General features: G+C 41.3%; 4 protein-coding genes across 4 annotated transcripts; 1 reads left to right on the top strand and 3 right to left on the bottom strand.

Annotated features, from left to right (window-relative positions):
* Positions 1-1,208: 1,208 nt before the first annotated feature.
* On the top strand, positions 1,209-55,788 carry bmp6 (bone morphogenetic protein 6). Its single transcript, XM_069666990.1, has 7 exons — positions 1,209-1,750; positions 32,527-32,719; positions 37,066-37,214; positions 37,363-37,560; positions 49,714-49,790; positions 52,348-52,458; positions 54,058-55,788. Exons 1-7 carry the CDS (start codon positions 1,342-1,344, stop codon positions 54,205-54,207), a joined length of 1,287 nt encoding a protein of 428 aa, XP_069523091.1. The 5' UTR covers positions 1,209-1,341; the 3' UTR covers positions 54,208-55,788.
* A 46-nt stretch (positions 55,789-55,834) lies between these two features.
* Positions 55,835-64,881, bottom strand: txndc5 (thioredoxin domain containing 5). Its single transcript, XM_069666991.1, has 10 exons — positions 64,670-64,881; positions 63,215-63,367; positions 62,595-62,700; positions 62,404-62,500; positions 61,442-61,557; positions 60,916-61,002; positions 60,439-60,591; positions 59,586-59,668; positions 59,016-59,145; positions 55,835-57,708 (listed from the first exon to the last, which is right to left on the bottom strand). The coding sequence occupies exons 1-10, from the start codon at positions 64,852-64,854 to the stop codon at positions 57,586-57,588; spliced, it is 1,233 nt and encodes a 410-aa protein (XP_069523092.1). The 5' UTR covers positions 64,855-64,881; the 3' UTR covers positions 55,835-57,585.
* Positions 64,882-84,500: 19,619 nt separating this feature from the next.
* On the bottom strand, positions 84,501-88,738 carry bloc1s5 (biogenesis of lysosomal organelles complex-1, subunit 5, muted). Its single transcript, XM_069667555.1, has 5 exons — positions 88,492-88,738; positions 88,106-88,188; positions 87,147-87,276; positions 86,707-86,765; positions 84,501-86,345 (listed from the first exon to the last, which is right to left on the bottom strand). The coding sequence occupies exons 1-5, from the start codon at positions 88,508-88,510 to the stop codon at positions 86,172-86,174; spliced, it is 465 nt and encodes a 154-aa protein (XP_069523656.1). The 5' UTR covers positions 88,511-88,738; the 3' UTR covers positions 84,501-86,171.
* Positions 88,739-112,663: 23,925 nt separating this feature from the next.
* On the bottom strand, positions 112,664-120,762 carry eef1e1 (eukaryotic translation elongation factor 1 epsilon 1). The gene is made up of 4 exons (XM_069667467.1): positions 120,674-120,762; positions 119,591-119,788; positions 116,814-116,909; positions 112,664-114,544 (listed from the first exon to the last, which is right to left on the bottom strand). The coding sequence occupies exons 1-4, from the start codon at positions 120,755-120,757 to the stop codon at positions 114,401-114,403; spliced, it is 522 nt and encodes a 173-aa protein (XP_069523568.1). The 5' UTR covers positions 120,758-120,762; the 3' UTR covers positions 112,664-114,400.
* Between the last annotated feature and the right edge of the window lie 1,134 nt (positions 120,763-121,896).

Genomic DNA, 121,896 nt, shown 5'->3' with positions numbered 1-121,896 from the left:
CATAACACAGGTATGGGTGAGAGGAATGATAGGAGGAAGAGGAGGGAGAGGGGGGAAATAAGGAATTCCTTAGAGGTTCAGCTGTGCTCTGCTACATACTGTTATAACTCAGAAGTAAAGGCAGTAAAGGCTTACAATCATAGAGCTGATTTAAAGTGTTAATTGCCAAGTCACACAGTTAACTGAAGTACTCATTATCGTGTTAAACAGGAGTTGGTAACATTCTCTGTCGGTGCTGTGCGTCATTGCTTGCTGTTTCCCACTCCATCGTCAGGGGTCGTGCCTCAACTGGTCAACATTTATTCTCTTTAAGCGGAGGAGACACACACTTGGATACTGGATGAGAAAAAAACAACCCATGCTCCAATATTGCGGTTAAAAAATTGAATCTAGAGCCGACTTTTTAAATTTGTAATTTAATCTAACGCGCAACAAAACTTATGAAGCAGAAGAGCAAACCTTAACTTTACTAACACGTATGTAAGTTTAAACCTGAGAGTATGAATCTTAAATTTCAGCTGGTTATTTTCCCCAATACATGTAACAACTTTAAGATTTAAAGAAATATAAATTGTGTTTTTGATAAAGGCACGTAGTATGAAATATAAAAGGAACATTATGCGCATTACACATTTAAACTAGATAAGTTGGCGTTTTTATTCGAAGAGACAGGTTGTTATTCTTTAGCGAACAAAATATGGAAATATGATGTTGGAGTTGTCCTTGTAGCCTGGAGAGCTCCACCTCTAGCCAAGTGCGCACGGAGTGGGCGGTTTCAGAACACACACACAAACAGACACACGCACACACACAGACACACACGCGCCCGCGCGCATATTATGGACTGCAACCTGCAGATTGCTGTTAGACTCATACGCAGCCAGTAGGAGTAGGTGACCGGCACTGAGGCCACTTTAACTGTTTTTGACAGAGCGTAAATCTTACTATTTGAGGAGCAAATATATCCGCCTCAGGGGAATGGCTTCTTTCAGAGGACTTGTAATTCTTTCACTGGTGAACTGCGAATCAAACTGTGTCTTTTGACCGACCTACCGGATCGCTCAGAATAAAGTTTCTCATGGTGCACTTTATCCTGAAGCAGCACAGCGCGCTACGGGGATCAGAAATGAAAGCAGGGCCGGTACTATTCTGCGCGTTTCTCTTTTTAAAGTATTTCAAATGGCTTGATTCACAAGTCTTTTCTCTGTTTTGATCTTCGACAGATAACAACGCGCACGGACGGACTTTGGTTACCATTACGCACATTTTACATTTGGATAGGCGACTGAAGCTCCGAGCCGGACACATTTGGGACTCCGGAGAGCACAGCGGGACAACACCATGACCCGCTGCTGGCTTGCCTTGGTCGGATTGTGGTGGAGCGCGTATTACTGCATGTTCCAAGTCGCGGGGAGTAATTATTCATTGGATGGAAACAACGAAGTGCACCCGGGTTTCATCCACCGGCGGCTGCGGACGCACGAGAAGAGGGAGATGCAGAAGGAGATTCTGTCCATCCTCGGGCTGCCGCACAGACCGAGACCGCATCTGTCACATGGAAAGTACAACTCTGCTCCACTCTTTATGTTGGACTTGTACAACACCATCTCCACAGAGGAGAAAAGCCAAGTGGAAGGCATGCTGGACCGATACCAGTCCATGCGTACGACCCAGAGTCCTCCTTTAGCCACATTTCAAGAAACTGCCTTTCTAAACGACGCAGATATGGTGATGAGCTTCGTTAATCTAGGTAGGTCATATATTATTTCACTTAAACTGTGTTTTTGTTAGAAATCCTTTGAGATTTTTGTGATTGCCCGGTTGTTTGGAAGATATATTGAATATGGCTGAACAGGTGTTTGGCACATTGCAAAGTTGGAATGAGGGTCGCTGGGAAGAACTTTACGCAACAAATCCATGTCAAATGATTGGTCTATGATAAAAAATAACATGAATAGGCACCTGTTAATGGTGGTGTAATTGTTTGTGATTTTCCACCTGATGATTTATCAGGGTTTTAATGAACCGCTAGGTCACTGAACACAGGACACTAGAACATCGGTCATGCCATTACGCATGTTTCGTAATGGATCATTGAGTGCAGCTCACAGATACTCCCTCATCCTCTGGGTTAGAAAAACTACCGAGGTTTTTTTTGTTCGCTGTAATTTATTGTTACATCTTCTCTAGATTAGTAGAATGGCTCTCCTCGGCTCATTTATAGGACTGAAGTTCTGTGGGCAGCCTTGTCGTGCATTCTCCTCAGTGATTTATGTCTTCGCGGGAAAAACAGACCTAGTATCCCAAGCAAGCCATCAACCACCACCGCTGGTATTTGTATATAAAGGGTTATTCCTGCCATTGACCTCCAGCGCAAGGAGTTGCGGGTTCTGTGCGTAAATTGCGTCGCATTGTTTGTGTTACCCAAGAAGATTTGTCTGTAATTAGCTGCAGGGACGATAAAGAGCGACACTTTAATCATAACGAGTTTGGAACATAAAAGCCCAAAGGCCTCCCTTCCATTAGCAGCCCCAGTGTTTACTGGGAGACTCTAAACAGAGCGCCTGAAGATAAACAGAGGTGCAGCCAGAGTCAAACGCTGGTGGACAAGGAGGCTTAAATCCAGATTGATTGTCATTCTTGTGGGGAAATCAGGGCATTGTCATGATCCAGACATGTGAAGCGGGGCCACATGCCACTGCTGAAGAAACGTTGTTTTTTTTGTATAACAGGAAATCTTTGAAATATTTTATACATCACCTTTATGTAAACAATTTCACTCAGTACCACACATGAAGAGGAGAATCAGGACTGGAGTTAAAAGAAGCAAATGTTTCTCTACTTATTGGTCCTCTGAGTATTGGTGTTGCAACATATGCTGATGAAAACCAGATATTCAGACAGAAGGAGGCCGTCTTTTTGCTCTCAGATATCGAAGCCCCTCAGTTGGCTTCTGTGTGGGAGTGTGATGGTGGCGGCGTGGTGTTTGTGTGTCTGTGGTTTTGGTATTCCTGTGCTGTTCCAGGTTGGGTTTATACCCTTGTTGCTGTTGCACATCTGGCTCTCTACTTTGATTAATCGTGTCCTGTGCATCTTTTGACGATTCCCTCAGATTTCTGCGGTGGCCGGGGGATTAGGTTGCCATCTCCTCCAGCCGTACACAAAGTCCTAACCGCCCTGGAGGAGGGACGGCTTCCTCTCTGAATGTGATTGTAATTAATGTCGGACAGGCCAAGGCTTTCCATCTGCTTTGCAAATAAGACCTTGCACGACTACCGTGTGTCATCGCCATCCGATTAGTTTTTAATGTGTCTCTTGCTCGATTGGAGTGGTTTGTGTGGGGCGACTTAGAGAGCTGTTGTAGAAAGGGCCGAATAACTCTTCTGGGTGGTCCTTCTTGTTTCGAAACCTGCTTAAAAATCTGGATATCATGTGTGGCCAAAGTGAAACTACAAATTGGAATCAAGATAAATGAATGGAAGAAAAACAGAGAAGCCAAACAATCTGTCTGAAACCATTTGAAAAATATGGAGCAGGATTAACAGACAGAGCCTAAAGCAGATGTATTCTTTGAAAGGCACTTCCTGCGTAATCTGTTTGTGAAACCCAACCAAAGCATAGAGAAATACAGTGGCTCTGTTTACACTGATGATCTGATTTCAAACTGGATTCATCGGCCTGAACTGATGTCTTTCACAGCCAGCTGCGGCAGTAGCACAGATAGAGAGCTCATTTTCAGAGCTTATTCTCTCGGGACTGGGGTAGATTTAAGAGCCCCTGCGTTACATCCAGTCTCAAGTGCACTCCCTGCGAACCATATGTCCCCTCCTCTTGATGATTCATGTGGACCTCTTGTTCAGTCATCCATTCTCCTTTGCTTTCATCACTTGTTCAGAATGACCCATTGAAAAAAAAAAAAAAAAAAAAAGCAAGTGGTGGAAAACTCCAAAATGAGGGACCAGAAGCATATTTTCCAAGCCTCTTTTTCATCTTCATTCCTAGAATAGCACGTTCATCACTGTTTGCCTTGCGGACGTCCTGCTTTCCACTGAGGTCTAGTGAAGTGACACTGTGTGCCGAATGACTCATGCTGCGTGACACGCTGCTGCTCTGAACATGTCTTCATGCATGTGGAGTTTAACACCTGTAGCAGCGCTGTGGAGCTGTTTTTCTATGAGTGTGCCTTTGTTTGTCTTGTGGTCATGAATAAGGATTTACATGCAAAGATACAAAGACAGGAAGACATACACTTGTAAACATGAATGAAAACCGTCCAGAATTTGGAATACTTTAAAAAAAAACAGCTTTGCAAATGTTTTATGAGGACGGTAATGCAGCCGACATGTTTGTTGGACCTCAAAGGTTCAGTGTGTCGCTTAAAAAGACACACATGTGCTAAATAGTAAAAGTAGTGGTAAGTTTAGAGGATGTCCAGTGGAGACATATGTATTGGAATGTGGATTACCTGCCCGTGTTCAGTTATGGTCTCTAGTCACAGGCCTTATATAACTCTCTAACAACTTAATGCATTGTGGAGTCACTGGTAAGACTAAAACTGGTAACGTGCATCTTAGTGGAAAACAAATACAAGAACAATTAATGAGGGGTGAATTATTACTGACCAAATACCCACAGCCACCACTGCTATAATAGCCAGCAGGGGAAAATGTACTTTTCCTATGTGGTTTTTGTGGTGGAGCTTTTTCCTCGTGGTTACGGTGAGTCAAGGATGCACAGAAATGGCTTTGGTTTCATGGGTCACAGAACAGGAACTCCAAATGTTGTTTCCATGTCATCTGCGTTTAACTGTGATGAGTTTGCTCTGCTGTTGCTTCCCCCCACCCCGATGCCAGCTAGACAAACAGGTGCAGAGGCCTGTTTAAGCTTGGCTTGGCTCACGGTGCAAGCCAAAGCTCCCATCGCTTGTTTGCTCTCCTCTCCTTTGCTGTTTGCCGGCTGGGTCTTACGAGAGGGAGGGTCCCATAATAATCCAGGAAAATCCGTCCTTGGTTTTAGAGTGAATGTTACTTTCCCTAAAGTTTTAAAAACGCTCTCATGATGAACGGGCGAGCTTGACCCTGCCCGCCTTTTATTGGCTGGACTGTTGTCTGTTGTCTGTGGTCATTTCATCTGTCGTATGATTTGTGTTCACACTTAGCTGCACTGTACTGTATATGTCTTAGTTTCTTAGCATCTGTTTTTTTCCCCTTGCTACATGCTAAAATCAGGCTGTGCTCCAGTCCAAATGATGGTTTTGATACACATGAAGCTGTAATGGCTCAAATGCAGTCAGACAGTTTATATACAACAAACCATGACTTCTACCTTGCTGGACTACAACTAAGACACAAGTTCTTGCCACGTTTGCTTTGGATGTCAAAGTAGTGTTAATCATTTATGCAATTAACTAAAACAACAAAATCCTTGGTGTGTGATATACTGACACTGAAAGGTGAGTCTCTTGCCTGCAGAGTTGTGCTGCAACTTTCTGTACTTGGATGCATTGCACACCACCTGCCTCGGCCCCTATCTGCTGCATTTCTTCTGCTGATACTTAAGCTCAAATAACCGGTTAATTTCAGAGTTACTATAGGTAATAATCAAGTAAGATTTTCATGTAAATAAATGTCTGTTAAGTCACTCTCGCCGAATGAGGCAACACAATGTGGATTTAGCCTATGGCCCACTGATGAAAGCCTTTGCATTTGCAGTGTATAGTAATATTATGGACTGGGTGTCTGTGGTGACATTCACAGAAAAAATCACGAGCAGCACCCAGTTAGTGACGTGTTTTCCATCACCCAGCAGTGGTTGGTCTGCCAGAGAGGGTAGGCGGAGCTAAGCGGCTGCTTTTCTGGTCTCTGCAAATGTTGCGAGTAAACAGTAATCTACTATGGCTGAACAAACAAAAAAAAGAGAATAAGTGAAAATCCAAAGAAAAAGAAACTAATTCGAGGCTTAGATGAAGGCAAACTAAGAAGGAAAGCGACTGTCAGCGAGGAAAATCAAGAGTTACACCTGTAGACGTTTGGATAAATTGGGAAGTGTCCTCCTGCAATTACCCTATATCGCCATTAGGTGGCGCGCATCTTCGAGATTATCAATTTAAATTGTTATCTACAAAGAGAGGTGCTGTGGCCAATACAACAATTTAGGTTGCACATGGCATTATAATAATATAATATAACTATCAAATCCATGCAAGTACAGACAGTGGATACTTGTAAATGTAGTATAAGTATGGATCCAAGTATTACTAGGCTGCTCCAGTGTCTGACAGTTAAATCATGTGTACCTCTTGTAATCTTAAATGATTTTATGCATTCGCACACTAGTCTGTCATCATGACCATCCGTCTTTTCTTCTTTTGCTTTCTCCTCTCCGCCTCTGCACACCTCATTGCATGGCTATACCAGAGCTGTCACTAGACCTCTTACCTAAGTCAACAGCCAAGCTTTCTACCAGCCTACCTCCCACACATTAAAGGCAAACAAGCCCGGAGTATAAGAAGTGGGTTTCAGGAGATTAGCTGGGTCCAGACAGCCCTGGGCTTATTCTGAAATGAAGTGCCCTTATTAAATGGCTGTTTTCCTTGTCTTATGATGCCTGGCTGCATTTCTCAGCGCCTAAGCCCAGGTAAGCCACTTCCTTTGCCACGAAACGTGTCCCAAAGCCCCAGCATGATCAAATAATTAGTTGGCTTCCATCAAAGAGTCAATTGTTTGATGCAGAAGGCCGCTTTGGAAAGTTTTCGCTAAACCGTCTTGAAACACTTCCTGCAAAGCCTCAGAGACCAGAACAAAACAGAGACCACCCGTCACTTCTCCTCAACTTTGCGCATACACTAAACAGCATTAGCAAGAAGTTGAGCGAGGAATTCAGGATATATGAGAAAAAAGGATATTTACTGCGACATGAACTTGGCAGTCGAAGCCTTCTAATGATGGTGAGAAAAATTACTTTAATAAACTGCAAACCTCTGTGTTTGTTTTCATCTGTTTACTGTATCGGATATTTCACTGCTGCTACAAGTTCACTTGAACTTGCACCGATGTTCGAGAACGGCCCAAGATATACAAATAATTGTACTTATTGGGTTTCAGTGTTTTTAGTGCTTCCTTTTTCTCTTGTTTGGATTGTATTGGTTGTCAGACTCTTTGGCAAAACGCACATCTGCCTCAAGAAACAAACACGGTTGATGTGGGAAACATGTCTGCCGAAACCAGATTATGTCTTTTCCAGTCATGCTTTGTCCGTCATAAAAGACGAGGTGTTGCGGGACAGCTCTATTGTCCATCTGAGTTTTTGCTACAGACCTTACAGCACAGGTCCTGACAGTATTGTCCTCTGCAGGTGGAACAGGAATGGGTATAAACATAGATTGAGATGTACACACACAGTTGGTCAACACTGAAGTCTGTAGATAACCATTTATAAGAGAACATTCCATTTACACTCGATGTCATCTCTGTCACACACTCTGCGTCTAACACCCCGCTGCGCCCACCCACTCCGATGATATCTCTCCCTCTCACGCCATAAGTCTCCGACTTGACGAGATGGCAGCTGAGATCTGTAGTAAGTACAGAGATAACACATCTGCCATGTTTTTTTCTCTCTGTCTTCATTTCCTCTCCCCCGTCCAGTCCCACGTCTTCATCGGACATTCCATTACGGAGTGATGTTGCTGTGGGATGGAGGAGTGTGACGAGATAAGGAGGTGAAGTGAGGCACGCTTGCGGCTGGTAACGATCTATAGAACGGAGACGATAACCCTGGCGGAACAACTGATTAGGGCCCGCTGCTCCCATTTATCACCTCTGGGTGCAGGCATAAAGGAATTTGCTGTGTTTTCTTGCTGTGCCTCAAGTCGGATAAGGCCGAGCTTCACCGTCCTCTTACACATCTGCTGTTTTCTACGTGTCTGTCCTCACATGTCTCCTTTTTTCCCTGTTTTTGCTATGCACATTATTTCTGTATTTCATCTTGCTCCGTTTACATGATTTCATCCGCCCGGAAAAACCGCAGAAGGAATCGTGACCACATTATGTGCAAAAAAAAAGAGGTAGCTGATCAGAAACAGGTTGATATGAAGGCCTCCGTCAGGAGCTCGTCCAATCGGACAGCACATGGAAAGTTAGGCTATTCGCCCTGTAATGAACATAGTGATTATAGTATGGGTTAACTTAGGAGTCTGGTGGTCAACATGCAGTTATAAAGTCTGTTCCAGTCCAACACACAAAAAAAAATCTTGCATGGAAACCTCTGACATCTCGCACTGAATGTCAGCTTGTGGTAAAGTTTATACAAAACTTTTATGTTATTATGGAAGAGGATGACTTTTCCCTGTGATCTTAGAAACTTGCTCAGAAAGCTTAGCAGACGTAGTCTTGAATTTTTTGTGATTTAGTGTGTATGCACACTAAAAATGGGACAGAGTGTTTGTGTGTGTATTAGTTCTCCTACATTGCTCTTTCCTGCTAAAAGCACCGTAAAACTGTCAGCCTTTGTCTTGTGTTTAACTAACTACGAGGAGGCCACGCAGAGGAGATCATTAACCTGGAATTAGCGTTTGTTTGCGCTTGTGCAATGCTTTGTTTGTACATTTAAAGTTGGGTATTTAACGCAGAGTAACAGAGAATGAAGCAGAGAGAAAAAGATGCAAACAAATTCATCTTTTTGTTTGATTCCTGCATTTTTCCCTACAAGTAATAACCAAGCTACAAAATCCATGCTGTTGAACGTTCTGCTCTCTGCATTTTCAGACGAATGTGATGAGGTTTGTGCTGACTTTTAGTTACTTACTCTCCTCTCATGATAATAAGACTGTATAGTTCACCAGTTTTCCAGGTTTGAAAGAAGTTAAAGATATAATAAGTAGGATTGGTGAGCGTGTGTGCAGACCCTTGTGAGACCCCTCCCAATCTATTCTGTTCTTTTGCTTTGCACGTGACGTTTTCAGGAGGGGCGCTGTTGTGCTAGCACAAAGCTAACTGGCTGTTAGCATGCTAGCGCAACGGTTACAATTGTGCTGTCGATGCTAGCTCGGCGGGGTGGGCCTGTTCTCGCACGAGAGAGTGAGAGTGAGCTTCTGGTGACGAAGAGCCCAGGAGGAGGGGCACGGTTTGAATGTGTTGTTGACAAAATCCTACTTATTATACCTTTAAAAATAACCCCTGTTAAAGCAAGGAAACATTTCTCAGTGTAAACACAGCTTAAGAAAATGCTGATAAAGGCAGGAGGTGCAACAAAATATATACATGATATAATTTATGTGAGGTGAAATCCAACAAAACATGCACAGCAGTGTATTTCTGGCCATCACAAACTTTCACAATCTAATGAAAAGTCATTAATTTCTCTGCCTTGTTTGTACTTTCTTTTAGTCCACACTCGATTGTGTGATGATACATTTGATATTCCATCACACATCACAGGACACAAGCGTTTCTCAGGTAACAGTAGTTGGAATGTCTTTGGAATCTCTGGTCCTCCCAAGTCTTAAAAAAGGTTGTGAACCTGTGAACCGCTGAACTCCAAATCAACGTGTCCTTGTGTGCCCAGTAAACTCCATCCATTATCATAATGATCCCGTCGTTTGCTCTGCCGGAGAGGCTCGTTCTTGTGATGGAGAGGACTCCAGCCGACAGGAATGGTGTAAATGTCACGGTAAACATTCCTGTTGTCACATTCTTCTGTGAAGCCACCAGGAAACCTGCAGGGATTCATGTCTAGTCAATAAAAAGCAAAGTAGGAGAAAAAAAAAGAAAAGAGAGCGGCACACCCAGAGGATCCTTGAGGCGTGATTTAAAGCCTTTGGTGACCTTGAAGGAGCAGAGGAAGGAGTGTGTGTTTGTTTTGGGAGCTGCACATATACATTTATGTGTACGCAAATGCCTCTGTGTTTATATGAGTGCAACTTAAAGATGTTTTATAGTCAACAAGTAAAAATATGCTGGAAATACTTGAAAAACGATGCTAACAGCATGTTGGTTGATCTGTCCGTGCTTTGATCCAGACGGAAATATCTTAACAATTATCACGTGGATTCACATGAAGTTTTAAACAGACATCTGTAGTTCCCACAGGATGAATCCGGCTGACATTGGTGATAGACTGACTTTTCTCTTGGCCTCGCCATGACGTTGACTTATTCGGTTTTTAATTAAATGTCTTGACTTTTTGATGGATTGCCATGAAATGTTGCTCAGACTTTCATGTTCCCCTCAGGATCAGTTGTAACAACTTTGGTGATCCAATAGCTTTTCATCCAGCGCCAGTATCAGGTTAAAATTTGAATTTGTCCAGTGCTTTGGTTTTTGATCAGAGTACCTGCAAAACTAATTAAATTCCCATCAGCCTTTGCTGCACTTTGTGTTTACTCACAATTAGCAAATATCAGGAATCTTACATGCTTACTGGTGAACATTGTAACTTTTCACCTCAGCGTGTAACCATTGCCATTAAGCGCATGTTAACATTTTGACATTAGCATTTAGCTTATAAATTTCCCACTGTCCTTTAGTGCAGCCTTACAGTGTTGCTAACATGGCATGGTCTGTTAATCCTCTGCTGTTAGCATCAGTATGTTAAGGTTAAGGAGTTAAGGTTAGTGTGTGAGAAATAAGAGATGTGTTCAGCTAGCTGTCATTTATGACCAATGACTGTATATATAGATGGACGACGTGTCTCCATCTGCTCTCATTCTATGAAACTGATACCCAAAAAAGCCCCGGCACTGCTATTTAGCGTCAATGGTGACTGAATTTGGAACCAGAGTTACATAGCCGTCTCCACTAACCAAAACACAAACTTAACTTACCAATAAAAACAGCAAGGATCTCACACGTCGGCATATTTAACAGCAGGACAGCTTCTTGTGTTGGTCTGAAGCAGGCGTTCACAGATATGGAAACTTCAATTACTGTAGTGATTGTTTTAGTTACGTTTCCCCTCGCCGATCCTCCTCTACTCTGCTAATCCGGAACAGATCGGCTGCAATCATCCTTTTTACAGCATCAAATAACTAATTAAAAGTTAACAGTGAAATGAACACTTGAACGCAAATCAGCATGATAAGAACTAACTATAATGACAGAAAACATGTTGAGAAAAATTTGGCGTGTATTTTGATTTTATAGTTTGACTCATGTCCCATCTGTTAACATGGAGGAGGCAGGCTTTATGACCTATACTGCAACCAGTCAGCAGGGGGCGCTTGAAATGTTCTGGCTTCACTTTTAGGGAGCTGTCGTGTCATCTTTTTATACAGTATGACTCCTCATTGAAGATCTTGGTTTTCAAGGGGTTATCTTGTGTTGAACTCCATAACCAACTTGTTTTAACTATGTACTTATTCACTGAAGTGACTTTTGTAGTGATTTTGTAGCTATTATTTCAAATATAATTCATAATATATACTGTATATCTGCACACAGCATCGGCTAAATGCAATACAGGAAACCAAAGCTGGCTGAAAGCATTTAGCATTTAAGTAAAGAATATTAAAATATTTCTGCAGATAAGTGCAGCTAACAATTTGTTAGATGTCGTCTCTCAACTCCGACTCCATTTTCGTGTCTCGAGTTGCTAGTCGCACTGTGAACAGTGACCACAGCGCTGAAAGGAAGACGTGGCCTTGAAGCTCCAACAACAAATTGCCCTCGTCCACAGGGACTACATCGTTGTCAGACAATAGCCTAGAAAACATAGCGAACCTCAGAAACTGAAGGTAGTTAGCAATAGCTGTGTGTTTGACAGGTATAAGTGTGTTAGGGTGAAGTTCTTTAAAGGTCAGGTTCAAGGGTTATGGAATGAATGTAGTCAACCACTCATGCAAAGTCCTTACAAGTATGCAAACACACACATATGGGACGTGGCTTGTATGTGTCTGCACTGATAATTTACTGAGTGTATTTGAACATACTTGTTAGACAACAATAACTCTAACCTCCATTTACAAGAAGTCTTCATCAAATGCTGGTGTCTCATAGAAAGCCTCACCCTCGGCCCCTCGCATGTTCCCAGGCTGGTCGTCTCTATAAAGAGGACGTGCCTGAAACAACAACCGAGGGTCCACAGTGAGAAAAAGGCCCCATGTGAGCGCAGATGCTCCTGACCCTCCCGAGCAAGTAGCCTCCCTTTCAACCACGCTGCTGCTGACAAATTTACGAGCCCTAGGCTGACCCCGCGGGCAGACTTTCCAAACATGAAACTGACAGGAAAACAGACGGAGACGGGAGGGATGGCGAGAGGCAGGGAGGAAGATGGAGATGAGAAAAAGACAGCAGAGGACGGGGAGAGTGTTTTTATCTCTTAATGAATAGTGGGTCATTTAAACATTTTTATTAAGTCATTTGTTTTGCTCTTTAGTCATTTTTTGACTTAGTCATTTCCATCTCACTTTCACTATATCATTCTTTGCAAAAAGTGGACAATGCCAGGCAGAATGATGAGGCCTCCAACTACAAGCAAAGAAAAATAGGGCAGTGGAAAAAGTACAAGCAGGAGTGAGTGTCGAGCGATAATGAAGGCAAATACAGAAAAAAAGAGAGGACAGTCAGGTGAGAAAGAAATAAGATAAATGAGAAGGACGTTTTTATCTCACTAGGTACAACAGTAACACCAGTGTGTTCAGAGGTTAGTGGTTTGACTCCCAACGAGGCCACCCATTAGAAAAATGTATCCACTCCCAGCGCTGTGAGGCTTTCTGGATAAAAGGATCTTATCACTAAGGATGTGCAGGGGAAACTCTGCCCAGTCCTTCCTCCTGCACGGACACTTTCCACACCTCCGAGCAGCCCGTCTCCTGGATACCATATCATACAATGTTAAAAAGTCAAGTACGATTCCTCTTCAAGGGGAAGTCTCACATCCATCTGCAAATATGCTGAGATGGACATAGCTAAAATAGTCAGGATGTTCAGAGTAACACAGACATACTGTATACACTGTCTGATATTAGTTGCTGTCCAAGACCAGGTGGTGTATGCTTTTGGAGGGAAGAAACTCCATCGCATTAGAAAGAAGATTTATGATTCTTTTTAATAACATATATTGTATACAGTGGTCCAGGAGGCCTCTTTGTTGAGAGTGTGATCACATTTTTTGGACGACTTTTAACATTCTTGTTTTTGCCTGTTGCTGTCACTCTTTTTTCATTCATCAATATAACATCTTGACATCTTAAATATACAACAATATTGCAATGAATTTTCTTTCGCATCAAGTCTGACTGATAAAGAGTGCCTCCTGGTGAACTGTATGTCAAAGTCCTGATTCCTCACATTAAAATCCTTAAGATTGTGTGTGTGTGAGCTTTGGGACTAGTCAGAAGTATTACATTGAAAGATAAAACTGGTTCATTACAAATTGGGTCTTATTTAAGTTTGGACAACTTTTCTATGTGGAAAAAGCAGGTTATATAGATACAAACCCCTATAAGCCAAACTTTCTTGGAAGAACGAACAAAGACAAAACTAATTATTCCTAAAACTTTTCAATCATTTAAAAAACAAGTGTCAGGCATAGCTGTCAGAGCTTGTTCAACAGTTTTCCTTCCAGTAAAGGATCATCACTTACATTTTGGGTGCGCTCACTTTCTCTCCAGACTATTTGGATAGTATATCTGACGGAAATTTCTGACGTTGTATGAACCAGAATGATCCTTAAACCTGGTCGGCTGTGGCTCCACTAATCAGAAGATCAGCACTTCGATGCCTTGCTCTTCCAGTCCGCTTGTTGAAGCTTCTTTTGGCAAGATATTGAACCCAAACAGCCATCAGTGTGACAGTGTGTGTGTGTGTGTGAGTGGCTTAGGTTGGATACTAATAAGCAGATTGGCACCTTGCAGGGCAGCGACTGCCATCAGTGTGGTCACTTTGCCATTAATTGGAAGCACTTGCTTTTCTGTGGCTGGAGCAGTCACAGGCAGCTTCATCCCCCTAAGTGCAGCCGATTTGCCATTTAGCAACAGTTACAGGTCCTCATTGATTGATTTTGACAGATGATTGTATTCAAACAACATGTAAATGCCCTGAATTGGAATCTGAGTATTGAGTCCGGTAGGTTAACACACTAGTTTCCACCTTTAATAAATATTGTTTTTCATGTTGCTTGAACTTTCTCTCTCTTTTTTAAAATACTTTTTAGCAGACTGCTTAAAAAAAACGTCCTGGTATGACTTCCTGATTATCCCTCTGCATTTTACATTTAGAGGAGAGTTTTAAGGGAACAGTTCCCACCTGGGCCCCCCGTACTGAAATAACAAGTCATTTTGAAACCTATTCTGAATGTGCATTTCTTGCTTTCAGCAAAAAACTCATGTAACATCTATAAAGCCAGAGTTCTCTACACTTTCATCTCACCAATATTGTGTTGACATTGTAGACAGATGTATTATTAGAAACATTGTTTGTTTTTCTCCTGATTTTCCTCAAGGCCCACCTGCTTTTTGAATATCCAGGTATCTGGTTACCGTCGCTGTTTTTGGAGCTGTGCCTGTATGTAAAACAAGCAGTAGGTCTTACATGTAAGTCAGCCCAGGGGGGAGATTGAAGCTGGCCCAGACTGATTTATCAGTGGATCATATGCGCGGCCTCTAAGCCGCTGAAATGCACTGTGGTCACCACAGACTTTCCAAAGGGAACAGCACTAAAGCTCGACTGTCTTCATGACAGAGAGAGTGAAGGGTAAAGAAAGGCAGAGTGAGAGCGGGGATAGGGAGAGGTAGAGAGGAAAATAAAGGGAGGTGTTCATAGTGAGAGGGGTGAAATAGGTAACGAAACAGTATCACAGAGTGAGCTTGCCTTCTATCTTGTGTCTATGGAATGTAAAGCCACCAATATTTTGACTTCTCCTTTGGAAACAGCTGCGTTTTCCTTTTTCAAAGATATTTTTTCCTTATTTATCGGATCCCTCAGGAGAGATCCATCTCCTGGCCCTGACACCGGCTTCCTCCTCTAAATCTGGGACCAGACCGGCCTAGTTCAGACACACATGTATACACACACACACGCATACACACCTGCTGCCCGAAAGCAGACAAACACAGATCACTATAGCAGGCCTCTTTACTGCCTGTACTACTGCACTTTGATAGAGGCACATGGACATAAAAAACATTCTGCGTGTCCTCAGACATAAAAAGGCGCCCACATTTAGGTAAGGATGTAAAAAACTACCCATAAACATGAAAATAAACGTGAAAATACAGAATAAGCTTTCTCCATAGTGTAACTTCAAAGACCACCACACGAACAACAGCGAACAAACCATCGTCCCAGTGGCGACAAAGCATAAATGAAATGAGACTGATTGATCTGCTTAAAATCCAATCAAAAACCACATTCACTTATCTTGGAATGGTGGGAAATCTCTGAAGCAGCCGATGGAGCCGTTCTGAGAGGGTCTGGGGTCTGGCCCAAGAGGAAAGCAGTAAGTCGTCATCGTCTGTCACATAAATCGTTGAGGAAATGTAGCCGAACATCAAGGACGGAGAACCTCGCAGGAAGAAGGCACAAGATCAGAGGTTCTTTTTTTTTCGGTTAGACCCCTCATGCCATGGTCGTTGATTTCCCCAATAAATACTGACTTTAATGGCATCTTATAAATGGGTCCACCTGTTATCCTTCATTTGGGGATTTCATTTGGTGACCAAGCAACAGCCTTTATTGTCAAAAATTGCTGATAGATTTGCAGCAACTTCAATTTTATTGCAGGGAATCGTAGATCCAGACGAACCCTCCTCCGCTGGCCACCCAGATGTTTTTACCCTGTAGCCTGTAGCAACCAAAAGACAGCAAATCCTGACAATCTGACCAACTCTAAACAATGCATCGTTTAGCGGGCACTGCAATGTGATTAATGACTCTGGTTATGACTGTTGTTGTTAGTCACATACATTACACGGTGAAGTGTTTGGTGTCCCTCGTTTTGTTTATGACTGCAGTGTTTGGTTGCGTTTATTTTCTTGTTCGTGTATACATGAAGCAGCTCGTAGTATTTCTGCCAAATCGGCTTCCAAATACAACAAGATGTTGGAGAAGGAACAAAGTGGACTCGCTGAAAAAACTCTTGTGCTTTTATTCAGAGATTCCCTTGAGAAGCACAAGTCCATTCAGTTGTCTAATTTTTAGAATTTAAGAGCACACATCATGTTCTGATCAAAATGAATGGTTTTGTTATTCTAACCCCCATTGTGTCCTTTTTCTGAAGCATTATTAAGAGTAGAAGTAACTTTTACCTCTCTCACATAAATTTCTTTACTGTAGCTGGATTTGTGTAGCGCTCTTTCCACCACTGAGGATTTGAGAAGCCATCTGGCTCTTCTGTCCACCAGACCAAGCTGTGCGAAGACCGCTAATTCAAGTTAAAGGGAAGTGTAGGCCACCATTAGTCAGACCAGAGGCTGTTGTGACAGCTGCTCTTCTGTAGAATTACATTTTTATTAACTTCCCATAAAGTGGGAATAAAAAATAATTCAATGTTGTGTATTTTCCAGATCATTTCTTTACTGATTTCATGGAATTTCCTCATAAATGTCAAAAAGATGTTGCACCGTCTTTTGTTGACAGCTCATTGGCTCAAATTGGTGTCCAATGAAACGAACATTTGTTTTCACAGGGGCTTTTGGGGAGAACGCAACACGGCCATTAATGTCAATGAGTGTTTTTCTGTGGCCATTTAGACCTGTAAGTGCTCAGACAGACACAAAAGCTGTGTAAAGATTGATTATAGTGGTGGGTGTAAAGGTCAAATGTGGACATGCACTCACATTGCTCCTCCCTGACAAACACATTTGTCTTCTTAAGCCTGTGAAGTCCCTTGTCCTTATCTCCAAACGTCAGGCTCACCAAATTTGCAAAAGGAAAGCTGCAATCGCCACAAAACAAATTCCATTTACGCGACAGGACTTTAACAGGACTTATAATTTATCTGCAGTTTGCAACCATGAAACTTTTGTGAAACATATGCTGCCCTGATGATGAGTAAGCGATGCTTGTAAAATCCCTCTGTGTTATTACAGATGTGATAGTGAATGGTGTTTGTTATAGTCTTTGGAGATTTGCTAAACACATTGCTAGCACTGCCTTTGATCTAAATTAGACCAGACGAGCATTTTTAGTGCATCATCTTCTTTTTTTAACTTGTGTAGACAACAGCAGAAGCAAAAGTCAAACTTTTCAAAATAGCAAAAGTTATACTACACGATATTTTACTCTGTAATATTACGGCTGCATTATGCTAGGTTATACCATATTCCCCTACCGATCCTTTCCTTTGGTTGCATTACCTGACTTAACCTAATGTTATGTTGCCATACAATACAGTTTGATACCTTAAGGCGGTGATACACGTATTCACTTTTACATCAACAGACAACTTCAATTTTCAATGTTGACTATACACTTTTATATTGAAAAAGGTCAACCTCCTCTTATGTGGAAATGTCAGATCGACAGCGACCTCTTGTGGTCAACATACATAAACACATCACAAATGCTCCAATCACAGCCCAGATTTTGGGTCATGTGATATCTCTGGCCTGAAAAAGTTTCTAAACAATGGCGTCCATCCAAGGAGATCCAGTAGACCGAGGAGAAGGAACTTAAACTGATAAAACATTTGAGATGGTTTAGTGGCGTAAAATTTGTCAGTGAGCAGATATGTATTAGATTGTTTGAGCTAGCTTAGAAATTGTGGTCGTACTAAGAGTTGCTATGGTAACGCCATAGTTGTGACTGGAACGGAGGCGTACGGAGAGCCTTGTTGCCCACAGGCCTGTTGTCCTGTGTCTCATCATGTTGCTTGTTGACGTTTACGTTGTCTGTTGATGTTGATGTAAAAGTTGATACGTGTGTCACCAACTTCACCTTACCTGAGAAATTTCATGTGTTAATTGTGCTGCACGATATTGGATACATTGGATGCAACATTGCGCTAAGTTTTTATTCTGAGATATTTATTGCGATTTATAAAAATTCAGGAAATTATACCAGATACATGCAGTGTGTTCATGTTCATATAAACAATTAACAACCATACTGTTTATTGTTTGGGACTTCTAAGTTTTAAGTTTTCTTCAAACAAAACAAGCCTGTGACGGTATCTTTTGGAAACGAAAGCTCGCCGTATTGTACTTCCTGTTGGCACACACAGCCTCACGCCTTGTGTGCGCTGCAGATGAAGCCGATGACAGTAAACACTCCGCACACATCCGCTACGTTAACGCTCAGTTTCATAGACGGATTGACGGATGGGCAAAGTGGGCACATGCCCGGGGCCCTGAGCCAATGGGTGGCCCTTGGCCTTAAGAATTAATATCTTTTTTTCATGTATTTTTGTTTGGAAAATTTGTTATTTTGACAATGATGTTTGAATAAAATTTCATGTTTTCTTTTTAGTTTAGCGATCAAATTCCACAGACGTAGGTTGCGAGGTACATCAACTTTCTATTTCGCGATCATATAACATAATAACATTTTGAAAATGGAGAAATGTGTGCTCAGTGGCTCGGCAAAACTCGAACTAATGAAAGAAAGAGATGCTAAAGATGCCGCTCTGATACATCAAATATCTTTGATTTCAACATTTTTGAACAAAAAGCAAGTGGAAGGTGATTGTGATACTTTTAGCATGGTGGCCAGTGCTACAGCGCTGTGTCCTGGGGACCTGGATGCTAACACAGCCCTGGTTGTGGGTTGCCCTATGCTATTGTGTGACCAAATTTTTGTACTTGGTGAGGGTACACTCAGTGTGTTCTAGGCCTATTTACGTTAGTATGGGGCCTGTGGCGAGTTTGTGCCAAGGGCCGGTGGTCATGATAATCTGTCCATGGTCAGTTTATGTGGCTATAGCGTTAACCCGCCGAGGTAACTACTGATAGCCGGAGTACATGCACTCAAAAGCTGCCCCCCGTAACGGAGCTACTGCCTCGATCATCCCGCTGACAGGATCTGTGACGGCAGCAACCAAATTTTTCTGTAGATAAGTGATGCAAATTGAGAAACGGGCGAGTTTGCGTTTTGCGCCGAGCAACAATAAAGTAAAAGCATGACGTATTTTAGTTAATTTACCTCGCTGTCGCACATCCTGCAATGTCACTATTGCACATGCGCACATCGCAATTGTGATAGTTAAATGATTCATTGTACTCTCCTATGTGTTACTATCCTTATGGTACGGTACATTTCTGTGGCTGAAAAGAGGCATAACACAGAAAAACACAAACATTTAAATCCCTTCATTGTTTTAATGGCCCTGTGCAGCCAAGTTAGTGTGTCCACATCTTAATCCTTAGTAATAGCGCTTGACGAGATGGAATTAAATCTCCTATTGACACACAGGTATGACACATCCATCTACCCGGAGGCCAACTGGAGACTCAACAGAGAGCTGATGACTGCTACCACTCAGCTGTCAGTCCAATGATGGAAAATACTGATACTACGCAGTCCAACAGCCATACCTCGGATATCTATCTGTTAGCAAAGCCCCAGCAGAGGGGCAATTACAGCAAATTATCCACCTACCTCGAGGGTTGGACACACAAACCCACACATATTGCACACTAGCTGAAAATCTCAAAACAGCAAAAGATAGATGTGTGTCCAGACTTCATTCTATCATCTTGTATGGAATGCAGCACAGTGGTGATAGAGCTTTGGGTTGGTGGGAACAAAATTCAGATCAGCCTCTTTATCCATGGATGTGTGTGAGGTTGTGTGTACTGGAACATTACGCCTAACATTATGTGTCATGGTTTTGGATGAGTGCTAAGAAAAAAACAAATGGTTTTTCAAGGATTATATGGAGGATGATGGCTGTAGAAAAATGTGATTATATGGTTGAAATGGGGCCTTTGTTCCTGGGGATGCCTGTCCAGTGAGGTCATGATGGACTGTAACCTGTGGGAGGTAACGGAAGGAGAGCAGGCCGAATATCCAGGTCATTGATGAATCTGTGTGTGTGTGAAAGAGGAGAAATGCAGCCTAACTGTTAAGCCTCAGGAAGTGCTGTATTAGTTTGTGCTACTCGTGTTTATATCTGCTTGTACTGTTGACAGTGCAAATTAAATGTGAATTATGAATTTTAGTGCTAGCCCTGCCTCGCATTGTTATTGAAAACTCTGTGTTCTAGCTATCATATCATAAATTCAAACACTGTTGAAGTGCATCCAAGCTAAAAGCTTGATTCATGTCAGATGGATCTTGACCTTTCACAACATACAATCTTAATTTGAGAGTGCTGTTAATCATGTTTTGGAAAATTACCTAAAAGAAAATACACGTCAGGCAGCGAAATCTAACTAGTGGTTGTTTTGCCATAATGAAAAACTTTTGGCTTTGCAAGTGTTTGTAAAAGATAATGTAGGAAAGTAAATGACAGTGAGCAAAGGTTACTGGGGCGGCTGTGGCTCAGTTGGTCGTCTTTCAATTGCAAGGTTGGTCCCCAGCTCCCTCAGTCTACATGTCGAAGTGTCCTTGGGCAAGACACGGAAATCCAAATTGCTCCCGGTAGCAAAGCCAAAAGTGTGTGAATGTGAAGACTGATTGACAGTTGGGCACTATAGGTAGCAGCCTCTGCCATCAGTGTGTGAATTGATGAAAGTGACATGTAGTGTAAGAGCAGCTTTGAGTCGTCGCAAGACTAGAAAAGCCCTATATTAGTACAGTCCATTTATCATGTACACCAAATAGTTAAAGATCTATTGCCTCCAAAAACAGCACACATCCCACAGCTTTTCACCATCTGTATCCTACGAGGCCTTGTCCTAGTAATGATAACAGGACCTTGAAACCAAAGCAGCTAAATGGAATTCAGCCATCATCTATTTTATTGTAAAAACTACTTACTACTGTCGCATTTCAAAATGTATTTCATGAAAAGGCCCATGCCTGGAAAGATAAGTGTAAACCAAACTACCAGCTTTTGATAAAGAGGTTATAGTTTTATGAACTCCAAAAATGGCCCATAATTGTTATTAAAATGTCACATTTGATGTGATTATCTGTTTTAATTGTAAATAACAGACACATTTGGACAACTTTAGCTTGCATCTTCTGTCTTAGAACTCAGTCATTTATATTCCCAATGGCACATGAAGGCAACATAGACTGTATTTGTTATCAGGTTTCTAATTCCCAGAGATCCTCAGATCTGATGATGATGTTGATGCTGAAGGTTTATTTCTCCTGCTTACGAGTGTGTGAAGCTTTCCAAATAAACCTACTTGAAAAAAAAGACATCACTTCCTGTGAACCGGGGGACTTCTCCAAGGACACAAATCAAACCAATGCTGTCTTAAGCCGTACAAATAAAAGCTTTAACGGAATTGGCAAAAAGGAAATTAATATGTGTAGTATATATTTAGAATTATTGCAAATTATCACAGAAGCTTGAAATACTACCACCTTTACAAGCCTTTTGAGCATTTTACACAATTCTATTCTCAGCTGTCTTTCTAGAAACGTTGATAAGTAAGGTCCTGAAATCACCGTACTGATTTCTGGCAGACACTGTTGTAGAGCTGTCAGCTGCTGTTTTGTGTTTGCAAATGGGGCTTGACAGTCTGAAAAAGGGCTGGTCTCACTGCCTCATATCCTCGATATGGACTGATGCTCTTGCCTGGCCCTAAATTCTCACACCGCTGACCTCTGGCAGAGTGTGTGCATCGCAAAGTGTGTGTGGGAACGTGAGTGTAGGCCTCTTCGTCTTCATTTTCTCACGTCTGTGCGACCTGTGACGCAACTGTGTGTGTTAATTCTTTGCTTTGACTTTTACATCTTCACACTGTGCATGTCAGTGCCCATATGCGTGTAATTACCCGGCATGCATGTGTGTTGGCCCTTTTCGGAAATGTCGGACATCGGACATAAACCCTCACTCTTGCCAATGGCCCTTGGCTGGTCCTGTGGCGCTCAGTGTGTCGGCTTTGAAGCTGGGTCAGGGGAGAAGATCAGAGCACAGGATGATTCTCCAAAGACACACACACACACACACCCTTGCTCAAAGTTAATGATGACTCCCAGCAGACCCCGAGCCCCCTTCGTCCATACTTTGACCACAGGAGCTGCCCTGCCAGCTGCCTAACTACAGAGAGCCAAAACACTCAGCAGAAGGTGGAAACAGCTCCTGATGGCAGCCAAGCATAGTGGCAACACCTTAGGCAGCTCACACCACTGCTGTGTTGGTGCCTGTGTGTGCGCGTCAAAGTCAAAGAGTTTGATGCATAAGATCTGGCTTGAGTCTATCCGGAAAGACGTGTTTACAGCATCCAGATTTCCACTTATTGAGATGAAACAGTTGCAGTATTGATCTGCAGCTTTCCTGTGAAAGTCAATCTTTTAGATGGGACTTTGATAGAATTATCAATGAATGAAAAACATGGACATTTCTGACTTCTCCTCAGAAACCATTAAGTCTGAGAGAAAGAGCAGACAGATTATGGGCTGTAATTACATAAACACAGATGGATTCTTCTCATGCCTTGGACATCTAGAACATTTTTTGTTGGTTCAGCCATCCGCAAAGTCTTTAACAATGTTGACAGATTCTTGGTGTGCAAAAATGTAATTGAAGAGCGAAGAAGTCTTTTTAATTCTTTCCTTTCCCTCATTCACTTTCATATTCTATCTCCTTCTCAGAGGCTCTCTGTCAGTGTGCTGCATTATGGGTCAGAGGAAGCAGTAAATTATGATTTAATTAGAAAGCAGATTTTTACGAGGATCTTCAGGATCCAGTTTTGGCGTGCTGTAAGCATAAAAATTCCCACAATGCTTGCGTATGGAGAAGATAGCGGAATCTTTGCTGTACTGCAGAGGAAAGCTCTGCTTGTTTAGAGTTACACTGGCTTCTTGTTCCCATGTTAGTTCAGCAATGTGGCAGGCTCCGACTGCAATCATCCTATTTCTTCCAGGAGACACTCAGTGGAAAACCTAAATCCAATCATTGCCTGCTCCATGGAGTGTAAGCCAAAGCTAGAAGATGTCTTTAAAATATAACTTACACCGAATCTGTCTCACAAAAACATCCACTCTTTTCTGGCATTAAGAAGTTGCAGGGTTATTTCAATGGTTGTGGTGCATTATGGGATAGAGGAAATAGAGCTGGGAGGAAACATTTTTCGTTACATTATAACAGAAAGTATTGGATCATTCAGCACATTATGAGATACATCCAATGCCAGTACTACCTATGAAGCAGTGCATTTTTCTGGAAAATAGCAGTATGGAGCAGGCGTGGCATTGCGTTTGGGCCTAACAGGCCTGGAGCCACCCACTTGTACAACTGGCCCATCCTAAAGGGCAGGGAGAAAATAACTTTTGAAAGGCAATCTACCTTGTCCAGCCTGGATCTCTCTCGGTCCCTGCTATCAAAATAGACAATCATCAAAAAACAGAAGGTATCCTTAAATAAAATTAAAATGACAGTGTTCTGAATTAATGGATGTATTGGTCTACACAATCCACAGGAAACAACATACACAGCATATCTTGTTTGTGAAGGTTCTCAGTCATCCAGGTCATGCTAAGCTTAATCCAAAAGGCGACTGGACTTGGTTGAAGTTTCCTGAAGATGTTTCACCTCTCATCCGAAAGGCTTCTTCAGATCTAAACTGACTGGAGATGCTTTGATTAGTCCTTATGTTTTGAGAATAACCCAACAGACCAGGTTAACTACTTTCCCTTGATTACCCATCTGTTAGCATACTAATGACCTATAGAGGCTTATATTTCTAGCTCCGACCACCAGTCATTTTAGAACTGAAGGAGCCTTTCAGATAAGAGGTGAAACATCTTTAAGTCCAGCTGCCTTTTGGATTAAGCTTTGAATAAACAGGATAGAATTTCGAGCAGTAGGTTAAACCAGCATGTGTCGCTTGTAAAAAGTATAAATTGTCAGCAAGTGAACAATAAGCTATCTCGATATTGTATACGCTTTAAAGATAAAGAAAGTTGGATACAACTGGAGGGCAAACAGTATCCAGACCCAAAGAACTTGGCCCCATCATTAAGTTAAATCCTGGTTTGAGTTGAGGTCACAAACTTGCAATGAATGTTCAAGTTCTTGTCTATTTTCTAATTGCCATTGGCAACCATTGCAGAAAGCTAGAATTTATTTATTTGGTATTGAACGTAAGGTTTTGCAGAATAACTCAAAATCTATGTTCTTTATGTGGTGATTGATAGAGGACTGTGTGAGCTGACCAGTGCAGTGTAATACCATAGAATTAATCAAGCAACATAACCTGGTAGATAACAGATCTGTCGCCGCCAGCTTCAGCCTTAGTTTATTTGTTATGACCAGAATATCTGTGCAGAACATCAGCACCAACCATGGTCCAAACCCCGATTTCTCCTCAGATTGTTGGAAAGGATGAATCTGGTAAAACTCCTCTAGTCTGTGTCCTTATGAGGATTCCTTTAAAGCAACTAGGAATGTTGGGAAATGAAGGAAAATTTAAAGTAGCTGTATCTTGTAAAAGTCACTCGAGGCTACAGTGGCTGCTGTTCGGAAATAGTTTAATAGTCTTGCCTGAAAGTCTTGTGGCATAAGACACCGTAGGACTGGCTCGGCGTGCTGCTGTCTGCGGTGGAAGAAGGATTTGCATTTGTGTGCTTAACATAACTTCGACGGTAGGAGGATGGAAACAAATGTCTTTTTGAACCAAATCTCTGTCATCAAACTGGTACTTAGTAAACTCTCACTGACAGTTCTAATAAGAGCTCCCTTTAGACTATAATCTGGGTCACAGGTGCTCTTTTCTCTGTAATCTACATTGCAGCACTGAATACTACAGAAAACTCTATAACAGACACGCTGCTGCAGAGGATGCAGTTTTGATTAGGAATCTGATTCTTAGATATTGTGAACAAAAATGTGTCACACGCCTCCTTTAGCAGTTCCAGCCTCAACTCCATGAGGGAAGAGTTAATTACTCATTTATCTTTGAGGCTAAAAGCTTTCAATAATCGCCTCTTTAGATGGATGAATATCTGACAACATAATTGCCTCTCAGAAAACCAACCATAACTTTCCCTTTAGTTAATTTTACCAACTGAGTGTTGTTGAAGGGCGAAAAAGTATTTTGGCGAGAGAAGGTGGTTGTTGGTTGTTTTGCTCTGTGGTTGTGGGACGTGTGAGAGAAAGCAGGAGGGATATGATGCAGGCGGCTGTTCGCCAGCTGTCTCTCCCAGGGATTTGCTGGACGGGGCGAGGAGTGCGCTGACCGCTGACCACAGACAAGTCGGCCTGTCAACCACCCCGGGCCCTCTCCTGCACAGTCCAGCATTGCATTGAAGAACACTTCTATTCTCCTCCTCTAAACTGTTTTTTTTTAGTTTATTCCCTATTTGTCTTCCTTCCTTCTTCTACTTATAGAATTCATCGTACTCTGCTCTCTTCTTTTTCTGGTACTTTTCCATCATGGCTACCATAAATGGCAATTGCATCATCATTCCCTTTCCCCCTTTTTTTGTCTTTTCTTCTATTCTGTTCGCCTGTTTGTCCGCTCATCCGCCAACCTCCCCCCTGCATGGACAGCCTTCGGGCTCAAACTTTCACTCACTTGTCTTTCTTTCAACACCTTATCCCTGTTTTGCTTCCTGTGCTTCTTAAAGGGGCATGCAGTTTATAAAAAGCCAAGCTGAGCTGTCTCACACTCAAGTTTGAAGTCCAGTGTGTGATTTCAGTTCATCCAAAGCTGGTCTGTTTAGGAATGACACTTTTTTCTCCCAAAAAAATGTAGTTGGTCCAACTAAAATGCAGAATTATGGACTGTTATTATTATTCTTTATCTTTACAGTACAATTCAACATCGCCTTGAAAAGATATTCTCTCATTATATGTTTCAGTTTGTGATGGTCTACATGTAGGGCTGCACAATGGTGCAGTGTTTAGCGCTGTTGCCCCACAGATAGAAGGTTGGTTTGAATCTTGGTTCGGACCAAGTGGGCCTTTCTGTTCTGTTCCCCCCCTGGTACTCCAGCTTTCTCCTGCAGTCCAAAGACATGCTCATTAGGTTCAATGGTGACTCTAAATTGCCTGTAAGTTTGAATTTGAGCGTGAAAGGTTGTCTGTCTTTATAGCCGTTTGCCGACTGGTCAAAAAACCCACTAACACCCGCTAATACCCAGCTTGTTTTCTTAATGGGAAAGGTTACAGACCTGGGTCAAATGACTCTGCAGTAGACCCGGGTAATTATCGCCTTGGCTGCGATCGGCATTGATGGGAACAAAAACCTGTGTCAACACGCTAATCTCCTTCTCCTTTCTGGCGCGATGCTATGCTATGCTCGAACATCGTTCCAAATCTGTCGGCTCCGAGTTTTTATAAATAGACTGAATGAGTAACAGATACAATAAAGACCTAACCACTGTAACATCGTCACTGTTTACTAACCCTGTTTCCGGCACGTTTGTGACATCAGATGGTAACGCAGCTGAAAAGAGACCGAAAGGAGTATACTCCACTGGCAATGGGAATGGAGACAATCTGCATTTCTAAGTGGGTCTTCCCGGATCTGAAAAACCTGCGTCAACACACTAAATTTAGGTGGGAAAGGGGTATGTGTGTCAGCCCTGGGATTGACTGGTAATCAGTCCAGGGTGTACCCTGCCTCTCGCCCAATGACAGCTGTGATTGGTTCCAGCCCCCCCAGTGATAGAGCGGTATAGATAATGGATAGATGTTAAACTTACAAATATTTACTGCTGCATGCATTTAATGCTTAAGAATATAGATCCGTTTTTAGACCATTATTTTGGACATGACTGATAATCACTCAGCGTTTGAAGTCTGTAAATATAAGAACCTCATGAATGCATGTGTTGGCAAAAGATTGTTGGGGTCAGGGTCTGTGTGTGCGTGTGTGTGGGTTGCCATAATACAGCAGCAGAGACAGGACGGCAGCACCAGATGTTGCGCAGGTGGAAACGAGAGAACAGCTCCTATCAAAGCGGCCAAGTGAATCTGCAACTCGTCCACCTCGCTCTCTTCTGTCACCGACTCCTTCTCATTGCATCCCTGACTCGGGTTTTCTTTCCCTTCATCCCTCCCTCGTTTTGTCCCTTTGGTCTCTCTATCTGTCTCTCAGTGACAACCGACTTTATCTTTCTTCATCTGGACTTTTCATCTTCTCCACTCCTCCCACACTCATTTTATTCTCCTGTGTTATTTTAATGGACATAATATTTTTATTGGCAAACAAATTATGATTGCATAAAGCTTTCTCTATGCTTTGTCATTCCTTTCTCTCTCTTTTTTTCCCCTCTTTATCTCCTTTTCACACAGCTTTTCTCTCAATCTCATACAACTTTGTCTTCTTCCAATCGTTTCTTTTTTGTCTCTCTCTCCATATTTTCCTAACAAAAACTTAATACATTGTCCGTCTTTCTCTTCCTTTATCACCATGTAAGCTCTTATATTTCATGGATTTATTCTCCAAGTCTCTTCCATTGATTTCTCTCTATGCCTCTCTTGTTTTTCTGTGTCTCGTAGAATGAAATCCCCCACAGTGGTTGGGTGAATCATCAGAGAAATTCCCCCTGGGGTCCAGTAAAAAGTTCTAGACTTTCTTTGTATTTTCTCATGAACTGGTGAGCAATGATATTAGTGTTGTGACAAAAATACAACAAAAGAAAAGTATTCACACGCATGACGTCTAAACATTAATTCCCTGCTGTTTCTGTCGAGCACTATTTGTACCAAAACACTACTATAACCATGTTTCCCATCTTTAGAATCACTCTGAGCGAATTCCTCTCTGAATCATCCAAATCTAAATCCCTTTTCCCTTCTGTGTGTTCCTGTCTCAAAGCTCACGTCATGGTAGATTAGCACAGAGGTTATGCTCCCTGTGCACGTCGTGTGAACGCTTTTCTTTGATTTTAGTGCGAAAGCTCAGAGGATTTCAATTGAATTTCAAACCAAGAAGGTGGAGAAGCAGCTGGAATGCTACTTAGCTGCTAACCCTGTTGCTCTCAGGCCACTAACACCGAACACTGCAGTGTCAAAGCGTTTAATTATGTGAGATACGAAGCTTACCATTGTTTTTAATTGTTTGTCTTTGTCTGGAAGCTGCTCAAAACCATTCTCATCTCTAAGATAAATAAAAAGGTTTTGAACTTAAACAGGCTGGTGAGTTGTTTAGTGAGCTCAGGCATGTTGAGATTTCTATTTCGATATGAAGAAAATAAATGTTAAAGAAATATCCTGAGAATGTCGTTCAAGACAAGACAAGGAAGTGGATACATTTTTCACCTCAATAACAACTGTTTTTTTTCTTGATCAGAAACTGTTTGGCTTCTCCTTTATGATGTAGTAGATCCTGTAGCATTTTTCATGGAATACAAGGTATTAGAAGTTTACAGGACCAAGCTGTTTTCACCCTTACTTCTTCACTGGAGCTGCTTACTGGAAGACCCAGGCTGTGACTCCCAGTGTTTGTTTGTGTAACAGGCCCTGTGCTGGCTACACTAACTTTAAGAATGGTTGTGAAGAAAGAGTGTATTAACGCTGTGTTCACATCATCATGTAAAAACAGCCATTATGAGTCTATTGTTATCAAAGTCAGAGAAATTATGAATTTCTCACAGCTACTACACCTCCCACCAGAGCCGGCCCTGCCTCCCACTTTGCAACAACTAAAACACATTTGTCCTCAAACAGGAGGCTTCAAGGCGACTTATGCTGGGTGTAACTTTGGATGAAAATCCAATGTTAAAGGGGTAATCCAGTGATATGGTATCCTTACAGAAAATGGGGGACTTGTGAGCGATGCCAGATGGACCTGTCCACCTAGTGGGCTACAAGGCCACTACCAGCGATGTGGGGGTAGTGACCAGCCAACAGTAGCTATCTAGATGTTGAAACCAACCGTCTGATTTGAGGTTACATGGTCCCAAATCAGTCAGTATGGCTAGCTATACTGAGAGACGAGTGGTAAAGACTCTACAATACAATGTTTCACAGGATGATTCAGTACTCAAAGCAGGTAAACTGACTGTTATGTGTGATTTGGTGCAGTGCCCCTTTAAGACTTTTAATTGACCTCCTTGGATAAATGTTTGTTTCTAGTTTCAGTTGTTAAAGAACCACTATAAATGTATATTTAAATAAAAGCTAAACGCTTATAAAAGTATTTGTGTAACTATGAGATTAGCAGTGAATACTCCATAATCAGAGGAACAGGCGGTTTTCCCGTTCCTCCCATTCTGCTCACTTTGTGTAAATGCTCACTACAGTTTAAAAACACCTTTCCAATAAACCCACACAGAGAAATTTGAAAAAGATGTACCTCGGTTCAGTATGATTCTTCGATTGCCAGTACAATCTGCCAAACACGTTCGGCCTGTCTCTACAGTCAGGTGCCTGATATCTGTACATGCATTACAGAGTGCATTGCAGCAGATGTTATAAATATCTGGTACATATGAAACTGTTGCTGACCTTAACACCACCTACAGGCAGTTTATCAAAGAGCCTTCGTGCCAGAAAATCTGTCGATTCTTAAATAGGGAATATAAAATTTCAAGCTGTTGGTCTTTAAGCCTGGAGGGGAGCGTTGTAAAGTCATTTGGAGTACCATGACCTCTGCTTTAGTCCTCCACACACAGACACACAAGCCTCACTGATCTACCCTTGAACCAAAGACCAGACCGGTTATCACACACAGTTACTGCGACATCTGTGTGTGTGGGCAGCATGTGGAGTACGATGAAGAAATGGTTACTGTCACATCTGATAGAAGTCAAAGCGACCCTTATGTGAATAACATCTCGTTCTCTATAGGTGGTTTCCTTTGCTTCCTTTGCAGAAATGCAGTGAAGCCGGAAAGACGCGCCTTCCCTCCCTGCTCTGCTCGTTTTGTCACTTAAGTTCAGCATTTATACAACATTGAAATGTCAGGGGATGGTGGGAGCTTTGACTTTCTTGGGTGGGTTCGAGGTGGGGATGGCACTTTGGGAGAGTTTGATTGGTTCTAGTGTTTCACGTCAACATCATTTTCTCTTCAGCTGTGATTTGGGGAAATAAATGTGTCATTGGTACGTTTTGGGTGGGTCCTAACATCAAGCCTGGCTCCGGTACAACACTAAACTTTTCTTAAGCTTTGGGCCATTAAAGTGTTACAACTATATATTCAAATTAAAAAGAATATCTGATAAATTCAAGTCAGATTTCTGACTTGAATGTAACTTTTTTTGACTAGCTCAGATTGATTCGGCCTTAAATATGTCTAAAACTGTTGGACATAATGGAGGCATGGGTTTGGGGATATGTAGAGCGTAAGAAGACTCCATGATGTTTCTAGTGGACAGCCTGATTAATTAGAAGGTCAGAAAGTATCTTCTTACTCGGGAAATGTCAGACGATTGCTTCTACTAAACTAGCCACACTAGCTAGCTTTGTCTGGCTTATTCAATCCACTACATAGCCCCATAAGTTTCTGATGCTGTTTTAACCCTTTTGCCAGTCTTGATGCTAAGCTATGCTAACATAACAGAATGCTGGCATTGGCTCACTATTTAGATAACAGACCTCTGAGTGGTATCAAGCTTTTCATTTAAATGTCATACAAAAAGTAAACTCTCTATTTCATGTACAGAAGTCTTTTAGAGTTAAGCAGCAGCTGTGGTAGTTTAAGACAGACGTGGGTAAATGCATGATGTCACTGCAACACCTTTATCCTAACATAAAACATTTGTATCCTGATGGGAGTGCTCTCTCCAGGATAACATTATCTCCATCCATAGGAATAAGGGGTCACTGCATGTATGAAATGTATGTGAATCATATGCTATGGCCTTTGCGTCACCAGGTCTGAACCCAGTTGAATATATATGGAATATTTTGTGACAATGTTTCGACAGAGATGATCAACAAAATACCATGAGGGGATATCTTCTGGAACAGTAGCGATCCATCCCGTCAGTAGAGTTTCTAGAGACTTGCAAACAAATGCCAAGCTGCGTTGAAGCTGCTCTGCCAGCACCCGGTGGCCTAACAACTTAATACCAACCTGTATTTGAATCTTTAATTTGTCAACTGCTTGTATATTTGTTCCAACTGCAAGTCGAATACTGATACTGATCTGGTTCCCATTGGTGTCTCCACTTCCAGTCTTTGGTGGCAACTTGACTGAACTGAGTGTAAACTGGAGAGGAGATGATAGTAGATTGTGTACATGTGTGTAGTGTCAAGCAAACAACAGAATATTTAACTCATTACGAGTGTGATCTTGAAGATTTTTATTTAAATAAATGTCTATTAGGTCACTATCTATCGCCGAATGAGGTATCACAATGGTGACTGAGCCTATGGCCCACTGATGAAAGCATTTGCATTTGCAGTATATAGTAGTATTATGGACTGGGTGTCTGTGGCGGCATTCGAGGAAAAAAATCACAAGCGGTGCCCAGTTAGTGACGCATTTTCCATCACCCAGCAGTGGTTGGTCTGCCAGAGAGGGTAGGTGAAGCTAAGCGGCTGCATTTCCGGTTTCTGTTAATGTTGCAAGTAAACAGTAATCTACTGTGGCTGAACAAACAAAGAAAAGATCGATGATTACAGATAAGACAGAGAAACAAATTCAATGCTCAGATGAAAGAAAGCGACCGTCAGCGAGGAACATCAAATGTTACAACTGTTACATTTTACCAGGGAGCCAACCAAAGACATCTGGTTAAATTGGGAAGTGTGCTCCCACAATTACTGTACATTACCACTAGTTGGCGCCCAAGAGAACAAAACTGAAATCTTCGAGATTGTCAGTTTAAGCATAGTAAGAGCTTGTTAAAGTTTATTTTGATACCCAAGCAATTACGCTTCTATTTGTAGTGTGTTTTGCAGAATATAGCACATATTTGTTTATGTCTGGATGGGTATTTCTGTAGACAACCTTCTAATTGTGCCAGACATGCCCATCTTTATTCATTCCCCTCTTCTCACTCTGTGAGACTGAGACTGCAGCCTCTTTGCTGTGGGAGAAAATCCTCCAGCTGAGACAGGAACCGAATCCCCGGAGAGCACATTATCATTATGGCCCATATTGCACTTAAAAGCATAGGAGGGAGCACATTTGTTGGTTTTTGTCATTTCACGCCGTCAGAAGTGGTCACAGAATGTCTCTAAGTTTGCTACCGCTGAAAAAATCATGGGCTTTTGCTTCAGACTGATGATAACAGGGGTTTATTTAGGGAAACTGGAAGCCACGGAACCTATTAGACCGTAAGTACAAATCACATGTGAGCGTTTTAAAGGCTTCAATGGTAGACCTCTGTGTAGTGTCTGTGACAAGGATCTGCTCATCACTCACTACTGTAATTTAAACCCAAACCCTGTTTGTAAATATGCAATTTAACATATTTGTAAAAAAGGAATGCCACTTAAAGGTATTGTAAAGGTCAAAAAAGGCGATGCTGTCTGCAGCAATGCAGGTAAAAAAAATCGAATTGAATCATGAGTGAAACCCTTTTTCTCTTTGTGTTTAACGTGATTCTTTGTGTGTGTGTTTTCATCCCACAGTGGAGTACGACAGGGAGCTCTCTCCGCATCGACGTCACCACAAGGAGTTTAAGTTCAACCTCTCTCAGATCCCAGAGGGCGAGGCTGTCACCGCAGCAGAGTTTCGCCTCTACAAAGAGTGTGTGAGCCGCGCCTTCCGCAATGACACCTTCCTACTTAAAGTCTACCAGGTGGTCAAGGAGCACCCTGACAGGTAACACACACACATACACACTGATGAGCTTTTAATAGAAAGTTAACTGGTTTAAATCCTTGCAAAAATATAGAAACGCAGGGTGGGTTTCTCACTTTAACATTTGCTAAACACTAGGGATTTCCCCTCGATTTTTGTTAAGCTGCGTCTGTAATCTGTTACTTCTGTGTCCTCCTGTAACACATGTACAAAACCAGCAATGACATCATTATATGTTCCATATAATTACTACGGTATTGTGCAAAATATATAAAAAATACCCCCAAATAAGAGAAAACAAGACCGACAACACCGGCCACAAGCTTGAATTCAATCTTGATAAATGCCCTTTCCCTCTTTCTCCCAGCTGTTTCACAGTAACTGGCTTATTTTTATAATTCATATGTGGATAGCCATAAACCATGCATGTGCGTGGCCAAGCAATGAACTGGTACGTCTGCAAAGGAGTTGCAATGTGTTTGTACTCAGAATAACTACAGATTAGGTGTAACTGAAACAGAAAGCATGTTAAGTTGACTTTTTCCGGATGCAAAAAGTAAAAGATTGTGATTATGAAAAGGTGTGTGTTTTTATCTCTCCATCATTCTTCCCGTATGTTACACAGACTCTGGGCCCTTGCCTTGTTTGGATTGTAAAATCAAGCATAACCACGTCCTACAGAAATAGCACAGCTTCAAAATCCTCCCGTCCCTCAAATGAGCACAGCTAATACATGCCAAACATTTACATTACGTCTGTAGGGGCAGATAAACATCCAGTAAGGTTTTATCAAGCCCGCCCAGTGAGAACAAACTTATACATGAAGAGAAATACATCTTATTTTGCGCGGTATATTTTGTTTGTCAATGGACACACATCAAAGTAACTTTCTTAAGTACATTATTTAGGGTTGACTATCATCAAGAAACAAACACCTTAAGGTGGGGTCTCTAACACCAGGTATTCTCAGACTAAAGTCCGAGCCTAAAGCTGATCCACTTTGAAGTCTGCGGATTTAGAAAGTGTAAGTCCTTTAGCTGTATATGTTGGCAGAGTATATTTTTCTGTCTGTAACAGGTTTCTAAAGGTATCAAGAGCTACTTATTTGCTGCATTCCTTTATCCCTACAATGGGTGGTTTGTGCTCTCCAGCCTGCTGGTAAAGCCTTTTATTTTTGGTAGATATTTGGAGATTAAAGGGCCCATATATCTCCAATTTCTGTGTTATTGCAGGACAGGATTTTTACCTTGAAGAAAATTACAGTGTGCTCCCAGGTGGGGATCATTTGCTCACGCTGTGTTTGTGCTTTGTAGGAGTAATTTCAAGGTGCAACGTGCATCCATTGACAAAATCAGTTACCTCCATACGTCATTAAAAAGGGTTAACATTCCAATCGCGTCAGTGTTGACCGTAACACCTGAGGTTTGACGCTTTATATGAGTCGAAGCTGTTAAGTCTGTATTTGTTGTTTTGCCCCCATTTTCCGCCTTTTGCAAAACTGTCTCTTTGTAATCGCCCAATCAGCGGGGAGCCTATTAACTTTCTCGCGCCCCTCCTTCCCATAAAAACCTGACTCCTGTTCTGACTCTAAGCTGTAATGATAGAGCGCTTAATTAGCCTGACACCCTTTGTACTTTTCATTTGATTGGGGTGGTTTTGCTAACAGCAGGCAAGGAATGTGTGAGATTACAATGCCAAAAATGTGGCAAGCCTGACATCGTATTGAGAAAAGGCCGGGTTGATGCGAAGGCTGTTCTTACTGACCAAAGTCCATACAGCAGCATTTTGTCAGCTATTATATCGTACATAGCCAGGTTTTTTAAATCCCTCTTTCCCTCATACATGTACTTCCAGCTAAGTAATATCGTCTTTATTCTTAAAACGTTCTTAAGATATACTGGCATTTACATCCAGAGTTCTAATCTTCTTCCTCTGCATCCCTCTCCTCCTGTCTCACATATTGCTTTTACAATTTTACAAATATGCCTCTTCAGCACTCTCAAAGATGAAAGCACATGAAATAACCAGGCCAGCTGTTAGCGACACTCTCCCACCTTGCGTTACAATTTTAACAACGCTCACTGACAAGACTTATAAAGGAGATTTATTGCAGCAAAAAAACACGTCTTTCCCCTTTGACCTTATTATTCTAGTTCATTTAAGCAGTCAGTCAATAAGAAGTTTTACAGTAGGCTCTCAGTAGCCTTCGCCCTGCAGGCGGCTCTGACGAGGACCCCCTGCTGCCATTCGTCAGCCGAACAACTGCTGTGACTCTTAGGCAGAAATATGGCTACACTGACCCACGCTGTGACAAACGTGTGAACTCAGCAGTGGGGAGGAGTGTGTGTGTGAAGGCAACAAGGCGTAGAGGCTCATACAGCCGCTGTCAGAAACACTCTCATTAATGACCAATAAAGAGGGGCTGCTGATGCATGACTGCAGGGGCATTCTCCGAACACCTGGATGATTGTGAGGCTTTGAAGTCGGCTGTGGAGGAGGGTCCGACAGACCCGACGCTGTGTTATTACTAGTGTAATGGGACGGTGGGAGGACAGGCCCTCTTATCGCTCACACTCTGTCTTCTCTTTACACTCCTCTGCTCTCTTTTCATTAATTGGTCCACAGTCGTACTGCGTGGGTCTGACTTTTCCCGTTTGACACATAGGTCCATTTTGAAGCCTGCGTCCATTCACACAGAATATTGTAAATGATATTAACATCCCTGTAGCCTGATACCAAAGATTTAATTCCTTCCTTTTTCTCTGTCCCTCAGAGAGGTAGACTTTATGGTCAAACCTACAGTGGAGTAACATACAGTATATCTAAGGAGTTACTCTTTAAGTGCAGCTATCCATCTTTCTGTCACACTGTTATGATAATATTACCCTGATACAAACCTACGGCTCCTGTGGTTCCCTTGGTTACTAAAGAGGCAGTTCTTTGGTGTTTGAAACTATTTTAAAACACTGTCTGAAACTGTATTTAATGCCGTATATTGATGGACTAAAACAATAAAGAGGAACCAATAACTATCATAGAGAGTCAAGCTCAGTAGTCAAGACCCCTTTAATTGTTAACCTGTCCTGCATTTTTTTTTTTAGGCCAGTGTTTACAATTTTTTTTATGTGCGTCATCTCTCTTTGTCTTTTACTGCCATGAAACTTACCATTCATTTTTTGTCTTTTATTCTTACCCCAAATGATTCTGTTTCTTGGACTCTTCTTATATCTTTTGGGAAAGTTTAATCTTATAAACTAGCTTAACATGGTACATTTAGATTGCTTAAAGTGAAACTGACACAACATGATCATTGTTGCCATCTTGGTTTAGTTTAAAAGATTTTAATTTAAATAAATGTCTGTTAAGTCACTATCGCCGAATGAGGTAACACAATGGTGATTGAGCCTATGAGGGTGGCTGTGGCTCAGTGGTAGAGTCGGTCGGCTTTCAATCGGAAGGTCGGAGGTTCGATCCCCAGCTCCCTCAGGCTACATGTCGAAGTGTCCTTGGGCAAGACACTGAACCCCAAATTGCTCCCGGTGGGATAGCCAATGGGTATGAATGTAATATCTGATTGACAGTTGGGCTTTACGTAGCAGCCTCTGCCATCAGTGTATAAATGTGTGTGTGAATGGGTGAATGTGATATGTAGTGTAAAAGCACCTTTGAGTGGTCGCAAAGACTAGTAAGCGCTATATTAGTACAGTCCATTTACCATATGACCCACTGATGAAAGCCTTTGCATTTGTACAATTACAGACTGGGTGTCTAGTGCAACTTTTGTGGAAAAAATCAGTTAGTGATGCATTTTCCATCACTCAGCAGTGGTTGGTCTGCCAGAGCAGGTAGGCGGAGCTAAGTGGCTGCTTTTCTGGTTCAAGGACACTTCGGCATGTAGTCTGAGGGAGTTGGGGATCGAACCTTCGACCTTCTGATTTAAAGACAACCAACTCTACCAAAGAGCCACAGACGCCCATCAAGAAATAAAGAGTTACAACCAGAGCCAAGCGTAAACGTGGTCTGGATATCTGGGAAGTGTGCTCCTGCAATTACCGTTTATCGCCATAGGTGCCGCCAAAGAGAACGGAACTGAGATTTTCGTGATTACAACTCCAATGAAGCCTTTTTGTTAGTTTGATAGCTGCCCAAAAATGGACTTTATCTCTTCTAGTGCTTAGTAATTGCGCTTGATTATATTTGTTTATTCATACCCATAATCTTTGTCATTAGATGAAAGTCTTAAGTAACCAAAACAACGTTCTTTTGCTAATTAACATCCCCCACCCCTGACGCAGCCAAGTCACAAAACACATTAATATTATTATCTGTGATCTAAGCTATGTTCCTCTTCTCCCACGTTCTCTCAGAGAGGCGGACCTGTTCCTGTTGGAGTCTCGGAGGCTGTGGGCAGCTGAGGAGGGCTGGCTGGAGTTCGACATCACTGCCACAAGCAACCTGTGGGTGATGAGCCCAGTGCACAACCTGGGCCTGCAGGTCAGCGTGGAGACCAGCAGCGGTGAGGGATTCAATCAGGCTTTTTTAGCACATAATACACACAAATTCACAACATTGATCCCTAGTAGAAAGAAAGTTTTAGATTTTAGCTGTTTGGGCTCTGACATGGTGCCGTGTGAAGTTTTTAAGTGCTGTATCTTCTGAAACAGGGCAGAGCATCAGCTCCAAGGAGGCGGGGCTTGTGGGACGTGACGGCGCGCTGGAGAAGCAGCCCTTCATGGTAGCTTTCTTCAAAGTCAGTGAAGTGCACATCCGCACCGCCCGCTCCACTGGCGGGAAACGTCGGCAGCAGAACCGCAACCGATCAACACAACCACAGGAGGGATCCAGAACCCCAGGCCCAGCAGGTCAGTGTGATGTCCGCTACACAAACACTGAACCACAACTGACTTTAAACAATACAACCACGAACAAAATCTGACACACAACTCACCTCAGCCTTACTTCACTACATCTGTAAGTGAGGTTTTACCTAATGAAATAAGTGGAACGTGTTTGTAGTCCAAATGAAGTATTCCTCTTTGATTTATCAGGACTGACTTGAACTGGCTCTGTAATCAGCCCGAGTCAGGAATACGTCCAAGACTGCTTTTGCTGTAGTTGCTCTGTATTGATTTGGGGCAGTGAAGTGTAGTCGTAAGAAGCTGCATCCTAAACAGGGATTATAGAGTTTTTCAGAGCAATATATAAGATGTTTTGTTGATGAAAAGAGTTTCTTGTTTTCTGTGGCTCCTCTCCTAACAGGTGACAGTGTTTGGCTGAGCTAAAAAGACTTGAAAGTTGATTAAAAAGGCTTGAGTATGAGATATATAGGTGGTGTTAGGGAGAAAGTGTTAAGGAGAAAGGAGTTTATGGGTTAAACTGAAAGAAGAAAGTAGTAGAGACACAGAATATTGGCCTATTGCATATATTCACTGATTTAGGACGCAGACGGCGATCCATCTTGACAGGTGACCTCATCCTCTGAAACTCCTCATCAAGTCCTCCTCACTTCTCTTCCCACTCAGCAGATGTTGTAATGAGCAGGTATAAGCCTGATGTTATGAGCTCCGCAAGCTTTTCAAATTAAATCAAACCCTAATCCGCCCACCTTTCACCTGCTGTGTAATTCTGGCCAGATTTTACAGCGCTTAATGCTAAGCTTCTCCTGAGAGGCTTCATTGTATGACGAGTGCGGTACATAAAGCTGGCGCTCAGCGAGCCTGCTGTTAATATCGGTCTGATCCTTGGCTAATTTGACAGTTAAAGGATCATGTTAATATTAAGCCTTCATGGCTCAAAGCTTATGCTTTGCTGTGTATCAGAAGAGAGCCCTGTATGCAGCAGTAAATAAAATGTCTCCACTAGGCTACCATCTGTATAACTTTGGAGTGTTTGATATTAGAAAGAGTTATGTTACAATTACAATGTTACAATTTCATTTAGCAGACGCTTTTGTCCAAAGCGATGTACATCAGATGCCAACAGGCAGTGCACAGGACTTTTTTTTTTATCATCATCATCATCATCATCAACAACATCAACAAGGTGAATGAAGTCAATGTGCACGCAGGGAGGCCTGCTAGTAGGGAGTTGCAGTAGTCAATGCGTGATATTATGAGAGCTGTTGTGTTGCATGCTCTGAAAGTTAGGGTCTGATCTTCCTGCTGTTGTACAGGGCAAATCGACATGACCGAGAATCGAGGCCACATTAACCTTAAAGGTTAACTGGTCGTCAATTAGTGGGCAGTTTGTCCAAGCTGGATATTGATCTGTGATTGCATAGAGGGGCTGGCTGGGATGACAAGGAGCTCACTTTTGGATCGGCTGAGCTGAAGGTGGCATTCTTTCATCCATTTAGAGATTTCAGCAAGTCAAGTCGAGACCCGTGCCCAGACTGTTGTGTCCTCTGGTGGGAATGACAGAGCTGGGTATCATCTGCATAGCAATGGTATGAGAAACCATGGGAGCATGGTTATGCATTTTACTTTGTTGGAATACGCTGGCGGCTCTGTTTGAGTCAACAGAATTTTTGTGGTAAATTAACCAAGATAAGAGTCAACTAAAACACTTGTTTATGCTGATTGAGAGATCTTTGTTGAACATTGCTACATAGGGCACGATTCTTCCTGCGCTGACACCTAACATCAGCATTCGACAAACACTGTGAGTTGTGAAATCGTTCAATATGAATATATTAACTTAAATCACTTTAACAGAAAATACTCTGCTCTACTAGATATTTAAGTTACTATAGTAATGTTTACACGCTGCAGCATAGCCTAAATAGCACATGCTGTATTTAAATATCCTAAACAGAAGTGAGCCGCTGAGCTTTGTGCAGCCAAACTATTTGGCTCATCAGCAGCCTAAGCAAAGCACACCTGCTTGCTGGACTCATGTCAGACCTGTGATGAATGACCTGCAAGAATCAGTCTTAGTATACGCTTGCTGATTCCAGGGGGCAAAGACTGGCCCTCATCTAGCCTGAATGCCGCTAACAGGAACTGATTCTTCTCCAAGTCTGCACCCCAAAAAACCTGGTGAAACCGGGTCCAGAGTTGGTTCTCTGATGCCAGAACAAAGCTTAGAGCACTGACACACAGCTGCACACTGCCTGACTTGGCTTGCTACCTTAGAAGCGATTCACCTCTGCTTTGCTCCTCCTGCGACCCCTTTAATGTCTCTACCATCTGCATGGTATACAGAAGTATTTGTGGGACGAGTTTGGTTTGATCTCACTTCTACTCTAAAAACCCCTCGCTATGATTTGTTTGCTCTATTTCCTGTTTGTCCAGTACATCTCCCTCACTTTCTCAGTAGGGTACAGTGTGCTGCTGTTAACACCAGAGGTTGTAAGTTGAATTCCTGCAGGGCTTTTTCTCAGTAATTGCATTAGATGAAAGCTTTGGCTGACATAACAGAGAACAAAGACTCATCATTTGTTATGCTACAGGAGAGTTAGAGTGTACCACATGTTCACTTGGCTCCAGACGTGTACTCTCTTCTACCCAGCTGTCTTTGGCTTGAGATGTCTTAAGATGTCTTAAGACTTAAGTCAAGATATCTTGACGAAGCGGTAATACTTTGGGGTGCGCTGGTGAATCAGAGGGCTGAGGTGCACACCATGTGCTCACAATATGGGTTTGCTTTTCTCTGAAGGGTGTCATCTCCGCTCTTTTTCAATATACAGATGAATATGTTGTCCAATGCAAAGAATTCATATTTGAAATGCTTACAGATAGTCTCTTACTTTTATAAGCAAGTTGTGAACAAGGTGGGGTGGCTGTAGTCTGCTTTTGTGTCCCAGGCGTTATCAGGAGGATGAGAAAACTTTCTCTGAGGTAAATCTGCTCACAAATCTGCTCTAACAAGGACAATCTGTTAAATATGCGTCCTGGAGGATTGGACTTTACATAACCCAAAACATCAAGACCTCTCCGCCTCGCCACTCGGGACGACGGGGAGTGTAAATATTTAGATCCTACACAGGAAGCGGGGAGGCCCCCCTCGCGACAGCAGAGTGTCCGCGGCCAGCAGAGGACTGCTGGGATTGGACTGGATGGGAGGATCCGTGAGGAATTCAGGAGGGCATATGGTTTCAATACCGCATCACTCACTCCAGAGACGGGGAGGAGGACAGGATGGATGGGGAGCGCATCCGTCTTGTGGAGCGCTCATGGGGAGAAACAAAATGTGGATGTTGTCCCCCAGTTTGTGTCTGGCACAGAGATAGTTCAGGCCACCGCAGCTCCAGCTAAAAGGAACATTTCACCCAAAAAAACATGAGATCTAAGGCCGGAAGGCAGCGATGTGTTTGTTTTTAATTGCTCAAGTGTGCAGCAGCTTCCACATAGAGGCTTTTTATTAAAACCTTGAGCATGATTTACTTTGCTCTGTGTGTTTTCTATTAATAGTATCTGCCCACATTGCACACTGCTGACCTGTGTGGTTAACCACTGTCCTGATTTTACTTCAACTTCTGTATCAGCTTGGTATCATTTTATACTCATTTTAAGTTTAACGGAAACTTAATTATGAGCTGTTTTTGTCAGCTTACATTTTGATTTGACTAATTTAGCTGTACTGCTTTGCTTTGTCATGAATTACTGACATGCCTGCTGAGGACATAAAACAACCCTTTAACAGTGAAACTTTATTTCCCCTGCTTTATTCCCTGTGAGGCCTTGGGGCTTGTTATTTTCTCATTTTCACATTTTTAGCGAGCTGGATTTAAAACGACATGTGATATTAAATGTCTTCCAGATGACAGAAGAGGAGATATTCAGCCAAAAACATTTCTGCAGCATTAGTTTGGAGATGACGGTGTGATTATGTGTGTAATTAATCATCTTTGTTTTTTACATTTTGCTCACAAAATCTGTCTCATGTAATGTTTTATATTTTTGGCTAATTGCTCATTTTGGTTCACATCTTCTCCTTAAATTTGTAGTTATGAGTTTGATGCATTAAACACTTTTGTCAGCATTATGATTCCACCCCCTCTGGGTGTGCCTGATGTGAGCACAGTGGAAAATGCTGTGTACCTTGCCAAAAGAACAATACAACACCTTTAAAGGTAATTTGGGGTTTTGTGGGCGTAGAAGGCCAGGAGGTAATGGGAGTTGGGTTGGGCTTTGGCTGTGGGGGAAGTTAACAACCATCCGGGGAAGGAATATCACGTCCCGGCACAGCACATGCGGCCTGTAATTAGGCCTAGCCAGTCATTAGCTGCAGAGCTAAAAGACTGACCACGCTAACAGTATCGCTTAAAGAATTATAATAACACGGCGCTCGGCCTGCAGTGTTTTTTCATCTGTCTCTCTTATCCTCCCTCCTCCTCCTCATTCTCCTCGCTCCCTCCCCACCCGACCTCCTTTTGTTTACCATTGGAGTAATTAGACATGGCGGAGCTCCCTCGCAGGGTTTAATAACCTCTGTGATGAAAGACAGGAAGAAAGATAAACTTCAGTAGTAGTGGCTGGTGGGAGGGAGAGGAGAGGAGAAACGTCAGGGACAGCAGTGACATTCTGCTTTCATGTCTTCATGCCAGTTGGGACTCTCTCCTTCCCTCTTCCGGTTACAGACCCAGATTTTATTTTAAACTTTGGGCCTGTATAACTCAAGTTTTCTGTCACCACCACCTCTATGGGAGTTTGTATAATTGCTACTGTAAAAGCTGCAATCTTTTCCCGCTCTTGATTTGGAGCAAACTATAGAATTAAGCGGTTTGAGAAATGTGGCCTACTCGGGTAGGAATTACTTTTTAATGTCAAATGTCACACACACAGTCACACACACTTCCTACACTAAGCAGCCGAGCTATAACATCTGAATTGCCACCATTTAATTCCTGTATTTTTGGAACTGCGTGCGATAAATATGATTTATTGGCTTTTCCTCTTAACATAGGTACTGAAAGTGTTTCAGGGGCTAATGAATAGCAGGTTGTGTAGCGAAGAGTCTATATCAGCTACAGTGCTGCGCTCACTAAGACGCAGTGTTTCTTCTGCTATTGAATGGACAGGGTGGGAAGCTGGCGGCCACGGCCACACCTCATTGAAGTCTATGTGAATTTGTTTTAGCGGAAAATTTAGTGTCACATGGTCAAATAGATGCTTGTTAGTTACAGAGGAACATTTCCAGGTTAAACACTGTTGGTACACTGCTGTAATATGGAAGTGGCGCTCAGTGCCACTGGCTACATTACAGTACCATGTCAATAAAGGAAATCCTGCCTCAATTTGGTGTTCAAATATTTGGTCCTGACAGCAGTTTTAGAAGTAGGTGAAACTTGGATTAATGGTTTGGTTCTCTATGTGTTTCCCATTCATCAAATCATCGATTGATATGTGTGACCTGCCAAAGGGACAGCGGATACAATTTTGCTTTAAAGGGCCAGTTTGCCTATTTTCAACCTCAGTCCTATCATGCTGTTATAGGGAGCTAATGCCATTATGGTAGGACTCGATCCGCTTCTCCAGCGGGCCCTGGAAAACCTCCGCCAGACTCAAAAAAAAGCGTCATCTGGCAGAGGCCAGGGAGCTTGCTAAACTACACTTCCTAAATTTGGGACGCGTCCGATGTCATGTCCCGAAATGTTTGAAATGAAGACTGCAGACCCAGAAGATTTTTTAAGACGATTCACCGGTATATTCTGGTCGTATTTCTGTTTCTGTACCGCTCTGAGCCATTGCCTGCAGCGATCACTGTCTTTGACCGGAAAACGATAGTATTTCACTCCAGCGTCTCTCGCTGGGCCGTTCCTGTCAGAGGGAGGGGCGCAATGCACGCTGGGTGTTGTAGGAATGTAGAATGGGTGAAACCACGAGCTGTTTGTACAACTTTCTCCACAGCTATGGCTCCAATTTCAAATATTATTGCTTCTATCAATTACAGAGAACACCAGCTTTGACTGACAGTGGCTTTTTCAAGGGGGGAATTGCTCCTTTAAGGTAACTCTGGTACAATGGAAACATGTATGTTTAAAATTGTACATGGTCCCTAGGGCTAGTGCAATGACAATATATATCGTTAAAACAATATGAAAATGTCTATTGTATGTGTTTTTCTATATCGTCTCTATCGTGATGTCACAAAACCAGCAGCTGAACTGCTTTACAGCAATTTTTACATCATTTTGACAACGCTTTACGTTCTAATTCTTGAACGTGGGAGTGAACCTTGAGCGAACCATAAAGGGAGGCGCTGTTTATTTACATGGACATTAACGCGCAGAAAAGGCTTTTCAGCCCAAGTGAAAACGGAAACTTATTTGTCAAGTATTAAATTCACACAGGATTAATTTCATATAGACTAATTATTTGTTAAATTACCAGAAAACATGATATATTGTGATATATATCGTTATCAACATATGAAAAATCCTATATCGTGATTTTGGCCATATCGTCCAGCATGGTCCCCTTACAAATAACATAAAAAACAATAAATACATGAATAAATACATTTTATAAAATATGAGCTTGCTTTCTTATTGAGAGTTAAATGGTATTGAAACCATGCCTGGTAGCAAGCAGCCAGTAGCAAGTTAGCTTAGCTTCTCACCACAACATGTTTTAAATCTTTGTTTTTTGGTAAATATTTAATATAGCGATACTAGTGACCGTATAGCTGTAGCATCAGGAAAATTATTTTGTTTTTGCTTTAATTTGTATGTAACCACATTTCTCCAATATAAAACTAAAATATACTGGTTTACTCACTAATATCTTTAAATACAGTAGGCCTAAGCATACAGATTTTATAAGTATAATAATAAGTAGTAGTATACACATTAGTGTGAAAGATATAATACTCAGAGTACTTTCTTTCTACTTCCCGTTCCCACCTCGACTCTCTGTCAAGGAAAGGAAAAAGAAATGAATAGAAGCCTCATGGGAGCCGGAGCTCAGCGGTAGCTGTGTGGCATTAAATTTTTACAGGCAGGAAGGAGAGATGTGGTTTATGGGCACCACAAATCTTGGCCTTTACACTCAATGAAAGCCCACAGTAAATATCAGCTTTATTCCTCTTAAAGAGCCCCACAGACTGTAAATGCTGATGGCTTTAAAGGGCAAGAGGTGCAAGAAAATGAGTAATGTGTAGATGCATGTGTGTGTATGAGAAGTAGAGGAAAAGAGAGTATGTTGCTAAATATTAAACCTTGCTGTACAGCTTACGGCAAAGGTACTATTTAATGTGTTCTGGTGCCCACATTTCTTTCAATATAATGAGTTTACAAAGATTTTGTCAGTTACAGGAATTACATTAGCTAATAAAATGACACTATCACTACGTTATCAAATGAGATTATCATATTTTGCCACTAAACCTGCAACCATACTTGCCTAACAAGTAACTCTAATATTGGCTGCTGGTGTAGAAGTGTGACTTCTTCTTGTGACTTGTGCAGGCAGCACTGCAAGCTTCATTCACCCTCCACCCTGGGCTGTGATTTGACCCATAGCTGAATGTCACGCATCATAAACTAGACCTGGAGGGGGTCTCTGTGTGTGAGTGTGTGTGTGCCCTTTGAGACAGTTTGTATGACAGTGTTTGGAAGCATTGAGTACAGTTATTTCAGAAAAATGTTAATGCAAAAAACAAGCTCAGTTATAAGAATCCCAGTGTTCCATGCTCCAATACACACTCATAAATCTCTATACATTAACTGTTCTAAAGCCCCTTCATCCTTTAATACTGCTACGCTTGAGATCCTTTTTTCTATAAACATAACCTGAAGTTCATATCAGGTTGGCCAAGTATCTAAGCCAATCAGCTTAGATCTTTCAATAGCACTTTTCCTCTGGGCTTTTCCTGTGTATAAAGGTTACACACACTGCAAATATGCCTTTCCAGTGCAAGGGGAAAAACTTTTCTTTTCTTGATTATAAAAAATAAAGAAGTTGAATCTTGCAGCGGCTGGTCAAGAATCAGCCTGTTTTCTCATTTGTAAAGTCCTGCATACAGTAAATCTGCTCACTGCACATACTCTCTGCTGTTCAGTCCGTCTACAGAGAGGCAGGACGAGAACATGTGACCTGGTATGTATCATCCACAGACACACAGTCATACATGGAGCCAAACGTGAGCCTAAATACACAGAGAGCACTCATAAAAACATACACACCAGCACCACACACACATATTACTTGTGTATTTCCACATTAGCCAACTGCCCTTCCTATTGGAAAGGAAGCAACCCTAAACTGGGGAAACACCTTACTGTATTTGATGGTTACGGATGACCATTTGACCTCACCCTGCAATGCCTCCAGTGACCAGTCTAACCTTTCTTTTCCTTTCTGTGGCAAAATTAACTGGTCTAATCAGATGACATATTCCTGTTCTGCTGAAAAAGAAACTCTATTGTCAGACATGTCTGGTGAGCATTTAGATCATACTCATCTGTGTGATGACATCTGATCATCATTTGGAAGATGTACATTTTTTTGGAAATTTACACAGATGATGTTTTTTTTTATCTTATGTTAATCAAAAGCCTCTGGAAACCCAAAGCCATAATAGCCTACTTGGTAATCCAGGGTTTTATGTGCATAATTGTAGGCCTCTTAGTTGTATTACAAATTTGTTCCAATCAATAATTGCAGTCAAATATTTAAAGTGGCAGTAAGCAACATGAACATTCCAATGGAAAAAACATTCCGCCTCTCTGTATTACTCCGCTACACCAAACATGCGCGCACATTTTGCAACTGGCGTGTGCCGCCGTGCGTCTCTCTGCAGCACTGAAGCAAGGAGAGAGAGAAAAGGGAGATACTGTTTATTCCAGAAAGGACACTTTATTGCTGACAAAATGTTTAAATAATACTAAAGTTATCATTATAGTTCTGATTCTTGGTGTGGACCACCTTTTTACCTCTAGCTTAGTGCTAGTTAGGAGCTCAGTGCTACCGTTACCTGTTACCGTAAGAGCTACCGTCAAGAAGAAACAGGGCAACCTTTGCATCGCTTCACTCTTCAGCCCCCTCTTTTTATTTAGGACTTTCTTTGTAGCTGTGTTCTCCTCCAAGCTCTTCCTTCTTTTTGCTTCTATAGGAGTATATGCCGTTGACGGTAAAGGAGGTACAGGAAATTTAGCGCAAGTTGCCATAGCTCCTGACTGACACAACCTCTACATGCGTGCTGCTGACACAAGTCAAGTGGAAGCCAGATGACGTTAGTTTACACAGAGTTGCATGACTGGCTCGTTACGCGGAAAGCTAATCCTGATTGGTTGATTTATTCAGACTGGACACTTTTTTTTTTTTTTCAAACAAACTAATATAAAGGGGTGGGCGCTTACAGTCACACATCAGCAATCAGCATCATTTCAATTTAATATTGTTAGGGAAACGCAATGATCAAAATTTATCAAATGATGTTGCCTACTGTGGCTTTAACAAATTGTCATTAGCCTGGTTATGTTTATAAATGTATTGCGAAATGTTTTAACTTAATTCCACACATAAAACAAAACAATAGTCACACAGCTGCTACTCAGCTATTTACACCCAATCTGAGCTGTTGTCGAGGGTCTACTTTTTGTGGCTGGGGCTGATCGCACCATCTGAGACTTCTGTCACAATATGGCACTAGCTCATGCGACGCTTTCATAGCTTTGGGAACAAATAGGGACATCTCAGCTAACGTTGTTGTGTGTGTATGCTAAATGGTAACTTTGATATGGATAGCAAACCATTTTCAGGAAGCAGTGAAACGAATCATTTTCACATGGCCCGGCTGCCCCATTTCTGTGAGTGTAACCAGGTAGATGTCAATCAAAACATGATCTCCCACTGCCACACAGTCTTGAGAAATGGGCTTAAGAGAAAATTAACTTTGCTAATATATAAGCATTTTAATTATTTCAAACCAAATTCCCAGAGGAGTATAGTATAGATGCTGTTTGGTCCATGCTCTTAGACAGTGTGCCTTATTATATAAGAACACCTGCACATTTTTAGTACAGGTGGTAGAAACTGAAGCTCAGATGAGGCAGTGTGAGCCCTGTGCTCTACTTAGCCCCCTCTTTTTTCTTGGTCTGAGTCCTCTCTCTCTCTCCCCCTCTCTCGCTCTCTTTCTCTGTTTCTTATATTTGACAAAAGTCCAGCTAAAGCAGACAGGTCCTGGCAGAGCGATCATCGTGTCTGTTCAAAATGAAATGTGATTTGATGATGAAATCTTAATGCAACTCGTGGTGGCTGAATTCAAATTACAACTCTCCTTTTTTAATGAGCGTTTAAGTGGATTTGGCTGTTAAACAGATAAACATCAGCTCATGAGTGTGTGTATGTATAAGTGCCACTGGGTAATGAATGATAGATGTGGAGATGTAAGGAGCCAACATCAATGAGCCTTGCATAATTGAAACGTGTTTGTATATACCGTATGTTAGTGCGAGTGTGTGTTTGTACGTTTGTGTGTGTTTGTGTTTGGGTGTGCGTGAGTGTATGTCTCCAACTCGAGCCGACCAATCAAGGCTGCTGTTGGCGAGTAAAGCGAGGTGACTGGCTGGGTGGTGGCTGTGACTGAGTGACTCACTGTCTCTCTTTTCCTCTAACACATACACACACACAAACACACACACTGGTAAAAAATCTGACGATTTGTTTTTCTTGCATGGAAATAAATCTATAGATGTATTGGCTTGTCTGTGCACCATATGTCGATTGTTTCTATACATTTTACATCTGCGGTAACGTGTTCATGGCTTGACAGGATAAGCGGCTCCTCCGAACAGGCCGGCGATGCAATGAGTATTTCTGAAAAAGAAGCAAATTACAGTTTTGGATGTGAGGCCCAGCTGCATATGGAGTCAAAGCTGTAAAGTGTTTTTTCTTGCAGTGTTAGAAGTTGTTGTAGCCTTTAAAAAAGTGCTAACTCAACCAGGCTAAACATGGAACCAGAAACCAGTATCCTAACCCTAATGACAAGTGCGACAAAAAATACAACAAAAATAGGCAACCACTAGAAGGTCTTCTTCCCAAACAGTTGGTTAACAGTTTTATAATTAACTTTGCAATGTGAAAATGTGCAGACCAGCAAACACATACAATTATAAGCACTTGCGGGCTCAAGTTTGAAGTATTGCTTAAGGCCGTGTGAGGCTACAGAAAACCAAGCTTCGCTGGAGTGTGTATAACAGAGGCTGTTAATGCTAAAATATAAGCTTACAGGACTCTAAATGAAGACATGTTTTGCCTAGTCCCTTCTTATTGTCTTTCTTATGGAGGCTTTTGAAGTAAGAACATATTAAACAAAAATAAAATCAATGAGAAAAGACTGAGAGCGTGAGCCAAAGACAGAGAGAGTCCTTGAAATGTCAGTGGAAAGTCGGTGTCACCGTCTTGACTTCAGTGTGGTGACTGATGCCAGCAATGACCTCCTCGCCTGTGAAAACCAAATCTCTACCTGGGACTGTCTGCAGCCGTCCGCCCCTCTGCTGCACAGTGGAACAGAGATAATTAGCCTCACACTGCAGGGCAGGAGAGTCCATAAACACAGTCGTCACTGTGTCACCACTTGCACTCATGCCAAGCAATATTTTGATGCTGATGAATTCAATTAGGCGTCTGTTCAAGTGCATTAGACAGCAGATGAATATGCAGTACGTACAGTAGAGTGACCGCTGTAATGGACATTTGTGCCTGTGCTCTGGTCTACGCCCTCGCATGTGTCTCCACCCAGTGCATTACACGAGGCGGACTGTGTTTTTCTTCTGCTCTCGGATTCTGAATGTCATGCGTCACTTTCAAAAGCTTTAATTAGGATATTGAAAAAAAATAATAATTTACACAGGGAAGGGCTTTTGCTGAGTGTGTTTAACCATGGCCGTCCGATCAATCATGAAGTGAGGCACATTTCACACTTTGAAGGCATGCTGACTTACTACAATGTTAACATAATAACGATGTTATAACATGAATTCATGTCTGTACATAACTGACTCAACCATCCAGTCTTTTTTGACAAAACTAAAAGACGGATGTGTGCATCTTTCTGTTATTGTGTTGCAGATTACAACAGCAGCGATCAGAAGACGGCATGCAGAAGACACGAGCTCTACGTCAGCTTCAGAGAGCTGGGATGGCAGGTATTGCACAGTTCCTTATTTGATATACAAATATATATAAAAGACTTTCATACGAGTCTGACAAGCTCAAAAAGAGAGAGGTAAATGCACGTTTCCTCGGTCTCGGTCAATCTGCAATGGTTACCAAGTTATTTTTAACTGTCACCAACATTTTTTTAATTTAAAGTGATAATCTCGCAAATCAAGTTAAGTCTCGGACACAAGGACACAATGGTGACTGAGCCTATGGCCCACTGATGAAAGCCTTTGCATTTGCAGTATTACAGACTGGTTGTCTGTGCGACTTTCGTAGTAAAAATCGCAAGCGGCGGCAAGTTAGTGACACGTTTTCCATCAGCCAGCAGGGGTTGGTCTGCCAGAGAGGGTAGGCGGAGCTAAGCGGCTGCTTTTCTGGTCTCTGCAAGTGTTGCGAGTAAACAGTAATCTACTATGGCTGAACAAACAAAGAAAAGATCGCTGACTACAGATACAACATCAAAAATAAGTGAAAATCCAAAGAAAGAACAGTCTAAAAAGGAAAGCGACCGTCAATGAGGAAAATCAACAGGAGCCAACCGTGGACCGTCACACATGCAACACTGTCTGGATATCTGGGAAGTGTGCAACTACTGTTTACCGCCATAGGTGCCGCCAAAGAGAACGAAACTGAGCTCTTCGAGATTACAACTTTACAAGGAATAATCCCATTGAGATACAAGATCTCTTCTACAAGGGAGTCCTGGCCAAGACAGCAGCATACGAAGTTTAACATATAGAACAGACAACCGACTAAACAAGCAGAAAATGTATCTAACAATAAATTAACAGCATTCAGCAAAAAGACAGGTGCATTCACTCAAATGATCCTTAATTCTGTTTTTTTTTTTATCTTAACCAGCTAATAAATTGCTCCAGTCTAAGGTGACCCTGTAGCTCAGACCACGATGAAGGAGCAAAAACAATAAAAGCACTTTTACCAAAGGCAGATCGAGTTCGAGGAATGACAAACTTGATAAGTCCATGTGACCGAAGGCTGCAGCCACTGAAGGTTCAATAGACAACATAAATAAGAAGGCAGTTCATGTTGCACTGCCTTGTAAAGAAAGATGAACCAATGTTCCATCTTACGGTTTTATAATGAAGACAAACCAACTCTCTAATACAAGATTTTTTTTCTTGCCAAAAAGAAAAACAGCCTTACCGTAATTTCAGTTTTTATTTGTGATGCACTCGATATGATAATTGAAAGACGGGTTTTCCTCGAGGAAAAAGCCCAAATATTTATACCAACAATAAATGTTGTCAACGTTGCTAACTCAACATCTCTGTATGCTTATATTAAAGCAGCCCTGTGGAGTCTTCTTTAAAACAATGACAAGTTGTGTTTTCATTCAGTGTCTAATTTCTATGTCAATACATTTCCTTTTAATTAAAACTGTTCAAACCCAGATTACATTTCTGTTTATTGGCTTGCAGTCTTCTTCCCTGTCTGTGCTGTGAGATTGCACAAGATCCTGGAAAGTCACTGCCACCTGTTGTTCAGTGGAACATGGTGAAACCATTGATAGCACTGTGTTTGTGTCCGTGCATGTGAGTCTTCTTGCACGTACAAAAGACAAACACAATAGGACAATTACATAGCGCTAGTCGAGGCTTAAGCCATCACATGGAACCTTGATATACAGACCCCTTTCACAGCATACTGATCCTGTAATCTCTGTTACTAACTGACTAATACTTTGTTGAGTACTAAGTTGATGACAAATTCAAGGACTCTGAAAACTGAAAACATGAGTCAATCCTAATACATTTTTTATTAGTGAGTCCTGCACTTGCTATACAAAAGGTGTTGTTGTTCCCAGTGCCTTGCTTATCTGAAGTAATGCCAGCAAGCAAGTGAGATTGAAAGAGAAAGAAATCTGTTAAAGTAGTAGACTGCTTGCGTGTGTGTGTGTGTGTGTGTGTGTGTGTGTGTGCGTGTTTACAAAGAGACAGACTGAGAAGGAAATAGAAGGGCAGAGTTACGTACATCCGACCAAACAAGCTGTGGGAGCTGTTAACACAGTACTGACATCTAGAGGGAGACTGCCAGCTTTCTCCGTCTTACTCACAAACACACACACACACACACACACACACACACAGGAAAAGAGCTGGACAGAAAAAGAGAGAGAGAGAGACACACAAAGAAGTGAGAAGAGAAAGACAGAGGCAGAGATTATTGACACAGACAGGAAGGTACACTAGATAAAAACACAAAAACAAGTTAGAAAGGGGTAAAACATGCGCTGAATTTGTCAGAGAGAAACAGTAACGCACGGAGCGGAAGGAAGGAAGGAGGAGAGGAGTATTGCTTCCCTGAGCGATTCCACAGACACGAGTATTTGAGCAGGGATTTGTCCTCAGAGACGAGGTTAACACTGACTTTACCAACAGTAGTCAGGTGGTCTGGAACCAGATAGGACCTTTCTACTGTTCCACAAAACAGACTGATAAAGTAGTTATAAATGTATTTAGATGTTTTATTTTGCTGTTATTTGCTGCTTCTTATGTTTTTTTTGTCGTGTGTTTCTCTAAGGACTGGATCATTGCTCCTGAAGGCTACGCAGCCAACTACTGTGATGGAGAGTGCTCCTTCCCCCTTAATGCCCACATGAACGCCACCAACCACGCCATCGTTCAGACACTGGTAAGACCAACCCACAGGAATTTACCATGCTCATTATCCTCTTACACAGCTCAGGAGAAGTGGTTTAAGTGAAGCTGTTTGAACATTGCAGCAATGGTGCAACAAGATAGATTTAAAAGATTTAAAAGTGTCTTTAAGTCTATTTAAAGGATTTGTAATCCTTTTTAAGTGACTGCGAGAAACAACTACTAATTTATAAAGAAAAGTTTAAAAAATTGTTTTTTATATTTTCATTGTTTAGCTCTGTATTTAACACTCATGTGTTTAAGTCTAATGTAGGCTTTTCATGGCTTTAAAGATAATAAGTATACATTATTTTGTGGTTACTCTGAAGCACAATTAACTTTGTGAGGCACTCTGATTTTACACATTATGTTCAGTTCACTTATGTTCACTTGTGATGAAGAGTACTATACTAGTACTACTAGTAAAATTACACATTTGATAAGTTATATTTTATTCTGTGTATGGTTGGCTTTAGAAATATAAGATACTGACTCAGCAAAACCTGACTACAGTATTGGTAGGCTCAAAACCTAACTGGCACCCTAGCCCTTTGTTAAACTGCAGAACATCTTTGTATGGGAAAATTAACGTCTGAGTAAATAACCTTGATGATGTCATAGAAATGTCATTTGGGTTATCTCAGGGAATAACATTTAGTTTTTACCTTTTATACTTACAGATTTGAGGGCATTGAGTTTGACAGACGTAGGACTTTAGCAGACTGGATGAGTCTAAAAATAAAACTATTGAGTTGCGTAATAGGAATAGTGGTTCTGGAGCTTGAACTGTACTTGGACCGAAAAGACAGGATAACAGGGCCTTTGCTGTTTCAATATAAACCACTCATTTGAACAGTTTGACTTATGAGTCCCCTAATTTGATGAACGTGTTGAATTGCTAAAGGCCCCCTTAAGACAACCTCTTAGCTCTTATGTTTGTAAATAACTCCTTTAACTTGTATTGGTAACACTGTATATTGAGGCCTTTGTAATAATAAGACCCTTATAAGTCCTTATAAGATGCTTATTAACATTAAATATATGTTAATAACACTATAAAAGTGCATAATAAAGGGTTTATTAATCTAACTTAGGCACTGTTCTTGCTTTAGATCCAGTAGCTGCAAAAAAGCGTAATTAACTGTTAATAAGCGCATGGTTATCTGCTAATTACTGCATAGTAAAGTATGTATTAACCTTAATAAAGCAACTGTCAAGCTTAGTAAAGGCTTAACAATGGCATAATAGGTAAGTGAGTAAGACTCTGAATGAGCTTGTAATGTCATTATAAACAATGATAAGAAGTTGTCTGTAAATTGTGTACAAGTTTCTTATAAGTGCTTATAATCTAACAATAACAATCTAACAATACACATGTTTCTAATACTATTATTAACACATATAGTCTTATTAACATATATTTAATGTTAATAAGCATCTTATAAGGACTTATAAGGGTCTTATTTTACTATTAACTAACGCTTATTACAAGGACCTTAATTTTGGTAAGTGTTACTGTCCATTATGTATACTAGGTTTTGGTGGAAATGGTGCTGTATTCCAGTGCTTAAAGAATTTCCTTTGATTTTTTCAGGTGCACCTGATGAACCCAGAGAACGTACCGAAGCCGTGCTGCGCCCCCACCAAACTCCACGCCATCTCAGTACTCTACTTTGACGACAACTCCAACGTCATACTGAAGAAATACAAGAACATGGTGGTACGCGCCTGCGGCTGCCACTGACGAATATCGAGGGCTGATAATGCTCGACTGAAAGTTGGGTTGGCAAAGGGCTGCAACTGCACCAGTGACTCATGGGAGATGTGGACCTCAACTAGACACGCTTCCTGCTCAAATTCTCAGTCTGCAAGGAATGTCCACTCAGAGAGATCATTACCATGTTCTGCTCCAAATATGTTGGAAAGGTCAAAACATCCATCTAACAACATGAAAGCATGAAACCAAGAGGGGACCATTGCAAAAATGACACCACATGTCTGTCATCTTCTCTTTTAGCTGTGGTGGAATCCTGGTTCTGATTGAGTGAGTGTGTGTGGGGAGGATGAAGAGTTTAAGTTTGTATATTATGTGTTTATGGAAGTGTGTGTATGAACTGCACCCTCTTTGTCACTGAGAGACGAGTGCAAAACTGAACTGTTGTGGGACCAGTCCGAGCGCTGCTTTCCTTCCCTTCTCCTCTCCTCTCCGACAAAGAAACACAGTGGATCAGTCCTCTGAAGAGGCTCGAATAATTACTGATGAACATCTTCTCTTCTGCTGAGTTGACTTAGTGTTACCACAGCACTGAACGCCAACAGTAGTCAGTGACAGACTTGATGAAATGAGAGAAAATGTGCAAAGATGGTTTGAGTGAGACAGGGAAAATACAAACCAGCGTCCTTTTCAGTGCGAATGTTAACTCAAACAATCTAATAGTAAATGACTGATACATTGGAGTCAGTAGATTCATATTTCCTTACTCTTTCCTCATGTATTTTCTTCTCAAGCCATATTTGCCCTCCTAAAATATAATATGGACTGAACCAAAGTGACCGCTAGCTATTTTAGTAGCGCTCCAAATATCCCCTCCGTGTCAATATTTGCTGGGCCAACGCTGAGCTCCGATTCACCAGGATGGTTCAACATGATGCATGTTGTGGCTGAACTGATGTTTTTCTCCAAAGAAGCGAAGAATACAGCCTTATCCCTCTGACATACCGCTAATGGCCATTTCCATGTCGCTGCACTTGCAAAGTTAACAAACGCTTCCACCCCTGACAGCCCATCAAGAGATTGTGGAAAAACATTTAGCAAGTCAAAAACAGCCGGCAGAGCGGTTTTCTGTGCCAGCTTTCTGAAATTAGCCCTTTGCTTTTTCAACCCTGAGGGTAAAATGATGTCGAGATTTGTGTCCAGTGGCAACGTCTTTCCGATTGAACATGTTACTGTGAGCTTTGAATGACATGGAGTTTATATTTTAATGAAAAACTAATACCAACAAAATCAAAATACCTTATGTGCCTAACCAATCATAAATTACAAAATATACCTCTGGTAAGCTGCTGTTTACATTTGTGATCATGTTAAGACTGTTTTTTTGTAAATACTTGTACATTCTCAGCTTATTTATTGCACCTTTTATTAAAAAGAAAAATCACATACCTTATTAACAGAGACGGAACAAAATGAAACTTATTTTTGAACATTTTTTTATTATGAAATCTCATGTTACAACTCGCAATTATTCACTCTTTTTGTACAAAATCCATGGGTAGTGCACGACCCATGACTCACGAGGAAAAAACAGGAAAATTATACTTCTGTCACTGGAGTTCCTTAGACCATGTGCTATCCATAAAAACTTTTACTGACAAAAAAAGTGCTGTGTCTCTGACTAATTTTGTACCTGGGTTAGACAATAAATGGTGCCCTGCATAAGTCAGCACATACTCTTCACATAACCTGGATCAAAGGGCATTTACAATGTCATGGGGATGGCCTGCAGGTGGCTGAAGTCAAGGTTGGTTATAAAAACATGCGCTGGAAAGAAGAAAGATGATGATACTATTAGTTATCTTGGCCTTTGACTGTTGGATTTGTGGATTGATGGTTATGAGATTACAGCAGACTAAAGATTTCAGTTTGAAAAATGAATCTCACTGGTGGATATACAGTATTCAGTAGGAAATAAAAACAAGCCAAATTATGGTTTATTTTGTTGCTGATAATGCTACTTTTCCCAGATCAATAAACTGGTTAGTGAGACGACGAAACCTGAAAACACTATCCATGTAGCAGAGTTGAACTACACTCATCTATTAATTTAAAGGCTTGCGTGTTCTATATGGCATCAGAAATATGTTTTGGTCCCAGGAAAAGCAAATGATATAAAGATAGAGCTGGTGCAGTCACTAATGTAAGAATAGATCATAGTCAGAAAGTTAATGTTGCTTAGTTAGCCCATCTAACCCCAAATTCCAAATGTCCAACCACATTGGAAAAGCTGGAAAAGTTCAAATGAAACCTATTCTTCCCTCTAAAGATAGACAGCATCACGAGCTGTGAAGAAGCTCAATTTCTCATGCACTAGATCCTAAACTTACTGTGCATTATTTACTGGTTCCAAACTCCTCTGAATATGGGTAGCACAATTACTTTACATTCACACTTTTTGTTCTACATTTGAGGATATCTTTTAGAGACAGATTTTAAAGAAATATCTTTCATACTTCTGTGTTGAATGAGCTGAGCCTACTTCTCAATATACAGTAAACAATAAAAAAAAAAAGAAGCAGTAGTAACTGTGTTCAGTAATGGAGATATGGGGCACATGGTCCAGGCCTGATACCCTGATTGCTAGGAGGAGTGAAGAGGGATAGTTGATGGAGAGCACAGGAGTCAGAAAATGGGCGAGACGCACAATTTAGATTTTTAGTTTTTTTAATTCCAAAAGCTGAAAATCTTCATCATAAAAGAGAAAAGTCATGTCCATGTGCCATTATCAGACTCCTGTGATAACAACTATCTATCACAGTCTTCTTAATGTGTGCGAGGGCGTTTCCCTGAGAGTTAAGTCAGACAGACCGTCACTGGTATGGATAAAAGTACCCTCAACTTAACACTCACATTTGGGTGACAATCTTTACAAACCTCTGATTGACAGTACCAAAACATCGATGGCTTTTGATTTAACAACAGATCCCATGTATAAAATTTAGCATTTTGAAAAAAGTCGAATAGCTACAGAAGTTCATCAGAAACAAATCATTTCGTAGAGGCAGAAATGGGGACTGCTGTTCTCTGGTGCCACCCTTTCATAAACAGTGTGAGGAATTCTGGTTCTGATTGATTGAGCAGTGCTTACAAAGTGGTTGTCAGACATATCGCTTCACTTGCAGATCCAACCAGTTACTTAGTTTGGCATCTGCAATAAGAAATACATTCACATCCAAAACACTCCGCATCAGTCAGTCATTGGCTCCTTTGTGAAAAGAACCAGAGTGGAGAGAGAAATAGAGGGAGGTTTGGCTACTGTAGGAGAGAGAGTGGTGTCCTACTGGCCGGTTACACAGTGTGGGCCAGCAGAGTGGTAAAGAGAGTTGAGCGCTGATTTGACCCTTCCTACAGCTCGTCTCTCGCCTGCCTCATCACAAAGCCGTGCAGACTCTCGAGGTCCCGCCCGCCGTGATGCTCGTCACCCTGCTCCCCCGCCCTGAACATTAACAAGGTTGGGTAACCTCGAACCTGAAGGGGAAAGGTCAAAAGGAGCTTATTCCAATATAGAATTTTTCAAAAACCCTTATTCTACATGTCACATGCAGTGTGCAAATACATAACAGTAGACATAAGAAGATCGCCTCAGTTTACTCTGGAAAACTTAACCCTTTTTGTCTCAGAGTCCTTCATGAAAATCAGTCCGGACTTTGACATATGCTGCTGACTCGCACACAGAAACGTTTTCCTCTCTTATACCCCTTTCCCACTGAAATTAGCGTGTTGGCACGGCTTTTTTAGACCCGATCTCAGATGCCGATTGTCTCTTATCCTATTGGCAGTGGGTAAAGCAGTAAACAGTGAAGATGTTACGGTGGTTAGGTCTTTATTGCATCTATTACTCATTCAGTCCATATATCAAACTCGGCGCTGACAAATTTGGAACGATGTTCGAGCGCTGCTCCAACGGAGACAGATTAAATTTGTAGCCGAGATAAGTCGCAGAAGTTACCGACAGAACATAGCATCGCGCCGGAAAGAGGGGCGGAGATTAGCATGTCAACACGGGTTTTGTATTCCCATCAATCGGAGCTGGGCGGTAATTACCACAGTCTGAATGCAGATAGTAAGCACAAAAGCCAGGTGTTTTTCAACCAGTGGGAAAAGGGCTTTAAAGAGGTAACCTTCTCTAAAGAGTTAAATACACAGTAACAGTGGGGTGTAAAGTTTCATATAGTCATATGTTAGATATAAAAATAAACAGAAAGGGCACATTTTATCAGAGTGAATCATCACTAGAGTGGACAAAAAGAGAACTGAATTGTGGATCTTGAACTCTGATGCAGCACTTCTAACAGCAGATCACTGTATACAGTGACAATTTGGCTTAATCATTGTCCACTGATTTCTAATGTGCAAGCCAGACTTAGTGGTGATTGGATGTTCAAGATGATGAAGAGGACTGAGTGGAACACACATTTTAAAAACCTTTGAACATTACATAATGAACTGGGCTTTCCTCTCAATAGAATTGTTCTGACTCAACATCCAATCAAAGCTGTGCGTGATGGTGCCAACATTCCTTTGTCCCATGTGTAAAAATCTGCTTTAGGATTACAGTCAGTAACGTCCAATTTAAATATGTGGCAGTCGTATTGTTTTTATGGCTCAGTGGTAAAACCTCCATCTTTACTTTATTACATCTGGATCAACAGACTAAATCCTGAGAAAATAAAAAAGCTGACAGAAGTATGTGTAAGACAAAGAGCTACAAAGTGCTACGTGTACGGTTTAGATAATGTCTAGGAGTATAATTGTGTTTGGCATCTGGTACTTACAGAATACTTGTTGCAGAGTGTGCGCTCAACAGTGCAGTCCACTTTGGCTATCTTGACGTCAGTGAGGCCAGGAAACTCCTTCTTTGAGAGGTCCTCCCATGTTGGAGCGAGGTTCTTACAGTGGCCACACCTACAGTTGACAGCAGAAAAACACAGAAATGACATCACTTAAACGGGGAAACTGCTGGAAGACTAACATCAGTGTTTGACAAACACAATTAAACATTATACAGTATACTTTCATATTCTGTATTTGAAAGTATACCAAGTTTAACTTTAAACTCTTTTGCAGGTGCTAAAAGAACTGTACAAAAGCCATTTGACTCGTGCATTTCTAGTATTATATGCTGCTTATTCTATTAGAAATGATACAACTAAGTCAGCGAAGTCGTGCAATGATAGCCATATAGAATGAGTGCTGCATGCTGGATCTGTACTAAGAAAAGGATGTCAAAGGTGTGAATAATAAAACACCTGTGACTTTAGTTATTGAATTCAACTCACATCTCCAGGCAAATTGCTATATCTTTTAAATATGTGAGAGAACTAAAGTCACTTATTTGATCTTACCATGGAGCGTAGAATTTAATGAAGGTGAAGCCTTTGGCCACGGCCTCATCAAAGCTGTTCTCTGTCAGGGTCAAAACGCTGGACTGTAGTGAGGAGAGAAACTCGGAATTAATCTGTGCTGAATTGGGATGATCATTATGACGACCTGACAGAGTCATTTAACTTGAAACCTTACAATGTATTTAATGTACAGGTAGCTAAGAGTTGGGTTGCAATGGCATCTCTTTGCCTCCCTTTCATGCCCACATCATCTCATTAAAAACAATTTGGTTTAGTCAAAGCAGAACACCTTAATGTTCACACTAAGGTGCGGTTTGGATTGCAGTTGATCTTGTTCAATTATATGACTGCATCCATAGTTGTCATTGTAATGTCGTTTTTATTATGCCTCACAAAAATGTTGGCATCCATCAGCAGGAAGAAGCTATCTAACTATAACTGCAAAGAGAGGCAAATAGGTTAGTAGTCGATTAGTTAAGGTATCTTTATTTATATCCCGGTAAAGATGGCCACCATATCCTGTCCACCCTCATGGACATCAGTGTTTGCGCTCTTAGATGATGTTATTGTCTTCCTAATCTTCCAAAGAAAATATTGGCTGTCATGCTTTTGTATCTTTGTTGAATAACAGCAATTAATATGTTGTATTGTTAAACTGTGTTCCCTTCAGACCAGTTTTGCAGGTATGGCTTCTTCTTAAGCCCCTCTAGAACCTGGCAGCACATTTTCAACGCATTAGTGCAACTGTAGAACTGATATTCAAATATGTTTCAACCTCATTGTAGCAAACTGGAGGCTCATGTTCATAATCATCCTATAGATACAAATAGAAGATTTCTACTGTGAGGTTTACCTCCTCTTTGACTGGCTCATCAGTGGGGATCTCGTTGGCTTTTTGTTCCTCAGTGGGTTTCTCCTCCTGCTCCTCGGCGAGAGCAGCCTTTAGCTGGTTGTCCACAAAGTCTTTGAAAGAGTCCAGATCTCTTTTTCCCTTGTACTGTTCTGTCTACAAAAAGACCCACCCACACACGAATTAATACCTTATTGTCATGTCACTGAATGCATTTTTTCTTGAATCTACATATAAGACAAAAAAAGTTGTTTTAGCTGAAGCAAAAAGTTGATCAAGTCAATCCATTGTAAAACTCTGTTCTTTAAATTCAAATGTAAACATATTCAAATTTTATGTTGGTTGTTACAGTAATCTTAGATGGAGTTAAGTAGAAGCAACATAACAGCATCAGTGGCAGCAGGAGTGAGTGTAATGGCTGTGCAGGCAGAGATGATTTGGGATAGAGAGTCCTTATCAGTTCAAGAACGACTTCCATACCTTCTGTCCATTGTAGAAGAAGAGCAGTGTGGGATATCCCCGTACGCCGTTATCAGAGCACGCCTCATAGTGCTGTGTGCAGTCCACCTACATCATTGATAAATGAACGTGTATTAATACATGAATGAAAGTCAACGCAAACACTGACCATGCAAATTTGCTTAAGAGGCTTATTCCATAACCCAGTATGCAAACAGTTAGCCTGTCATAACCAGCATCCTGTTCTGTTGAACACGCAACAGGATGACCATCCAGGCAGTGTAAAGTAACTTGCAACAATAAGACACATTGGGGCACTGCTTCAACACTGCAGTAACAGTGTGTGCCATCAAAAGTGTGTTGTCACAGCATTGAAGTATGGGCAAAAATAACCACAAAGGCGAGCCTCCAGTACGGTGGAAACAAACACCTTTCGAGTTGTCTTTGTATTACCCTTGTCAGAGTATGTGGTGCTTTTATTCTTTTAATATCTGACTATTCATGAGTAATTGTATCCTAAACCTGTACACAGTCTGAAGGAACCCACCTTTCCTATCTTAACGCCATCGGAGTGCTCAAAGGTGGTGGCCAGCTGCTCCCAGGTTGGGGCCATGGCTTTGCAGTGACCACACCACGGGGCGAAAAACTTTACAAAATGAGCCCCTGAAGGAGAGAAGCAATTTTAGAGAAAGAAAATGCAGGGAACTAGCAAGACAATTAAAGCACCATTATATATATATATATAAAAAAAAACAATCACACAATTAGTAAGCAGAAAGCCAAGTTGAAAGTATTGCAATGTAAGTTTCTTCGTGGACATAATTACACACAAGAGCATAATTCTATATTAAAGTGATACAGCTGTGATTTTTGATGTCATGTAAATAGTTGATTCCGCTTCAAACTCAGCATGTTGTGCCATAAAAAAAACGCACACCTAGTGACGCAACTGCAGTGATGTTGCCAGGATTTAAAGGTTGGACGAATAAACACTTTTTTCAAAAAACCTTCGTCACATCCTCACGATTTTAACTCTACACAAGAAATCTTTTCTTTTTCTTTCAAACAAAAACATTCAACGTTAGCGCAGCCTAACAGCCACTACTTCAACAGAAACAATTATCCCAAGCGCTGTTTATTTTTGCAGTCGTTGTCTGAAAATCCAGAAACGTGTGGTGACAGGAGAAGACTGTTTTTACTGTTGGAACAAGCTGACAGACATTGTGGATTGTGGCTCAGGTACTCGTGTTGAAATGTCAGTTAAGTCAATCAAAGCAATGAGGTGTTTCCATTCTCTAATGAGGGATCCAGAAACACAACTCAGTGTGCCTGAAAACTGAAAGTACGCTTTAAAACTGAAAAACAAAACAGGACCTGTTTATCTGTTGAAGGCAGGATGCAGCTGCATTAATAAGGGAGACAAAGTAAACCATTTATTTGCCTATGGTAAGAGGAACTAGCATTTTCATTAAGCGATATGAACAGCACATGTTCTACTTGATCCTTTACCTTTGGCTATGTGGGCCTTAAAGTTGACAGCGGTGAGGTCATACATGCCCTGTTTGGGCTCTGGGGCTTTAGGAGGCTCCTGTTCACTCTCAGGTTCCTGAAGGACACACAAGAACACACATCTTTGAACACCACTGTTTTTGAGCTGGAAGTTCATAATCTTGAGGTATAACTGCACAAACACGACTTACCGAAGGCTCCTCCTGGAGGGTTTTTAGCATCCACGTCTCCAGAGACTGGAGATCTCTTGGCCCCTGGTACTTAATTGCCTCCTGGTCTGGCCTAAACAACTTCAGCCTGCATGTAAAACAAAAGAAAATTAAGACTTGGATGAAGTGTGACTCATGATTGAATGTCACTACAAAGTGTATTAAACGTGAAAGGCCCATGAATAAACACAGCATTTTCAAACTATTTACTAACTAATCTATTCAATCATCATTACAAGCTCTGGGACACCATTAACTATAACTATGGATGTTCTGTAAATCATTGACTAATGACTGCTGTGTTGGCAGGTACAATAAGCAGTTAGCAACATCTTAAAGTTAAGAGGATGTGATTTACTGGTAGAGTATTTAACTTAATGCAGGTCAATGTGTCCCTTCTCTGTCAATCAGTAATGAAAAGGACTAGTTACTCCTTTATTGTAAGATTTTCCCCCCACTTGCTGCAGCTCATGCATTATTTTAAGAAGGGATTCGTTTCAGTTAGTGGACCTAGATATTTTTTAATTATTAGGCTGGTCTGATGCATGCCAACCCATTAATATGAACTGATGTACTCAATAATTGGTGTGACAAATACTTACGTAGGGTAGCCCCTAACCCCGTGGGCACTGGAGCAGAACTTGGTGTCCTGGACGCAGTCAACTTTAACCACATACGCTGGGGGGTTGTCCATACTGTTGTATTTGTCTGCTAGTTCATTCCATGCTGGCTGTAACCTCTGGCAATGACCGCACCTGAATGAAAGAGTGACACAAATTACAGTCAGTGCACGACACGAGTTATTTTTAAAGCTTTATTTTATTTCATATGTTTTGGGCTGAACTGGTTTGAATGCATATGTTCCCAAATCATAACAATCCTTGGTAAAAGCTCACATTTTCAAAGGTGGAACTTCATACATTACAGCTCATAGATGACAGACTATATATAATAAGAAGGTTCATACGTTTTTAGTGGTCCATCTGAGGCATTGTATCCTTACAAATACCATAATACAAATGCTGGCCAAGAGCTTTTAACATTTGATGTCTCCACTGTCCACTGACTTAACAAAAAGAACAACAACAAAACATGCCTTATACTTTTAGGTTCAGTTTTGCAGTAATTTGTGAAAGCCACAGCTTTGATTTAAGTGATATTTTAACAATAAATAAGAATAGCTCTCACTGCTGTGCATGCAGCTTTTAAAGAATTCATGCAAATAATGTGAATAATGACAATGAAAAGGGAAAAAATCGTATATAATGACAGACAGGATGTAGAGTGCAGAAAGGCAGTGCATGCAACTCTAAAGTAACATAGTCCATAACAACACTAAAAATCTGGGTATATGGCAATGGTTTGGTACTAGAAAAGGCCAGGTAGATAATTGATGTGCAGTTGCAGGCCTAACATCACAAAGAAGAATTGAACTTTTAATCTTTCCTCCTTATACACAATCACTGTTTATATCTCTCTCGCTCTCGTCATTCTAGCAACATTAACAGAGTTACGATTATATTGAAAAGCTACTTTCCTACATTGCTGATTTCCCTGAAGGAACACTGGGGGTTCATGAACCCCATTTTTTGAACCGCTGACGTAACATCAGTTAATCAGTGCGTGCCACGTAAGCACGGCCCCCAAAACTACAACTTTGATAAACTATTTCTGCACTAACAGCGAACACGCATGTCGAGACAAGGTGTGTTTTATAGTTTAAGATGAATTAAGCATTCACTTAAAAAGTTGTCAACTACATTTCAAGTGCAAGTGAACTGCTGAAGTTATAAGCGCAGAGGCCCTTTCAAAAAGTGTCCGCTAAAGTGCAGCTGGCTAACTGTTTAGCTATGTTAGTTAGCAGCTAAGCTAATCACACCGGCTGACCAAAAGGAAGCGGCTGGTAGCCACTTAGCATGCTAGCTAGCTGGTTTGCTAATTTGCCGGTTACTTCTTAACCAATTATAACACCTATTTGTCTGCTACTTTCAATGTACATTGGAGACGACAAAGGTTATTTCATAGCCATTTACACAACAGTGTCTGGAAAAACTTACCATGGGGCATAAAACATGACAAAGTGGGGCGCAGTCGGCACCGCCTCATTGAACATCTCCACTGTATACGAGTGCTTGGCATGCTCATCTTCTTCTGCATCAGCATCGCAAAACACGTTGGTAAAAAGTAACGAAAAATAAATAAAACACAACAGAAATGGTGTGCAATTCAGTGCTGGGGCCATGGTGAATCTCTCTCTGTGGGTGAACAGTGTCCCTGCTGGTGTGAAAAGACCGACTCTCAACATGCACGCCCCCCTAGCCGCCTCAGCTTAGAGGGATAAAGGCTGTTGATGGGATACAGGCATATGGTGGTTGCTGGTTCTACAGCGGCCCATGAAAGCAGGATGTTTTGTAGATCTGCGGTAAATCACAAGCTCGTTACAACTCTATCCAACCTGACAGGTTTAAACAAGTGCCACTCTTTGTAAATGTATGGAAGCCTATTAGGTAAAAAGCGTTTTTACTGGAGGATTGAAGACTCACGTACCCGGTATACTACATCTTAAGAAAGAAGATACAGAGCATTTTGTCTCCAATGGTACATCCATGCGTACAGATAGGACATGGTTTAATTGCTACGTGATAGCTGTAAAAGATAGACGGACAGACAGACAGATAGACAGATAGATAGATACTTTATGGATCCAGAGGGAAATTTAAGACATTTTGAATGCTGTGATCTATATAATCACAAAGATTCTATGAATCCTGTGATCCTATGAATAATTATATTATTTTTTATGTTGTCTTGATAACTTGCAGCATCTTATTCAGTTCCACACCCTAGAGTAGCAATAGAGTTCAAGAGGTCAAAGATATTTCAGTAGAAAAGATAATGATACTTGAAAGTTGATCACCAAAACTCTAAACCATATTAGCCTCAGCATCCATAATGGAGCATGCTGGAGATGGAGATTATGTACATGGGTTTGACCTGTAATGAAGGAGAAACAAAATCGCTTGTGAAATTTTACAGGAGTTGCAATTTGTTGCCAAGTATAAGAGGAACCAATATAGTGCAGTTTATTTAATGATGTCAAAGGTTGTCAGACATTTAGAATGCTGTGAACTATATAATAACAAAGACTGTACCAACATCCAAAATTGAACAATAAGAAGAATATACTTTTTTCAGAGTTTTTATTCTCAGGTTCTAACAATAGAAGGAGTCTGTAAATTGGTGATTTGTGGTTTTTGCTATATAAAGAATATGGACTTGACTGGATTTAATATTATCGTAATGATGGCCCATCATGCTTTGTGCTTGCCTGATTTTCTAGTTTGCACCATGACCAAGGGCAACATTGTGGGCAGTTTATCAGCCCAAGTTCTTTACTTATAATACTAAATTTGTGCCCCATCAGTAAATACTGATATAGTGATTATATATAGGATATATTTTGCAATAAGACTCTCTTTCACAAAATATAATAATTCAGAGGTAAATTCAGTGACGTTTACATGGGGTTTATTCACCTTTGCTAGAATAAGGAAAAGCCATATTGGCTGATTATGATTGGTCCAATGAGTTCCACTTCACTGCACAACTTTGGCTGGGAGTCCAAGTTTCCTTCTTACCTAAGGCTGTCTTTTTAGAATAAACTGGCAGCTCTTAAAATACCTAATATAAATATGTATTAAGAAAAACTAAGAAAAGATAAAATATAAACGTAAAGACATATAGACTCAGGATTACGAAAACACAAAGTTAGCATTTTGCTATAACTATAAAAATATATGAGCTCAGGTGTCACATCACTGCTGTTCAGATCGCAGATGGACTGTTGGTTTTTCTACGGCGATGGTCAGATATGAGTCAGAGTTGCCCCCTTAATGATGGAAATTTAGCTTGTGAGTGAGAACATTTTGGACAAATATAATTAATCCAGTTTATTACATTGGGTAAATAGTGTCTCTCATGGGGGCTGTGGCTTTGCGTAATAGCCGACAGTGTGTGTAAATCATAAGTCTATTCCCAAGATGAAGTGTGCTGTGTGTGTGTGTGTGTGTCTGTTCTCAGAGTTGCAAGTACCTGCTGGCAGTATTAATTGACAGCTCTTTGGCAAGTCCTTCCTTCTTCTCTTCTCATCTCTTTTAATAAAGTCATGATTTCATGAAACCAAAAAGAGACAGCCTTCATATGTACAGAATTTCTTTTAAATCATCCCTCTTTTTCCTTTCAAGTCGACAACAGGAAGAGTGGGAAGAGGAAAGGAAGAGGTTACAGCATGGAAACTGACGGACGGGGCGACTGGAGGAGCACTATAAAATAATATATTTTAAAGTTCCAGACTGCCGCAGCTCTTTAATAGGACCAAGTCTTCTTGAATATCTATATGCTAAAAGTAGGTGAAAATGATCCTACCATGCACAGTCGGTGTCTGGAGTCATAACACGGACTGAAGCATTTATATAGTCTTGTGTGTGCACATGTGTGAGTGTCAGTACTTTTGAGGCAAGTCCATCTGTTGCCTTGATAGTCACTAAAACATGCAGATTCACACGCACATATACACACACATACTCTTCATGGAACTTGAAGGTCTTACATTAATGCTGTGAACTCACTTGAAAAGGGCAAACTACAGAAAATTTAACAGACACACTCAAAGGGTCAGCTGTCTGCAGAGGCCTGTATGCCTCTGAACTGTGAGATGGGACCAAAGTTTTCTTCTTTTTTGGTCCCGGTCCAGTACAGACAAAGTCAGTCAAAAGACAGGAATTCATTCAGGATTTCAGATGAGGAAAATTTGTGCAAGGTGACATGAATGAAGCAAATGACACGAATCTCATAAAAAAATTTCAAATGCATATTAGATTTTTATTTTTTTTAATTTTAAGAAATTAACATGAACAAGAAGTTTTCACTATACTGTGTTATAAATGTCCATCCATCAGCATTGAGATTTTCCTGACAACCTGACATTACATCAAAAATGCTCAGTCCTCCAATTCAAAATACAGGTTTGAAAGGTTTGTTTGACAGTTTGCAGAAAGACCTGATATTTTTTTCATTTCACAAATAAGTTTCCTCTGGAAGTGACACTAAAGTAGGTCCTTTCAATCGGAAGGTCCGAGGTTCGATCCCCATCTCCCTCACAATCTACATGTCGAAGAGTCCCAAGACACTGAACCCCAAATTGCCCCCGGTGGCATAGCCAATGTGATAACTGATTGACAGTTGGGCACTTTACGTAGCAGCCTCTGCCATCAGTGTGTGAATGTGTGTGTGAATGGGTGAGTGTGACATGTAGTGTAAAAGCAACAGGTGCCGCCAAAGAGAACGAGACTGAGATCTTTGAGATTAGCACTTTAAGCGAAGCCAAATTGCCAGATATTAGAGTGGTATATATCCTCTCATACACCTTAGCTGCAGAGCAGATCAGTGTAATTCCCAAACTGTCACACAATTGCTTTAAATTTTCACCTGACAGATAATCTCACAGGAGTATCAGTGAAAATAGCCATATTTCTAAAACATCCTTTCCCCTTAAAAAAGTTTACTACTGCTAATAATATGGCACTGAAGGAAAACCTCACTGAGTGCTGCCTTCTATTTCTGTTTCACATCAAAGGTATTTTTGTCTCAACTGTTTTGACTGCTACGATCATATTCCTGCTCTGATATAGTACACTGTGCTGACATGAAGATCTCAGCAGTACGAGAACTACCACCCACTAAAGTTTATTTGAACCATTATATCAAAATATGGCCTTGACATCCACTCGTGACCCACAGCTCTCGCTACACTCTCACATTCTCGCCACAGCTCCCTCCTTGCAAAACAAACGCCTTTAAAGTTAATTTGAGGTGAAAAATGATATACGAGATTATTTTCCTTGACTTTTACACACTTTAAATAACATCTACTCACAGACCCAACAAAGTCCCAAAGGGACTCTATTGTTACCATGGCAGACCAATAACCACACATCACTATTTAATCTCAACATGTCATATAGCTGTGGTAATATGACCAAATTACTGCTGACACATTTTACATTTGCCCAGTGAAGTGGGGGCTGCATAGTTGTGGGTGTCTACTGGTTACCCATTGTTGATTTCCAGGCACCTCGCCAAGCCAGCTACAGGCTGCGTGGTGTAATAGGAAAAAAAAAGATTAATGGACCCTGGGGACCTGAGGACATTTTGTTTATTTTCTTAATTGTGTGAAGTGAGTGGCTGAGAGTGCAAGAGTCGGCAGGTGGCAAATGGGCTGAAAATGAAAACTTAGAGACAGTGAATAATAGAGAGGAGCAGTGTGTGTGGTTTAAAAAAGATCCATGCTATTGTTAGATATTGTTCTGGCACAGTAAGTTCAATGAGTGAGCAATAACTCAAAGCAGGGTGCTAAGATTGTTTTCTTGATGTACATGTACAGTATGTATGTATGAGTTATCACTCCAATAACAACAAAATACCTTGTCTTTCAGCCCAGTGAGGTCCAGGAGAAGACACCAAAACACCTTTGATGGCCTATAATCTGCTGATGGAAATAATCTTTTTGAACAAATTTACCACATCAATAATATCAAGACAATGTTAAGCTAACACTTCTAATTAGCTAAGCTAATCTTCTTTGTACCTCTAAGCTTGCTAGTTCACGTATTAAATCTTGTTCCTTGAGTCCACAGAAAACAAAGTTTAAATTCGACATGATGCAGTGTTACAGGAGGACATGTTCTTGGCTGGGAGCAACGACTTCGAAAATATAATAGTACAAAACCACCTGTATACCTGATGTATATTATTGTTTTGTTTTTCACTGATTAAAGTAAAGGTTAATTATGTTGACCTTTAGATGTGCAGTAACCAGATTTTAAACACTTTGGCTGAGATAGGCTAATTCCCTGTTTTAGTGTTTGTACTAAACTAAGCTAATTTGCTGCTAGCTTTAGTGGCTGCGCAGGGGGGTGGCTTTTTGGGCTCTAACTCCAAATGTTTTCTAAAAAAGACCTCAATCTTTAGACTTTTAAATTATCCTTAAAGACCCCCTCCAGTGAAAATCAAGTGTTTAACCACGTAAACATCTCCATGTGGTGTTTTTCATGTACTACGAGAGATGTCAGGGACATAAGCAGTCATCACCATGGCTTGGACCTGTCTGCTTTTAAACAGCTGTGTACCAAGGACAGGCTGAACAACACGTTTTCAGATTTGCAGGGTTTGAGACGTCACAAACTTAAGGACCCAATCCCGACGCTTTGCATATCATTATGTGTAACCAATGGTAACCACTTAGGCGATGCATGAGCCAGCTGTAACCGTGATCGTAATTTTTTGCAAACTCACTACTGGATACTAACGTTAACGTTACTAATACTAATTACTACATTTCAAGCTAGGTAAGTTTCAGAAAGTTGCCACTAAATGATGGCAGAGACATGTTTTGTTTTTGTGACGGAGGGGGTGGTTGGAAATGCGCATAGTGGGCGGGGACTCGCAGATTCAGGAATTTTTAATGAGGGAGAAGGAGCAACTGCCTTGGGAGGATTTTTACAAGGTAATCAAACTTATTTTGCAGAGAAAAGTTATCACACACAGTTTATTACTTCAAGCAGTGCATTTTATATGTCTTAAAACATGACTGGAGCTGGTATTTAGTATCATGTATGATGTAACATCTATCTATTTAGTATCATGTTTTTCTAGAGTGGTGTACAGATTTTTAAGCATCTATTGATCATATGGCTAAAAAAATGTACAGGTAGCTGCCATAAACAAACAAACCAAAAAAATCTCCCCTCAAGCAAGCCTTCCCCCAAACCACCAGGTTTTGGGTCTAAGCCCCCGAATGTTGACGTAGTGGCTGACCGTGGTTTTTTATTGTAAGGATATTGAAGTGGAATCTTCTTACTCTGAACACAAGGAAAGATATAACAAGTTCCCCAACTTCCCAAATGTTGCCCTGACAGATTTATATACTCACAGTCATAGGTGAACATAAAAATATTTAAACTTGATGTTCATAAAATAAAATATCGATATAGACCCTTCCCTGTAACAGCAGTAGACTTCACAAACAGTATCTATTTCAAATGAATGTCTGCTTCTCGACACTGCCAAGGAACACAGTGACGCTATTTCTGATCAGATCTAATTCTGTCACGTAAACTTGTGGGAATTACCTGTAGGACACTCAGTCCTTCTGTAGGAATGCTCCCAACACTGTCTTCCCACAACTGGATCTAATGCAATCCAAAGCCAGACGTGTTTCCATTAGGAACACAGAGACTCATGGCAGTATCATATCCGGGACACAGGATGTGACCAACGGAGGGGAACCAATGTCATTTGCAGACAGCTTACTGAGCCACTGCGGCAAGCACCTGTGCTGGGAAAAGACAGATGGGAAAGGGCTCTCCCACATGATTGAAACAACTCCAGATACAAATGTCAAGGGATGGAAACCTGAAAGCACCTTGTCTTTTCATCTGAGTGGCTAAAAGAGGAAGTAAGGATGTGTAAGAGTGGGGGGAAAGAGCGAGAATGAGGAAAACCAAATGTGAAATAAAAACGAAAGCAGGATGGAAACGGCTTAATATGGTGGGAAAAATACTTTAAAAAGGTTATGGTGGTTGTGGATTACCATGACAACTCTCGCTGTATCCCAAGTGTTTTGAAGTTCTACTACTCTCTACTGGATCCTGGCGGTGACTAATGCTGTGCCAAGTCTCCTGAGGTATCTACAGTATTGGGATTAGCATCATTTTCCACATGCTGTGTACTTACAGGGTCAGCTGCTTTCCTGCTGCTGGAAACTCAGCACACAAGCTGTAAACAGGTTGGAAAATGACAGGTGCAACTGGAATCTGTTGTTGGAGAAAAAAATTGACCTTTGTTCTTTATGTGCTTGAACCATCATGAAATTGAAGGAAAGCATAAATGGCCAAGAACTGTTTTAATTGATTTAAGTGTTTCAAAATTTCACACAGGAGGTATTTTCCTGACAATGGCAAGATTACAGGACCTGGCATCCAATGGTTTCCATGTAGGATTATTAACACACATACCATGCAACTTGTTGCCTTTTGAAAGACAGATATTTTATTAAGTTGGTGGCATGTCTTTAGGGGTGATGATATCAGTCTGTCAGCAGCTTGCTGCTTTGGTCCAGACTCCATTACATCAACAACTATTGGATGGATTGAGATGTAAATTGGTAACACATGTTTATGTTGTCCCAAATATGACTTGTTATTACTTAAGGAGCCTAAAATGTTCATCTAATGCCTGCATCAGGTAGACATTTTGACATGTTTGAATACAAGCAAAACTCAGGAAATTCCTATCAGCTCTATCTTATTTAGTGCTAGCAAATGTTAGCATGCTAAAAGGCACAACCAAGATAATGAACGTCTAGAATATACTTGCTTACATCTTAAAGCTACATATACTTTCATTTTGTGTTGATTTTGTGGACAAAGCAGGACCTCTTACCTCTTGCTGATCTTGGGATCTTATAGATCAAGTAATGTTTCCTGATGAAAAATCTTCTTTTACCAGTTATAGGTATCACACTTTGTGAATATGTGTCATGGAAAATGTTGACAAAGGCTGAATCTTCTCATATGACACTGACACGGTGGCATTAAAAATGACTATATGACCTCTTTTTACGCAGAGATTCCACCACACACTGCGTTTATACTTTTACAGTAAAACACACTATGTAATATTGGTTTCCCAGTGTGTGATCTCACACGGCGTAAGCTGTCGTCCTGCCGGCTCTGCTGTTTACACAGATGCCGTTTCTCCTCTGTTACTATCTCCGAAGGTGGCTCGGCGGTGGAACGACTTCGCCCCACCCTTGTCCCACCTCTGTGATGTTTACACGAGATGGCGAGTCAGACAGTCTTTGCTTCAAATGGCTGTCTTAAGGGGCTATAGAAATATACAATCGTCTAGCTGATGGTCTTGTTTGCTTTAGTAGGTAGTATAGAGGCACTAGTATTAATTTCAGTCTGTTTCATAACCAGCTAAAAACTCCTCACAGAAGCTTTAATATGATTATGTTAGAATGCTGACAGCAATGGCAGAGAACCTTCTACGTAATACAACTTTTATTTCCTAAATCATCATCTGTGATGGTCTGAGGTGAGACATAGGTGGTGACAGGACCCACCTCGACTTGCACTCTGCCTTTCACAGATGCTTCTTGGTCCAGGACCTTCTCTTTACAGGCCCAAGTTCCTGCTGGTAAAGCCATCAGGATACACTGGGCAGATTGTGAGGGGGTTGTGGTGGGGCAGAGAGCGGGAGAGGGAGTGAACAAGGACTATGAGAGTAGAGGAGGAAAGAGGACCTGGACTAATGGACATCCTGGTTTCCAGATTGCAGGGCGGCCACTTTATCTCCTTGACTATTGACCATTTTCACACAGCAGCCATTTTCCTCATGCTCAGGAAGCTCAAATGGTGTTGTATAACTGCTGTGTTCCAGGTTGTTTTTCACTTGAGTTCAAGGGTATCTGACAAATCATTATCATTTAAGTGCTTCCTAATTGATCAGAATCTGACAAGACAATGACCAATGAAAAACTGGAGAGAAACAAGGCCGTATTTGAAAACCCTTTAGCTACAATATTACTGTTAGATTGGAAGCGGCAAAAAGTTAAAGGCCTATTACTATTTTTTAGTTTTACAATTTTAATAGGAAAGGCGTAAAGTCCTAGCTAATGTAACTGCAATCTAATTAATAGGAATTAGTATGGTCCGATTTATCTTTGTATTTTCAATATCCATAGTTAATCAGGAAGGGATAAAATTATCCCGTTAAATCCCTATTATAGGTCATACCGTTTTTGGGTATAGAGGGATATAGCTACTTATTGATACTTATTTATATAGTGTATACAAATTATGTCAACACTATTTCAATTTATTTTCATTTAAAACACATTTACACACACAAATCTGTTTCAACCATGTTGAGTTTGCCATCCTGCTAGCCTACGTTAACGTTGATTGTTATGAGGGCGGTGGCTGCATCGGCAATCATGACGGTGCAGGCACCACATGTTCATGACGAAGCAATAATCAAGTTAGTTTTCATCGCTTAAAACGGCAAAGAAAACAACGCTACGGTACAATGCAAATAGGAGATGTTGTAGCTGCTTGGACCTGGAAACAGTTTAATGCGAAGATGTGATGTTGCCATGTAACAACCGGATAGCGCCATCATCTGGGTAAACTACCATAACACAATAACATACCTCTCTGCATTTTATACCTGTATATTGGTTGCACCAGTAATTAGGATGCAGCCCACTTTTTAGATGAAAAACAAGACCTGGTACGTGGCTGACCGCATCAGGTCAATGTGTGCTTTTGTAGGCAATGTGTTACAAGGACTGTCCTTATGAGGCCGATGATAATATGTTAGAAAGCAGGTGCGCACTGACGAGCAGCCCCGCCTACTCCCGAACAAAGTATCCAGAGCTGTGTAGACAGAGAGTCGAGTCAGTTGAGGTCCAATCTGCTCCATGATCTGCCATGATGTTGCCACTCTCTCTCTGCAGTTGTGAAAGTACCATCACTCAGTCAGTCAGTCAGTCATTCAGTCAGTTACTCAGTCAGTAACAGTCAGTCAGATACAGACCCATGTGTAGGGCTGACCCTGGCTGTCAGCCAACAAAGATGTACTAAAGGTTCATTTTATACACCAAATTTTACGTTAAGTATTTTTTCATTTCTCTACATTTATGAGGTTTACATCCTGGATCACAGCAGCATGACATAACAGCATTTGAGCTCCCACCTTTAGCTTAAGGTCAGAGGAAAATGGTTGCTATGTGAATATGGTCTATTGGTGCCTCCATGGAAAACTGTTAACATGAAACAGAGTTGGCAAATTTCTCATTCTAAATGAGTTTATATGCGTTATATTTTAAATATCTTTAATGTTTTAATCAACCATCATAAATAGTATTATGTATGGATGAGGCTTGAGATGTTAAGCTTGTTAAAATCCAGTTTTAAAAATGGTTTAGTTGAGTATTACTCTATCCCCTTAGCATTATCAAACAATATGCTACACAAATTATTAATGCAGTATTAACAGGAAGAGAGATCTCCTTGAAGCCCACACACTGGAAAGCATCCACTCTGCTTAAGTGTCCTTGAGCAAGACACTGAAATGCTACCACCAGCTACACGGGCGGCGCTTTGTAGACGGGCCCAACCTCAGAAATAGAAAACAGATATTCCATAAAATACAAATCATGCGGCTGCCATGAAGGCTCGAAGCTACAAAGATTGTAGGGCTTTAAAGCGATGTTTCAGCAGACAGTATTTCACTTGAGGCGAGCCGTAAATGTCAATAATAACCAATGAGGCTTCACTTTGCCTCAGAAAAAGCCGTATATAAAGACCGTCCATGGTTTTATTCCTTTTGGACGTACTGCGAGACATGTTGAGTGCCCTCGTACCTGCCTTAATTGCGTCAAGGTTTGTTTTTATTTTTCCTCGCTTTTTTGAAAAAAGAAATTACAGATGCTGTCACCCACTTACTGGTACTCCCGCTTGCTCTCATGGAAAATGTAAAAGGGGCCCAGCCTCGCTGATGTCAGGCTGACATTGCCAGTGAGAGGTGGCCAAGTCACAAAACAGATGTTTACTGTTTTTCTAAGGATGATTTGTTCTCTGCTTAATATTGACCTGGGTACTACAACCCAGGTCCCTGTAACAGGCCAAATGATTCTTAAAAGAGGTGTTTATGTTTAATTGTAAATGTCTTTTATTGTATGCATACTTCATCAGTCCGTGGATACTTTAAGAAAGGTTATTAGTCTGACAGGTGTCTGGATTTGTCCATTCTCAAGCAGATGTGCAATAAAACAACGTGTAGGATCACACATGGAAACTTGTTCCTGTGTGTGTGTGCTCTCCTGGATGTGTCACCTCGTGTAAGCAGTGAGTTAGAACGAGGTATGGGAAGCCTTTATGTGTTTCTGTGTGTGTCAGTGCAACGTGCACCCCTGAGCGTCTGCAGAGGCAGTCATGTCCGGCGAAGGTCTCTCCACAGAAGCCATTAAGCAGTGTGTCTGTTGGAGTAATGTGTTTGACTTGGCTGTGGGGCAGCAGCAGGTGCTGGAAGGACCTGCCTGGAGCTGCTGCTCACCGTCTGCTTTGATGTGGAGGCCAGGGACCAGTTGTCCATCTCTGGTTCTTACCCTTCCATCCCATCTTTGTCTTCCGCCTTGTCTTTGTTCTTCTCTTTCCCCTACAGTCCTTACTGTTGCCATTGTTTCCATTGGCTTTGTCTGTCTCAAATTTTAGTGGCAATGCTAATTTATCTACTTCCTTTTTACCTTGACTTTTTACTTCTTGATTTTCTTTTTTTCTGGTTTTTTCCCTCTACAGATGTCTTTTTTCTTGTACTCCAGCCATACATCTGCTAGACCTCAACGACACTACTGGGTGTAAAGCAATGAGTGCAAGTTTAAATTTATGCATTCAATGGATCGTTAAATGAGAGGTAGCAACAGCTTGGAAGTTGCTAGCAGGGACATTTTGCTGTTACATTCTCCTTGAGATGGAACAAGTTGATAAAGGCATTCAACTGTTGCCTTTCCTTACCTTTAAAATGAGTAGTTTAACATCTTGGAAAATGTGGTTATTTGTTTTCTCGCTGAAAGGTAGATACAATATCATAACCACTCATGGCTGTGTTCAAGTTCAAACACTAACAGCTAGCCCTCTAGCCTAGCTTAGCACAACAAAATTACAATTTTCATTTAACGTTAACGGGTCTTACCTTTTTCGAAATTTCAACATCATGCTGCAGATTAGTAAAAAGTAAAAATGAAACTTTGTCAGGTCTGTCCTCAAGAGGAGAAGAAAACTACTTTTAAAATGCTCGTTTGTTGAACAGAGGTCGGATCGATCATTAGATGATGCATTCATGGAGGTTGGGGAATCTGATCCACTTCCCTTTCTACAGATACTACATTGCTAGAATCTGTAAATAGAAATTACCGATCTAGTAATAAATGAATTAATGTTTTGTGTTTACTGATATATAATTACATTTTTCACATAGGCCTAAAGTTTCGGTTGATCTTGGGAGACATGATTTTTCATTTGCTGAGGCACTTTCCATGGTGCACCGATGAAATATCCAATTGTACCATGAGCTCATACATCAAAGTGTCCCTATTTGGAGGTTTGAAAATATAGTCACCCTATCTTAAGATCATCAATTTACCGCTAAGCTAACCTGCTGCTAGTTGCTAGCTAGCTTCATATTTAGCTTACTTATATTAGAGGCTATTTTCTCTTCTAACCCTAAAGAAGAAGAAACAAAATAAGCTTATTTCTTTAATTTCCCTTTAAGATGACTGCTTAAAAGGAGTACACTTGTTTGGATGGACTTTCCTTCACACACGTTTCTCCTGGTTTTCTCCACATGCAGTTTCTACCATTCAGACTCTTTCAAAATCTTTGGTTTGAAGTATGCTTGGGCATTATTTGTTGAATGGCAGAACAAAACTACATTGAGCTCCAACAAGATGTCATGACACCCATAGTTTAACATGTGCAAGCAGTAGGTGAGTCATAATTTTAGGTCTGGTCTCCTCCCTTCCTCTGTGTCTTTCTCTCTCAGCCTCAAGGTAAAGCCATTACACTTGAAATGTAGCAGCAGCAGTAGCAAGAGCAGCAACCCACTTGGGTTCAGAGAGACAGGGGAGGGAAACGATGAAAAGTAAAGCCCAGGGCCGTCCTGGGACCCTGAGGAGGGCTGCCTTTATTGAAGGAGCCCACTCCCATGCATTCCTTTGCCAAGAGCCCGGGCCTCCCTGGAGAAAGCCTGGATGAGAGGCTGACTCACATTCAGAGGGGGGTTCACTGGCTGCAGCTGCTACAAACACACACAGGCACAAAAATCACACCAACAAAGTGCAATCACACACATTCATGCACGCACCTTGTTCCCCCCGTCTCCCGTTTCCCTCATTGTTCTGTCAGTCAGGATGGTTCTTAGCTGTTATCCACAGCAGGGAGTAGCTACTTCCTGAATGGGTTACACACACAGGCTTGTAAAGCACAACTGATTGATTTATTGGCTTTCAGGGGCTAAGGTAGGTGGGATATTAGATGCTCCTTGGAGATCTCATCATGAGATCCATCAGTAAGAGCAAAGGGCTTGCTCTGAGAACAACAGGGGAGAAATTCCATCGCTTTTGGCCAAACAGACAATGGGACAAAAGTATTTTTTTTAAAGGAATGCCCAGTATGCTTTTGTGAAGTGTTCACTACCTTGTGAGCTTGTCTTTCTCTGCTTTTACACTTTGCCTCCCAGAAATGTTCAGGGATAATCCTGTTAGAGGATCATTTATTATGAGCTGAAATAGGAGAGTTCTACTGTGATTGTTACATATGTTCTTGGTCTACTTTATATGATCATAAATAATTTTACAGTCTATGATATGTGTGATTAGACGTCATTGTTGACTACTGGGATTTTCACACCAACTTGATAAAGGAAGACCGAATTTTTTTAAAACATCTCGCCATAGTTTGGCATCAGCGGCACGATGGTACAGTGGTTGGCATTGTTGCCTCACAACAAGAAGGTTCGAGGTTTAAGGGCCTTTCTGTTTGGAGTCTGCATGTTCTTGGGGTGGATAGCTCCGTGGTATGGCTGTTGTCTCTCAATCAGAAGGTTGGGGGTTCGATCCCTGACTGTTAGTCACATGTCAAAGTGTTCTTGGGCAAGACACTGAACCCCAAATTGCTTGAATGCCTATAGATCTTGATGTGAATGGGTGAATGTGACATGTAGTGTAAAAGCACTTTGAGTGGTCAGAAGACTAGAAAAGGTCTATATAAGTACAGTCCATTTACCAACTCCCTGTGCATCAGCACCGTAACGCAAACACATGAGGCCCCCCCGCAGCTAATCCTGACTGAGCCCATTTACTGCAGCACACAGCAGGTGAATTTTAACATCTTTCATAGTGAGGATACTTGTTATTTCAAATCGGATTGTTAGCTGAACTTACATGCAGATGAAGAAGCTAAATCCTCGTCATCCTCGCAGATGATGGGCGTGGGATGTCATTACGACGCATTACGTTCCACCTGTTTTTGCTCTCCACATGGACGGTTTTTCCTGCATACGCCGCAGCCTGCTGATACGTGATTGGTCAATACTACTTGGACTACAAGCGTCCTACGAACGAAAACCAGAACACTTGCCGACCCTGAAATCCACCTCCCACATCTGTAAATAGTAGCCACGATAGATCTTTTTTTTTTTTTCAATAGCCTAGTTGTTGACAGGCGGGGGCGGGGACAGGGATAGGACAGCTGAAGAGAGACAGGAAGAGCAGGGAGTAGAGAGTGGGGGACGACATGTACCAAATGATCCACAGACTGGGAGTCCAACCTGCGATCAGTGTGATGAGGGCTGCAGCCTCTGTACATGGGACGCCTGCTCCACGAACCGAGCTAAACCAGCGTCCCTTCATACCTTTCTTTTCTTTATTTTCAGTTGTTTAAGTTTTTCTATTAGCAGTCACTTCACAGTCTTTAATACCCAAAGCACTGAGCCATGCGTTTTATTGCTTTCCTCATCCTCTCTGTTCCATGACTTATTTCCAAATCAGTACCCAGACAATGAGCAATAAATAACAGATCAAAAAGGCTCGCAGCAAATGGTTTTCTCGTGATGGATTAGGTTTAAATCATACTCTTTACTCCACAATGGCAAAGCAGGAACATTTAAAGGGAAGAAGACATAACTCCAGAGTGTAATGAGCTGGCAGCAAGTTTAGTAATGGAGTCCTGTAAACTGACTGAAGTGAAATCTCTCGAGCTTGTTCTGCATGGACATCCAGTGAGCTGATTATTTCATGCATCTATAACTCATATTTCTATTTACAATGGATTAATTCTATGTTTAAATGATCACTTTTATTCATATATCCTGCACTGCACCAAAGTTATAGACTAGCTTTTAAACAGAGCAGAGCATATAGCTGCTAAAAAGCAAGATGTTTCCTATCGGAGTTGGTGGAGACCAACCACAGAGAGAAAAGAGATTTATTTTGGACGAACATTTGTGGACATGACAGGACTCTAAAAGAATGCTAATGTTGTTATACATAGGAAAATATGTTAGCTAACAACGTAGCTCAGTTGAAAAGGTAATACAATTCTTTCAGGTCAGGTTGAACGTCCTTTAGTTCCTTCATTTCTAGCTGCTATTAAGATGCAATTAGAATCATGTTTGATTTATTAGTAGAGAGATAACATCAGGAAAATACCTGTTTGGTACAAAAACAGGGAAAATGAAAGCCATTGAGAAGGTATGTGTTTGGCAGTGAGGCCAGACATTCCTCTACAGCTCAGGAATCCAGACGACAACAAGCTCTGCTGCTGCTGGTGGCCGGTGGCCGATGACAGGCCGTTCTCCGTGTCCTCTCTGGCCATTGTTTGCCCTGTGATTGACTGAGGAAGGTGTTTGTTGTTGCTGGACTCTTATCAGTATTTCTTGGACCTGACAGGAACACTGTGCTGTTGTATTAGCGGGGCTGTCTGATGAAACTGAACAGACGCAAAACATCATGTACAGTTCAGCTAATTAGACCGTAAGCTATATATTGAACAAAAGATGATAATGGAGTGCGTGTCTTTCAACCAGAGATAATCTGATCAAGACATGTAGTTAAAAAACCCGATTAAGTTCAATGTACTGAATAATAACTGACATGTTACAGTGCTAAGCTTCACAGGGAGCATATCAGTGCTTGCTAATAAGAGTTCTGGCATTTATGGCACAAGGTGGGACATTTCATTTCCTTCTTTTTTCTATTCAATAATTGCTTTTTATGCGTCACCCAGTGCTCATTATCCAAGCAGCCAGGTCCTGAGACTATCCAGCCTGCCTTCGAACTTTCCCTCCGAGAAATATCAATTTCTTAATTTGTTTTATTGCAGCTTTGAGAGTGTTCCTTCTCTTATTTAGCGATCCACTGGGTGAATTTTTGCTATTGCCAAAGAATTCATATTACCACCTGCATTTGAGTCCACCCAGGACCCATCACCGACTCCCTGGGGTGGTTTTATGCCGGATTATTAACTTGGAAGCACTGCGCTTTTGTTCATTGGCGTTTTCATTTCGGAGCCCTTAGTAATTGAGTAACGGGGGCCCATCATGTAGCACAAAAGAAGGAGAGTGAGCATGCAGGGGCTGAAAATTCTCATAAGCTGTCAGGGAAGCGGGTGTGAATGAATTCCTCCCAGCTTTCTATTGTTCCAACACAAAACAGAGAAATTGTGTTTCTTTAAGGCCTGCTTTTTCTCATCGCTCAACTGAAAGGTGATCTGGCCAAACACACAAAAAAAGGTTTTTTAATGCCAATTGTGTTGTCAGCTTCGTAAAAACCTAAGCGGACTCTGGGGTCATGTGTGTTTTATTTGTTTCCTCTAGGAAGTTCAAGCTCTGCTGCTATTTTATGAGTTTTCAAACAGCGAAGCAGAATACACATTTAAATACAAAAACATAACATGAGCTGCATTTGACCTGTTGTACACTGTGAAAAGGGTTTATTGCACCTTTTCTTCTAAAAAAGATAAGCCTCTCATGGGTTTGCAGAAACCTTAATGGCCTTAGTCAGGATGTGTAAAAGAACGCACAGTGGATAAAGCCGGAAAACGGAAACATGGAGAGAATTTGATACATTCAGAGAAAGAATAACATGAATACTAATGCAATCCAGTGCAGTATCCTGCAATGACAATCACCCCTACTTTTATGAAACTTTAAGCTTATAATGTCCAGTTATTGCTCAGATATAAGTCATAAGTCTGTGGATGCAGCTTCAGCAGCTGGTTGGTGCCCACCTCACGCCACCTTAGACGCCATTCCTTCTCTGTCCCCGGAGTCAGAGGCCTAGTCGGAGCAGCTGTTGCAAGCTTGCCCTGCTTCTGTTACGGTGTCTACTCTTCATTAGCACCAAACCTGGGGCGACAGAAACTTCTCCATAGCTGCCCCCTCCCCCTGGAACTCTCTACCCCAACACATCCGAGACTGTAACGACCTGAACTACATTCAAATCATTGATCAAGACCCACCTTTTTAGAACTGCTTTTAATCTCTGATGCTGATATTATTTCATTGTTTTAAATTGTTTGGTTTCCTTTTATTGTGTTTCTTTTGTTGTGAAAATGTATGTAAATGCATTATATTATTATTTTTTATTATTATTAGCATTCTCCACTAGGTTCCCCCTGCCTGGGGCCTGTAAACCTCCTCATTGTGACGCTCCAAAGCTATACTGTACTTAAGGCTTAAACACCAACACTTTAGGTGCAGCAGGAGAGAGGGTAACAAGGATCTTCATGATGGCAACTTAAAGTAAGTTAACAACTTTCTTTTTTAGTGTATATCACATTTTTAAAAATCTTTTTGCACCCAATGACTGGCAGACCAGGAGTCGTGTCTGTGATCAGTGCGTCTAGGACATAGGCTGTGTTCGAAATGCCGTACTATATATTACATACTATATACTATGTACTATACACTGCATACTGCGTTCGACGGTAGTATGTAGTATGGCAGATCTTTTGAAATTCATTTTGCAGAATGCTACGCCATGCGCGGAAGTAAACAATAACCGCTGTCACTGCCACTGTGACGTTCCAGCGCTTTGTGTGCGGTTTGTTTTGGTTAGCGGAAGTGGCTACGGCCGCTCCACCCGTCGATCTCTACTGCACAACTCTGGCTCCAAATGACGTCACCATCGCAAGATCACAGGGCTATTTTGGCATCACTTTTGTTTGAGAGCAGATGGAGACACGTCGTCCATCTATATATACATTCATTGGTCGAGGCCTAGCCTCTGTACATGGGGCGTCTACTCCACCAACTGAGCTAAACCAGTGCCCCGTATATCACGTTTTTGGAGGTCTAAGCTATTTAGTGCTTCTAAATTTAGTGCTGAGAAGTGTTGTGGGTTGATTAAACTGATTTAATTGAACAGCTTGATGAACACTTAATTTGTCCTGCCATTCAAGCTAAGCTAACAGTTCTCTTTAGGCTCGGCATTATTCAAGAAGATGTGTCTGCACATTTCATCTCAGTGTTATTTTTCATTTGTTTCCAGTCGATGTGGAAAGCCCATTTTCAGACCGAGCATCAGATTGCATAAAACCAACAAACCCCTTATCTCCGTCCTTTTCCCCATTGGGCTCCAGCGGGGTGCTGCTGTTTCAGTTACCATTTATGTTGGCACAGGGAACGGCAGCTCGATGGCCCAAGAGCGCTGCTTGCTCTTCAAAACAGGAAGAACACATTTTTCTCCGATTCACACTGGAGACAAAAAACAAACCAGTGAGGGTCCAGAGGTATGAGGCAGCAGGCTGAGGACGATGATAACAAGAAATTTCAGATGATGCCCTACCCTTTTGTGCACATGGAGTCGCCCTACTGGATTGTATGTCCTGTTCTATATAGAGGGAAAGTTTCTGAGTGTCCTCTGAATGTTATGTTTGAACAGAAATGTGTCCAGATAAACCAGATTAGTTTTAAAAAATGGCAGACACTGATAGGACTGTTGACCAAGTTCTTGACCAGATGTTCAGATTTCTGTATTTTCTTACTTTTCAGCCTGGACTTTAATTTGAGCCACAATTCCCATCGATGGTGAAATCTGTTGTTGTTGCAAGCGCTCTGTCAGAAACAGACGTTAATCTGAATCCCGGACTGCTTATTGTCAGTGTAGTCTGGCTAAGCTCATTATATTTATGAGCAATGGTCCTTCAATGCAGTTGCAGGCGTTGGAAGGTTACTCTGACCTGGGGGCTTCCTCACACTGCCTCAGCCCGGTCATCATGCAGGTATTTTCTGGATTAGAACAGACAAAGAGCAGGAGACAACCAGAAACATGGTCAAACTCACGTCTGTGTTATAGTGTTTAATCCTGGAAGAGACGCGCATTGTTTTCCTTCACTTTGTGGGAAATTTTAATTACTTACAAATAACTAAACTAAATGATCCAAAATGTGCCTGACTTTAACGTTGACCTTTCGTGTACTGTAACTGATTTTCTTTCTTTCCAATGAAACCACAAAAATAAACAAGGGCAGATGAAAAGGTACCTCGCTGGCAGAGGTCGGCCACGTTTCCGTATTGTCGCTCCTTGTTAGCTGATGATGGGCCGTCTCCACCTTGGACAGCTGCAGTCACTGAGGCGGAGGGAAGGCATGCACACAACACACACGCAGACGCACATCTGCTGGCATGTCTGTGCCCTCTCTGATCTCTAATGACATGCCAACCACCGAGTCTTGCTCTGACGCCAGCCATCACCCAGGCTCTCTCTCTCTCTCTCTCTCTCTCTCTCTCTCACACACACACCCGGTTTGTGTGTGAGCAGGGAGGTCAATGGAATAAGGCTGCATTTTCTGTGAAAGGGGATACAGAGCTGTGTCTCCTTCAGCTGCTGTCAGTTGAGGGACTCCACTGTTGGCTGGCTGTTAAGTCTTACTAATTTTTATTTGCTCACACACACTCTATTTTACTTCAGCTGATGGATCAGGTGGCTAAAATTACATTTTTAAGTTAAAATCAGGATGATTTTGCAGTCCCAGTGTGTGGGAAATGCATCTGAAATATTTGCTCTATAAGGTTATCTGAGATGAACTTGGTTGTTGGCCATGCCAGGAATGTGCCCAGTGCGCCCACCCATCCATTAACCTGTCCGACATTCTCTAGAGCGAAAACAAAACACTGCAATAAAAGTGCAGCAAGTCTAATCTAAGAAGTTCCCCACTTAGGGTCAAGAAGCACACACACGATTTCCCGTCTTTTGTTGTTCATATTTCACCTTTAACATTTTATTTTTCTTGCTGCATAACAAAAAAAAAATAGAATATTTAACTGGTAACATTTGCTTCTGAAATTAACACTTAGGGGAGAATTCACTGAAGGATTGCGCAGCTTTTGCGCCTGTAAAACCTGTGCCACAAAAAGTCTGCCTCTTTCTCCACACGCCAGAGGTTTGACTGCACCCCAAAGTGTGCTGCAGAGCAAACAGTGTTTCTGTGCTCCGGTGCACTTTGCGCGTATTTAAATGCAATGAGTCATTATACAAACATTTGGGGGAAATTTGGCTCCTTTCTATGCAAATAAGCCTCGTGGCAAAAATCACCTAATTCACAAACGCCAGCGCTAACAGCAACACGCAGTTAGAGTGAAAATATTACTGTCTGCAGAGAGCTGGTGGTAACTGTGGCACAGCTATTTTGTTATAGAAGTTTTATTTGTCTGTAAAAACAATGAGAATTTATTGTCATTATTATTATAATCAATAAGTCCGGGGCTGTGCAAGGCTCACCCCCGGCACACTGGCAAACGTGCTCGTTCAGAAAAATGAAGCTGCGTTACAGACAGTGAAACTAGTAAACACTTGTCGAGACCGGACTTCACAATTAACTGTTGAGCTGCCCCCTCCTCTCCCTGCTCATCGTCGATCTGTGGATAGAGTTGAGCTCCAACTAATGCCTAAAAGCGCAGCACCACGCAGCAGAGAGTGGAGGTGCAGACAGCTTCTCTTCACAATTATACACAAAACAAAAGCAAACAGCGCAGATCTGTGAAACTTTAAGGCCGTGTTGGTGCTTGAATATCATTAATGCAATTTGCTTTGTGAATCAGTCCTTGAGACGGAGCAGACAGCGGGTGCAAACGATGCGCAATTTATGTTGCTATCAGCTGCCGCAATTCGTTCTTGGTGAATTCCCCCCTTAATGTTGTTGTCACCGTGCATTTCAAGCATGACTTCTACTGAAAACTTGTACATGCAAACATGACAACTCATATTTGATTTGTGACTAACATGAGATTTAAGAAACAGCCGCGGATGATCATTCAAATTTGGCCACAGCGAAGGTATTTTATAACCAAAGTTACATCATAGGCAGTTGGTTTACTTGAAAGTATTCTCAGGAGGTCAAACGCTCCAAACATGTGAGAGCTGGTGAGGGATGATTTGCTCTGGAAACAGTTCTGTTTCAGCTCGTTTCTACAACACTTGACCTGTGCTTTAAACACACCTGCTCAGACAGCTTTCCTAACATTTAATGATCCAGGTTCCTTTCAAGCTGGGGCAAATTTATCATCTGCACCCTTCAGGCAGGCATCCACTAAAAATCTTGAAATGTTGAAAACTTCACAGCCATGGAACAATCAAATACAAGCTTGTTTAGATAAAATGACATGTTCCAGACCTTTTAGGTGCTGTGAAAATCCCATGTGCTGAAAGATTGCAGAAATAGTGAGTTTGATGGCCTGTGAAAATGTCACATTGTTAATCACACTTCAGATTTATGATTTGGAAAATGTTGAGTTTTTGTGCACCTCTTTATGCCAACTAACAAGTACATCAATCAAAGCCAGCAGCTTTGTTTCGCATGTGCTGAACAGACGTCCATGTCCATAATTAACACACAAGAGGGGGAGTGTTTGTTTACTCACACCCCCACAAACTGATTAGATCGATGGAAACTTGGTTAATTCCCTCTTCATTTCACTGTATTGCGTGCTGAGATGTCCCACAGCCTTGGCGTGCTCCTCATCCACGTCCTCTTTTAATCTCTGCTGCTCCTTCAGGAACTCTGCCCACTCCTCTTTCAAACGCTCCATGTTCCCCTGCAGCTGGGTGCTCTGTCAGGACACAAGGAGGTGAAAACACAACAAAAGGTCACAGGAAGTTTCTGCAAATGTCTCACACCAGTTCTAAATTGTAGCTGTAAACAAGATGTGTGTGATGTCTTAAAGTTTGTCTTAATTTGATGCAACAGTTTGAATTCATTCGGTACAATTAAGCTGCAGAAAAGTATGGGGTATGGAGGGAGTATGGGGGCTTGTTGTGGTGTCTAAGAACAGTCATGCAGCCTACAGTTACTGTACATACACAGATAGGACACATTTGCGTAAATGCCTCTGTACTTTGCAAACCAATCTGATTTTTAAAGGCTGTGTTATTATGTCCATCTGCACTGCAAGCCCGCTGCCCGGTGTTTACCTGCTGTGCCTCTAGCTCCCTCTGCTGGACTCTCTCTACCATGTGATTAGCAGCTTCCACTGTGAGAGAAAAGCAAAGTAATATCCTTAATATCCATATTCAAATTAGACTGAAACATAACATAGATATATGATTTGGCGCTATACAAATAAAATTTGATTGATTGATTGATTGATGTAAAAAAAAAAAAAAAAAAAAAAAAAAAAACTATAAAAAAAATTTGTGCTACAGTTTGTCAAAGTAGGTTTTTGTCTGCTGTCTTACCATAATGTGGATTCATAATGTAGTACAATTATTTAAAACATAAAAATGAATAGAAAATACAACATTGCTGTATTTTTCAGCACACAAAAGTGTCTGATATGATGGTACGTCAGACATGACATTAGCAAAATTTAAATCAAATTCTCAAGTGTGACTCTGAGGAGAAGTAGACTTACAACGTTTTGCAACGTCCGACAGCTGCTGGGTGATGCTCTCTAAATTTGTGGGCAGCATCTGCTCGTTAGACTCCATCACCATTTTATTAAGGTTCTCCAGAAGTCTGCTCTCCCTGTGTCCACGTTTCTCCTAAACAGCAGCAGGTAAAGTTCAGTGTGGTCGCACAAATAGTACACTTATACACAGGCTTATTTAGTCATTAAGTCCAGCAGTGAGTCTCAACATGTTGCTTCTAATTAATTGAGTGAAAAAAAAGAACCACACATGAACTGTAATCAATTCCTGGGATTGTCCACTCAAGAACAAAAGACGATACTTTATCTTTAAGAAAATCATTTAAACAGTTTAAACAAATTAACTGTTCAATTTTGGGCTCCATGATTAAAGCCCACTTGACCCAAAGTTAGTGTGGAATGGATTGTACTTTTGTTTTTGGCACCTCTATAGTGTCACCTGCCCTATCTCCACGTGTATGCATGGCAGGTGTTCCTTGTTCTAACTGTAGCACTACAAGTACTTAAAATGGTGCAAATGTTCCATGTAGGCTCTTGGGGTCTGATGTAACACTTAGAGAGAGAGACAGCAGCGTTGAAGGATAAAAACTTAAAATAACGTCAAAAAGTCAACATACTGGTCGCTAGTTGTCACCATCAAGTCATAGTGTTATGTTATTATCACAACTACACTAACAGTCAAAAGTTTGGACACACTTTCCCATTCACTTGTATGAGAAAATGTGTCCAAACTTTTGACTGGTAGTGTATAAGTAATTATAGAGTTGTAAAATCGTCTGCTGCCCTATAAATTAACATACTTGTCCTGCATATAGCAAAATATAATGTTTTTTTTGTTTTTGCATCCGAGTATGTAAAAAGAGTGTGTTAAACTGTTTGTGGGGCCATGTTCATTTTCCCAGTGTTTTGGTCACAGTGGCACAACATCATCTCATGTGACCTACCTCAAACTCTCTCACAAAGTAGCGGATCTCTGCATTGATGACTGGTCTGTGGTCCAACAGTCGGGACTGGACATCACCCACATCTACAAGCAGAACAACAACATACATACAGTCTTTTTGTGACAACTAAGCATTTTAAAGGGTTTAAAACAATTCTTTGAGCACACTATGCCTACCTTTAACAACGTTTTAGTTAGCCTGCATACCATCAAAAGTGTACTTTTATAATTATTAGCCTTTTTTGAACTTGAAGTTTTCTTCTCATTCTTCCTTTATACCAATTTACTACATAACACTGAATCTGACATTAGATATTTAAAAGGTAAACAGCGGGGCAAACATGCAAACAAACAGAGAATGATTTTTAGACTTTGGATTTCACTCACCTTGTGCAATCTTATCCATGTTTACAAACCCTGCTGAAATGATCTGTGTAGTAGTTAAATCACAGTTTGTCTGTTGAGTAGCAGCTAGCTCGAGAAGCTACAAACTACTAAACACTTCCTTAATGTCCCAAAATGCTAAGCTAACCAGCAGCTACTTGTGAAAGCGAGAGAGCTGCTTAGCAGAACTAAGTCATTAATCTGTACTTCAACGATGTAGAAATATAAGGTGAAATAGAGTATTGGTCTTTTGCTAATCACTATCAGGTGAACAGAAGTCAGCTGACTATGTAAATATTTACTACTACTTCCGGGTGCGAGGCCATGGACTGATCCAAACGGTTGAAAGAGGGGGGACGCGTTCATCTCAGTAAAACCACCCGCGCTTTGATGTTTTTAGCTAGTTCACATGAACCGCATTGTCCCGCAGGCTTGCTTTCAGGCAGGCTACAATGACGTGCTGTTTTGCAAAGAAACTTTTAATGTCGTATGTTTTTTAGAAGTAGGATGGGAGACGGTATTGCAGAATGCGTAGGCCCACTGATGTTGTGCTTGAACGCAGACAGCAGATGTCAGTCTTGCTCTGTGGTGGAACCAAGTGACATTAAAATCTGCATTTTGAACACATTTCCACACATTACTTGTAAGTTCAAAATATATTTAAATTACCAATGATAACAATGACGTTCTTCAATATGGACCATACATTTTCATTAATGTGTGGCTTAAAAACAATTCAACAGTTTAGTTGCACTCTTTCCTCAATATGTGTCCTTTCATTAGGTTTTATAACTTGTAATAATTTCTTAATTTATAGTTGAGAACTACTATACTGATGCTACAGTTTATACATTAATTATAGGCCTAATGGATAATAATAATAAATGTTTCTTTTGTACATTAAGTAGTCCCTCCATTTCCATTAATCAAATTCCATCACATCAACTTACTAGATGTATAGCTCAACACCATACATAATGGCTTATTTGAAATTGTGCAACGGACAAATATTTTTAAATTATTATAAATGTAAACTTTAACTTCATATGACAAAATAGAAAGATGAAACCCTAGCAAGGGGGCTTATTCACAAACCCGAAAGTGGCTATGACAAGACTGAGGTTTAATCATTTTTGTAGAACTACGAGGGATCACTCACTTATTTCTTCTGATAGTTACTTCATAGTGTCCAACAGTGATTATTCAATATTGATTTTAAAGTATTTGATTTTGGTTTATTGACCTTTTAATAAAGTAGTGCACAAAGTAACGTTCTCTGTCAAAGTGCATGGCGTTTAAGCTCTGCTATCATTTTTAAAAGATATCCTACTGCCAAAGATTCTCGAGGAAAAAACAATAGTCTTATGATAATCTTTAGAAAATACAATAAATTTGTCAACTATTAGTCCAATTGAGAATGATAAAGGAATTATTCCATGTGGTGCAAAACAAAACTAAACGACTAAATTCAAATTTTGTTTCCTCTGATGCAATTAAGATGTCATGTAAAAACAAAACAAAAAAAAGCTAGAAAAAAAATATTTAGTTCCAAAGAATGAATAGTATATTTGTTTGGTTGAAAAATCCCCTCCACAACAATGAACACAAGATGGCACCAAATCCCTCACATTACTTTTTAGATTAAAGTCCAGGGTTGACAAAGTCCCCTGTGACTGAATAATCTTGGATTAGCAAATGTTTTTAATAAACTTTATGAAATGCAAATATATTGGCATAAATGTATTAATAAACACAGCACTTGTGGCAAGAGCAAAGTACATGCAGATATTCAGTCAGCGTGAGAAAAGGCTATGTTTGGGGCAAACGTTGCATATGAGTTGTCAAAAGTTTGTTTGTGAGCCCTAAATTCATTCGAACTGTCATGTTCAGTTATGAGAAAATCATTAAGGCACCACTTAAGTCCCCCACTGTCCACTGCGTTTAGTTAAACACTTATTACATGCACCATTAGTTTTGATTTGGGCCTATTAAAGAGATTAAATGATTGATCAACTCCCGAGGGAGAAAAACAAGCTCGTGTTTGTGTTAAGATGCGAGAGAGGATGTGTGACAACAAAACATGTCAGATCCAGCAAAGGCGTCCATGACAGGAACGTGCATCCTGTTGTTTTGTTTATTCATGCCTCTGCAGGGTGAAATTAAAAACATTAGGATCAAATGTGAGGATGGTAGAGAGGCTAGATAAATGCAGCATTTATTACCATCTATAAAGCACTGCAGAGTTACATGCAAATCTAATTAGAGGTTAGAAAATAAAAGATATTATAATCAGCTTATTAAATGTATTTTACATTATACTGTTTATTATATGATATATTTTATAGATTAACAAAAAAGTTTTATAAATCAAGCTTTTGACATGTTTCAAAACAACATGATCATTTTAGAAATGAATACATCTTATGTAGCCAATTAATACCAACTTAAACTGGATGTATGAATCAGAAGGCTTTGATAAATTAAGCTTATATTATTGGCATTATGACTTCGATTTGAAGTAAAAGGGATTATGGACTCATTTTGAAATTTTCTGAACAATTTAAGAAGACTATCATATGTATGATTTTGAAATTTAAAATGTGTTTTAAATGACACTTTAAATGACCACACCTTACTTATGGAAGTAATACATTTTACACACTTTACATAGTTTGATTTCATCTGTGGAAAGAAGCTCAACTACATTCAAACTTATCCAAAGTTTAGATTTCCGGAGCATTAAAGAATTTTTAGGGCCGAGCCAACATCAACATAACGAGGAAATATATGTCCTCCTGCATCACGCTCTGCAGGCGTCCTGATGTTGGTGCTGCGGTTTGCACGCGAGAGCTCGTTGCATGAGAGCGCGTCATGTGTTTTTCTGTAATTCTGTCTCACAGGTCTATTAAGTGAATTCTGCTTTTTATTTGACACCCCTGCACCGAACGCAAAAGCCTTTCTGGGACACTCTCCAAAACTGTGACTAAAACAGAAAGACAGTGTACAAAGTTATAAAGGAGAAATGAAACTTATGCATTGTAAATATGCCTAATTTAATAGTGTCTTTTTCAGTAGCTGTTTACGTTGGATGAGATAAGATTGTTCTAATTCTGCTCGGACTATAAAGCCTTTTAATTTATTAGAGATTGGCTTTACTTACATGATCCTTTGCTGTGTAACTGACCTATTTAATGTATTGTCAAGTGTTTCAGCTGTATCAAACTCCACTTTTAAAACATTTTTATAGCGAGTTATCACCCTGACCATTTGTATTTTCTTGTCTTATAAGATACAATACTTCATCATCTTTTTATTACCATTCCACATGTGATCTGTACACAGAAAGCAGGACCGCAGCAGCGTTTCGTCCCCTGTGCCTTCCTGCTCGCCAGTATCCAGAAGATCTCCTGCAGCGCTTCCACACACGGAGCTTCAGCGCTGCAGTGGGAGGTCTGTGAGTGTGCTTTACCAAACATGCCCACTGGCCCTGCGAGCTCGCCCCGGTGACGCTCCTGCCTCTCTGTCTTTTTCCTCCCCGGCCCGACCACACCGCCCCTGTAACGACGGTGCTCGCATTACCCACTGGGTATAATTATTCTGCATTTTGCTGCTATCCATTCTCTCTCTACCTCACTCTGTCTCCCTCTCTCTCTCTCTCTCTCTCTCTTAGGTCCTGACACTGAGGTCCAGGCGGAGGGCCGCGGGGCCGCTGCTTTGTGTTCACAGCGCGCTGATCGCCACTCACTGCACTGTGGCTCTGAACAGGTGGGGGGTGGTGATGCGAAAGGGGGGAAAGGGAAGGGAAAGAGGGGGGTGTTACTCACTGGATGCCAAGGCCTGTGGGCCGGAGGGGAGGTGGAGGTGGAGGAGGGGGGGACCTGCTGCCCAGCAACCCACCTACCCGCGTCTGCCCTTCTCTCTCTCCATTTCCAGTTTCTTATTACATTTTCTGTCTCTCTCTCTCTCAGTCCCTGGGCTGCCAGCAGGTCGTTGGTCCCGGTGCCACTACTTTTTTTGTCCCTCTGCAGCTGCAGGCGGATGCTTCACACTGTCCACCATGCAGCAGAGGTGGAGGGGTGAAACAAAAAATAGAATAAACTGTAGGAAAAAAAAGGAAGAGTGTAACAGGAAGGTAAGGACCCAAATAAACACACTTAAGGCCCTTATGCAGTGGCACTTTAGAAGTCACTGTGTAGCGTGACACTATCCCGCTGTCACTCTGTCCCAAGGCCTGATGGGACGGCACAGTGGCGGTACATGGCTCACAGCCTGAAAATCAACATATGTACTCATCATCCTGCGCTTTTCAGGGAAGGGAGGAAGCAGTTTTTTCTCTTTCACAGCAAAACAGAACGAAACCTTGTCAGGCTCATGTTGCTGTGCTGCTTTTACTTGGAGCTTCAGATCCGCACTGAGGGAGGACTGGAAGTGTGTGTGTGTGTGTAAGGGGAGACCAGTGTGTCGGCTGGGATTAGCGTTTGCAGCGGACCCCTGCCGCCATTTCAGGGCTCGTCCCAGAGATTACTGGGACCAGGACTGTCATTTCTCCCATGGGTGGCTGTCCCCCTGTCCTCTCCCGTCCTAGCATGGGGAGGGATCGTCTTTTTCTCCAAGAGGCAGCGTCCAAGTCGACTGAGGGCAACAGGCTGGGGGAGGCTCCAGACCTGTTGAGGCAGAGTGTCCCACAAAGTGCCTACAATCAAAGTGACAGACGTTGGGGTGGAGGGAGCGCTGGATGAGGATATCTCTCTGTTTATGCAGGGCAAAATCGCCTCTCCTGGCTGCCGCGCTTCAAACACACACATATTCGCTTAAATAACACGTACCCATGCACGCACACACACTACAACTGGAGCAGAGGAGGAGTTGAGACTGGGAGGTGGAGGGGAAGCGTCGGCTGAGCTTAACTTGATGGTTTTTGAAGTTTTTCTTCAGTTTGTGTGTGTGAGTGTGTGCACTCGGCGATATTCGACGTGGGACAGAGCAGAGGAGAAAGGCAAGGAGTAGGAGAAAAAAAAAGGGGGTCTGCCCTGGGGTCACACAAACTCAAACACACACTCAAACTAAAACACACACACACACAGAGTTCTCGGGCTGCTGTGGCATGTTTGGAGCAGTGCCTCGTCAGATTAGGGCCATGCTGGCTGTGTTTGATGGCCAACCTGGACAGACAAGGCCTGCCAGGCACAAACTGCTCAGGCACATGATGTCAGGGCGGACACACACACACACATGCACACATACACAAAAATTATCCCGCGCCAGACCAAAGAGACAGATGACACCCAGCATGAAGCTAAAGCCAAATCTGTAAGCATCCGCTGCGATCCAGCTGGCTAGCCCTAGGGTACCTGTCTCTGCGAAGTGGAATCAGCGTCACCCCCGTGAGCTGTCAAATTAGCTCACAGGGCTGGAAATGCTGAAGAGATTTGGCCCCTCGTCGTGGAGGAGCAAAAAGAGGGGGGGAGGGGAGGGTGGTATTAAAAAAAATGTTATCAATTCATCCTCCTGTTGGGAAAAATGTTAAACTCCCAACAACATAAATCATGAAAGGTGGACTTATTAATGTGAACCTGTGGACAGGGACGCTTAGTAATAAAGACACACACAGGACACATGTATAGAAACACACACACTCTGTTCTGCACATGCACACACACACTCACGCCGATACTAGATGCACACGCTCAGACGCAGAAAAACTGTTATTGCATGCACACATGCTTCACGACTTGCACGCACATATACACCTTTGCATCCCGCTTGCTGATTTACACACTCATACCCGCACACGCACACACACACACACTTGTACTCACACAAACAGTGCCAGGGGCAAGTTTTCAATTACTGCCAGTGCTAAGCAGTCACCTGGGAGAGATGTACCATGTTTGAGTGGAAAGGCATTTCCACCAAGATTATGTTTTTTTTTTTACCTCTTCTTGTCCCAGTTGTGAGACAGCTGTGAACGTCAGGCACTTGATCAAAAATGACATTAAATAAAACATGAAATGTTTCCTCAGCGAACGTTGACATCACAGGAAGTTTCTGTCAGAACAAAGTGAGATTTGAAACAACTGTTGAATGAGTAAAAAGGTGCAGGATTGAATGCCACTTTAGTCTAAATGAGATGATGTTAATGTGAATATTGTTCATTTAGTAATTAATGGTGCAGCACCATGACGGGAACAATCATGAACAGTTGAATTATTTATCTTAACACAATTCATTTTAATATTATTTAGTGCTTATTCATTAGGTTTTATTTATTATGTTTCAAGCTTCACGTATCACTGTTGATTGCTCTATAGATGTTGTATGTGTGAATGTGTGTGTGGGATGTTGTTGTGTATGTGAACAAACAGACGCTAATGCTTTTACACATATGAAGTCCCTAACGGATGATAAAGTTATTTGAAAAACCAGACATGAATGACTTACATAGAAATAAAAACTTTTCAAAATAAGAGCGGCTGCTGTGGACACCATATATATATAAAGATGTTTAATTTGCTGTATATTTCTGTTACTGTGACACATTCTAACTAAACACAGCCCTGCCCAGCAATGGGAATATTTTTTGTGCTATATATGACTGAAAGTGCAATATGAATTTAGGATTATGTAACTAAACCAGAACATATTAATACAGCAATTATTTTCAACATATGCTTCAATTACCAAAATTATGACAAACAAAATAAAACTTTCATGGCCTCCCTCACTCCAAGATTCTCTTGCACAAAAAAAAGGCCAGATAAATACAATATAATTTGCAAACCTGCTGTTCAACATATTTGAAAATTATTTTTACCATTTTTTAATAGTAAATGAAGGAATGAAACACAATTTGGTTTTAAAATGAAACTTTCTTGCACAGAAAATCCCTTTTTAATGATATAATCTCGAAGCTTTTCATTTAAATAAATGTCACTATCTATCGTCCAATGAGGTAACACAATGGTGATTGAGCCTATGGCCTACTGATGAAAGCCTTTGCATTTGCAGTAAATAGAATTATTTTGGACTGGGTGTCGGTGGCAACTTTCAAGAAAAAAATCAGCTTTTCCGGTCTCTGCAAGTGTTACGAGTAAACAGTAATCTACTATGGCTGAACAAACAAAAGATAGATGACTACAGATACAACTTCAATTTAAGTAAAAAAAATCCAAAGAAAAACAAACAAATTCGACGCTCAGATGAAGGCAAACAGTGTAAAAAGGAAAGCGACCGTCAGCGAGGAAAATCTGTACAACTGTAGCCAACCGTGGAGGTCTAGTTATCTGCTTTAATTACAGTTTATCGCCATATGGTGCCACTAAACACAGCGGAACTGAGAACTTCGAGATTATAACTTTAACTATCATTCAACAAATGACAATTATAAAAGATTGACTGACCCTGAAAGTGAAGCTCTCCTATGCCTATTTTTTTTCCAATTATGATAAGCGATGCAATGGTACAAAAAGCTTTTGTTCATTTTGTCTCTGACCCTTCTTTTTTTCACTACGCTGCCTGCAACAGAAATAACAGTAAGCGAGAGAAATAACAGTTTGCTTCTTTAAATAAATAAATAAAAGATGGCTGCCAACTTTTAGCCCTGCTGAACTCCTTCTGGGCCGAATGTGTCCCTGGCACGCTGGCACGCTAATCGCCACAGCAGGTCTTCAGTGTGTTAGGTGACACGGACAATAGTGAAGAGGTAGAGACTGCCAACAAGCACACTGCTCCCTGGTGTGTGTGACAACATGTTGACCCCTTTCGGAGGGCCTGTCCTACCCTGAGACAGACCACTGTGGGAGTGTACGTGTGTGTTTGTGCGTTAGGGTGTAAGATGGAACCTGACAGGAGTTTAGCGCTGATGACCACCACAGAGAGAGATGGCAGCGTTCCTCCTTCAGGGAGATACTGTCACTCTTGTATGTTTGTATGAGTGTGGGTGTGTGATTGTTCTTACTCGCTGCGCTCCTTCAGGCTGTAGAAAGTGTGTTGAAAATAACACACTGAAGTTTTCAACAAGGAAATTGTTGGTTTTGAAATAGATATTTACACCCTACATGCTTGTGGAAATGTTTCCTAAAATATATTTTCAGAGACTTCGAATATGACAGACATTATAGATTACACAAAGTGGATACAACATGATATGATATATGTGCATGGGTGACAGCTGAAGTATTCCCTTGTAAACTTAACAAACTCCACCCACTTAACCACACACTATGACATGCAGCTGAAAGCCCTGGGAAAATGTTACTGAGTTGAGTGACACACACATCCGAGTTAGTTAGCCCACCACTTCTAAGAATCGGAATATCGACTGAAATATCTCAACTATTGGAAAGATTTACATGACATTTGTCCACAGTGCCCAGAGGATCCATCCTAATGACTGTTTGTAAGAGCAGCCTCACAGAGCTGCTATTGTTGGAATCCATAAATTATATTACATATTTTATTATTTAAGCTTTTTTGGTCGAGGAAAGTCCCACTGAGGTTGAAACCTCTTCTGCAAGGCAAACGTGGTCACGACGGCATCATAAAGTTGCAGACAACATAATAAAAAGCACTCAAATATTAATACAGTATTGCTATTTAAAAGACACCCACAAATTTTAGCCCTTTATCCGTGAAATTGGTGACCTCATAAATTCTGCCTCATAAATGCAGGACCGTGTCTAAACCAGTGGGAGAATGTAACAAAGTACTTATAGGGCCAGTTTGTCAATTTTCAACCTCAGTCCTATCATGCTATTATGGGGACCGAATGCCATTATGATGCATTTTCGCTCTGTGCCTTTGGAGGATGCTGTCCACTTCTCCAATGAGCCCTGGAAGACCAGGGAGCTTGCTAAACTACGCTTCCTCAATCTCGGACGCCCACCTCCGATGTCATGGCTCGTTCAAAATCGTCAGATTTGAAATGTAGACTGCAGACCCGAAGATTTTTTAGACGATCCACCAGTATATTCTCATCGTATTTGGTAGTATTTCACTCCAGCATCTCTCGCTAGGCCGTTCCTTTCAGAGGGAGGGGCGCAATGCACGTTGGGTGTTGTAGAATGTAATGGGCGAACCCACGAACTGTTTGTACAACTTTCTCCACAGCTATGGCGCCAATTTCTATGGATTACAGAGAACACCAGCTTTGACTGACAGTGGCTTTTTCCAGGTTCCTTTAAGTACTATAGTGAAATAAAGTTCTGACAGACTTAGACTTTTTATTAGCACTGCTAGTTTCTGTGGGCCATAGGCTCAATCACCATTGTGCTACCTCATTCAGCGATAGACAGACTGAACAGACATTTATTTAAATGAAAATCTTCGAGATTATGACTTTAATTAAATAAAATATCTGCATTATTTAAGCTTGTCTTATTTTCATTACATATAAAAACATGTTTAAGCTCCTTCACACACGCCTCACCAGACACTCTTGTTTTTCAACATACCAAAAGTTATGGATTGCAGCTTAAAGGCAGCTCTGCATCGCCTTCATCGTTCTCCTTCTCTTCTTCTCCTCTCTCTGCTGATGTTTGTCCCTGGAGGTGCTCTCTTAATGTCTTTGACTAAACTTCAGCCAGTCTTGGCAGTGACGGAGCCACATAGGAACACAGTTGAGAGGGGACCAATATGATTGTAATGGAGGGTTTGCGGGCAGGGTCTTTCACACTGTGTCACCTATAAAAAGCACAAAAGCAAAGTGACGGGGTGCAGATCACTTCTGGCTACTCAGATAAAAAAAAAATCACATAATCTATTCAAGTGTTCTACAGAGACGCTGTAGAGAGAGGGGACATTTTCATCTCCCCGTTGTGTCACACTCACCACTGAAGCAGCGAGGGCTGTGGTGTCACACAAGCTGCAGAGGGGAGTTTTGTTAAATAAAAGCCTCATGAAAAGGTGACATTATCTTGAATGTACTAGTTTTATAAGCATGCACAGATAATTACATTTAATGAAATCCTGTCCTCTGATGAAAGCAGTGCCTTCATTTGTAGTGACTAAAACATTGAAGTCATGCATGATTGATTATTCTCAGATTAAAGTGCATCAATTGATGGAATTGACATTATTGATACTGGAACAGACGGACCGCGAAGAGAGGAAGCTTGGATTGTTTCATGGAAAAATCTACTAATGTACTTTTAAAAATAGACTTCATCCTCTAATAACACAGGTTAATAAAGTTCCTGATATATTGAGCCTGAACACATAACACCTACTCACTAACAGTCCATATCATTAGCGGAGCAATGGCAGAACACAGTGTGAAACGACATTAGGACAAATAACACACCGCATTAACACCATGTCAGCACTTGGCGAGTGTCTTAACTTTTTACTTGTATCTATTCATCAGTGTATATTATATATGTGTGTGTGTTAGTGTGTGTGTGTGTGTGTGTGTGTGTGTGTGTGTGTGAGGCATCATCACATGCCTCTGCCCCTGAGGTTAGTGGATGAATGAAGGTTGTAAAGAGTAGCATGACAGCCGTGAAAGTCACAAGGGGAGTCCGCCAGCACCGTAGAGAAGCCAAAGTTTCCCTCCCTCTGGGTATGACCTGTGAGTGAGTGTGTGTGTGTGTGTGTGTGTGTGTGTGACATTAATGTGTCTGGTAAGAAATATAATAGTCAGAGTGTATGTAGTGCAAGCAGATTGATTATATACGTATGTACGTGTTTTGTTGGTGACCGTTTGCAGACAATGGATCCTGAAGCTAAAGGCCACACACTGCCGTGTATTGTAAAGACTATCAGCACTCTATCAGCGCCCCACATCCCCTGTCCCCTCAGCCATCCCTCCGCTTCATCAACAGCATCTTTCATTGCCGACTCACCCTCCCACCCGCACCCCGAGGCAGGCACCGTGTGTGTATATGTGTGACCGTGTGTTTGTATGCCCCAGGATTTCACTTCAAAGACTGGCGGTTTTGGTTCGGTCAAAGTTTTTGAAATGCTGAGGCATATTTTAGATGAGAACATAGTCCACTGTGTGTGTGTGTGTTAGTGTGTGTGTGGATCAGGAGATACAGAGATGACTTTGTGTTTTCCTGACTAAATGTCGATTTCACACCCCCTCTCATTTGCGGCTGCTTTTCAAAGAGCCCAGTGATCAGCTGTGTGTCATGTGCTGATAAATTTAGTCTGAGTGCAGGCTGTTTTTGGTCATCCCTTAAGATCAAATGCTATTAACACTCAACTGAAACATGTTGTGCTCAAAAACACAAACCCGGAGAATGTCCCCCTGGGTCACTCATTTTATACAGGAGCTGCAGTGTTTATTAGTGCATACTTCTCTTTATGACATTTGAACTTAATCAGTTTCCTTATCTATTCAACTATCTTGTAAGTGTCTTCTTTTCAGATGGAACTTGCGCTTACATTTGAGGGTTTAAATTGAAGCCCCTGGCCCTCATATTCGACAACAAAGCCCCCTAGCTATTGTACTGTACAGACAGGATGTAATTAATGTCATGGGATGCTTACAGTGCAAATTAAAGCGGCCTTTAACGACACACACACCCTGAAAAATCAGAGGATTAGCTTGCCTTTAACCTTTCAGTGATCTGTTTGTCTTCTGCTTTTGCACGCCTGTCACAGTTAAACACACACTTCCCTGCATGCCCAAACATTTAGTCTACAATGAAGGTCTTTGGAAAGCAATAAAACTTTAACCTAAATATCTTCTGAGGCAAAAATCATACAAGCTTTTTATTAGTGTATGTGTTTGTGCATACTGAAGTTTTAAGGAGGAAATGTCTGCCTCTCTGCATGAAAAAGGGAATTATTTTCTTATCCAGAAAAAACATTTATCACTAATTCTTATTTTTATAACCATAACTTAAATTTTTAAACGTAACTTTCATAGACAGGGACCCCCCCGTGGAAATATAATATAAATCATCACTTATGGGCCTCTATACATGTGTGTTGGTGAGTGTGTATGCAGACCCTTGTGAGACCCTTCCCTCTGCATCTATTCTGTTCTGTTTTGCTTTGTCTGGATGTTTTCAGAAGGGGCGCTGCTGTGGTTCCCTGAACCAATCACAGCGTATAGGTGAGTGTAGGAGTGGTTCAAATTAGCAACTGGGCCCCATTCAGACATGGTGAAAGAATGATGCAGAGTTGACCTTCTTTCTGTTGGACAGGTAGATGCCTCAAACCGGGTAGGAGAAGCTAACCGCATGCTAGCTCAAAGCTAACTGGCGGTTAGCATGATAGCGCAGCGGTAACCAGCGGTTAGCATGCTAGTGCAAATGTAACCGTGATGCTGTCGGTGTTAGCTCGGCGGGGTAACGTGTTCTCGCACGAGAGAGTGAGAGTGAACTTCTGGTGACGAGGAGCCCAGGAGGAGGGGCCCAGTTTGGATGTGTTGTTGACAAAATGCAAGGAAAAATCCTACTTATTATACCCTTAAGATCAATTAATGAAGTCTGTAAGGACTTGGCTTGGGAACCAGAGGGTGGCCAGTCCAATTCCTGGTACAGACCAAACATGGAAGTTCGGGCTGGTATCTGGAGAGGTGCCCTGTCATTTCCTGGGCACTGTTGAGGTGCTCATGAGCAAGGCACCGACTCCCCCACTGCTCTGGGCGCATGTCCACGTGCACGTCCCCCTCACTATGACATGGCTCTGTTAATGCATGTTTATAGAGTCCTGTTTGTTTGAGTAAAATGGGAATTTCCCCTCAGTGATTAATAAAGTATCTCTTCTTCTTCTTGACATGGTTATCAAGCAGTTCCTGAATCATGAACCATATAGCAAATCAAGATCCACTACAAGTCAACAGTCTGGGAGATACGACTGAATATTACTCTGTGAATTGAATGGTGGCCACCTTCTTCGTGATAAGATCTTTATTAGCTCCAAATCAGCTAATGAGCTCATAAATTATTTGTTACTTTTTGTGCACCCTCTGTCAAGCTTCAATTATGATTTATAGAACCTTAACCTTTTTGTCCACTTTCAAGGCATTCAACATACAATAGTATCACACGGCCCTGAGCCCATACCTAAGCACATGGAGGTGCAAGTGCAAAAATATGAATCCTCTTTATCAACAGAAAAATGTCCTCCTCACTTATTCCTTAGTAAATACCCACAGCTTTGTGTACTATATTGAAGAGTGTTATGACTTATTCATTAAAATACCAGTGAAATGAATGGCATTATTTATTTAAATTAAATAAAATATCTGCATTATTTAACCTGGTCTTATTTCCATTACATATAAAAAAATGTTTAATTTCCTTCACAATTGCCTCACAAGACTCGTTGCTCCTCAAACTCCTGATGAAAATATCTGACTGACCCATGTGATGTCCATCAGTCCTCACAAGTCACTTTGGTTGCTATTATAATGTCAAATAGTGTGAGATCATCTTCATCATCAAATGTCCGTGCTACATTAAAATTTTACATGCACCCTCAACAGTTTGAAGATGTTTCTTATTTCTTAAACTGACTACGTAATGTAAATGAATCCACGAATATACAACCCCTGGCAAAAATTATGGAATCACCAGTCTCGGAGGATGTTCATTCAGTTGTTTAATTTTGTAGAAAAAAAGCAGATCACAGACATGACACAAAACTAAAGTCATTTCAAATGGCAACTCTCTGGCTTGAAGAAACACTAAAAGAAATCAAGAAAAAAAAATGCGGTAGTCAGTAACAGTTACTTCTTTAGACCAAGCAGAGGGAAAAAATTATGGAATCACTCAATTCTGAGGAAAAAATTATGGAATCACCCTGTAAATTTCCATTCCCAAAACTAACACCTGCATCAGATTAGATCTGCTCATTAGTCTGCAGTTAAACAGGAGTGATCACACCTTGGAGAGCTGTTGCACCAAGTGGACTGACATGAATCATGGCTCCAACACAAGAGATGTCAATTGAAACAAAGGAGAGGATTATCAAACTTCTTAAAGAAGGTAAATCATCACGCAATGTTGCAAAAGATGTTGGTTGTTCACAGTCAGCTGTGTCTAAAATCTGGACCAAGTACAAACAACATGGGAAGGTTGTTAAAGGCAAGCATACTGGTAGACCAAGGAAGACATCAAAGCGTCAAGACAGAAAACTTAAAGCAATATGTCTTGAAAACAGAAAATGCACAGAAAAACAAATGAGGAACAAATGGGAGGAAACTGGAGTCAACGTCTGTGACCGAACTGTAAGAAACCGCCTAAAGGAAATGGGATTTACATACAGGAAAGCTAAACGAAAGCCATCATTAACACCTAAACAGAAAAAAACAAGGTTACAATGGGCTAAGGAAAGGCAATCGTGGACTGTGGATGACTGGATGAAAGTCATATTCGGTGATGAATTGCGAATCTGCATTGGGCAAGGTGATGATGCCATAGAGCAAAAACTGTGAAAACATTCATTGAAGAAAGACACATAAGGTCAATGTCATGGCCTGCAAATAGTCCGGATCTCAATCCAATTGAAAATCTGTGGTGGAAGTTGAAGAAAATGGTCCATGACAAGGCACCAACCTGCAAAGCTGATCTGGCAAAAGCAATCAGAGAAAGTTGGAGCCAGATTGATGAAGAGTACTGTTTGTCACTCATTAAGTCCATGCCTCTGAGACTGCGAGCTGTTATAAAAGCCAGAGGTGGTGCAACAAAGTACTAGTGGTGTGTTGAAGTGTTCTTTTGTTGTTGTTTTTTTTTCATGATTCCATAATTTTTTCCTCAAAATTGAGTGATTCCATAATTTTTTCCCTCTGCTTGGTCTAAAAAACTGTTACTGACTACTGCATTTTTTTTTCTTGATTTCTTTTAGTGTTTCTTCAAGCCAGAGAGTTGCCATTTGAAATGACTTTAGTTTTGTGTCATGTCTGTGATCTGCTTTTTTTCTACAAAATTAAACAACTGAATGAACATCCTCCGAGACTGGTGATTCCATAATTTTTGCCAGGGGTTGTATGATGACATGGAAATGTAGAAAGATGTTTTTAAACCAAATTATTGGCTGTTAAAAATAAATCGTTTTGTAGCAGTTCAAATTCAGCGAGACAAAAGTCACCACAGAGATTTCCTCTCACTGTGTATTAAAGATTTGTTAAAGGTTTATACCTCCACAAAGTCAAAGACCTTATCCAACAACATGACTCATTCATTATGAATGACCAAGCGCAGTTATGTGAAAGTCACTGTGTACTGTTTGTGAGACTCAGGGAGGCAAAGAAGCAGTTTGAGAGAACTCAGCATTACTGTGTGTCTATATGTGTGTGCGTGTGGGTGGGTCTATTGGTGCGGGACAGTCTGTGCCAGATTGTAGCTCAATGCCCTTAGTCCGCTAGATAACCAGTCAGCAGTGAAGCCACCCTCTGAATACACACACACACAGACACACGCACACACACAAATGTTTGAATCTTGGTCAAGGATACACATATAGACCAACTATTAAATTAATATCAGAAACTTTTAAAACGATGATTGTAGCTTTAGTAGTATTTTGTGTCTTAAAACCACTTAAATCTTCATGACATTGAGACAGAAGAAAGTAAATGGACTGCACTCATATAGTCTTCTTCAGACCACTTTTACACTACATGTCACATTCACCTTTTCACACACACAGTCACACATTGCTGGCAGAGGCTACTATATGCAAAGTGCCAATCCAATCAGGAAACCATTCACGCTCGTCCATAGGTCAACGCCAAATTGCTTCGGGGGCAAGAGTTCAGTGTCTTACTCAAGGACACTTTGACATGTAGACTGCAGGGAATCGAACCGCCAACCTTCCACTGTGACGTTGGAGTAAATGGTAAAATAACTGTACTTATACAGAGCTTTTCTAGTCTTGCGACCACTCAAAGCACTACATGTCACATTCACCCATTCACACACACTTTCACACACTGATGGCAAAGGCATATGTGCCAACGTCTAGTCGGATCTATGCTCATTCGTACCCGATGGCTATGCCGCTGGGAGCAATTTTGGGTTCAGTGTCTTGCCCAAGGACACTTCGACGTGACTACAGCAGTCAGGGATTGAACCACCAACCTTTCGATTGAGAGACAACAGACTCTACCACTGAGCCACAGCTGCTGGAGTTGAGATAAGTTAACAATCTGACATTCAGACCAACTTCATGTTGCAATCGGCCTGGTGCGCAGAAGTGACGACCTTCCTGTTCTTTTTAAAATAATTTTCAATGAGTCTGTATTTCTTCATTTCTACAAACAAGTGCAACAATATGAATTCTGACATGTGCTTCAGCATCCATATATTAAAACAGCATTTTAGCAATTTAAAAAACTTGTAATAAATGACGCACCAAAGACGCAGCGAGACACAGGCTGAGGATGGTCTGTGTTGTTATTTAGATTATATAAGAGGTTTCTGGAGAAGGTGAACGCTAAAGTTTAAAAAGGAATAAGACTCAGTGGTTAGATTAATCTTTTAACTGAAAACAGAGCGGCTCACAACATTGTGAAGAGGAACACTTTTTATCTGAGCTGTTGGATTAATCCCTGCCCAGGGGAAACCGGTGATACTTACAGGAGAGTTTACATTTAAATCACTGGAACTTAAGCACTTTGTTAAATCGTCTGCAGATGGACCCTTCTGTCTCTCTCTCTGTCTTTGCAATAAAATCTTTGTTTTTATGCTGTTAATATTGTGCCCTGTCATTTCTTCCTGCATTCCTGTGTGTCAGCCGTAACCACCAGGCCCCACATCCACGTCCTCGTGAAAAATAACTAGCAGGTTTTTCAAAGTTAATGATATGAAATTGTGTTTATGTTCTATAACATTGTCATCAGCCAGCCCCCTGTTTTGAATCATTAGGGAAATGAGACGTGTTAGGAAGAGGAAGTACTCTGCATTTAACTCCAGGTTTAAATAAATTAGTCATTTCAAATTAAAAGCACACTGTTCTAATAAAAAGAGAAGGGGAATAAAACATTCACCGTCCCGGTGACGTATGCAGATGAGTCGGAGGAATATGCAAATTAGGAGACTGTTGCTGTTTTTCCCATGGAGGTCAAATTACAGTAAAGCGCTGAGGGCAGTGCTCTCTGCTCTCTGCCCACCCAGGAGTCTGTCTATTAGCTCCTCACCCCCCTCACCCCCCCAAATATCCTCTATGCTTACTTCAAATGCCACCCTCCCCGTGCTGCGCTCCCCCTTTTTTTTTTTCAAAGTACACCCCCCTGTCACAGGGTTTCAGCTGCAATTACTTTTAGTATCACTTCTCAGTGAGAAGTCAACTTCCCTGCAGGCTTCCTATCAGAACCTATTACAGCGGGGGGGCAGGCTGAAGTTAAGTGGCATGACCTGTGGGTTGGATGGAGCAGGAGGGGGGGGTTTAAATGTATGGCTAATTTGTGGAACATTTGAATAAAGGGATGAGGATTGTGACGGGGGCCACACAATGTGACAACACGGCGAATGAGAAGTCCTTGAATCAACCGAGGCCGAGCGTGCTGCAGCATGGAATCCTTTTAACAGGAGTTAAAAATGGTTCAAATGTAGTGAATTTCTCAGAAAGAGAATTTTTCACTTCTTATGAGTACAGCTACAGGCCTCTTTTCTGAACTCATTCAGCTGAGCAGGTCGACCCTCTACTTCTCTTTTTGCCTCCTTCACCCTTAATTCACCTCTTACCCCCAGGCCAAAACCATAACCCCATGAATGGCTGCGTGACCACACACACACACGCAGACAGAAAAATGCGAAGAAGCTGCAGCTGAGGTAGATCCACAGAAGGGGTGAGGAGCGATCGAGGCGGCTAATTCAACAGCAGTTATCTCTCTCTCTCTGTGTGGTTGTGTGTGTGTGTGTGTGTGCGCAGACTTAAGGTGCAATCTTGTGCAATCTCCTTGCCCGGGGTTACACATATGTACTTTAGCACCAACGTGCCGAATCAGCCACCCATCTCTCTGATTGATGATCTGAGCGGTTGCATCTCGTAAAACTCTGGTCTCGCTGCACACCTGGGATCCTTACGCAATCCAAGGTGAGGCTGTGTCTCGCAAGAGGTGGGGAGGATAAAAACAACATATGAAGTTCTGTTGGCATTAACACATGCATATGGTAAACTGGCTTATCCAGATTCACAACAGTGATATAAACCCTTTGAGCCAAAGTCTGAGGTAAGCCATCAAACAGATGTCTGATTCAGTTGTAAAGATAATGATGCTATTTCTCAGATGGTGAGGACGGAGCAGTTTACAATATACATCCATCCATTGGACAAAACATAGGCATTCATTAGCCTCCTAATCCAGATGTTGAAGCATAATTCTATTTTAAAACAACTTGACTCTTATTTTCTTAGATTTGGCCATTATTTCTGAGAGTGTAGCACACAGCAACATTGTTAATAGAAGGGTAGAGATTAAAAACAGCTATCCTGCTTTGAATGCACAATCTGTTGACAAGGGACAAAATGTCTGGTGTTGGAAGTGTTCTGGTTTATGTTTGTATTCTGAGTAGTATTGACCAATCACGTTTGAGCAGGCTTTGGTTGTATGCAGGAAAACACTGCGTGGAGAGCTATGGGTTACACATATGTCAAAATGCCCTCTGGGATCCCATCGGCTAGGATCGGACCATGTTTTAGCTTTTTAATAATCTAGAAACAGATATTTGCAGAAGTACAGACAGTGGTGTTTTTTCTCATCTTAAACTCAATTCTACCGTCTGGAGTTGCTAGTTGGAATGCAGGCAATGACCAGCAGATCGAAACTAGAGTCTTAGATCCTAGATCTAGGCCTAGATCTCTGATATCTGGATATTGGCTGGATATTGGATATATCATATATATAGCTACACTAGAAGCCACGGAACATTGGGCGCTGCTATCAGCGGCTAAATCATTGTTAGCATATAGCTAATGGTTCCAAGATTGTCACACAGGTCAAACAAATAATCTTCAATAATCACTTTATTTCTCTGTAAAATATGACAGTGAAAACATAGAATGTGTGTAGCACTTCCTCCTTGGTCAAGAATATGGTGCATTTATAATAACAGTCAGTATGGTGTGTCCAACTGGAACCAACCAAAGGCTGTCCCATTTCAAAGGCCTTGAACAAAATTATCTATAAGTTACACAACGTTATTTATGATAGCTAGTTAGCCCGCTAGCTGCATGTTGCTAGGCAAAAGGAGCGGCATTTGAGGATGCAAGGATAAGGGCGGGAACAACTGGTGACGCAAACAGGAAAGACAATACCGTCTCATTTCAGTTTGGCCTTAGCAATCTACACAGGCTACGAATGACACAGCCTCTGTCGACTGACTCCTTCAAAGGATGGAGCCCCCAAATAGGGCACGATCAGCCTTGTGTCAATGTGTCATACGGGACTATTCCCTGCCATTTATTCACTGTGGTTGCAGTGAAAAAATAGTCCAATAAGTGGAACGATATTTGCTCATAAGACACACTGTCATAGATTCATGTTCAGAAGTAATGAAGCATTTTCTTTCCCGACTACAGGAATAACTTGACCGCAAGAACATGTGAACAACACATACATTCCTCCTTCTTTCCGTCATAGCCGCATCCTTGCTTATACACTCGTGTAATTGCAATAGACAATCAGATGCCATCTTTATGGGTGCATGGTACAACTGTCACAATGGATAAGGCCATGATAAAGCGCGGCCGATAAGTCCTGTCAAAAGAGCTTACGACATGCAAACGCTCGGCTCACCACCACACCGTGTTGATTCTTCCACTGAATCAGTCAGCGAGAGACGGGAGTCCTGCTCTTAGCAGATGTCGCAGCACATGCGTCGCCCTCATCCTGACATTGTTCATAAGAATTAATGAAGGGTGGTGGTGGCGGCTGCGTGGCTGTTTGTGTGGGTGGAGTGGGGGTCGTGTGTCTTATATGGTTGGTAAACTCAAGGTGACAAAGGTGTTGGGAGATGATGAGAAGGTGACAAGGGTAAAAGTTGAACACTTAATTCTTAATGGTGACTTTAAGGTCCCATACACTAAGGGATGACAGTGATATTGCAGGTTGATTGCATATCAGAGTGTTTTAGATTGATTTGGTAAATCTTCTGTCTTGCAGACAAGTCTTGCATCCGTGTCGGACTGTATGATCTCAATTTCAGGCATGTCAGATAATATTATAAACAGACCAACAATATAACCAGCAAACATCAAACAAGCATTGGCCATAGCCCTGCCATTGTTCATTTTCAAACTAACTGTATTGACTGGGGATGCACAATATACACGTTATCGGTATCTGCAGATTATGGTTTGAAAATGACATATATCTGATATTTTCTGCCGATATTTTCCGCCCATAAAACAATGCTTTAATTTTGCCTAAATGCTCGATGATTCCCTAATAAAAGAAAAGAAAATGTTACAAACAAATAAATATGGCATTTTGTACATAACCTTTAAACATAAAGTAGTGAAGTAGTTTTCTTATATTGCCCAGTGAATGTGTACAATTTAACAAGCCCTGTATTATGTTATTTCTGCATCTGCCAGTGGGCCATTACAATAACGGTAGGCATGATATCAATTCCACTACAGGGGAGACTTAATGTTCTCTGTAATTAGGTGGAAAAAAACATGTGCCTAATATATGGGTATCGAAATTGGCAATTGGCAAAAAGGGTTGGAAAATATTGGCATATCAGATATCGGCAAAAAATATTGTGCATCCCTAGTATTGACAACTGTATTTGTAATTGCCGATCATACCAGCAAACACATCGTATAACATACAGTCCTGAATTTCTCACACTGTCAGATTCTTTATGAAGGCGACTTTTTGTCTACAAAACTCTGAATTATCCGTCAGCATGTGCGTCCAGAACCCCTTCTTTGACAACCAAACTGACTCAAAGATGTTGATGCATCTTTCTCATGTTTCATAACAGTCACCATCCTCAGAGTTTCCTGGCAATTTGAAAAATTTGGCCTTAAATATACTGTATGTTCACTAACAGGACCACGGCATTGTTAAAGTAATAAAGTACTTTATTTGGAAAGTGCTAGGTAGGTGGGATGACAAGGGGTGGAAGTAGCGCAGGATGAAAAAGGGGGTCGAATGGGGTCGAGTCAGCTGGAGCTGTCCGGAATCTGGTGGCCGAGACTCAGGGTGGAGACTGATTCAGCATGCCCCGGTGGTTCCTATGTTAAGATAGCAGAGAGGAGAGGAATGGGGTTTGGGGAGGAGGGTTTTGAAAACTGAGACAAACAGGGGAGAAGGAGTTAGGCAGGCTTATATGTGTGCACACAGGGGATTCCATTAGGGAGGCACAGGTGTGAGAGCTAATGAGATGCAGTTGATGGAGTAAGTGAGGGAGTCATTGTGCTTTCCTGAACTTCCTGAACTGAACATTCTGGCCCCACTCACAATCAATTTTAGCCCTTAAAGTTGAGCTGAAACAGCATTTCGAGAGTATCTAGCTTCCGTATCGTGACGTATTTCCGAGTGAAACAGGACATGCAGGCGGGACATATCGTTAGAGGGATTTGATCGTTGACAAGTGGGCGTAGACAGACGTTCTCCACAGCGCAGTAGCTAGCTAACTGACCGAGCGTTCTTGGTGCTCTGCGGCTAAATGTTGCAGATTGATTGGTTGATATTGTTGGTGCTAACTTACGTAAGCACGCGTGAAATTTAGTTTTACCAGGAAAAAAAAGATTGGATTTTGATATAAGAATATGGAGAAATTGATTTTCTGTATTTTTGTTGGCCTATGTTGTCAGATAGATGCATAATATTACCGGGGATGTGATCTAAAAGGATTAAAATGACATTTTTCATTTCACCTTGACTTTAAGTGAGTAACCCGGATGCCATATAAGCTTTTAGTTGTCCTACCTGACTGTTGGATTTGGTTTCCCTTAAAGTTTGATTATTTCTTTTTCTATTGTGTTTATTTTTTTGATTGTTTGGAGAGTAAAATATCTGGTTTACACTATGATAGCAAGAATCGATCAATTAAGTGGGTCATTTTCAAGACTGTATTGTAGGAGACACTGCATAGTAAACACTGCATGGTCACTTTTTTCAGTTTAGCTGTACTTATAACACTATTTGCTACTAAAATAGCCAAAAATAAATGATCTTAAAGAAGTTTTAACAGCTCTGTGTGTGTGTGTGTGTGTGTGTGTGTGTGTGTGTGTGTGTGTGTGTGTGTGTGAGAGAGACAGAGAGAGAGAGAGAGAGAGAGAGCTCCATGGTGAGAGATGATCATCAATAAATACTGATGATAACCTTAATGACCTTTGACCTCTCCCTCACCAGGCGGTGAGATGATGTCAAAAGTCCATCAGGCTGCCGGGGGGCAGGGGCACAGTGGGTAACGCGGGTGGGTCTTGAGTGTGGCTATCTGAGGTCGAACCCTGCAGAGTGTCGCACCCCTCGCCGTCAGAAGTTGGTGGGAAGGTCGCCTCTAATTGGTGCCTCCGTCCTGGTTACCTGCTGTGACTTCATCACTGCGTCTGGCTTTGACTGCACACAGGTTAAAGCGGGGAGGGACCTGACTGTGACTGTACTTCTTTGAGATTCAGTCAGCACATAGCTACATAAGAAGTAGATTCAAATGGTAGCACTTATTATACATATATGTATGAGTACTATTAAGAATAAAAGAAAATTAAAGCAATTCAATTCAATTCAATTCAATTCACATTAAATAAATAAAATGATGACAATGTCAATACAAAATAAAACACTTTAAAAATGAGATTTTGAGTACAGTAACGTTTTAATCAGTTTAATTGATATTTTCTTATGTTTGACTTTTAATGTAAACTTTTTCATCTTTTTTTAATATTGTGTATATATCGTTTTATCAGCTAGAAGGTCACTGGTTCAAACCCCCGGTTTGGGCAAGGTGGGCCTTTCTGTGCGTGAGTTTGCATGTTCTCCTTGTGGGTTCCCTCTGGGGTCTCCGGCTTCCTCCCACAGTCCAAAGACATGCTTGTAAGGTTGTGGAGTAAGGTTGTGGTTGTTGCCCATAGCTGTGGGTGTGAGTGCCAAAGGTTGTCTGTCTCTAAGTGTCAGCCCTGTGATTGACTGCCGACCAGTCCAGGGTGTACCCCGCCCTTCGCCAAATGACAGCTGGGATAGGCTCCAGCCCCCCCCGCGACCCTGAACAGGATAAGCAGTATAGATAATGGATGGATGGATGGATGCATATCATGCATCCCTGCAGCAGAAACATTTGATTTTAAGGTATACTTCCTTATTTCATTATTAATAAGCAGTAATTAGGAGGTTGTTGAGGAAAAACGTTAGTTAATGGCCTAGCAGTTGTAGAATATGGTCATGCTTAATACAATATTAATAAGTGCTTCATAATGACTAATTAGGAGTCAATATGCTACTAATATGCATGCTTATAAGCAACTAATTAATGGTGAATATGTGTACCATAATATAAAGTGTTGCCGTATTTAAGCATATGTGCTATATTGTGAGAAGTTGTACTTAACTATTCAATGTAATTTGTTGTATAGTCTGATATCATATTATGTTGATTGTGCAGTCACTTTCTACTTTAACTACTTTGCTGTTGCTACCTTAAAGCTGCCTGATAAAATGTATTTATTTACACTAGTTATTTTTGTTTGTTGAGTTAAATCTTTTTGTCTCTTATACTTTTAAGTTGCTTGACCAACATTTTGCACTGCTAATCTAAAATGCAAGGAAAAGGAACGCAATTTCCTAATGTGCAAACAACAAAGGATGTATTCTTCCGAAATAAAGTATTTTGTAGGAAAAAGTGCTCACTGGTATCCACCACTGAACTTATTTTAAGTCTAATATGATCCGATACCATGGTATCAACACAAACAGGACATTTCTAACAATTTTTACAGCTCAATTATTAACACCTCAGAAATAAGTCCAACTGCCTGATTCTGCACGCTGCATTCCACCCAAATATTAACATAACCCAGAGAACAAGGGCTTCTTTAACGGCAGACCACAACATAAACTGCCCCGACTAGTCACAAGGCCTGTTCAAATGACTGCGAGCTGTTTTTATCCTTCACATCTTCTTCATGACACTCGCCACAAACGCACAGCGAGCAGTCTTTTGCAACTATATCGAACAACAGCTCTGTCTTCTGGCTGGATATTACGTAAAACAAATTCTCAAGAAGAGCACACAGCGGAAGATCTGCAGAGAAATCAGGGGTCATGAGCTGTGTTTCCCTTTGATTTATTGACACAGTGTGAACATGCTTACATCTGATAACGAAAGCACTGGAGCCACAGACAGATATGTGGAGGAGGAGGGGAAATAACATGGCTGAAATAGGAGAAGAACAAAAGAGAAGCATTGACATAAACACAAAAAAACACATTACCCGTTGACTTAAACTGTCACACAGCCGTGTTTAAAAGTGTTCCTTGCAATGGTAATTGATAAATAAGATGTACTAGTTGAGTCTCATTTTCCTCCTGTTCCTTGTTTATGTATCATTACCTCCATAATATTCATTAACAGGTTCTGCTGCCACAACTTGACTTGTTAATGTTGCTAATAGCAAACATCCAGCCAGCAGCAGTAAGGCTTTCAGACGCACGGATCATTGTTCACATGTCACAAAAAGATCCCTCGGCCTCTGGGTGCTCTTTTTCTCTCTCCACGGCCTCCCTCCCTCCCGTCATCCCTCTCTCTCTCCAGTAGCCCCCGTGGGAGCGTGAGGGTTGAAATGACACACAGTGGCTGACTGTCGCCCAGGGGCCTGGGTTCTGGCCTTGGCTGGCTGGATCTGTGTGGCAGCTGGTGAGCCCGCTGCCCTCTCTGTGGCCTGCAGCATCAACAGTGGTGGTAGTGGGACTGATTGGAGCCTCACTCTGATCTCTGACTCTGGGGCTGACGCTCAACTGCTCACTGCTGCCCACACTGACTGGTGGAGAGGAAGTGGGACAGAGAGCGGGGATGTAATCAGGAACGCACACACAGAAACTAAACTGTCTGGTGAAGTGGCTGAGAGTTGCATGTGAAACATAAAATCCTAAGAAAAGAAACATAAACAGCACAGTCCTCATGTGAGCTGAGAGACCAGACGATATTCGTCAGGGCGGAGACAGCAGAACAATGCGGACTCAGCAGTGACTGTGGTCATTATGGGGTTATGACGTTGAACCAGGAACCACATTTATTTGGACAAACCGTTGAAAATGCATTGATATGGCATGAAGGAAGCTGCTTTTCCTAAGGACACTGCTTGTCAAGTAACATCTTCTTAAGACTTATTTAAACCTGCGACACTTGTTATTGCATGTTCAAGGCTCAGATTAATTATCACCCATCATAAATAGAAACTTCAACACAACCGGGAGAGCTTTCCCTTTGAAAACAAGCACACAAATGAAGAACTCAAAAGGCCGACAAAAAAGACAAAAGACCAACGTAACCATCTCCCATCTTTGCTCCTTAATTACAAAAGCAAACTTCTTAATAATAGTGTTAGCAGGATTTAAGGCTTTAGATATCCTTTGTCCCACCCCCATCCCTTGTTAAAGTCAGCAGCCATACTGAGTACTGGTTATTATCATTATTATCATCATCATTTTTGAAGCATATAAACTGAACTAGACTTTTATTAGCAAGCATTCCCTTAATGGAGTCTCAGTACCTCATACACTAAAACAGAGTTTTTCTGATCTGATTTTCCAGGTTAAACATATATTTTTTAAAAACCAGAAGAGCAAACAGGAGGAGTTCAGGTGTGTGTCCAGGACAAAAACATCAAGGCAGGAATCGTGATCCATAATGGTGGTGCAACATCATCCTCAAATGTGATGATGATGAGGATGATGAGGTGACAGGCTCTTGGATTTGAGGGAGTAATCTGCGCAGGTCTGCTCCAACAGACAGACGAGCTCGTGACAAGTCAGGCTGGGCTGGGTTCGGATAGGGTGGGGTCGGTCTCAGTGGTGTCTGCCGGTGTAAATTCTGTTCCTGAGCACAACTACGGGAGGGAGGTGGTGACGGAGGCCGGGGTGGTGCTGAATGTGGTCGAACCAGCGCGAAACGTTCACGTACTGCTCCTTCTCCTGGATGGCCAAGTCCACCTGGGTGAGAGAGGAGAGGTTGAAGAGAAGAACATCAGCAACCAAATGTGAAAGCTGTGAGGCACTCAGTAGTACAGTAAATGGTATACAGTATATGTTGGAGGAAAGGTGGAGGGCAATATGTCCTAATAATCTATGTAATGTCAAATTTGGTGTATAAAACGCACTTTTAATACATTTGTTTCATCTAAAAAGTCGGCTGCGTCCTATATACCGGTGCGACCAGTATTTTATTGTGTTACGGTGTTTTACCCAGACGATGGCGCTATCCGGTTGTTTAGTGGTGACTCCTGAGTGACTCCACATCTCCGCATTTAACTGTTCCCGGGTCTGAGTCGCTACATCGTCTCCTATTTACTTGATTTACGCTAATGGTTCGTCGTGGACATGCGCCGTCATGATCGCCATTGTAGCTGCCACCCTCACAACAATCAACATTACCGTAGGCTGCCGGCTACTGGTAGCTAGCAGGATTGCAAACTCGACATGGCGAAAACAGAAAGTAGGCTGTAATTTGTGTGCATTTTGAATGTGTTTTTAAATGAAAATAAATTGAAATAGTGTTGAAATCACTTGTGTAGATGTTTTTATTAATAAATAGCTGTGGAGAACCATTTTCCTTCTGGGATACCCCCCAAAACAGACTGCGTCTTATATTCCAGTGCGACTTATATTCCGGATTTTACGGTAATTAAACAAAGTTTTTTGAGATCTGTTATTGTTGCACTTTTTTTCTTAATATTGCTTTCACAAAATATATATATATTTTTAAATTTCAACTGTCTTATCAAATACTGATACAGGCCTTTAAAAACTGATCTGCTGAACCCGGTGAAGCTTCGTTTATGTGAGATTGCACTCCCCAGGAATGAAGATGCTTAAGCTGCACTGATTGTAATAGCAACTATTCATCAATCACAACATTATTACTCAGGCCTCCACAGATCTTTAATTCATGCAAAGAAAACAAAAAAGACCCTCTGTGGGGCACTAGTCACATTCACTTGCAGTACCCCAAACTCAGTACATGATGGCTAAAGAATAAATGGACAGTAGGGCAAAGCTTATACTAGCATTCTAGGAACTGCCTGAGCTTGACAAGTTGGTGTCAAAAAGACAGATTGTCCCAGTATTTCACAAAGCAGGTGGCAAAGTACAATGAAAAAGCAAAACACCAGAATGAACTGGGACGTCCTTGGAAAAAAATCTTATTAGGCGTTTGCTTTTTCATCACCTCATTAACTAGAATGTGGAAATTCCCCACGCAGACAACACTCCAGCCTAAAACCATTCTAGCATCAGTCAGCTTTAATGTTTGTGTAATGTTGTTTTCCATGAATTGAACATCAGGACAGGCGCTGGTTAAGGGTTGGGCTCGCTGACCCCTGGTCCCCGAGGTTAAAAAGCACACTGATTGCAAACCAAAGTGACGCTCCTCTGCCTGGTGGCGGGAGGCAACCTTCCATCTCCGCCACAACCACTGACATCTCTCAACATGTGATCCCTCCCTCCCTCCGTCTCATTCCGTCTTTCCCATTTCTGGAATCACTGTTTTTTAATCCTTGAAGGCATAACAAACTTGCTTGCTCCTGGTCCGAGGCTAAAGATATCACTTTGTGCCACATCACTTTATAACGAGAAGTGAGAATGTGTTTATAACCCGTGTGTTTATTGCCAACTTGTTCTTACCGCCCTTCAGCCATATGACTGGTCTGATTGTGTGTTATGCACAGTGACAAATTGCTTATTAAAGTTGTGGTTTGACTGAAGTGAGCACTGATAGGGAGGGAAAAGGATGGATGAAGGGATGGGTGGATGAGTGAGAGAGTCCTTGGTAAATGTACGGAGGCAAAACAAATAAATCACATTTACCAACTAAGAGGCAATCCCACAGAACTTTGGAAAATGGAGGAAATTCTTAAGTTTTACATCAAAACTTTTTAGTGTTCGTCTTTTAGTTTAACTTACTGTTTGTTAAATAGTTATATTTCACCTAGCAGTGCACCTAAATGAAACAGCTTATATAAATAATACAAAAAAACTAGTTATAAAACAGCAACTCTGACACTTTGAATCTAAAGATGATCCGTTTTTCTTTTGATTTTAAACCATTACATATGTACAAAAATGTCATTTCACAACAGCATATTACGTTACAGTTTCAAGCAATGCATTACAGTTTAAGTCATGTTTTTTTTTCTCGTTAATGACACTAGGGAAGCTAAATGAAGTGACAGCTTAAGGTGCAGAAGTGATCGAATGTACTTACTATGAGCGGATGTATTCCATAGTACATGAAAACATCAGCTAAGGTGAACTGGTTGCCTGCCAGGAAGACCTTGTCTTGCAGGTAGAGGTTGAAGTCCTGCAAGAATAATAACCACAACATAAGCAGCTATGCAAATGAGGTCATTAATTTATGCAGTATGGTATGTATTTCTACGTAAACAAGGTTGTGTTCACATAAGAGATGAATAAATTATAGATGAAGCCTCCTTTAAAAGGCGGTTGTGCTCTTATTGGTCCTATCATGACCTATTCTGCATTAAAACAAAGAAAGTAAAACTATCATGTAGATTTATCTTTATGTAAGATGTAACTGTCTTGATGGACACTACGTCCTAAAAGAGGGTACGACAGCAGGTTCATTAACCTATATATCTGTGGGTGCGTGAGTCTGGAGCTTGCGTGTGTCTATGTGCTGTGCTATGTGGGTAGGAATAATATGTAACCTGAGGGGGTATAGCATCTCTCCCCATGACTGGCGACTAAGCACAGATGCTGTACAAAACAGCACAACCAAATGACTACAACTCTAGCTTGCAAATCTAATGAAGCTGTCCTAAACTTGGGCATCATGATGTGTGTTTCTCAGTCCATGTCTGTGTGTGCAAAGTCGTGCATGGAACTGCTGGTCCCAGGGGAAGGGACCATCTTTAGCACTTGTACATTGTGCGAAGGGAACACTCCACGCACACGGAGCATCTTGGGGGCAAATGGAGTTATTGTGCGGCAAGAGTGGGTGATGCCAAACTAGGCATGAAGACTGCAGACTTCCTCCCCTTCCACAATCAGATCCTTCATTTTCTTAGCCTACAGCCATGGAGCTGATGCCCAGTCGAGCATCAGAAGAGGGACAGCTCTCCAGACACCCCAACCCAGCACATGGAGCTCCAAACCTGGGTTCTTCTGTACCTGACTTTGTCTTCACTGTACACTCTATGATTGGCACATTCAGATAAAACAATGCTGGCAGTTTGTAGAAACTTGAACAGGCAGAGTTAAGGGCCGACTCTTTCAGATATTAAAAAACATTTGAGGAACTATGAAAGAATTATTTTGTATGTCTTACTTTTTGCCCTTCGGGTAGGTCATGTTGAGACTAGAAAATCAGTTATTCATTCTCACAATACACAGAAATTGGAAGAAAAAATACTCCACAAGATATATCTGTATTACTATTGCGATTCACTGCAAATACCTTTGCTCATTACTTTCTAATGTGCTTTTCCACAGCTATTGTTGACAGTTGTATGGTGTCATAATGGGATTGATGCAGAGACGATTTTCTATTGTTATTTGATCCAGATACTGTGACAGTACAGCACAGTTTACTGTCCCTGTATACTGGCCCTGAGTATGTAGGAAACCAGCATTGTAGATGCCAGGGCTAAACACCTAAAAATAGTTAAGTCTGAATAAAAGAAACGTTTGTTCTGACCCATTTGTAGTTGGCTGTATGCTGCAAGTCACTGTGTACCAGTCTTATTGGTTTAAAAGTGGAGTGACAGACTTTCACCAACACTTCTCTTATACCCCTTTCCCACCTAAATTTAGCATGTTGACACGGGTTTTTCAGACCCGGGAAGAGCTGCTTTTACATGCCTATTGTCTTTTTTCCCATTGCCAGTGAACTATACTCCTTTCGGTCTCTTTTCTGCTGAGTCACCGTCTGACGTCAGAAATGCGCCCGCAACAGGGTTAGTAAACAGTGAAGATGTTCCGGTGGTACGGTCTTTATAGTCCATTTATGAAGTTCGGCATAACTAATTTGGAAGGATGTTCGAGCGCTGCTCGGATGGAGACGGGCGGAATTTGGAGCTGAGATGACAAGGAGTCGCCGAAGTTACTGACGGAGCAAAGCATCGCGCCGGAAAGGGGGAGGAATTTAGCGTGTGGACACAGGTTTTGTGTTCCCATCAATGCCGATCGGAGCCGAGGCGATAATTCATTTGACCCGGGTCTGAATGCCGATTGTAACCTTTCCCATTAAGCAAAAAAGCCAGGTGTTAGCGGGTGTTAGTGGGTTTTTTGACCAGTGGGAAAACAGCTTTAGGGCCAGATTGGCCTTGTTTGTTTATCTTCACATTACATGAATGATATTCACTTCCAAAACAAGTCTCAGCTTGAAAAACTACAATATTCATATCTGCTCCCTGGAGTGAGAAAGTTTAAGAACTCCTGCAGTTGACAGTTTTTATCTCTGGATAATTTAATGGAAGATGACTAGTGTGCTTGAAAGAAGAGTGTTAAGGACGGAGCTAAAGCAGCAGGACAGGACAGGGGGCCACCGGGCACCACAACTGAGCTGCTTAGGGCGACTTCCTTGTGTAAGTGGCACCATTAAAATATTTAAGAGGCCTGTCCAGAAAACATGCTGCCGCACAGCATGACTCCTCAGCCATGCCACAACAGCGTGTCATGCTGAGAAGTGTGCGCGCACACACACAAACACTTCACGCTGACACAACAGTGCCAAGAGGCGCCTTGCATCCAGCAGACCAGTGGCTGGTGATCCATTTCACGCTGACTGGCGTTAGGCACATTAAAGCATTTTTCTCTGTCGCATGGGGCCATGTCACTGAAGGGCCATACATCAGTCTGTATTCCTGTCGCTTTTGCCTTAAAAAGATACACACACACACACAAACACAGTGGCCTAGCTGATGAAGTCGTGATGCTGTGGCGCCACTCAAAGGCAGGGTATGATTTTTAAAACTTATATCCTTTTGAAAATGTCTTGAAACCTAAAATAAGTCTCACTACCTTCAGGATGGTTTTGATGTCTTCTTTTGAGCAGCCATCCAGCTTTGTGACTCTGTGCTCCAGCCACTGCTGCACCACAGCCCTGCTCTCTGCAGAGTCACCCAGCAGCTCTGGGCGCTTGGCTTCTTTAACTAGGTGACAAGCGATGGTCACCAGCCCGACCATTGGAGGTCCATTATTGTTTTGTAACACAGGTACCTACAAGAAGAGGTGTGGCAGAAAGAGGCAGCAAGTGAGATGGAGAGTGAGAGAGAAAAGGACAACAAATTTGATCTTGTCCAAGTTTTAACTTGGTAAGACTTGTTAATTAGGCAATCATTTTAACAACTAAGACATGACATTTTACTGGACTTAATTTGCACTTCCTTCAAACATGATACTTCATTGTACAAATGTATCATTTTGTTTTTCTATTTCTATTTTATTTATTCTTATTACATGTCTTTAACAGTAGCCGTACTGCTTTAGGTTTCTATTCCCATGTTCATTGTTTTGCACCAAAACACTAAGACTAATTCTTGGCAATACGTGGCACTGGGAGAGTGTCCTTAATGCATTATCATCTTCACTTGATTGAAAAAAAAGATTAATTACACTAGTCTTTAAAAAGGGGACACACACATAACTCTTTCTTTAATAATATAATTTTAATTATTTTAAAGATTTACCCACTTAAACTCTTATCCTACCCCTTCAGTCACCAATAGTTAAGGTTGAGGTCATTTTGCAGTATTTCAGCACAGCCACTCCTCCCCTCATGTTATTCCTCTGTATGAGCATGCGCGAAGCATGGAGCTATTCCCATTGTGCTGAGTTGTGGAAATAAGACAGCTGGCATGACATATTGCTATGATTTGCAGTGAGTGTCTGCCTAATTGTTAAAAAACATCCCTGCCCATCATCTGATAACACAAGGTAGATATGCTACAAAAACTGGCAATATGTTCAACACACATGACTAGCTTGTTAGCATCATGTGGCTAGCTACGCTGTATCAATTACAATAGCTTACAGGCTTCCAATAAAATAAAATGACGGTTTAAAACGAACAATGTGCGCTACAAAGATAGCGGTTCATGTCACCTTTTTATCCCCCTGTGTGCTGTACTTGTTCGGCTTTTTCAATCCTAAATATTTCTCCAGCGATGATAGCTCCCGTAACGCCATGTTTCTGAGTGTCGGAGGGGGATTGCAGTGTGCGTGTCACCTGATTGGATAAAACTCTCTTCTCCCGCCCACTTCAATCTGACTAACTGTAGAGAAAACCAATCAAAACACAATATGTCAGTATTTCATTATATTGCATCAGTGAATAAGCACTATCTCTTTAATAAAAACCCACCATCGTATTTTATTATATTTTTTAAGTGATATTATAATTTCCTTTTTATACATTTATGTTGTGCACATGTCTGCATGTGCATATATATTTTATTATTGACATACTGTTCTCTTTTACGAAATGAAATAACACATAATGAAATATAATGAAATGGAATAGAATAAAAAAATCGACCATGGGAAAACGTGACTTCTTACTAAGTATAGCCTACAAATAAATGATGCTTGGGACCAGAGACCACAAACATTTACATCAGTTTTGAGAATAGTTTTTTTCCCACATTTTGAAAAAGGCTTTGAGGAAGCAGATTTTTAATTGCAAATTGCTCATTTTGATCTGCCTTGTAAGAAAATAAGCAAAGATATATCTTATTCCTGTGTATACATATTCAAAGAGTATATATTGTTGAAGATTTTGTTTTTTGCTGGACAAAAATCGTGTAAACTGCAAATAGATTACGTATTTTTTAATCTATTTCACAATGGAAGTCCTTCTCACAATCACACATGGTAGCTTCAAAGCTATAAGATTTTATTTGAAAGGTTATAATGGATTCTTAAATGTATGCACAGATTACATTAAGGGCCAACCAGTATGACAAAACTACCATGATTTGATGTGGTAGACTGTGTGAAAAATAATAATAATAATATGACACTTGCTGCAGGAAACTCAATTTTTTTATTTAGAAACACATAATGCACATGCCAACAAACCCTATTGGGACATGTCTTTATTGGACATGAGCATATCCCAGCATTCCTGAGGTTCAACTCTGTAATCCCAAGCCCCCCAGCAATCCTGCCAATTCATAGTAACATACCTTTTTTCTTCTAACTTCTACATGAGGGTTTATGGTTACATGGAATCAAATAGAGTGAAAGCTTTGGAGTTTCAGTCTTAAATCCTGCAGCAAAGTTTCCTAGTCCGGTCTGTCTGTCTGTCTGTTTCTGCAGTGTGTCCT

This window comes from Semicossyphus pulcher, unplaced genomic scaffold, assembly GCF_022749685.1.
Source record: "Semicossyphus pulcher isolate SPU_LCO1_2020_fin unplaced genomic scaffold, fSemPul1.0.p SCAF_18, whole genome shotgun sequence".
In the NCBI taxonomy this organism is placed as follows: Eukaryota; Metazoa; Chordata; class Actinopteri; order Labriformes; family Labridae; genus Semicossyphus; species Semicossyphus pulcher.
This window is presented reverse-complemented; position numbering and strand designations above follow the sequence as displayed.

Coding starts and splice junctions, on each gene's coding strand:
- bmp6 (XM_069666990.1), top strand. CDS start 1,342: ATGACCCGCTGCTGGCTTGCCTTGGTCGGATTGTGGTGGAGCGCGTAT. Junction 37,215..37,362: donor CAGCGTGGAGACCAGCAGCG/GTGAGGGATTCA, acceptor CTTCTGAAACAG/GGCAGAGCATCAGCTCCAAG. Junction 37,561..49,713: donor CAGAACCCCAGGCCCAGCAG/GTCAGTGTGATG, acceptor ATTGTGTTGCAG/ATTACAACAGCAGCGATCAG.
- txndc5 (XM_069666991.1), bottom strand. CDS start 64,854: ATGGCCCCAGCACTGAATTGCACACCATTTCTGTTGTGTTTTATTTAT. Junction 62,501..62,594: donor CCCTCCAGGAGGAGCCTTCG/GTAAGTCGTGTT, acceptor TGTGTCCTTCAG/GAACCTGAGAGTGAACAGGA. Junction 61,558..62,403: donor TAAGGCCCACATAGCCAAAG/GTAAAGGATCAA, acceptor TCTCTCCTTCAG/GGGCTCATTTTGTAAAGTTT.
- eef1e1 (XM_069667467.1), bottom strand. CDS start 120,757: ATGGCGTTACGGGAGCTATCATCGCTGGAGAAATATTTAGGATTGAAA. Junction 119,789..120,673: donor GCACACAGGGGGATAAAAAG/GTGACATGAACC, acceptor CTCTTCTTGTAG/GTACCTGTGTTACAAAACAA. Junction 114,545..116,813: donor ATGGAATACATCCGCTCATA/GTAAGTACATTC, acceptor TCTCTCACCCAG/GTGGACTTGGCCATCCAGGA.
- bloc1s5 (XM_069667555.1), bottom strand. Junction 87,277..88,105: donor ACTTTGTGAGAGAGTTTGAG/GTAGGTCACATG, acceptor GCTGCTGTTTAG/GAGAAACGTGGACACAGGGA. Junction 86,766..87,146: donor GTCGGACGTTGCAAAACGTT/GTAAGTCTACTT, acceptor TTTCTCTCACAG/TGGAAGCTGCTAATCACATG.